Raw genomic sequence first — 140,829 nt, 5'->3', positions numbered from 1 at the left:
CTTGATAAGTTTACCTATTTTTTGGATGTAAAATATTTATCTGCTGGTGAAGTAGCACATACCTCAAACTTGTCCTACAGTAAAGTAATGAAGTAAATGAACTGAGCTATTTTTGACACACACACACACACACACACACACACACACACACACACACACACACACACACACACACACACACACACACACACACACACACACACACACACACACACACACACACACACACACACTCATCAGTGGCAGCTGTGCCACTAGTTCGGTACTGAACAGTTAGCTGGCTGTTTATCTGCTGGGGAGCATGTGCGGATGACGGAGTAATCGTGCAACACAAAGAGCCCAAAGAGTGCTCTGACATTTTGTAACAGGGTTACCATGGAGACCTGGCTCCTGCTGCACCCGGGAGGAGTGGGTGTGAGCAGGAAGAGAGTGTCCCGTTGGGTGGAGGGGGGCATGAGGGGATAGAGGGAGATGGAGGGGGGCGCACAATGAGCGGTGCTGTTTAAAAATTTGGGAAGGCGGACATGAACTGTAACACTTGGACGTGCAATGATGTGTGAGTGTAACCCAGGGCATGTGTGAACTGGTGGATTTGAAATTGCGTGTTTATGTTTGTGCGAGTATGTGTATGGCTGAGAAAATCAAGAGAGTGAGTTGGGAACTGAAGGGAAATGTAAAATACAGCTGTAACACTGACAGCAGGCTTGCTGACTCAAATACACCAGGGTGTAGTAGTGCAGCAATGGTAGCAGCGGAAGTGACCTCGAATCAGAGCATGTGTTTGTGCGTTTGTGTATTGCCGTCATACCTGGTCTTGTGCTGATGTGAAGCTGGGTCTGACCAGACTTTGAGCTAGTTTGAAACCGGTAGCGACAGCTGTCATTGCTGATGTACATACACTGAATCCACATCTCCCCTGCCAGACCTGGAAATGCCAAGAGAGAAAGCTGTGAGACATGTTAAAAACCCAGACTACAACCAAGATCCAAGACCCAAAGAGCCCCATTACTTCAGAGTAGCATTAAAAGAGAGCTGCATAATCATTATTCTTACATGTCCAAAAATAAAGGCTCAAATAATATGTTTAATGAGAAAGGCCGTCAAATCTTCAAAGTTATCACCCAGCTATACTGTTCCTCTCAGTTCTCTGGGCTCTTTTAGTCTCCTTTAGCTCATTACCTGCTCAGCACCAGCAGGCGGAAAGACAAAGTTTGTGACTACCTTGTCGACATAGCATAGGAGAGTGAATATCGGGTGTACACTCATCAGTTGGCCAGAGAGATGTGAGTCTAAATCAATCCTAATGTCTCTCTTCCTTATGGGATGAACACATGAGTTTACCATGTTTTCCACATGGGTCACACATTTACCACATGTTGCAACAACACAGGGGAAAACATTGGGAAGGTTTTCACATGGGAATCTACATTAGCTTCACACATTGCAACATCAAAATGTTTTAGAACCGGGTTTCCCATGGGTAGAATACATGTTGCACATGTGCACAATCACATGTGGTCATGCGGTTTGGGCTGTGTCTGCTGGATGTGTAAGCACACCACTGTTTGCCAACTTTTTCTGCTTAATAACTTCATACGTTAACGTTGCGTTTACAGCTTGTATCAATATGTATCAAAAGTGTATCAATAAATAAAGCTCTAAACCTCCGAGTCATATAGTAAATGAGAAGTAAAACAATTTTTTGATACAGGATCATGCTCAAATATAGTCAAAGCTTTAATGTGAAAAAACAAAAAACGTGTCATAGCTCTTATTTATAATCACTTCTCTCAGATAAGCGTAAAACTGAGCTCACAGCAAATTCTACTGGCGACACAAGCTGTACCTGATACATCATCCATGTAGCCGACCAACAGTGCACAGGTGTTGTTGCATTGTGCCGCTTCTTTTGGTGCGAGCCCGTGAGAAAGGTGGCAGTCCACACACTTCCTAAGAGAGAGAGAAAGAGAGAGACACACACACACACAAGATAAACTATAACAGGGTCAACTTCCAGTGTACAACTAGTTCTTCCATCATGCTTAGTGGTAGCAAACAGAAACTGACAAGTACCAGTATGATTGGCAGGTGCTTTGGCAAGCAGGACATCTTTCACAGAAGTCTCCAGAGTGTTGGGGGTCATCACACACACACTTGCCACACACACACCTGCCCCGCCCGCTGCAAAGCAAGCCATTTGGCGATCGACAGGTTGCTGTGGAGACGGGACAGCCACAGCTGTCCCCTGTCCATCCGTCCTCGCACACACACTCACCTGACACACACACACCTCGCCCTGAGAGAGACAGACAGACACAGGAATAAAAAGTGTTACAGAAAATAACCATGGACTGTTTATATTTTGGGTCAGAAGTGTTCATATTATAACTTTTGAATGTCTCAGTGAGCTAAATGTACATAATACTTAAAAAAAAAAAAAAAAAACAAAGTGTCCCACTTATTACCTCCACACAGCAGTCCACCTTTGTAAGGGCAGGCGAAGTCATCAATATGGCAGTATTTCCCGTATACTGTCCCGAGCCTGCTCTGCTCACACAGACACCTCCCGCACTCACACACTCCCCGGCCACTGCACTCCACATCAGACCCATCCGCTCTGCAATTCTTGTTTGGATCTGATATTGAATCCTTAATCAGTCCATAGCTTGGCCTCTGCTCCTGATTGGTGCCATCTTGGCTCCCTCTGCATGATGATTGATTGTCATCATGGCAGTGTGCTTTTGGTCCACAATTGCAGTGGCATTTAGAGTGGATCCTAACAACAGTGGACTCATTGTAACCCACAGGGCGGACCATCACTGTTATATCTTCATCTTTACCATCTTCAGGACAAGAGCGCTGGCCAACCGTGATATTGAAGTAGACCTGCATGGCCAAACAAAGAAGTTAATGAACAGCACTTGGATGCTTAAAGTTTTTTTTTTTTTTTTTAGCATTGCTAGTGGTGTAGCTCTATGAATGACAATGTCAGTCAGTCAGTCAGTGGGACCACCGTGGTTCCACTCAACAATTATTGGATGGATTGCCATCAAATTCTGTACATTAGTGGTCCTCAAACTTGGAATACAGCAGGTCAAATTTCTAACTTGTCCAATTAGCTGATGACCAAATACCCATTAACCTCCGCTATACTTTGTGTTTAGTGCAAATTAGTGAACGCTAGCAGGCTAAACTAAGGTCATAAACATTATAAATACTATATCTGCTAAACATCAGCATGTAAGCATTATCAGTGTGACCATTTTAGCATGCTAACATTGACTGATATTTAGGTCAAAGCACCGCTCTCTGTTTGTGAGGCTGTTTCTTCAGAAATCCTGTTCTTTCAAAGAAATGATGCATTGAGTACAAACTATTTTCCCCATGAAACTCCTGCTGTAAATATAAAAGTAAGGATTTTAAATGAGCCGCTCACGTTGACTTAATTTGAATATTTGACTTGTTGATGTAGCTGATGTGGAACATTGTGAATGCCAGAGCTTTGAATCTCCAGTCAAGAATTTCTCTTGATTTTTATCACTATTCTGGTAAGTGTCTGTACTTTCCATAGTTCACTTTAATCCACCCATGCATTAAAAGGCTGAGCTTCAACCTCTCTGTACAATGGAGTAATTATAGAGCAGCAATTTAGGATCCTGGCATTCGACAATGTTAAGAACCTCAAAAGGTTAAGGAGGAGATAAGTCTCAAAGGCCCTTAAGGGAGTGAACTGCAAGAACATTTCTAAAAGTATGAAACATTTTGCAATTAGTAGCAAAACAGGGTGTCTTTGGTTGTTAACGTTGAACATTTTTTTAACAGTAGCCTTTTGTATGATCATTACCACTGCAGCAGAAAAGCTCTTGTGCAGAGCCAAGAAGTATCGAGCAGAGCTCTCTGCAGTGTAAAGGCTATTTAAAGTTTTGTTTCTGGTGGATAATGGAAAAGGTATCAAGTAGTGCATGTCCAGGGACCTATTTCTAAATATAAATTTCCTATTTGGTTGTATAAATTCTCTCATACTAGGCAAGGTGGGGATTTTTGGAGGAGAAGGTCATGGTATCACATGGAAATGTTTTCCTGTTAAATACAGCCGGTAATCCGCTCAACTCAGATTATTTACCAAATCTCTTCTGTCACGTAAAGCTCTCGGAGGATTTGTGCATGACTGTGTTTGTACACGTCAAATTAAACCGATACACCAATAAATGTTATGTGACATCTCTGGGAGGTTAATTCCAAGATTTCTGTGTATAACATGAGTAACATTTAGTTACAATCTTGTACTATATTAATTATGCATGTGCTTTGATACTTTTATGTACTGAATGTGTGCTTTTGTGTCTTACTGTCTGGTCTGGCTTCACCCCGGAGCAGCTCTGGTCCTTAGCGGTGGATCCTTCCGGGCACAGGGGTGACACAGATATCCAGTACCTGCTGACTGCCTTGTCCTCCACAGACACTGACACCGCCACCTCTGACAACAACCTCTGGGCAGAGCGAGGGCGGCAAACAGATGAACAAGCAACACTGAGGTCAGTGTCTGGTGTTAAGAAATTTAGAATATTCTGCTCATTGTAAGGCAATCTAGGTTAACATTAAAGAGAGAGGGAAGAACTGTGAATATATACAATTTTAATGAACATAATCCGTGAGAGTAAAAAGGAATGAGACAAAAAAGGGGGGAAAAAAAGAGGCGGATCTGATTAATTAAAGCTGTCACATGTCGCCAGAAAGCCCTTATTGTCGTTCGCTCTTTCTTTCTGAGATACAGGGGGATTTATGGGAACAAGAAGGTGGGGCCAAAAATAGCATCTTTGTATTCATCCGTGATTAGGACACATGGTTTCCGCGGGGATCTGATAGCTATTATAATGCCAGCTTCTGTTTGGGCTACGATGCCTTGTGTGTGTGTGTGTGTGTGTGTGTGTGTGTGTGTGTGTGTGTGTGTGTGTGTGTGTGTGTGTGTGTGTGTGTGTGTGTGTGTGTGTGTGTGCCTACACGTATGCATGGCTGTGCAGCCAGATCTGTGGATTCGGCAGATTCTCAAGGCAAACAATGAAGCGCTGTGCCGGAGGCAAGATTATAGCCTAGACTGCTACCAACTGAACAAACCCCTAGTCTCTCCCTCCCACACGCACGCACACACACGCACGCACACGCGCGCGCACACACACACACACACACACACACACACACACACACACACACACACACACACACACACACACACACACACACACACACACACACACACACACACACACACACACACACACACACACACACACACACACACACACACACGCACACACACACACACACACACACACACACACATACGCGCACACACAAGCACACACATAGATACAAATTAGTCTTTACCCCTCCTTAACCTCCTGTTCTCATCTGTTTTTTATGTTTTAATAGGCCTTCAGCAACCACAAACATCCCCCATCATCTGTTTTCCCAACTTCAGAACTTTAAATTGCAGAAAATGTAAGTGGAGTTATAAGTGTCTTTGCAGTTTTTTGGTACTCTGCGTAATCAAACCTCTGGGATACATATCAGCTGTACACACTTTCAGAATAGGGTATCACTAAGTCCCAAGCCTTTTCTGCAAACAGGAATGTGCTGTTAGTCAGCCTGTATGAATAAACAAGTCAAAAAGAAAAAACTAATTCATGTTCACTCAGCAGATCAGCAGACTAATGCCTGAACACTTTTTAAATAAGAATGTGTGGCCTTATGAATCCAGCTCTTGCTGTGCTGCTGTACAATTGTTCTGTCTTTGACCAAAGAATGAATAAGATAGAGGGGACAGAAGAAACTTGAAAGAGGAAGTGTAAATCAGGGCTTTGTACCTTGTATGCATCCACCACCAGCTCTATAAGGTTCGGAGCCTGGAAGAGGCCTAACCTTCCCAGGTAGGATCCAGGTAGCAGGTGCACCAACTCCTTGAGAGGGAAAAGGAGATGGGAGTTGAAAAAGAAGTGATGCTTTAATAGTGAGTCCCCCTCAAATCTCCTGAAAAACTAAAAGATACAGATCAGCTCCGGAACAGCCTAGTGGTTCTAGTAGAGATCTACTGTTTTGTACTACTTGTCTTGTGGGAATGTGTTCGGTAGTTTAAACTATCGGTAGAAATGCATGTTTTCTCATTTACAAATGTGGGCATACAGTATGTTGTTAAGTGCTCATGTGCTGGACACATTACCTTATACCACAGGAACTGCTGCTTCTCCACAGCAAAGATGGAGTAGATGTGGTTTTCAAGCAGCTTATCAAACAACTGACCCAGACTGGGATGATCCTGAAAAGGAGACAACCAAAAGCATGACAGTATAAATTTGAACTGAAGTCAGATTCAAAATCTACACAACTCATTTCACTTGCAGCCCTGTAATAAATTATGCAGAATAATGTAAGATCATTTCAACTTTAGGATGCTTTGAATGCCTAGTTAAAAGGTTCGGCTCTTTTAAGTTTCCTCCCTCTCTCACCATCATGGTGCTCCCTGTGTAGACGTTGTTCTCCAGGTGACACAGCCCATCGTGTGGCACCACGATCCCCGCCAGCCGGCTGTCGAGGGCGAGGTGCGACGGCTGGTCGGTCATCAGGAGCAACAGGCGCTTTGCATCTGGCCGCCAGCCGATTGCTCTCTGAAAGAGATACAGAAAGAAATCAAGTTGTCATCTTATGTAGAGCCATACATTTGGAAGACTAATTTTTATCTTATTAAAACCAAACAGCACCACAGATTTATATCGAGTCTCTTTTTGGACGGGAGTTTTACAAATTCCCGCATTCTTCTTCCCTTAAATCACTAGTTATCGACATTGATATGCACTGATGTGGCAAAATGTGCATGCTACATATTAAGATTTACAACTGTGGTAAAAAAAAAAAAAGCATTGTCAAACATTTTACTCATCTGAACTACATTAGTTTCCATGATGATCAGGTCTTGCTGTAATGCCCAATTAAAGGAAAGTCAGCAGAAATTCTTCTACCCGCCAAAGAGTCTCCCTCTTCATGTCTGTGACTCATCATAGACAGTGTGAGAGAATCGGATTGTGTGTGCATGTGTGTGTATTTAAGGAATCGAAGTGAGGGTATAAGTAGGCCTGACATAATGGAGAGCCTATTTCTGGAGTCATGACCACTGCGGTGGTTCCATGTGAGCTGGTTACTCAAGGCCCCCCTGCAGGGTGTGACTCGCAGCCCTCCTGCTGCCATAGTATAAGCAACTGTGACTGTGTGTGTGTCTCACTGGTTAGTGGGATTCCCGTAGCTAGTCAGAGTGCCACTACTCTCAGAATTAATGCCTCTTTCACTATGATACAGACTCACCACCAAATTTGAAATGGAGAACGCCCCTTTGATTTATATGTGTATATATATATATATATATATAAAACTCCACACACGCTCACCTGGCAGACAGCAGCTTGGAGCATAGCATCTAGTCCTCCCTCAGGTGTGTCCATGTTACCGGAGATGCGCTGGCGTTTGATCACACGTGTGAACTCACTCGTATTCCCAGTCATACTGAGCACATGGTGGAAACCATGGGCTGGGCGACAGCGGATCTCATAATCACTGGTGAGAGACAAAAAAATAGAAAAAAATGATTTTAATTGCAACAGTCAGGAATGCAGAGCTGATTGTTGCTGTTTTTGTCTCTAAGCACAGATCATCACCACACCAATGTTTGCCCTCAACAACTGATGAGTCTCTCCCTGAGTCACACAAATCTGGGTGCAACTAATGAGAGCAGCTTGATTCAATATCTGTTTTAACAATAACTCATTTCATGACACCATGTTTCTTCTCTTATTAAAAGAAAAAAGTTAGCTGGGGAATAAAACTATAAAACTAACTTTGTAGGTGCTATAGTTCTGTCCTATTCAACATGTGAATATTTAAAAAATGAATGCCAGTTCTCCATGTGTGAATAATCCAGCCAACAAGTTCTGTCTCACCTGCAGGGGTTGTTGATCTTAGATGGATGGACATTGATGTAAGGGGAGACTGGTTTGTCAACAAATGAGCCAAAGCCCAGCCAAAGGTCTGAGGAGTAGTCCGTCATACGAAGGGACAGAGCTACACCCACCGTCTTCAGCTGGACCACAGACAGAGAACAGAGGCACGACCAGACAGGATGGGAATGACGAAGGAGGACAGGAGGATGCAGGAGCACAGGTAAGACAGAAAAGAGAAAATGGGACAAAATGAATTCGGCACAAAGAAGGAAATGAAAAACATATATTTATGTTACGGATTCTTCATTTAAATCACAGTTTTTTACAGTTTATCATTATTCAATTTAAAGTCACTTAACAATAGTAATGTATATTTGTATGTAGCTCCTGGTGAAAGTTTGTGTAAAACAGCTGTGGTGATTCAGAATTCTTAATACATGTTTATCTGAAGAAAAAGGAAAACAAGATGCATCAGCATTGCCTCACTGTGTGGTAGAGTGAAAGCTGAGCGTTTTAACACCTACATGATCAAGGTTTTCCTGCATAGAAGCCGACACATCCACCAGGTAGTACAGATCCACGGGATAACGCTCCAGCTGCTTCACAGCCACGATGAAATTGGCCTCTGAACCTGGAAGCACACCCCCCCCCCCCCCCCCCCCCCCCCCCCCCCCCCCCCCCCCCCCCCCCCCCCCCCCCCCCCCCCCCCCCCCCCCCCCCCGAACATATGAATTGAAAAGTTACCTTTAAATTTGACCTCAGCTTAAAGAAAGCTTGGTGTAAACAAGCAATCCAGTCGTATGATTGAAACATGCGCCAATCCAGAGGGGCCTGTCGGCTACCTGGTCTGAGGTTGATACTGATGTCTCCTGGGGACACTTGTGTACTGCTGATTGTGGCGTTGACCTCCACCTTGATCTCTGACTGCTCCATGTACTCCGCGCCACAGCCTCTCTTGCGCAGGTTCTCCGGCAGGTCGCAACGATGGCTCAGCCCCGCCCCATCCAGGAAGTCCTAGAGGTCAAACCAGGTCAAGAATCGAATTAGTGAGTTTGGAAATTTGCCTTTCTTTAAATGTATTTTATTTGCTACTTTACATTTTATAGTTACATAAGAAAGAAAAAAAGAAAAAAAAGCTTACAAATCAGTAAATTCCACTTAAGACGTCTTTTAAGACATCATAATCTCCCCTCACAATGGACATAAACAAGTTCGGTCAAGTTAACTTGTCCTGAGCACTGATACTGCCAGTATATGACCATCATGAATGTATAATCTCTTGAATTTGTTCTGTACGTTGGAATTCAAAGCTTTAATCTTTAATTTTCTATTATGATCACATCTTATAGAGCCAGTATAAAGCAGGGAAGAATATAAGATTCCAAGAAAAATGTCCTGTACACTTCTTGTAGTGTTTCCCACTATACCCATTCACAGACTCGAACACTTCGAGTACAAAGGGTATTTAATCTTTTACCCAAGGGTTTTGTGTCATAACCAACATGATGTTTAGTTAGAAACTCTCTGGTTCATTTCCCACCAGGAAACATGGCAAATTGAAACCAGTTTCATAATTACTCTCTTTGTTTTCATTTTTCATGTCTTACCTTTTATTGCGTTTGTATTGACTTGTGATGGAGTTGCACTGACATGAGAACTATGGCTGTTTTGTTCATTGAGACTAAAATTACTCATTAGTTTAATATATCGGAAAGAAGTGCCTGTTTGTTTTTACCCATCCTTGTATAGATCTTCTCTCCATGTATCTAAACACAGTGGAAAGGAAATTTGAATCAAAGTAAGAGTTTGAACAGTTATGGGCTTTTTCTTATTTATGAAATAGTTTGATCAACACTTTGTTCGGTTAATCTTGATATGCTGTAGCTAACTCTCTGCTGCCTGATCGCCAGCTGCTCCAACAACACAGTACAACAATGTCATGCTTTACGGCTTTGGAGTGGATTAGTGAACTTTGGTACTTTGATCTGAGAAACACACTTAGAAATATTAAACAGTGGCACTAGAAACATAAAACTAGACCGTTAAATGTGTGTATTTACACTGTTATTAAACTGTCATAGGCCTGATTTGTGCCATTCCATTTAAATTGAGACCAACATCATTCAGAGAGAGAATGAAATAGAGAAATGAAGTGGGATTACTGTTAAAACAGATAAACGACCAGAGAAAAGCAGCAAACAGTTAACATTAATATATGAAACTGTACCTGAATATGCAACTGTGACCTGAACCTGAAGCCTGACTGAATTCGGTTTATTTATGTTCGTCCCTTTATAGACCCTGTGGCTATAAATGAATATCCCAGAAAGTTTCAGACGGACTTCCTCGGGACTTTCCTTGCAGCATTTACCTCTTTAGTGAGCACTAAGTGTTAATGGCCATATGTGAACATGCATATTCACAAGTACTGTATGGGCTTGTCTTAAATAGCTCTGTGGGTTTCTTTGTGTGTGTGTGTGTGTGTGTGTGTGTGTGTGTGTGTGTGTGTGTGTGTGTGTGTGTGTGTGTGTGTGTGTGTGTGTGTGTGTGTGTGTGTGGGTGTGTGTGGGTGTGTAGGAGGTTAGGATGTGTTGTTTAAAGGTACTCACACACCAGTAAACAAGGCGCCTCTTGATGATGTCAGAGGGCTCACAGGTTGGGAAAGCACCTGAAAACACAGTCGTGTTGACAGACTGGTCTCGCCAGAGTAATTTGTGTGTGTGTGTGTGTGTGTGTTGTGACTGGTGTGGCACTGAGAGGCTTTACGGCTTCTGAGGACTGATTCGGGGTGGGCTCTTTATGAGACAGACTGACATGCAGACAGAAAAGACAGATGAAGACACACAAGGATGCAGGGATATGTGTGTGTGTGTGTGTGTGTGTGTGTGTGTGTGTGTGTGTGTGTGTGTGTGTGTGTGTGTGTGTGTGTGTGTGTGTGTGTGTGTGTTAAACTTAACACACTGATAGACAGTGTCTCTATCTCTGCTGTCCCATGAGAAAACGTGCATGGAAACGTTCACACACAGACTGACGCACTCACACAGGTCATGATGCAGGCCACTAAGCTCGAACATACACATTATATTCACATCTGTGGACAGCATCAAAGCTGTGGTGTGTGTCATCTGAGGAATGCTGCTGAATGTCTGCCACGTTCCCATTTTTTTTTTTGTCTGTCCCACAAAAACACACCAGTTTATACACATTCCCACCTCCTTGAAACACCAGGCGCATTTTGGTCCACGTCTGAGACAATCTGTACAAGAAGTGACGCTGGGCGACCGGCACTCACTGGGACCTGCAGAGAGAAAGACGGGGAACAAGGTATAGAGAAGAGAAGCGAAGACAAGAGAAGACAAGAATAGAAAAGAAAAGAAAAGAAAAGAAAAGAAAAGAAAAGAAAAGAAAAGAAAAGAGATTAGCATATGAAAGAATGTGTGTCAACACTCATTAGCCATGCAGCTGATCCCCCGTGGATATTTAGAGGTCTCATGCACAGTTTTGATGATCGAAGCACCACTTAGCATCCCATATAAGGCTATTCAGTAGGTATCATCCAGTGTGCTGGAGTGTGGGAACAGGTACTTGAGCTGCTGAAGTGGTGCAATGGGCCATTTCCCACACCCACACACTTATGCAAACATACAGAACATCTAATCATGAGTCAATCAATGAGTGCTGCATGTGAACATTTGTATTCATAAAATTATTTTCAAGTACGGCCTACATGTAGAGTGATAATTTTACAAAGTAACAAAAGGCACAAAATTGACATCAGGCTTCCTGTCGTGGGATTGATGATTCATTGGAGTGATTTATCTGCTGAAATCCCATTTTCCAGAGCCATCTCAGTGAGCTGTTAGGTTGGAATGTAGGGCAGAAAAAAGCTGCAGGTCTCTGCATCACGAACGACCCACTATCAAGTCACTCTGACCCAATTAGCACTGTGGCCTCTGGCAAACCTCTGGATAGGTACAATTAACTTCTAATTATAAATGATCAATACAGGCTGAAACAGGAGGCTGGTGTGGTACTGCAGTGGGTGCCTTGATTGTGAGTTTGGAGGCTTCCCTTCAGAGATGATTAGTTGTTATTACTTACCCTGCTGCGATATCTGTTACATGATCTAATTGACTGCTTTAGTCTCATGAAGAAATCTAACGGGGAGTGCCTTACATGAATCATTTTTCGACCTGCTGAGAACAGAGATAACGAGGGATGGGAGGTGATGTTGCGCAGTGATAGGTTGACAATGATACGAGATACGGGCTAATTACTGGGACTATACGATGTAATTGGCCCTAATGAGCCGCCACTCACCGGCACCGGAGGCTTCTGCGCAGACAGCGACCACCAAACAGCAGAGCAGAAGACACAGAGGGACGCTGCCGTGTGCGGGGAGCCAGGAAGTCATATTATCCTGTACACACCGGGTGGTTGACCGGGGCGAAGCGGCGAGGAGACTCAGGAGCAGCGCAATACAACTACTCGAGGTGATCCGAGGGTAACCGGGCACCGTGCGTTCGCCGCCACACGAACAATAGCCGGGAGTGCCGGACCGAGCCGCGGGACATCGTCGTTCACCCAATTTACCCTCTAATCCCGGAGAGGTATTCACATCCCCGGGTCAAATCAGCTTACAAGCGCGCTCCCCCGTGGACCACGGGAGGAGGTGAAGCAATCGGTAGAGTGCGGCTGCATGCGGCTCAAGTCCCTCCATCTATTTCCATCCAGCCGCAGGTGTGCGACGTGCCTCCGCGCACTTCCTCCTCGATGGACCCGGTCCCACAGCTAATGGGGAAGTCTCCTCCCGGGACGGACAGGGAGTTACACACGCAAACACAGAAGAAGCTACCAATCAGCGCTGCGTTGAGCCGGCGCGCACCAACATGCTGCTTGAACATCACACGCCAAATCCAGGAGAATGACCGCGTTTTAACCGCTGCACTGACTCAGGCAGGCGGTGCCATGGCAACGACGCCTTGTATCAGAGATTTAAAGAGGGAGGGAAGAGAGACAAATAAGGAGAGAGAGGAAGAGAGACATAAATTGCTTACTACGACGAGTTGCGGTGTGGTGCATTCCGCGGGAATTGAACACTGATGTTTATATTGCTCCTTGAGGGAGCCTTTTAGCCGCACTGAGGACTCCTGTGTGTGGGGACCTAAAGCGTGCGTGGATGGATGATGATGGGAGGAGGGGGTGGGGGGGGTGGGGGGGGGAGTAGGTGGGGGTCGGTAAAAACTAGGGCTCTTTGCAGTGGGGGCTCACAAGCCGGTGCTACAGGCGGAGGAGGGGGTCTGGGTCCATTGTGCACAGATTCCAATGACATGGAGTAACCTCGCCTCGCCGGCTGCTCGGCTGAGCAGGAGCCAAATACTTACTAAACAACTCAACAGTTTAAGCTGGAGGAAAACAGAGCCACGCAATGACAAAAGGAACAAAAGTCTACCATCTTTGGCATGGTCCTATGCTTGTCTCTGGCAGAGGTTTACCAGATAAATCAGACATGTTTTGCTTGGCACGGAGCCTGAACGGTGATTGTGAGTGTGCCAATAGTCAGAACCAGTGCTCAGCAGTAAGTTCACCCTTATCTACTCTGTTTGACCCCATCTGTCGCCCAGGAGCCTGGAGCCCAGCCAGCTATGGCTCTCCCCTCATTCATTCACATAATTTGTCAAAGGGAGAAATTTTGCAAGGGTGGGGACAGTGGGGGGGCAGTGCCAACAGCTCCCCATCATGCCCTTAGTCACTTTCAATTATGGTAATGACGCAAACACACACCACACTGTTTTTTTAAGTGTGTGAAACATCTCTGAAAACCAGATTCCAGAGAACCTCTTAAAACTGGCCAAGTTTGGGTGGCAGGGAGGGGTGGAGGTAGGGGAGGGGGGGTTGAGAGGGGAAATAAGTCTGTATTCTCCGCCGAGCAAACTTGATAATGGACTCTAGTGTAAACACTTCCTTAGCCCTGTCAATACTGGTCAACATCAGCATCTTAATGACAGCTGTCATCATTGTAAACCTGACACAAAACACTCCTCTGTATCATCCCTCCCCCACCTTTCCAACCTCCACACCCTCGCCGCCTCTCTCCTCTCTCTTTCCCCCCTGGTATGTTTGTGTTAGCAGTCGGCTGGGCTTTCCATCACGCTGGTCTGGTCTCATCACGCTGCAACCACACATGCAAACACGCGCACACGCACACACACACTCACACCATGCTTTCCGCTTTTGAACTACCACTCCCCCTCAAACACCTGCCCAACATTTATTTTCCAAGGCCCCATTCATTTCACTGATTTTCTCTCTGAAGTATCTCCAACTCTCCTTTCAGCTCTCATTCTTTTACTAAGTTGAAGTGAGGACAAAGTAGGGGTCAAAGGTGAGATGTGAACCAAATGCATGGGGATTCCCATGCACACAGATCTAAACCAACCACCACAAGTGCACAGAGGGACTCGTGACATTTGGTCACAGTTTTCTTTGTGTGTTTGAATGTCAGCATTTTTTTTTGATGATCTGTAGGTGGAGGCCTAGTATATGCACAGTTGTAAAATATTTGGCATACAGGAGTATACTTCGTCACACTTCAGTTATCACCACAGCAATCTGAATTCCCCTTCCATGCTATATGTCAAGATTTGCATTTGGTGATTTAAACTTTCACCTTCAAAATCCAAATAACATCACCTTCCTCCTGTTACTTTACTATTTAGCCTTGTTTATTTCCCCCCCTTATGTTAGTGAAGATGATGTTAAGCTCAAATTTCCCCTTTTATCTAAATAACACACTAGCTACATGATGAGGTATTACGATATAAACGTGGCTGCTGCCATCAAACCGTTAACCGCAGACAGGCGCACTTCACTTCAGTGACAACATGGAAGTCCAAAAATAGCACAGAGAAACCTTTTTGTTCCTCTTAAAACACGAGTATTAATATATTTCTAACAATGTAATGAAAGCATCCTCTGTGGAAATTCAACATAGAACTGAAATGTTTGAGGCGTAAGAGGTGCAGTCACATTGTCTGATCTGAGCACTCGTGCTTCTAATGGAACCACTTCAGTATTTCAAATGTCACAATGCGTACAAACCGTTTTGAGAACCAATTTTACTACATGAAACTACTGATCAGGCAATGGTTGTGTTTATTGAATCTTTCCAGTGGAGGTCTAATTTTTGTGTAGCTTTGAGATTAAAAGTGATTTGTTGAGTATTTTTTATATTTTGTAGGCCAAAAGGTCATTTTGATTGAGGAAAAAAGGCATGAATATAAATTATCTGTGATAGCCAAAGTTTTTTTTCAAATATCAAAAACAACAATGTTTTATTCCATCTGTCAGTTGTTACCAACTTCAGGGGTACATAACCACAAGTGCTGTATATGAGTTTTTAAGATGTAAATTTTTTTTTAAAAGGGTCCCGCAAATTGTTAGTTTTAAAAAACAGCAAAATAATTTCCTTAAATTCGTTGTCTTTTAACAAGAGTAAATCACACATTTAGAGATTTGTAATAAAAATGCACGGTACCTGTCCTGCAACAGTGTTGATTGGGCTAATTGTGTGTTCATATTTTTTTTTTTTTTTTTTTTAACAATAATGAAGATCTATGGTAGAGATCATTCCTGCCGACCGCAATAAGACTGTACAATAACTCACCTCTGGCAAAATCGATCACATAACAATAACACTGTTGACTGTGTTTCTTGATTGTTTGTATATAATATATATATGGATATATAGATATATACTGTACTGTATATACTGTACTGTATATACTGTGCATTTTATATTTTATATTTTTTACTGCTATTTTATTGCTTTTCTATTATTATCTTATTGCTTCTGTATGCTGCTGTAGCGAAAAAAAATTCCCCTCGGGGATTAATAAAGTAACTACCTAACCTAACCTAACCTAGACCTCCAGGCTGGGTGTTGTTTTCCCTCGCTAAAATCCAGAAAGGTTCTCAAATTCAGACGTCGATTTTATGTTTTATGCTAGGTGCAGAATTAACCAGTGATACCAACATTGTAGATTTTCTCTATTCAATATAAAGTGAAACGTGTCCCCCTTATTTAAAATACAGGTCATATGGTTGCAGGACAGATTTGTTTGTCTTTTGGGAAATAAGCATGCATCTGTTCATCGTGAATAATGTATTTGACCTTCAGCGCAGAGCGTTGAGTTGACAGAAAACATAAAAGATTGGAGCAATTGCTTAGCATGCAGTAAGATTTAGCTTCAGAAAGGAAATCTTAAAGACAAATGGATATGTTTTATAATTATATAAACACCAAAAGCATTTATTTAATACAATGTACATCCCTTAAATACAAGATTTATGTGCAAATATTTGTTTATCAATAAAATTTGACTGCTAAACAGTAATATTTTATCATTAATGATAATCCTTTTTGGTGCATCCTCTGGGTGAGTGTTTAATGTAAGATATGATGTATATCATATAATCTTAAATCAAAACCATTGCTATAATTGTCCAAAACATTTTTTTTTTATGCACAACAAAGAGCATTTGTTTGTTATGTGAGATGCAGTATGGGTGATGGAAGTACGGTGAATATTCCCAGTTTTACAACTTCCTTTTAATTTGTTTCTATAAATATCAAAACAACCTGACAGACATACGTTGATAAAATCATAATAGAAAAAAAAAATCCCCTTCCTTAAACCATGTTTGCGTGAGAGCTTTTTCAAACTGAGACCACAATACCCATAAACCTCATCACCACTCTGGAAAATTATCATCATTGACCCACTTCCTCTTCCATCTCTCACTTTCATTGGCTTCAGACAGGTCGGGGATGATGGTTTGAAATTAAGAGGAAACTTCAAGCTCTGCACTTGAAGAACATTATATATGGCAATACCACTTTAACATGCTTGAATTGAGATATATGTATACGTCAGAGGTAAGAAGAAACAGCAATTAAATATTTCCTTTGAGGTTTAGTGGTTGGAATGATAGCATGCACTTAGATTTCAGAAAACATCCGTTTTCTGCCTCCTGGATATAACCAAGGAAACCCCGTGGTTCTTCCGATGACAATGGTGACATTTATGTTGACCGTCGGTGGCCTTGTGGTCAAGTGTACACAAGCGCACGCACAGACGCATGGAGACACCTACGCTACACTTGACTGCCAGCGTGACATTCAGCACAAAACAGACCGCAGTGACCCGTTGTTTTTCTTTATTCCCAAAAAATCCAGTGTCCAAAAGTGATTACAACACTGCTTCTCCAGAATGACTAGATTCTTTTGTATCAGGATGCAGTGATTAACAAGAATCAGTGACCCTCAAAGCTGGTTTCCTGCGGTTTTAGTGCATAAATATTACCCACAAGTAGATCTGTTTTTGATGTACATTGTACAAACAGATTCATGGTCATGCTTAATCTACAAAATAATAGTTTGACAAAATAATATTTATTTAAGATCCTTTTACCAATTTTATCTGTTGCTTTGAACTGCATCTCATGGAGCACCGGATTGAGTTTGGTAAGATGCTATGGAGACTGTTAGTTGTTATCAGGTGGCTGAAGACTATGGTATGAGATTCCTGGGCTCTAAGATGATCTAATCAGAGCCTTCAAATTAAGAGGAGTCAGTTCCTTGTGATGAACCCTTTATTCTGCTTGTACACCTCATCAGCAAGAACTCTGGACAAAATGAATATGAAATAAATCATCTGTCTATGAACACCAGTCCTAAACTGGTCACAGGTTTGACTAGGAAAGGGTCAGACTAATCAATGAGTGGATACACTGATCACACAAATGTAGGTCTCATGATGACAACTGAGCAAACTGATGGAAACCACTGTTTGTTGGGAACTATCCTGCCTGGTGAATGTTTATATCCTTTAAACTCAGCATCTGCAGTTTGTAACTCAGGCTTTCTGTAAACATATTACTGTCTCCAAGCCCCAGAGACAACCTTGATGACATCACAGTTACATCATCATAAAATTGTTATGTACAAACATAACAAAACCATTCAGAGTTGACAACTACAAAAATATCTAATTGTCCTTTTAAACTCTGGTATTTTAAATTCCCCCCAGTGAATGAAAACCTGCTAGTTTTCATGGCACCACTCAGAAATACACACTCATCTGTCCTTGAAATATGAAAGTGAAACGAGACTGTTCGGAGAGTTTGGGTATCTATTCTCCCCATCATGCCCTGTCCCGCTCACTAGGGAGCCTTGGAGAGTCCCTGATTTTCTCACTCACATCCTGGGTGCCAGCTGTGCACAACTTTGTTACAGTAATTCTATGAAGGCCAACGGGGCTGCTCTCCGGCTCAGTGCCAGCCTCACCATGAAAAGAAGAGGGCGGGAGGGAGGAAGACACTGCTCTCAAGGACTTCCAACTATGTTCAGGGGAATAACACATTTTGGACTGCAGGGCTGCAGCAGGGAGGGGTAATAATGATATGCCATCCTGTGGTGGTTCAATTTGGAGGCCAGTCCACACATACACATCCAGACTCCCTCTTCCAAACCTCCACCCAGGTTATATTTCCCTGACACAACTGTGCGACTGTGATGTGAAGTGAACCAGCAGTCATGTGGAAATCAGATCTGATTTCCAGGTGATAGACCCACTGATTACATGCAACAAAGGTTCCTCTGCAGATGCCTAACATAGCCTCAATGTTGACACTGTGTCCTTTGTAACGGGCTGCGCTTACTGGAGGGACCATGATTGTGTAAACAAATGTAAAATACAAACAAATTCAGTTTAAATTCTCATGGATTACTTAAATCAATTAGTTCATTGGGCTTCCTTTAGCTGCCGTTTCTTTTATTGGCGATAATAAAAGGCGGGAAATCAGGTATGGAAGATTGTATAGTGCTGCCCAGGCTGCAGTGTAACCCACAAAAGAGATGAGACAATTGGAAGGGCAGTGACAGTAGAAGAGGACAGCGGGCGAACAATTAAATGGGCTCTGTAAAAGGCAGAGCTCTGAAAGCTGACAAAGGCTTAAAATTATCTATAACAAACTAATCATATCTGCTCATCATCCAGGAAGGTTTTTGTGGTTTCAAACGGTGTCACTGTAGGGAACGTCTACAGTAAAATCCATCAAACTATCATTAGTTCTCTGCTTCACTGACCTGCTCTTTTCCTCTTTCCTCCCCAGTAACTGATACTGGCTCAGTCACATGGTAGCTAGGAGAACCAAGGATAGTCGGCACTGTCAACAACAAACTGAGTATTATATGTTTGAAGCTTCATACAGTTTCGCATCTTTGTTGAGAAGCTGTTTAATAGTGATGCAGATTTCAAGTTCAAAAGCAGCCATTAACTGCCTAACTGGCCGATTAGGAAATGTCAGGTCAAATTGCACAGTTCACAGAGCAAGAATGCTTCAACACAACAGAAAAGCAGCCGCGGCCCCTCCACGTCTTTTTAATGTGTGCTGAGTGATTTACTTTGATTTAGTTAGATAGTGATCATGGTAGGCTTCTTTTAACTTAAACTCTGTCAGTCAAACTAAACTTATCCTCACACTATATGGAAAACAAAAATAGTTTAGTGTAATTAAAGTGAATCTCTTGAAATTCTTTTATATTGGAATATTTATGTGTTTACTAGTTTTATTGTGGTTGTCTGTAGCTCAAAAACGTTGAACATGAACATTGATTTACATCTTTTTAAAGGCCATGACTTACAAGGTTTAAACACCTGTAAACGATTCCATTATTCTTGGATGCTATCACAAAAGTACTAAAAGAAATAGGATGTTGCTACAGGCCTTTACACAGCTTTTAACTTTGCAACTAAGTCTGATTCATCAGAAACTTGTAGAGATGGACATATCAGGAATGTGGTGCTGCAAACAAACTGAACTGAGTGAAAAGAAATAAATCTTTTATCTTAGTTTTAACAGTGGAAAACAACACGTAGTTGACGCAGCATAAACATATTTATAGTAACAGTGTAAGTTGTTGCATTTTTATTTACATTACAGTGTGCATAAAACATACTTGTATTCAAACAGGCAGATCAGTGAGGTGGATCTGATGACAGAGCATATTGTGTATAATGGGAGTTCTGATAGTGGTGTAAATATGTTTGCTCTGCATCTACTATATACTATCCTCCAGTTGGCTGAGGCCTGAAACACTCATTCACTTTGAAACACCAGCAGCTCCAGGAAGCTATTACATCACTTATACAACTGTGTGTGGGTGTCCATTTATTTGTCCAAGTAGAGTTGATGGTGTGTGTGTGGGTGTGTCCGTGTCCCTCCGCCTCCCAATGCGTCATTCCCAAATATGTCATCCTACAACAGAAAGTTTATGCACTAACAGCAGAAGTGCAAATACTAGAGAAAGCTGAATCTGTTGTGAGAAAGGAAGGAAGAGAGGGAGGATTGTTTTATGATTCTCAAAACAAACTGTCAGTATCAATATGACACTCAGCCTTTGATGCTTTGCGGTAAACTAGAGGGAATTAGCGAATGTGTGTCTATTGACACAGTCCCCCTCTTTCCTCTTTCTCATTCAGAAACACACACACACACACACACACAGCTGTTGTATTGGACTTTGGACTGACATCCTTTGGGAAGGCAGGGAGTTTCCTTCCTGGGTGAACAAGTTCCTTTGTCATTCAGTGGGCTGCTCCTGTGGTCAGGACCCGGCCAGGAGTGAGGTGGAGAATGAAAACATCAAAGACAAACTTTTCACTCTCAGAGCAGACGCACACATCCACAACTTTGACCAAAGTCAGTCTCCCATAAATGTAATACCAGCTTTCCTTTTCTATTTACTTTACATAATGAGCCCCAAAAAAACTGAACTGAAAAAATGTTACACTATCAGCTGATGTAAAAAGTGTTGCAATGAATCAAACAATCACACAAAATAATTTGGAATTGCCCTGCAGTAACTTTGACAAACAATTAATCAGTTTACTTATTTATTGTAATGAGTTAAGACAACAAAATGCAACACTTTATCTGTTTCTTAAATGTGAGGATCTGCAAATGTTCTGTGTTTTATATAGCCTAACAGTAAACCGAACATACTTTGATGGGCATTAAAACTATTTTCATGCATTTCCATCCATCATCTATAGCCGCTTTATCCTGAACAGGGTCACGGTCAGCCCAGCTCACTTTGGGCGAAGGCAGGGTACACCCTGGATAGGTCGCCATGATAAGACCTTAATAATAGAACTAACATAATAAAACACTCAAGTAATTAAAAGGTGTAGTCATTAATTGAGATAAGTCAGCCTTCCACTTCATCCTAATCGCTGACTGACTTGAAGCTGCTGTTTATTTTTTAGTAAATATCCTTTTTTTGGACTGTCTTGGTGTGACAGCGCCCTCCAGTGGTGCCACCTTGTAAGCAAAAGTCATGACGAAGTGAAGGGTGGCTAGGGACAAAAATGTCCTGTGTCTCACATTTTGGTCTCTTTCCTGTGTTCTCTAAAGTTCCACGATAGTGACAGATGAAACGGTTTCAGAGGAAGGAGGTGGATGTGCATTGTTGATGAGACTATGATCAGTTTTTGTGATTTTACAGATACAGGTCAAAGGTCAGGGTGCAGGACTTAGAGGATGGTGTCTGTGGTCACTCACATGCTTGCACATTACACACTAGAGAGAGCATGTTTTAAGGTCTCAGGTGTCTGTAGTAGAGGTGAATCAGGTTGGCTTGCACTTTGCTTACTAAGTCATTCATCTGTCCGTCCATTAGAGGCCAAGAGGGATGTGGACAGCCGGGTTTTGAAGTGTACAACCTCCTTACAGAGGCTGGAGAGAGAGATCCAATTTCACTGTGACTGGAGGAAAAAAGAGGCCACTGACTCTGCACTGGGACTCTCAGCCACTCTTCAAACGTACTTGCATTTGTGCATCTTTGTGTTAATGCGTGTGTGTGTGTGTGTGTGTGTGTGTGTGTGTGTGTGTGTGTGTGTGTGTGTGTGTGTGTGTGTGTGTGTGTGTGTGTGTGTGTGTGTGTGTGTGTGTGTGTGTGTGTGTTTTGCAGTCCCTGCTGTGAAGTGTTTAATAGTTAATAAGAGCCTTGTTTACTTGGCTGGGCTGCTGCCCACACAGCAGATGCTGCTCAAATGCTGAAAGATACAACTTAGAAAATACAGGAAATAGATCCAGAACACAGTTTGTAAATCTTAACAGTGTCTGTGTTTAAGTGGAAAATATATATAATAGACACATATTATAGTTTTTTGTTTGCAGAAACCCAAAACAATTAGGTGACGCAGTATGTGTGTAGCTTCCATTGTGGTTTTAAATCTAAAATTTTTACTTAATTTCATTGATATACGAAAATGATCTTGAGATGATAAATCTTATTCAGGCATATTTTGAGTATAGGTAAGTTGATTCGGAGGAAAAACACAGCAAATCAAAAACTGTAATAAGTGCGTCTGATAAAAGCATAAAACTAAAACTAATGCAGACCCACTGCGGATGAGGTGAGAGGCATCGGCTTCATGTGATCCTGCCTGGTTGTTTGTGTACAGTATGTACTTTATAGTGATGGAAAATGGATGAATGGCTGCTAAAAATGTTATACAATCACCTTACTGACAGGTGAGTCAGGTCACATCAGGATAACGAATGGAAAGGAGCCAAATCAAACAAACAACAACAAAAAAACAGTTTGGGAAACAAAAGCACGGACAGACATCCAAAGAGACAGGCTGCATAATGTGCTGATGAACAAGAAGGTTATTGCTGTGGCTTCTTCTCATGACAATATCCATTTATGAGAAATGAGAGCAGATGTCATGTTTGTCTTTTGCAGAAATAATAACATTTATTGTTCATGTACTGATGTTTTTAAGTGGCCACCTTTCTTTGTTGACTTGTTGCATTTGCATATAGAGTAAACAAACAAAAAAGTTAATAGTGAACTGACAGCTGTTAGGTTAATGCTGCTGTTGATATTTCTCTCAGTGCAGCTGGACGAAGTGCAGTTGCATCATTAAGCTCCCCCTTTAACTTCTTAGCACACATTTGACTGCTGTAACAAGTATCTTTTCTCGCTGACTAATGTCATAATGACATAATGTGCTGTGCTAAACTAACCAGAAGTTGGTGGTAAATAATGTTTGACAAGGAATCAAATGACTGTATGTGTCATTTGTGAGCTTTAGCTTTAGCTTTTACACCGATTTGTTGCACCTTGGACAGCGCTCCAGTCCAAGTTTATATATTATGCTGAGCTAAGATGACTTTCTTTGCTGCAATGCACAGCTGATATGAGGCTAACTTTTGGAAATTCTGAACTCAGTTTCTGTTGCCTCGTTTTCTCCTGATGCTTCGGTGATTGACAGGAAACAAGAAGCGAATGTTCTTAAGTTCTGGTGAAAACAGAAAACCCATGTTTACCTTTGCTGTAAGAGTGAATGCGAGTGGCATTAAGAGGCTTTCACCCTCTCTTTCTTTAACCCAGGCTGTTTATTTGGGAGACTGGGAGTGAGGCCAGTGCCCATGTGTGCTGTGATTTGGCGTGGGTGTTGTTTTTCTCCTGAGTTCAAGGGCATTCCCCCACCAGTCTCCTGGCAATAACTACAGCCACATGCCCTGCAGTTAAAGGAAATGCACTTTTTCACGCTGCATGCCAGTCACTTAGAGCCAACACATACTCACACTTAATGTACACACAAACAAAATGAGAAAGTGCTTTGCTTGCATTATGATACAGGAAATTACTTCTCTACTTAATTTGTTTTGACAGATGAGACAGGTGATTAAAAGCCTGCATCACACTCAAGGTGGAGGAGCGAAACACTTTCAGTCACCACACACTCGCTAACAACCACACAGAAACGCTAATTACTCACAGAGGGTGGCGTGACCTTTTCATACAAGCAACTTGGTTAACCTTACTCACTGCTAAGTCATTAATTAAGTGAGACATCCTTGTGACCTTTGACCTTTCATGACCCACACCATCTCATTGCCTGAGTGTCCTGTCAGGAGCTGGTGGAGGGGGATGGCGGCTACAGCTTTCATTCAGAAGGTAAAGGAAGAGCCGGGTGGATATTTGAGCGCTTCGACTGTGTATAGATTTAAAGGAAGACATTCAAGTTGCAAGAGTCAGTAGAAAAGTTGAGAGAGAATTGATTTTAGAATTGGTTGTTTTCGTCAGAGCACACAGTAAAAATCTGTTGATTGATTGCATAATCTCTCTTCATCTCCTCCTCCTCTTCCTCCTCTTTTATCCCTCAGATCCTTTCTACTTCATTCCTCCGTTTCTTCGGTCATCCACCACAGTCTTTGCATTACTTCTTCCTTTTCCTCCTCTTCCTCCTTTTCCTGCCAGCTTGCTCCAAAAACATTGACACACACACACACACACACACACACACACACACACACACACACACACACACACACACACACACACACACACACACACACACACACACACACACACACACAAAGACACATCATCCTCTCAGATTCTGGTATCTTTCCTTAGTCATCAGTAGGAGGTGAAATAGGAACCTCTCGTGTCTTACTCTCAACCCTTGACACAGGAAGGAAAGTTTTTTGTTTTTTTTAAATATATGGAGATCCAGTTTGGCAGCAGTGTATTTGCAGTGTGTGTGTGTGTGTGTGTGTGTGTGTGTGTGTGTGTGTGTGTGTGTGTGTGTGTGTGTGTGTGTGTGTGTGTGTGTGTGTGTGTGTGTGTGTGTGTGTGTGTGTGAGTGAGTGAGTGGGTAGCAACATCTAGAGCTCAGGAATGCAATGACTAGCTCTTTATATGCCTCAAACCATTTGAGTTTTTGGAAAGACAGTCAAATAAAATTTTACATAGACTATCAGACTTCTTGGAAATATTTAGTAGATCCAGTGTGTGTGTGTCTGTGTTTATTTTAATTTATCATTAATCACTGCCATGGTGAATCTGTGAGCATTTGATACTTTTGAGTTAATGATGTGTGTGTAACACGCTTCTCTCACATGACTGACTGAAGGCCGACACTGCTGTCAATGCTGGATTTGTGTGTGTGTGTGTGTGTGTGTGTGTGTGTGTGTGTGTGTGTGTGTGTGTGTGTGTGTGTGCGTGCGTGCGTGCGTGCGTGCGTGCGTGCGTGCATCCATTTTTGTGCAGCATGGAGCGAAATGTTTGCAATATTTGCCTTAACAAATGATGTGGTTTGCTGTCTTTGCTGAATGCGTACTTGAGATTTGGCTGAAATCCTTGAAAAGTAAACCTCGGGGCTTCTTTATCAAGGCCAAGAAAGAACTTCTATGTTTTAACAAGCAAAGAGAGCAACTTCCTGAATTTACCCTAAAAACATTCCCGAACAAACCCCAACCTGTTAATAAATTTGCAGCACAAATGCAATGTCAGCTAAGGCAAGCCCTACTCAATTAGCTAATCTTATGGCCATGTCTTTTAACAAGTAGTTTATATAAAATTGGGTCAATGGGGGCCAGCCTAATCCGTTAGGGTTATCTGTAATTAAGAAATGAAGTAATTGATTTCTTTTGACTTTTGAAAATAACCTAAATTGACAGAAAATTAGATTTAACAATATAGCAGGACCCCCTTGGATTAAAAACTCTTCCTACCTGCCAGGTGTCTGACAGATCATTTCTCCAAACCCAGATGCCAAGCTGCTTTTTCTGTCCTGAACATGAGGAACACACAACACTATTATGCTGTGGCCGTACAATAAGGGACAATCAGGAAACATGGTGTCAAGGCAATTCAGTTATCCCTCACCTGTATCAGTGTATCTGACTACTGAAAACTTTAAGAGGCAATAATTCAGCAGAGTTGCTGTCTCGCCTGATGCTGTCACACCTCCACTGAAGCATCTGAGATACAATGACAATCTCCAAGTATCCTGTGGCATCTTTAATCTCCCTCACTTATCTCATCCCCCGGGAGCGATGACAGATTGATGTTTGCCCAGTGCTAGACTCATTACAGACCGACAGCCGTATATATCCTAATGACTCAGAGCCACATGAAAAGTGAATGGCACCACTGAGAAGCATATAATGGGCCTCTGGGGACACCGTAGTTCCAGGCACCTCCTGAAATCTCTTCTCTTTATCCACTTAGCTGGATATCAATTTATATATTTACACTCTGCTGCTGCTTTGGGCCATTGTAAAAGGCGAGTGTGAAAAAAAAAAAAATCATATTCTCTTAACCTTAATCAGTTTTGGTGCCTAAAACAAACCAAACTGTGAATGTTTCATATTTAACCCAAACCATGACCTTTTCCCTAAACGTAACCATGTGGTTTTGCTGACTAAACTAAAGGCACCTTATTTTTCACACCTTGGCAAGTCAAAATGTGACACTGCTACCATATCTTCTAGTGTACTGTTGGATGTATTACATGTTTTGGCATGATAGCTCTTTGGAAATTATATGATTTTAATGCCCAGATTTAACATCCTCATGTGGCTCAGTGACAGCAAAACAGAAATTTATATGCACCCTAAAAATACAGAGGCAATGTTAAAGGTCCAAATATAATACATCTATAAATGGAGGTCTTACTGAGATCAGGGGTGCAGGGCACACTTAAGGAAAGAAGTAATGAAGGAAAGGAAGGCTGCAGTCCTACCATGAAATACCACGAAAAATGATGCTGGTTCTGGTTAAAACAACAAAACGAGGCTAAGAGAGTGGGAATAGGATTTAAATAAGATATGTCTGTAGGCTTGAAAAGCAGAGAGAAAGAAATTCAGCGTGTCATCAAGTCTGCCATTGATCACAAGCTAATGTACAGTTCAATGGCAATGAGCCAAAAACAGCCTCTTATCCCAGACTAATACAAATCTGCCGGGCCAAGTCAACAGCAACTTTCTACTGAAGCTGCTGCTGTATGTCTTATGTAATCAAATTTTTTGAAAACATAATGGAAAGTCGACGCCACATCCAGAAGGGCTGCACTACTGCTCGTGCCACGAGAAACTGAAATCATTAATTAGACAACAATAAATTTGAGTTAGTACCTTTTTGAGAATTGAAACAGTGAGCCAAACAATCTCACCACAAGGTCCAAACATCAAATTGGCCTGTTTCTTTATTATAGATAAAGCACAGGTTACAGGTTCATGCAGTTTCACCGTGCAGTTCATCTTATATCTGCAGCAAATGAAACTTGTATTGCACTTGAACTCATGTTGAACCTGAACTTTCAGTGTAAACACACCCTTGAAACAGCAGAGCTTACTGTAACAGCTCAATGATTCTGTATCCTTCAGTAATTGCTCACTCTGTGCCCTGTTGATTGATCATTGATCAGGTAAAACCCTCTACATGCACACACACGCAGACAGCCCACATCACTCGATGTATGTTAATGGAGTTGTGCTAGCTCTACTGTCTCCTGCAGGCTCATTTCAAATACTTTGATTTTATTTAGGACAGACAGAAAGCTCTTTTCTTAGATTTTTGAATCTATAGCTTTTTGTTTTAGAAGGGGCTGGGAAAGGCATGTTGTCAGTAGGTAGCTTTCAAGATACTGTGTCTCCATGTTAAGATGTTTTGATTAATGTAAGTTTAACTTGCACAATTATTTATGTAACTAATCAGCTGGTTTCTTAGCAATTATTGTTGAAGGACACCTCATAGGAAAAGAAAAGGGAGGTAGTGGAAATATCTGACTACTGCCACATGCTGATGAAGATGAGGAACATTATGAAGGCCTTTATCCAAATGAAAAGCCTGCAGTTCTGCTGTGGTTCTGGCCTCTTGGTGTGTAGCTAGATTTCAAAGCGTGCTTTACCTTCGCCAACATCAACAGTATTGTTCTGACAGATGACAGATCCCTTGTGTGCAGGGTGATCAAAGCACTGGGAGGGGTTTTCTTTTCCATGGAGATATAGACTGCCATTTTTAAAGCATGCCACAGGGTCCTCATCCAGCTTTTCAGAAGTGGGTTCGTTCGATGTGGAATCCCCAACGGACACAGCAAAGAAACCAGGTTTTCATAACCTGTTCAGCTCGACACTGAACTATACAGTGGAGATGCTGACATCACTGTGAGGTGTGATTTGAGAACTGGATCCACAAGAGGGGATAGGACAAGAGGTCAAATGATTAGTTGATTTTAGTTAATCAGTGCTTTGCATAATAAAAATATCGGCCTGGGTGAAACAAAGAAATAGATCTTTTAAACAATACTTGAGAATAATGTCTATATCTCGCATGAGTTTTGAGGTGAATTGACTTTGATTTATATTTGTGTCACTCTTGAGATTTTTTTGTTTATTAAATTATACTGAAGTAACTTAATTTCCAAATGTGTTTATTTTGGTACTTTTGTAAACACTGATGTCACTGTGTTTCCTCTATAACTGTTGGGCACAAAAGACTGAAACATGAAGAGCAGCATACTTGTAGTCTAAGTTGTTTCTAGTTTATTGTGCTTGTTGGAGGAAAAGAGGTAGGGCGAATAAGATGTTGCAGTTCTACCAGTCTGGCAGGTAAAGGTTGTATGTAAGGTTGAAGACACAGTGATCTCATCATCCAAAACTGGGAATAAAAAGGATGAACAAGCATAGCTCTTAAAAGCTTTGTGTTCGGCGCTGACATTTGTTAAAGTAATTTTGATTTTTTTTTTTTTTCTGATTCTATATTCTATTTTCCTTTTCTTTTTTTTTTCTTTTTTTAAACATGTATCAATATAATTTTGTTTTACATTCCATCTAAATGCCAATTTATATCTTCTGTAAAGAGTCTTGTCATTAAGGTGCTGCTTGCCTTGTCTTTTCAGTTTCAAAGTCTGTGGGTTAGGTCCATTTAATATCAGAAACTGAATGAGCCTGAGGACTGAATGCCCATGACAGCTGTCCACAATAATCTGCCTATGGTGTTTGAATGTTTCCACAAGGGGGCGGAGGTTGAGACTAATGCCATGGCCACGTCCCTGGACTCTCTCTCTCTCTGTGTGTGTGTGTGTGTGTGTGTGTGTGTGTGTGTGTGTGTGTGTGTGTGTGTGTGTGTGTGTGTGTGTGTGTGTGTGTGTGTGTGTGTGTGTGTGTGTGTGTGTGTGTGTGTGTTTCCAGTGGCGCTTAAGTACCTTGGATAGCTCCATGCGCCACAGACGCACTTCTGCGAGCGGAGGAACTTCAGCTGAGCGCTCTCTATTTCCAATAATATCCACCCGCAGAGCCAGCCTTCTCACACCTCCAATTTCAACCTCTTCCGCAACTCTCCAGCTATCTATTCTACTTGGATTTACTTGCTCTGATAAACCCCTCTTTTCCCATCGGGTATGAAGCAGTAGAGCCGCGCCGCCCTCGGAACACCGAGAAGCGGACTCCTCTTTTGCCTTCATCCGCGTCCTGCCGCCTCCTCCTGCTGGAGCCGGAGAGATGCCCGGGGCAGGATGTGCTCCAGCCGCAAGATCCTGTGGAGCCTGCTCCTGCTGTCTGTGGTGGAGGTTGGCCTGGGTGTGGCGAGCATCGTCCTGGGAGCCGTGGGCATCAGCTGGGTCCGGGGCGAGCACAAGCCGCAGCAGGGCGACGCTTCACCGGTCTGGAGTGGACTCTGTGTACGTCCTGGACAATAATTGTCATTATACTTTTTCTGCTAGCACTAGATGATTAAGTATCTCCAGGGATGTGGAGGGAGCTTGAGACGCAGTTTAAACTCAGGGGAACTATCTGCCTTTTTAATGAACCCTTCTTTTGGTTTTGAGACACGTTCACAGTAGGTTGCATATTTCCAAGTATTCAAATTAAATAAGACAACATGAGTTGTTCTTATAGCGGGAAAAGAAAGATTAAATCTACTTTGAAATTAGGTTAATGGTTGTTTTCATTATGGCCATTGGCTGGAAGTCAGTAGCTTACATGAAGTTGTAATTGGCTACTACTCTGTGTTTACAGAGGATTTTATTTCAAAGATGTTTCCAAGAGTGTTAAAGTTTACATACTGTTATAATGAGGGCAACTGTAACTAAAAATACGATTTAACAAAACATTTGAAAACACTGTAAAATCAGGAAATAAATCTGTATTTTTCCTAAAAAGTTCATATTTCCTTCAAGTTTTTGCTTTTTAGCTTCATTCAAATGTTGGTTTGAGGAAGGTGTGTCACAGGGCTGATATCTATTCATTTAGTTTACTTTTTATCAGTAAAACTGGATGTTATTTGTCCACCTTTTTGTTTTCCACTGCTCCAGGCTGTGGAGAAGACCAAACACATCTTTATTTATGTTTGTTGTGGTCATGTTGAAAGCACTTCATGTGTGCACTTCAGACACACTGCCATTTGTCCTGCTGCACCAGAACTTAACTTTGGTTCCACCAATTCATGCTTGAATTGCTGCTCAGTGCTGCTCAGAAGGGTCAAAGCTTTTACACCCAATGATCCTCTGAGTCGTCTGCATATGTCTCCTGCGGTCACACTGCCGCTCTCAGCCTCATTGTCTTGATTTTACCGGGAAACGGTTAAAGGTGGGTTTCTGACATTTTAAGTATCCGTATACCTTGAGTCAGCTGCTTTATTGTGACTGCCGCTCCATTTATGGAAATTCTGTCTATTTTCTGTTGAGAATTACAGTAAATGCCTGGAGCTCAAACAAAGTTTGAAACATCTGAAAGACTGTGCCTGTGTCAGACAGGAAGAGGAAGAAAGTTATTAGTGACACCACAGTAAATAGGTTAAAAATCTGAGCATGAGTGCAGGTACCTTGTGAGTGCTTCCACTGTGCAGTGTTTGAAGTTGCTGCAAAGATATTACACAATATGACGTCCTTGTGTTGAAGCTCACAGCTGTTGAGCTCTGTTTGCTGAGTCAGTCACCCTTGTCTCATGATTACCTAAAGGTTTAGATCTGCTTTCATGGCCTGTGAGTTAATAAGACTGATTGACCACTGTCCTCACAGTAAATTGGATGTCCAATGTTTGAGGATGTAGATTTAGGGTCCTGCTTTAACAGGAGACTGATCATTGTATAATTTATGATATTTTTCTGTGACTTTAGTTCAAATTATGAAGGAGTTTCTTCACACATAAGATTACTTGAATAGTTAGTTTAATACTGTCTATTCCAAATCTGTTTCACTCCAAGTTTTTTTTCAACAAACAGCAAACTTGATCAGTGATGTTTCTAAAACAAGAGACATATTCTTTTGTTAAATCCATCCATTTCTGAACATCCTCAATGTTGAATTTAGCTGTCACAGATGTAAATTAAATAATAACTGTTTTTTGTAAATACTGAAAAATCCATTTAAACTTTTGTTTGTCTTACAATATTAATTGTAAACCAAATACAAGTAGCTTGATGAAGACTTGCTAAATTAACAAATTGATTGATTGATTGAACTGATGAAGACCATGGAATAATGCTAAAATCTCCAAAATAGAAGCAAAGAAGTGGACCTGTCTGGTGATTGGGTGTGCCCATATTTTCAATAAATGGCATTAAAACTATAACCGCTACAGTAGTGATACTGATTCTGATGTTGAAAATAAGGGGAAGCCAAACTCTCCCTTTACACACACACACACACACACACACACACACACACACACACACACACACACACACACACACACACACACACACACACACACACACACACACACACACACACACAATCACTATGCTTCCCACAACTTTCAGCAAAACAATGCTCGCTGAGCTGTCTCACTTGTAAGCTCATTCTGCCAGCACAATACACCACCATGCTGTTCCAGTGCAGCCTGAATTCCTGCCTACCAGGACAATATGGCTCTCTAGGAAGACACACTATTTTTAGAGGGAGAAAATTTGCACATGGATGACAGAGCATCAAGAACACATTCACATTTCCTGTCTTCAAGAGGGGGGGGGGGGGGGGGGGCGAAAAACATTTAAAATTTCAGATAGTTTCTGAACAGTAATTTTACTGATGGCAACTAACTAGAGCTTTTGAAGCTTGTAACCCTTTGTTGTTTTGTTCTTTTTCCAGTTTCTGGTCTGTGGGATGTGTGGAGTGCTGTGTGCTCGGAAGAGGACAGGCCTTATTGTAAGTACATATATACTGAATATTTCAGGGTCGGGTTGGTTATAAATTATAAACCCAGGAATTTCTTTTTCTGCTTTCTTATGTCCTTAAGGTTGTGGTGTATCAACAACACAAGCCTTTTCCAATGTATAAGCTGTCAAGTGATGTGACGCAGGGGAAGTCCAAGTGTTTTAAAGGAGTAGTTTGTCGAAAAAGCTAAGCTAACTTTTTTTCCCCGGGTTGGACTACAAGATTATATCCACTCAAGAGCAGTATCAGTCTTCACGTCTAACTGTGTTGTGTGCTGCAATTTTTGAATCCCTTTTAATTCATAGACTGTATTCATGATATCACTGTCTTCTACTACAGATTTCATGATGCCAAAGGTGACTGGAAACACATTTCAGTATAGATTCAGAGTCAAAAAAATTTGAATGACTGCCATTTGATGAGGAGCAAAAGAGCCTTTCAGAGATGCAGAAGATGAAACCCAATTTATTATCACATATACATGAACTGTAAAAGAGAGAGGATCAAAAAGTTCACAGAAAGCTACTGTTGCATGCAAAAATAAACGGACCAACGTGCTATGCACAGAGCAGAGGGAAGCTATAACCTTCATGAGTAAGTATTCCAAGTTACATCACTGGATCAACTTCAGCACCTGTTACACATGTTTTGTAACGATTGACACGAGCGCATCTGTGTTTTCAACATGGACATGAGCAGAGAGCGCACATAAGATTTTGTGTCAAACTCCTGTAATCCACAGCGAGGACTTTTAAAATGCTTGACAAAGCCTACCGCAATGAGTTGTTTTAGGTATTTTAAGTGACATTCGTGTTTCAAGAGGCGCAGAACATCACGGTTCTAAACCAGAAAAGTCACAGCAGGTCAGGAATGCAACCAGGTGGGTTTCTACATGCATGGTTTGTGCACTAGGAATTTGTTCCCCAGGGTCAGACTGTCAACACGAAGTTCAACTGTGATGTTCTGACGTGTTCAGTGCATAAGACCTCAACTCTGAAGGGATCACAAAACCAATGAGTTTCTCATCCGCAACAACACAATCATTGCTCCACACACTCCTTTCTCGCCTGCTTCTTTCTGTTCCCCACATACCAGTGGTCACAAAAACGTGTTTAACTCGTGCTGCCGGTGATCAAGCGACTTAAATTGGAGTACTTACTCACAAAAGTTGTAGCTTCCCCCTGCTCCGTGGATGTCATTGTGCTCCACTCCATTCACGTGCAAAAGGAGCAGTCTTGGAACTTTTTGATTGCCCCTTCATTCAATCTGAAGTATATTCTTATTATAAACATACACTCGCAAGTTTGAAAATATATGTGTCATGAATATTGACCATAAAAGTCTGCATAGTCTAACCCTGGAAGTTTGCTATTACTGTGAACACCCTAGTGTGTGTGTGTGTGTGTGTGTGTGTGTGTGTGTGTGTGTGTGTGTGTGTGTGTGTGTGTGTGTGTGTGTGTGTGTGTGTGTGTGTGTGTGTGTGTGTGTGTGTGTGTGTGTGTGTGTGTGTGTGTGTGTCTGTGTGTTGTCCTGCGAGCAGGTGCATACAGTGTGTTCTGAAAGAGACGTCTGAGGAAATCAGAGGAGACAAGCAGTCACCTCTCTTCTGTCTCGCTCTCTCTCTCGCTCTTTCTGTCTTTTTTACAGTCTCTCAGTGTCTCCAAGTCCTCGTGTTTCTCTCTGACTCTCTGTCTCCTGCAGGGACGGCACTAATGATGGATCAATGTCAGCACAATCTGCTGTAACAGAGACATCGCTCAACCTTTCCTTCCCTCTGTCTCACCCTATCTATTCCCAGCTTTCGTCTTTGTCTACATCTCTTTCTCCTCGTGCCTTTCCCTTCCCCATCACTCTAATCCATCGCCATTCAGTCTCATCATCCCGGTCATTCCGATGCTCTGACTCCATCCATCTTCCTCTCCTCATCTCCTTCCATCCCCCTCGCTCCCTGTCTGCCTGTGGGGTGATGATTGTATTAGGTTGGTTTGTCTCCGGACCCCTGCCAGCCGCTTTCCACACTTCACCGGGTAATGACTGAAATTGGAGATGCCCTTTTCCATGCGGTTAAAGGCACTAACGGCATCTGTACTGGGAGCAATGAAAGAGAACTCCAGACACAACACACACGCACACACATGCATCCATAATAAACTGGAAGTAGAATTGAATCAATTTGATTTTATTATTTTGATAGTAAAGTAATGGAACTTCAATCATTTCCCCATCAGATTCTGCTGAAACAGAAATTATCTCCTCAAACTGGGTTTGAGTTTTCCTGATGCTTATTACGATTGTAAGGACGGAATCCATCAAATGTGATTTATTTCATACTGAAAGGAAAACCTCACCTACTGTCTCCAACACAAATCAGACACACACATGCACAAATACCGCAAGTGACTGATGCAAGCATATTTACAAGCCGTGCAATATTTCTGGAAGAGACACTCTGCTTTGAGAGCAATCCAATTTTCTAATAGGAAATGAGATTTATTTTGACTGATACGCATTACTCATCACCACAGTCGTTGTCAAAATAGCAGAATGATTGGGATGGGAGCTCAGTAGTAGTTTGTTTATCTCCTATCTCATCACATTTTGTCAGTTTGTTTACAGTTTTGTTGATAGGACATCAATTCTGCCGTTGGCATTAACATAAACCCTTGTCTCTTTCTCTCTCTCCCTCTCTCTGTCGTTCAGATGATCCTGTTTTCAGCGTGCTGCATCTGTGGTCTGATTGGCGGGATCCTCAACTTCCAGTTTGTTCGGGCGCTGAACAAACGGCCGGACTCGATGCACTCAATCCACCTGGCTGCCATGACTGTGGCCTGTTTGGGTAAACAAAACAAAAAAAATGCAATGCAACACAACTGAAAATGTTAATGTCTGCTGCATGCATGTGTACACTATCATTATATACGAATGTTATTTAATGATTATGAATCACACTTGTCCACGCTCCGTCTCTACAACCTCCATTAATCCAGTCCCACTAATCTCTCTTCTTCTGCCTCCTCTTAAATTTGTGTCTCTTACCACTCCACTTCTTGTCTTGTGTTGACATGACTAACAGTAATGTCAGCCACTCTGTGAGGCTGTGCTTGGAGCTAAATGCTAACACCAGCATGCTAAAATATGCTAGCATGCTAATCAGGATACCATGGGGACAAGTACAGCTGAGGCTGATAGGAAAGTCATTTGTGTTTCAGGTATTTCATCAAAAGTGGTGACATCTTCTGACCTGATGATGTTGCAAAAATCAACTTTTTACCTCTCATCCTGCGGGGGTCACGAATGTCTGAACCAAATTTCTCTTCAATTGTTTCATTAATTGTTTTAGACTTTTCATCAAAAAATGACAAATATTCATCTCCTGATGGAGTGTCAGAAAAAGTCAGGAGATCATCAAAGTCGTTCATATCCATTCTCTGGTGTTTGTACAAACGTCTGCTGAAAACAGACGTTGAGATATTGTACTAGATTTGTGAAGACTTTGCCCTGCTTGAAAGAATTCTGCTGACTTTGATGATCCTCTTCGACTGTGGATTTTTGTTTTTGATTCAAAGCAATCCATCCAATGCTCGTTGTGGTATTTAAGTTTGGAGCAACAGACCAACAGGGCTACACAAGTGGAATAGAAAAGAATCCCTCTATTGTTTCTGTAGCATGGTTTCCCTCTTCCTGTCTTGTCCAGGGATCTCGTCCTGTACCTTGTCCACATGGCTCACCTGTCGCCTAGCCAGCTCTGAGCAGCAGAGGATGTTTCTAGAGAGGGAACACTCGCTGCACCATTCACACGAGATGACAGAGAAGGTAGGACATGGCAGCAGAAAAGAGCAAATTGATCAGCTTGTTGAGAACATGTCATTTAGCTTCAACAGGTGTAAGAAGTGCATATTAATACATGAAGTCTGTTTGTGTTTGTCCCTATCAGGAGGTCCTGGACAACTCCAGCAACGGCATTCCTCAGATCTCCTACAATGGACACACCACGGCATCACCTTGATGACATCATACCAGAGGCGACTTGCACACATTAAAACAGAGACAGTTACATAAACGCCTGCTGTCAGACAGTAGATACAGCTTCACATATCCTGCACCATTTGACTGGATCCAGGAGTTGAACTAGGTCTCTCGCCTTGGATTCAGAATCGATATGCAAACATGGGTCAAAAGAGCCTCTGTTCCTCTCAAACCAAAGTCAGGATGGTCAGCAGTTGTTTGGATGACAAATCAGGTGACAAACAGCTCCGTGACATCATGTGATCCTTAAACTAATGAGCAGGAGGGATAGATTTTATCCAATCGGATCCCTCAAAGTGATGGGCACAAACCCAGCATGCAGCTTGTTTTGAAGAGCGACTGCTTTTACAGCCTCCTTGTCTTTATTCTCTTTTTCTGTTTTGTTATTGGTTTATGGAATGCAGATATTGAGGTAGCTTTCAGTAAACTGTATGTATTGTCTGATAATGGAATGCTTTGACATGAAAATACTGTGATGCTCAATGTACTGTACTGTATATCAATGCTTGTATATCAGGTACCTATAAATCAAACATATTTTTATAATGCTTCTTATGAAGTGAATTCAATTGAAGTATGACTAATCTGAGGGATGGACCACTTGCATGGATTATTTCAGAAGAGTTGGAGTACTTTTGTTGAATACTTTTTTGTATTGATTAATATTTGAGAGATTAATTGATATAATCACGCTGAGTTTGGTGTCATGATCACAAAATATGCAGATTCGGCTTGTCACACAAGAGTGATGACTCACTTTAGTATTCAAATGTGTGTACAATATGCATCAGTGTGTGTGTGTGTGTGTGTGTGTGTGTGTGTGTGTGTGTGTGTGTGTGTGTGTGTGTGTGTGTGTGTGTGTGTGTGTGTGTGTGTGTGTGTGTGTGTGTGCGTGTGTGCGTGCGTGTGTGTGAGAGCGACTTACAAAAAGTAGCCAGGTTACAGCACTTCAGTCAATACATTAAATGTTTATTTTCCAGTCAATGGTTGTAGTTAATCTTCAAAACTTTAATGTCGTAATCACACAGAAACAACCTGCACACCACACTGTCAACATAATCAATGCTGAGCAGGATTTAGGAAGTCGCTGCATCCCCTGCGAGTAGGCAGTTTAACACAATGATGCTTTCGGCGCTGTTCAGGATTCCCACACTTGTCGTAAAGTCAAGTGATGAAGTAAATCTGTTTCATAGCTCCTCTCAAACCTGAAAGTATTGCTTCACAAAGCAGAAGGAAAAACAGCAATAAATAAAACAGTGTCATGGACACTCATGTGCACGCACGCACGCACGCACGCACACACACACACACACACACACACACACACACACACACACACACACACACACACACACACACACACACACACACACACACACACACACACACACACACACACACACAGCTGTGACCTCTAGTGAAGATATGCAATTGCTCAGACAACATCATGCTGCTCAATACATCATTATGGTGTTTGCCTATTCCAGAAGCATCTAACAGTGGTGTATGTGTGCTTTTGTGTGTGTGTGCATTTATGTGTGTGTTAACTGGGGCCCACAGCAGCAGAGGCAGAGCTCTTGCTGACTAAGAAACCACGTCACTATTTATCACTGTGACAACAAACAGGAGCGGGCCATGGCGCCCCACAGCACCAGATATGCAATTCCTGTGTGTGTGTGTGTGTGTGTGTGTGTGTGTGTGTGTGTGTGTGTGTGTGTGTGTGTGTGTGTGTGTGTGTGTGTGTGTGTGTGTGTGTGTGTGTGTGTGTGTGTGTGTGTGTGTGTGTGTGTGTGTGTAATAGAGAGAGGAATGCAGAATCATGTGACCTCCTGTGGTGCTGCTCTATCAGAAAACAGTAACATAAGATTTGTCTGTGCACGAGTCAGTGTATTTTTCTGTCCATGTGTCTGTGTGTGGCAGGACATTTGAGTGTGTGTGTGTGGGGTGTGTGTGTGCGCGCGCGTGTGTCTCTGTCAGTGTCAGCGTGCACTAGTTGCACTAATTGACACCGCAGGTCACCCTTATGATCTTAATGTGGCTCTGCAGGTAAAAACAGGATACAGAATCAATGAGCGTCTCTTATCAGATGAACAGCTTTACAGCAGCATCCTTGCAGGCCTGTCAATACACAACCTGAATTTGACATAACAAAGGGCAGATCGTTAAGAAAATATATAATTTTCACAAATTTTATTTATCACTTATGCAAAAGAATCCTAGTAACTGCTTGCAACAATAAAGGCATATGTTGTATCATTTGACACTCACGTCATTACAAAGTTGTTCAATTCTTATTTGGTAAAATGTTGTTCCAAGTGAAAAAGAACAGAGAATTGTCTTTGTCTGTGGCTAATTACTGTCTGAATTGCAGGCAGGGAATATGGAAGAGTTAACCTGAAGGGGGCCTGAGGCATGAATCTGCTGGACCCTGTAAACTCCCCTTCGCCATTATAGGTCCTCAACTGTGCAGAGACTATTAAACAACTATATAGTCTGAATTCATTAATGATTGTAAAAGTCTATAAATATTTTGGAAACACAATCTAAGATCCACAATTTTAATGATGCTTTCAAACTTATGTTCACATTATTTATGTTTCTAAAACAGTAAAACAAAAATATATTTTTGACAATTGTCTGTTTAGCACCATCTAAAATATCTGGTAAATAATATATATCACAATTTGGGGAAGTATTGAATCATTAACTTATATGTATATGCATATTTTGAATGTTTTCACTGAATGTGTCTCTTTTTCTTTGCTATTTAAAAAATAAAAAAAATAAACAATGCTGCCATTTCACCGCCTCACCAGCAGGGGGAAACGTAAATAAATGTGTTTCGTTTTGAACAGCTGTTCGACTTTCCTCAAAGCGGATATTACGCCTGGTTCGTCTTCCGGTCTCCCTAAACAGCATGGCGAACTTAGAGCACGCTGAAGACGACTCAAAACATGTGAAAATGTCAGGTCGGATACCCGCAACGTGCACTCCTGTCCAACCCGACGAAGTGTCTCCTGTACCGGACAAAGACGCGGGCGTCGTCTCGTGTGCGATTCCGTCGTTCGCCGCCGCCTCGGAGCTGCTGTCAGCGCCTTACTCGTGTCTGGTGATGAACACACACCGGAGACATATCGCCCTGCCGCCCGTGTATCTGAACAAAAGGAGGACGGGTTTACAGGAGGAGCTGGAAGCAGAACTGCTCAAGTTCTCCCAGAGGTAAGAACCAAACAAAACGCGGGACACCACGCGTCCTCCAAACGTCCAAACGTTTTCAGATGTCCCTGCTGTGCAGCTGCAGCCTGTCTGTTCTGTGTCCATGTGGTTCAGAAATTGCTCAGGTCTGTTCTATTAAAGTGGCATGACCTCAAGATGACAATGTTCAATTATATGTATACACTCACCACTACATTTGGGACACCCTGCTTGTACCGATGTGTCAAAAACTGATTTCCATCACGAGGAAGGAGCAGCAATCGCTTTTTGGCAACCAAAACTATCTTTTCACAGTTGTGTTGAACCTGTAAACGTAACTCAACTGGTACAAAACGACTGGTTGGTCTATAATATTTACTATATAACCTCCTATGTATGAAATCAAGTCATCCTCAGGCACTGGGGCGGCTGTGGCTCAGATGGTAGTGCAGGTTTCCCACTGATCAAAAAAGGGTTGGTAGTTTCAATCCCCCGGTTTGTCGTGTCCACATGAAGTTGTCCTTGATGTAATATACCATGAAAGAAATTCAAGAAATTATCGTCCATTATGAATCAGCTAATCGACTAATTGATGAGTCAATTATCTGTTTAAAGGTATCTTATTTTCTTTCCTTTTTTTTTTTCTTGTCACTTTCCTGCTGTAAAATGTCTAAAAGTGACCACGTAGATGTTATTTTGTTGAGTTGGATAATCCCAAATGGTTCCAACAATGTTTAAACCCTTAGAAATCCGTTGCTAACTGCGAAGCTAAAGATGGCTTGTCATGATCCTACTTTTCATGATTATATAACATCATCTTTTGTTATTGTTTTGTTTGAGAATCCCTTAGTGGCAGTAATGCAATTCTGTGTGTGCATTTAAGCACAAGATGACAACAGCAATAACAGATGTGTGATTTCAGTGATCTATGTTGGAGTTCATTTGTGGTCTCTTCAAAGGAGATGATGTGAAAACTGTCCGTGCACATTGTGATAATTAAGTTGGATGAAACCATTTTGCACCGAACTTCTTCAATTCATTGTATTTGTATCTCACAGTTTAAATGGAGTACCCTTAGCTTATGACAACATCAGGATAGTGGGCCAGCATGGAAACATTCACGACGACAGCGGCTACATCCACATGGACATACAAGCCAACTTCATCGTATTTCAGCCCAAAAAGGGACAGAAACTACTGGTGAGATTTACATTTATATTATTTATATCATCTAGAGCTGCTTATAATACTCACTCGGTGTGTTTCTGTGCGTTGAGGCAATACTCTGTTTGACAAAGATTTGTAACCTCAAAGTCAGAAATAAGTAGGTCTGGATAAAACTCATAGTACCTTTTGAAAAACGACCTACTTTTGACTGTATTTATTGATGTTGTATTCACGAGTTAATACAATATATTGACTCGTGAACATAGTAGTGACATTATATATATTATATTAACAGGTTTATATGGTACATTAGGAAAAATAATTAAACAATTTTCTCAGGAAAGCATCAGTATTTTAAGTGTTTTCCAAATAACTATTGTCCAAAAAAAAAAAAAAAAAAATACAATCCACAGAAATATAAACCAAACACAGAACAGTTCATTTATTTTCAAAGGGTAAGGTGAATAAATTGGGAGTAAGCCACGTGGGCTGCCTGGTGCACGGCTGTTTCAACGCCAGCATCCCGAAACCGAACCTGGTCACCGTGGAAACCTGGAGGGACGCAGGGCCGAGAATTGGAGCAGAGCTGGAGTTTGAGGTGACTGCCCTGGATGCTGACACTGCAGGCGTGCTGCTGATCAGAGGACGACTGGACAGGACCAGGCAAGTGCACAGTGGTGTTTCGAGGCAAAACTAATCTGGGTTTTCTGTATTTCATCACACTGAATAATAACCATCACGCAGCCTGTTTTAATCATTAGCGTGAAAATATTGATATTAAATTATTTTAAAGTAGCACGGGTCAATGAATCATGAAGACGTAATGTTTGACAGTTTTGCTCTTTGGGTTATTTGTGCAGTGAAAATGTCAGGAGTTACCATGAACTTGTTTCCATTTTTCAATTAAAATAACAGCCTACATGTGTAGTTAAACATGAAGATAAGATTTGTTGTACGATCAATATAAATGTTTGTTCGCCTGATATTTAGTTACTTCATTTAAAATGTTTTTTTTGTTGTATTATTATTATTCAACAAATAATGCTCAGTGGCAGCCTTGTAGCTGCTCCTGGTGGTTTTTCTTTGTTTGCTATGTGTAGTGGGATCACTTGTGGTTCTTTTCTTTGGTTGGCTTCATACACACATTCATGCACACATGTAGCCCATGTTATGAGGAAGGGTGTCTAGTTTTGAGAGAAAGGGAGACCAAAACAATTCAAATTGTGAATCATCCATTTGACTAAAAATATTTAGGTTGTATTTTTCAACAGCCCGAATTCAAAGCTTAAAAATCTAACTTCACATCAGGCCATTTTTTTGTTGTACAAAAAGATGGTATGTTGGGTTTTTTTTTTCAGTATGTTTTTACACCCTTGATTGATTATTGTGTTTTTGTCTTTGTGTCTCAGGGTGCAGGAGCTGCTGGCTATGGGTGAGAGCGCAGAGTTCAGTGTTCCTGCAGACCAACCAGAACCACAATACGCTGAGCCGACCACAGAACCCACCCAGGAGTCTCCTGATGACACCCCCAAGAAGAAAAAGAAGAAAGTCAAAGTCAAAGAGGAGGAGACAGAAGAAGACATATCAAGCAAACAGTGTCAGCATGACAGCAGTGCAACACTGCAACTGAACGGGACGACGGACGAGGCAAACGGCGGCGAAGCTGGTGAGAAAAAGAAGAAGAAAAAGAAAAAGGAAAAATGTCTGAAAGAAGAAGAGGAGCAGGTCGAGCTGTCTCGCATGGAAATCCATGGGAGCAACTCCAGTGGTTACCTGAGTGACAAGCCGAGCAACAAAAGGAAGCATGAAATTGGAGATGACATCACGTCATGTTTTAGTGAAGACACCGAACCTAGAAAATCCAAGAAGAAGAGGAAAGGTGACATTGAGCAGTTTGCTTAAAAACAGAATTAAAGTTCCTGTTTGGAAATATGGTGAATTGTGTAGAATAATTTGAGGCGATACTGACCGTGTTAATGGCAATGACGGGTCTGGAGGAAAATACTGATGTGCCTTAATGGTTGAACACAGTTTTCTTAAAAGCAAGATTTCTATTAAGCTCCTTTAAAATCATTTAAACAGAGGATCGGAGAGCAGGACCAAACCTGAGAGACCGTTCCTCAGTCGATCGCAGTTCCACTACATGGCCTGATGGTGGAGCAAAACTGCTTCGTCCATACACACCAGCACCCAAAAGTCCAGAGGTGAATTTAATTTTATATGTTTAACATGGCGAACAAAGTTTCTCACTCTGAGCATGAAAAATTGATGTCAAATAGTAGCTGTTCTTTTGTTGGAGGGACAAAGGCCAGATAACTGAGGCTGCTCAGGTCAAGACTCTTGTTCATGTGCCTCCATACAATTTGTGAACGCATTGCCTCGATTAAAACCGCAAGGGAAGGAGAACATGTTTTATTAATTAATTTATAATATTCTGTCACCAGCCTGGAAGTAGCAAACAGTGCGGTCATGAATTTATAACGGTGTTTCACTCGCTTCCTTTTGTCTTTAATGGAGTTGTCCACTTTGACCGAGAACCAAAAGAAATGAACAATAAAACATGTTTGATTTTTATCTCGCTTAGAGAGCTTTTTAATTTAGATAATGTTGTCACAACTTTTTATCCTCAATCATTTAAAATGACCGTGACAAGTTTGGAAATCTACAACACTGTTTTAATTGAGGAATATATACCCCTGTAATAATTATTAATACAAAGACTTGTTTTTTTTCATAGAAAATTCTCCCACCATAAGCTCTTTTGTGTGAGGTGGTGGGTGTCAAGTGATTAAGTGCAGAGAGACAGCCTAAAGATCTCTGTTTTCTTTCCCCCCACCTCTGCACACGCTCAGAAATCCCCCTGCCTTCCAGTGGGGAGTCTAATTAGCTGTTAGGTGCTAAGATGTTGGGGAGCTTATCAGAAGCTGCCTAAAGAGTAGAGATAAGCAGCTGCAATTAACTCTGCTCATCTTCATCTGTCACACCTCATCGTATTTTTCTGTCATCAACATGAGCTGACCTATCTGTCGATATATCTCTTTTTTTTCTTTTCTTTTCTTTTTTTGAATGCACAGATAGGATAACTTCAGAGAGCATTTTAATTACTGCTACCAAGTTAGTGCGAAAATGGAAACCAAAAATGTGAAAAAGAAAAAAAAGGTGCATTAACATTTGAATATACTTGCTGTTAGGTAGAACTGATTGTAACCATTCCAACCAGCGATGGCTGTTGATGGTACCACTTTCTAATAAGACCCCCTTAAAAAAGCTGAACATTTTAACTTTTATTGCCCTATTGATTGCTAATGAATCATCAGTTAAAGGACATTAATGAGAAAAACTTTGAATGGTTCGACCATTTAAACACTTACCACTAAGAAATATACGCTTCACCAGAAGAACATTAACTCCATTTAAAACTTTTTTTGATAATCAAGTGTTCTCGAAATCATTTATTCATCACAAATTGCTCCAGTGTTCCCAAAATGCTATGAATGACCTCAAATTGTGCAACAGTTCAACTGCCAAACTACACAAAACATTTATAATTTTCGAGACTTAGAAACAATCATCTGAAAGGTTTAAGTGATGCTTCACTGTAATTTGTCCTCCCTTGACCTCATTATGTGTTATCACCTTCATTTGCCTCGTTCCAACCCCACCTCTCTTTCACCTGTACCCCCTCCCTCCGTCGACATGTATTTATCTCGTCACTGCTCCTGTCACTCCCCTCTTCCCCTATCCTGCTTTCCCTCTCCGCCTTGGCCTCCTCCTCCTACTTGTCTCCCTGATTTATAGGAGGCGGTGTGCAGTTCACACACATTCCACTTCTGACACCACGCCGCCCCCCCACTCCCCTCGTGCAACTGGACTCGCATATCTATGCACGGGCGTTTATCTTCGTGATCCTCCGATGGCAAGAAGAAGGAGGGTCAGAGAGATGAGACAATAGGGGGAGTGTTGTTTTTGTTGAGCCTCTGTCTGCCTTGATAGGAGTAGTATCTGGTGTGTGTGCGCGTGTGCGTGTATAGGCTGGCTGTGGGTCTATCTCCGGTGTCAGAGTTTCCAGGCCCGGTGGCTCCTACATGAAAGGACCAGCTGAGTCTTTATGGAGAACAAACGGCGCCCTGACGCAATTCTCCAGGTTCAGGACACACGCACGCACACGCGCACACGCACACCCACACAAAACAACAACCCATGCTGGCTCTCTCTCTTTTTCACTCATGCAGACACACCACATCCCCAACCCACAATCCTCAAATCCCCATCTTCACGCACGCCTGTTGGCCAAGCCTAATTAGTTATGTGGTCGGCACTCTGCTCCATCCCAGAGCCCCAAATGGCAGCAGGTCATAAAACGTTAAGTGTTCCACCAGTCAGAGCCGTGCGACTGTGGCCATATATCCTCCCAACACGGGCTCAGGCAGGGCTGACTTGTATCAAAGCTCATCTCTCACAGGCCTACTGACATCCATGAAATCTCTTTATGGCATTTTCAAAGGCATTTCTGGGAGATTTTTGGCATTTCTGCTCTGCATCTCTGGGTTTTTTTTTATGCTCGCTCAGGTAGGCAAATAGCTTGTGCTCACTCCGAGTCAGATGGGATCAAGCATTAAAATCTTTCCCAAGGGTTCAGTGTCTGCACACAAACACAAGCGCACATGCACACACACTATTAACCCCAAAAGTAAACATTACATTCGGTTGGTGAGCAGCATTCCCATAGTTAGTTTGTTTCCCCGGCACCCGACACCCACAGTCCTGCCCTCAGTAACCCTGGCGACGACAGACGGGTGTTTCCTGTGACACCAATTTGCTCAAGGGAATTGTGTTTGGGTCTACATACACACATTCACATCCTTGTGTATGAGTGTCTTTACCTCATCAGTGAATGTATGAAAATCAGAAAAGTAATCATCACAAGGTTTGATTATCTGACCTCTTCCTCTACGTGTGTGTTTGTGCGTGTGTGTTGTGTGATGACATCCGGTTTTAAGTTGAAGCAAGAGGTCAACTTCTTTGGAAATCATTTGCTTTCTTAGTTAGAGAGCATACCAAAACCATTCTCATGTGTAGCAACATCAGCCAGCAGCCAATTATCGTAGCGTAGCATAAATAGTCGGACTGGATTTTTCCTAATGTTACAAAATCCTCCAACCAGCACCTTTTAAAGCTGAAGCTCATGGTGACAACAAGACTCTAGGAAGTTACTGCTCCCAGCCAAGAAACAGTCTAGCACATCACTCTTCCATGAAACACACAACTTGTTGATTTTACACTTCTCTGCTTGTATGGATTTGGACTTGTTTCCAGGCTTAATGCTAAACTAAACTAGCCCACTGCTGGCGGTACCTTCTTACAGTATGTAGTTCAGATATGAGACTGCTATTAATCCTCTTGTATACAATGTCTGAATATTCACTTGAATGGTATTTATTCGATTTCACCGTCACAATTCCAAAGATGTTTATCTTAAGTGTTCATTGCTCTCTGTCAGGCAGGTTTGCCAAAAAATCATCGGTTTGGCTTTACTCAGATTAAGGTTTCCAATGTTTTACCAAAAACAGACAAATTAAGTATCAACTGCAAATGAAATAAATGTAAACGGTTTTGACCCCAATACATGTACAACATTTTTTTTAAATAAATCTCAATACACAATAACAAAAATGAATAATAAAAAAAGAGGGACTTAACAAAGAGCCTTGAGGCATCCCATAAGTAAACATTATACAATTTCAATGACAATTATTTATATCTGAAGCTAATACTGTCTTTTCTACTGGTGTCTATTCTACCAGAAATGTGTAACTTGCACTGTTTGCCCATGTCTTTAGTTTAAAATTGTTCTTAGTACTATGACCTCTATAGTAGTAAATATTTTCTTCACTGATGCTTGAAAATGGGCACTAAAAACAAAATACATCTCTTAAACCACATTGCTCTATCATTTAAGAGTATTTCAACTTTTATCTTTTAATTCAAGTGTGGAATATTTTATTTTAGAATAAACCGTTTTTTTTTTTTATTTAGTACACCTAGTGTATACACTATATATTTACTGTGTACCTTTTACACACAGACACATCAGTATACATATGTTTATGTATATGTTTTTCTGATTAACATTTTAATGATTATATTATATAAATATTTACATCATATATACACAGGATATATTTTCACATTATGGAGCATTTATTGTGTGTTTTCTCATTTGCTTGGTTATATTTGTTACACTCACTTTGCACGCAATGTTTTTGGACCTTTCATGTTGCTTTAAATATTTTATTTTTTTTAGTATCTGCCCATTTGTGTGTGTCTGTGTGTGCCCTGGCCAGCCAGCCCAGTGAGATTAATAGGGCTCAGTATAATCAGGAGGTAATGGGAGGCTCATAGGCGTCTAGACAGTGTTCAGACCAAACTGTAACTCCTACACCCAAAGCAATGGGGGAATATGACAGGGAAAGGATAAAAGGTATAAATGAAGGGTAACTTGGTTTTAATCTTAGCTGTATGCAGATATTATGATAGTAACATAATCTGTGAAGATACAGCAAATATTGAAAGAATGAGGTCAAATAATATGAGCTACACATGAATGTAATAGTTTAGCCAAACACAATGATTTACTGTGGAACAACAAGCTAATGTAAAATGTTTTATTTTTAACCCACCCTATACCTTTTGCATATAAATCCAGAGAAAAGCAGAAAAGTGTAGAGGAGTTATGAAGGAAGCGGTAAGGAGGGGAGCCCACACAGCATATCATCAGACCTTCAGCCACAAACTCTCAAAACCACAGAAAAATAAATAAGCCAAGAGGGGGAAAAAAAACTTCTGGGTCTGGAAAAAGTGATCTCATGTTTAGTCATGTAACTTTACAGGACAATACCCAGGACACAACTAAATATTTTATTATCATATTTTTATGATGACCTTGTCAGACTGCAGGGCACAGCTCAGGGTACCTTTAGGCAAGGCAGAAAGAGAAAGGGAGAAATGAAAAGAAGTGAAACGTGGGTGGCCATACTGCCAATGATGTGCACATTAGAGCGGATTTCTGGAAAAGCACTGTTTAAATCATTGACACGTAGATGAAAGAAACTCCCCTGATCTGTGAACCATCTGCTCATTCTGGCAAGCACACTAATTTTAATTACGTAGTGCAACTTTAGCCAAAAATTATTAACATAAAAAGAAAGACGCAAAGATCCCTTAATTTTTTCTTTATGTATTTCTAAATTCATGTCGCTTTCACTGAAGGCAACACTGAGCGCTCCTGATAAATGTTCTTCTCTTCATATTCAAAATACAACACTAGTGAAGAGGCAGGTCAAAAAGAGGGTATAGCTTTCCCCTTTACATGAACCATAAACTTTATCTCTAGCTCCAAATGTTGCTTTACATGTTAAAGGCCATCAGCACCCCACGGTGTTGTTATTCAGATCCAAACTTTTACAAAAGTTTATGAAGTTTACAATGTGGCAGGCACCATAAAGTAACAGTAAGAGAGGGGAATTTGTTTCAGAGATTAAAAACTTTTGTTTTTAAGGCTTTTTGCATCAAAAAGTCTAATTTTGTAATGCCACTTCAGCATAAACAGTCTTTGAGTGGGATCATTTTCATCCACGCCTAAGGTTCCAAATCATTTAAAAAAAGAATGGAAGTGCTATACAGCAATTTTTATTGTCTAAATATACAACAGAATTCCAGAATTGTGTTCTGTCATATTTAAGCAATTACATGATACAAGAAAGAAAGAAATTGTATTTGTGTGAGAATTGTTGCCGTTTCTCTTTGGTGATGCCTATATTTCAGAATCAGGCTCAGATTTGCTGGCCAATTATGTTATTACATGTCATACATGTAGTGAAGACTTTTAGGAAATGTGTGTCCATGCTTGGCCAATGAAGTTGATTCTTACTGAAGAAAAAGCTTGACCTTTTGACCAACCAAAATCTTATCAGTCAATCTTTATGTCCAAGTAAATGTTTTTGCCAAATTTGAAGGAACTTCGTCAAGGCGTTCCCAAGATAGTGTTCATGAGAACAAGAGAGGCATGAGGTAACAGTAACCTTTGACCTTTAACTACTAAAATTCTTTTCATTTCAACCTTAAGTCCATGTAAACTTTTGTGCAAAATTTGAAGAAATTATTTTAAGGCGTTCCTTCGGTATTGCGTTCACCATAACAGGACAGATGTGAGGTCACAGTGGCCTTTGACCACCAAAATCCAATCATATCATTCTTTCGACCAAGTGAAAGTTTGTGCTTAAAATGAAAAGAAAAAAAAAAAGCCTCATTGTTGTTAAGATATCGCCTTCAAAAGAATGGGACAGATCTGAGTCAGTGTGAACCTGACCTTTGAACCCCAAAATCGAATCTGGTCATTTTTAGGACCAAGTGAATATTTGTGCAAATTTTCTCAAAAACTCTTGAGACATCACACTCACACGCCCGAGATGGCCTGTGAGTGTCCGTCCACCAGCCAGCTGTCGCTGACGCGAAGGCATAAAATGTCAAATCTTTGTAACACAATGATCAGACCTAATTTATATAAATAATCTCAGTGTAAAGACAATAAAACACTGATTTAACAGATTTTGATTTACACGCAAACAAACCCAAATAAGCTCGCATACAGTGACGTGAGGACGAACCTATTGGGCACAGTGCATGACACTCCTATCTTCATCGTCCTCATTAGCGGCATCAGTCTCCAAGACAACTCAGACATCTTAGCACACCCTGGAGTTGAGAATATGACTTAAAACAAATGAAACATGGCACCCTCAAAATACCCAGTAAAGAGTAGATGACCCTCTTTTAGAAAATAAACACAGACGTTACTCAGACTGAAAAGGGGGGCGGGGGTGAACCAAGGAAAGGTGCTGACATGGGTGAGAGTGGGTAGCGGAGCCATGTCGTGAGACTGAAAGTGAGGAGAAGAAGGGTTACTCAGAGAGGAGGAGCTGAAGGCATGCAGCGGTTTGGCGAATGGGAGGCGTAGGTTAGGAGGAAGAGGAGGAGGAATTGGGGAGTGGGGTTTAGAAGATATATGATGTGGTATTGGGGTTTGTCCAAGGCATGAGCCCTATCTTTCACATGGCCACCCAGCTGTGTAAACACCCCACAACTGGCTGGTGGCTAAAGAGTCCAGCCAATCAGAGGGCAAGATGTAGTAGAAGGTGGGACAAGTGAACCAATGAGTCAGCTTCAGGATGTGGAGGGAGGAAGAAGGGAAAAGGAGTGAGCTGGACAGTGACACAATGAAGGAGGCAGATAGGTCAGGAGTTAAACACATCTTCCTTACTCCCTCTGTTTCCCTTTGACTCCTCCCTCTCAAATTTTCAAATATAAATTTGCCTTATTGGCATGACTGTGGTTAAGTATGTTATTACAGAAATATGTTACTGGTTCACAATGTAAGTATAATTATTCTACCATGCATAAAAGGTCCATGTGGTCTGTATCTGTAATTAATAAAACAACATTAACTTTCCGTCTACTGGAAAAAAATCCAAGAACAACCTGTGTAGCTAAAATTTCCTAATTTGAGAAAAGAGAGAAAAAGTTGGAGAGAGAGCGATGGTGAGATACATGTACTATATGTACTTGTATGTTAAATACCTGTATAGAAAACAAGCAATAAAAACGAGGGAAATGTGGAGGGAAACGGTTCAGCTAAGGAAAACCTGAGGAGGAGACAGCATCAAGGGGAGAAAGAAAGAAACAGAACGAGAGAGAAGTGTCGAGTTTCAGATTTACAGTGGTAGTGGGCGAGATTTGGCCGTGCTCTTACAGCAACACTGAGGACAGAGCCAGAGGAGGAGTAGCAAGACAGATTTACATGGTGAGAACAGCTCTAGCTGCTCTGGAGCAGCACACATGGAGTTCTCTGGTGATTTCTATATTTAAAAACTAATAAATGACAGCTACTTCAGTGTAAAAATACTGTAACATATTAGAAATATGTGTTTTTTTTCTCAGACTCAATCATTTGACATTATTGAAAGTGTTACATTAAAAATGTTATAACTTTACCCGATATCATCACAATGCATAACCTTGTCACCCTGCTAGATATACCCAGGAAGTTATATAACCGCCCCCCCCCCCTTTTGGCCTGAAAAACTCTCTTTAACTTACAACTATTGTGCCAAGAATAGAGAGAATCACTGTAATGTTTAATAACCTCAACAAAATTAAAATGCCAAGGTAGTGGATGCAGTTGTGAAAATGAAAATCTATCCATCCATCTTTAATTGGGACGAATAATTTGATGAAACAGGTTAGTGCTGCGGTTAGCACTGTCGCCTCACAGCAGGAGGGTCCTGGGTTCGAATCATCTGGTTAGCTAGGGCTTCTCTGTGTGGACTTTGAATGTTCTTTATGGGTTTTCTCTGGGTTCTCTAACTTCCTCCCACAGTCCAAAGACATGCATTGTAGGTTAATTGATCATTCTAAATTTGCAGTGTGTGTGAATGTGAGTGGTTGCATGTCTTTCCATGTTGGCTCTTTGATGGACTGGCGACCTGTGCATCCCGCCCTCGCCCAAAGTCAGCTGTATGGAATTGGCTCCAGCCACGCCTGATACGAGTGGACAGGATAATACAGGTATACATAATGAACGGATTGATGGCCCTTTGGATTGTGTTTAAGTGCACCACATCAGATGTTCTGTGAGCCAGTGCCACCATCTTCACTGTGGTTTTCTCAGAAGTTCTCTTTTCCCAAACTACAAGAACCAAAGTGTGTTTTTTCCAGGCTTTGTACTCACATTTACCGTCGTACTAAGTGGTTTCTTTGGCCCAATATCCAGCTGGGAATCAGTGTGAAGATGCTCTTTCTGCTATGCTCTGTAACATAATGCAGAATATTTTATGGTGTTAGGCTGTCGATATTTTGAGCCAATCCACTGTAGGTTCACTCAAATTCTACAATGAAGCAAAATTTTCACAAAACTTCAAACCTCAAGACTTTTGAACCGGATTCGGTTTTACACGGAGTTTGTATCTGTCAAACCACCACTGTTTACTTCCATAAACATTTAGTCACACCACAAACTATCATTTATTTCACCAATTTAACCAATAATAACAGAGCAGAGCAGGAAATGGGCCATTATGAATGTCTGTGTGAAGGTCTGTCCTGACTCAGACTAAATTAGGATAAACCCCTGTATGTGTGTGCGTGCGTGCGCGCGTGCGCGCACCTCTTTTGGGGTTTTACTCTTTATTTAAGACCAATATTTACTAAGTAGCCCCAGGGTGAGATTACCTCATATTCTCCCGCCCAGCTGTGCTTTCTCAGCGTTTCCACGACAACCGGCGGAATGTCCCATCATGTTTATCTGCCTGCCAGGAAAACAGAGAGCGAGAGGATGAAGAAGCAGCAGAGGAAGATGGAGAAGATACACTAAGGTTGAAGTGAGTGTACAAGACAGACAGCCATACATTCAGGCACTTGTGTATTTGGAATAAGCACGCAGTGTTATATAAGACATTTCGAACAGCAAACGACAAGGCAATTTTCGTATATTGTTGATTTTGATCTTATGGAAGCCTGTTCATTCAACCAGGAGCACAATCAACAAGCAACTGGAAATGTATCCCTGTCACTATCCCTCTATCGTGGCTTGTTTTGATATGTCTAAACAGACATATTTCTTAAGTATTGTTACACTTGTAACAAATTAAAACAACACAATGGGCAGATCTGTGTTTTATGCTCTTGGTGGTTTAAAAAAAAAAAAAAAAAAAAAATTGTGGGTAAAAAGAAGTGAAATCTGCTGTTCAATGTGATGCTCATGTGCCCCCCACCCCTACACACACACACACACACACACACACACACACACACACACACACACACACACACACACACACACACACACACACACACACACACACACACATAACCCCAACTACTAGAAAAAAACATTTCAAAAAGGTTTGGACTCTAAAAGCCCTCCAAACACTATGAACTCCTCCCTGGACACAATGATCCATGAGCTTATACACAATTAGGCCATAATAAAATGTGATGAAAAGTCATTCTAACAACTACCGACTCAGCCAAATTTCCTCTACCCAAAATTACCTGTTACATGTGAAACTTGAACATGATGTGAAAACCACTTGCCAATTTTTTTTTAATTATAATGACCAGGAACTCCCTTCAGGATTAAAGCCTGCAGTTACACTGCTGGCTCTCTCAGCAGTCCCTGCACTGTGGACACTAGGCCTGCCATGGGAACGGACAGTTATTTGCTTTAATTTGCAACAGAAAAGCTTGTGGTGTGTAGTGACTGTTAGAGAATGTTCTATTTGGTCTTCTCCTGGCTGGTTTAAGTGATAAAAGTGTCATTATTTAGCCTGCGAAGCTGAGGGGAGAGTGCAAACAGGACTGTATGACCCTCTGTCAAGAGCCTCCGTTCTTCAGAAGCTCATTAAGGGTCTTCAGTTGGCCGAGCCCTCCAGCTTCCTCTCGGCCTTTTTAAGCCTCTCACAACCCACTCAACGGAGGAATACCAGCAGAAATTGACTCAATTTAGAGCTAGAGGGGACATGAGAGATGTCGCGCTGTGAGGCGATATAGGCGACTTATTAAAACGGCAGGAAAGACTCTTGGACTTGAGCCAAATAGGATCTCACCCTGTTGCGCACTGACCGGATTTGGAGAAGGCTTGATTCACTTGTTGGGATGCTTTACTGCTTTGGTCTCAGTGTCTTGTGAACAACTTTAGCCGGTCTGAAAGCTGTGATTGGACTCGGGTTTTGCGCTTGACTGGATACCAGACGTACAAAAGTGGCTTATTCTCTGTGAAGCTGCAGTTGGGGACTGAATATGGAGATGCAAGGCTGCTTAGTGAACTCCACGTTGATCAATTTTGTCAGTGACATGAACCTGATGGACTTTCCGCAAAAGTATCCTTTAGGACCAAAACAACAGGTGGATGACACTCCATCCAGTCCGAGCAACCAGCGGCGGCTAAACGACTCTCCCTGGAGCCGAGACGTGGAGGACGGCTTGCTCAGTGCGCAGCTCCGCTCCGAGCATCTGATAGGCTCGCCAAGGTTCTGCAGCCGCGGCAACCACAGTCATACCCAGTCCAAACGGAGGAGGATAATAACCGTGGTCCAGCGGCAGGCGGCCAATGTGCGGGAAAGAAAACGGATGTTTAGCCTGAATGAGGCTTTTGATGAACTGAGGAGAAAAGTGCCAACCTTCGCCTACGAGAAGAGACTGTCACGTATCGAGACGCTGCGCCTTGCCATGGTCTACATATCCTTCATGACGGACCTGCTGGAGAACACCTGAGACAGAATAGTTCAATATACATTTTATTCCATGAAGAATGACTGGCTCCGCCATTGATTTCAACAGAGACGTAGACATAAATGAAGAAACTGACTTTTATTATTTATAATCTTCATCCAAACGGTGAATCTCAAACAAAACAGAAAGCTTAAGAAATATTTGGTGCAAAGTCTAGCTAGAGATTATTTTTTTTGCAATGATTTAAAAACACATTTTTATTCAGAAACTTATATCAAGATATTATTATATTTATTTGACCTGGCACATACAAGCCAAGAGCCCCTCCTCCGTTTAATATTATGTGGCTTGTTTTTTTTTTTCTTAAGAATAAACTTACAGGCTGATGAATGTGTCCCTTTTCTCTGCAATTTAATGACAAAGAAAACAACATAAGCTTAAATTTTGACTAATCGAATTTATAGAATAACTAATTGAATGTCCAATTATGCACAGTTTACATATTTGAGGCATACATGCTTTTGTTTCGTAAAAAAAAAATGATACATGAAATACTATTCTGAAGGCATAGATGTTTGATTTTGTAGACTACGATAAGACCTTTATTAGAAAAAATACAACGAATGCTAAAAATTTAACGGAGGATGCGAGACTGAAGCTGTGTGGTTTTAAGCACCTTGGAGAGCTACGCCGCCGCTCGCCTCACCTGGCCTGCTGCACTGAACAGGTGTGCTGAAGGGCAGCTTCGGAAACAGAAAATGGGAGAAAATGAGAAGGGGTTATCGGCCCTTGAAGGCCTTATCCAACAAACGACGTTGAAATCGAGCAGATTTGAATCGCAAATCCAAAGATCGCTGCACGAAGCTGGAGGTTATCTTTGGCACTGAGGTGTAAAAAGATATAGAGCGAAGAGATAAACTGAGTGACAGACCCACCGACGCGCTCTTCTTGTCCCGGACTGAAGGATGAAAGACAGAGATAACCATTTAATGCGGGGAGATCCGAGACCTGAAAGGGGCTTGCGGCGATTTCTGTATCCTCCCTCATCAGAGGGGAGGCCTCTCGGTGGGTAATTCACACCACAGACCACCTCCAAAAGTCGCCAGATCCAGTTTCAGCTCCATGTAGAGATATTTCTGCTGGTTCGTGATATTGTGGGCCTAAAGAGCTGGGTGGCCATGCGTGCGTGTTTAAGCTCTGCGTGTGCGAGCTGCTCTTTCTCTCTCCTCAAGTCCATCTTCTTCACCTCCAGTATTTGCATTGCGTTCCAGGCGTACACCGCCTTCAGCGACCCCGCTGTGAGCACGGATCCGCCCTAAGAGCTCCCTGGGACGGACGATCTTTTAAACCTGAGCCGCGCTGCCGATATCCCTGCGGGAGTCAGACCCATTTAAGTGCATACCTCAATGCGGGGCCGCTGACGGCAAAAAATAAACACCTTGGTCTGCTTATACGAGCAGCGGCCTCCTGCTGCGACAACCTCCTGTGTTTCAGTAGGTCTGATGTTTTTCACCGTTACCACTGCTCCCCATCTCAGGCGTCTAAACCTGAACACGGAGACTTAAGGCCTAACCGGTTTGTGGAGGAACTTCTGTTGTTATGTTTGGGAAAGAAGAAAAGACAAGTGACATGTCTTTTTGACTATATGGTCGTATAATTTTTTTATTTTTTTTTTATAGACAGTGACTCAAACAGTGGGTCAGACTTTGGACCACAAAATACGAGTTTAGGAACCAAAACAAAACCAACGACAGTCCACTTTTTTATTCTAAAACAACATAATAACCGAGAACTACTGCAACAGCCTACATCACTTAACAATGTGAGCACACAAAAAAAAAGCCTGAACATGAAATGAGGCCTATTTTTTTTTTTTTTTTTAAGTAAGATGAACTCCATTTACTCTGTTTAATTTGTAATAAATCCAAAAGAAATAATAATTTAAAAAAAAACCTGTGCATTTGAGACAGAAATATATTGAGGTGGGGTGGCGAGACAGTTTTGTTTGCGCAAAGCTACCTAACCCCGCCTCTATTGGTTACATCCTTCCAATCTTGTGTAAAATTTTTTTTTTTAAAAAAGCCTCGATGTCTTAAACTCTATTCCTAATATTATAGCGAGAGCTCTCCTTCTCCTGCGGTATTATGTTACATCCCTCCTCACCCAATCACAGCTCTCCCCAAAATCCTCCTGCTCGTTCCCCTCTTATAAGAGCTCGGCTCGTCCCCGTCTGGCAGACACCTCTCACTCTCCGTGGCGCACGAGATTTACAGTAACAGCAGCCCCCGCCTGACTGCAGGCTGCACTCCTTGTTACCTGCCGCGTTTGTTGATGTTGTAACCACTTCAGTGGATTTGGGTCAGGGGTTATAACGGTCCTAAAGACCACAGAAAAGTTTCTAAAAAAAAAAGAAAAGAAAAAGAAGACGATGCGGGAAGACGACTCCTCCCCAATGGACAGCGCCGGCAATAGCGAGGAGGAGACCGACCGTCAGCTTCCGCGGAGAGGCGCGAGGAAGAGGCGGACAGCGCGGAGGAGCACGGACGAAGAAGAGGAGGGAGACCTGGAGAGTCCCAGCCCCGGGAAGAAGAAATGCAGAAAGAGCTGCGACGGAGGAGGCGGCAGCGCTGGGAGCGGCGGCAGTGAGGCCAGCAGCAGCCCCGCGCGCTCCTTCGATGACCTGCAGACACAGCGCGTGATGGCCAACATCCGCGAGCGGCAACGGACGCAGTCTCTGAACGAGGCGTTCACGTCGTTACGTAAGATCATTCCCACCCTCCCGTCGGACAAACTCAGCAAGATCCAGACGCTGAAGCTGGCGGCCCGGTACATCGACTTTCTGTGCCAAGTTCTACAGAGCGACGAGCTGGACGCGCGAGGAACCAGCTGCAGCTACGTGGCGCACGAGCGCCTGAGCTACGCGTTCTCGGTCTGGAGGATGGGGGGCGCGTGGTCCTTGTCTACTACGTCCCATTAGCAGGGCCAGGCCTGCTGTGGATCTGACAGCACGGTATGAGCTCCTTTCACTTTTCATCCTGCAGGGACATGAGGAGTGCCAAAAATGATCCCATGGGCACTTTGAGCACAGCCCCCAGATGAAATATCAAAGTAGTAGACTTAGAGGTAGAGTAGTGTAACTAATGTTTCAGTGGGTATTAGTCCTGTTTAATTTTGTCATGAAAGAGGTGTGTTGGTGCCCATAAACTCTTACATACATTATTTAACAGCAAAAAAATATCCATATAGAGTATGACATTTCTATGTCATGCAACAGGGGACTAGACAATGTATTTCCCCCCTGAAAACATAGCTTTATGTTTACATTGCCAACCTCACGTCACAACCAGGTGTCACGATTGCACATTTATCCTCCAACTGCATTAAGAAATAGTTGATTTAATTCTGTGTGCTGGATAAAAAAATGTTCTCAACCAAAATATTATTTCTTTTCACAGGTTACCCAGACTGAAGAACAAGTGGATCAGACAGACTGAAACAGGCGAAACACAGCTGAGGCCCAGGCTCAGCCGCTGTGCTTCAGGCCTCAGAGGAAAGCAGCCTTTTCATATTTCTCTTTGCATGGACTGTAATGTTTGCAAGGGAGCACTTAGGACAGACTGGACGGATATGAAGAAAGAAAGACCACTGCGACTATGAATGTTGTAAAAACAAAACAAGCTCTGATGCACTGCTTTGTTTTGAAAAACGAAAGAAAAATGACAATTCATCCTACATTCCCTGTGACAATGTTTCACAGAAAATGAAGTATTTTATATTTATTTTTCTACACAGGTTTGAAATTCCTTTCCCCCTCTCAAATAAAAGTTATTTATTTTTGGGATATCACAGAGTGCTGAATGAATTGAGAATCTGAGCATTTGGAGTTTTGTAAATATTTGGTAATGTCTTGAATAATAAAAAAAAAAAAATGAAGGTATCTTTCAATCCTTTTAATGGTCTGGATTTTCATTCAAGCTCGAGCAGGACTGGTCAAATGCATGACCATCAGCCATAGTTAGGAGGGTAGACATTGCTGCACAAGAGTTGTAATAAATACCTGAAATTTCTTGAAACAAACTCATTTTTCATGGTCTTAGTACTTTGGCCGTGTGCAGAGCGTTTATTTTCAGTGGTTGTTGGTGAATCCCCAGTTAACTGAACCACAGTGGAGGGGGCTAAAGAAAACATCTCATACCGGTGGCTTAGTCTGTAGTGATGTCTTGAGCTCAGGGATCTGGGAAACCCATAATTAGCTGGTGGTCTGTGAACAAGGTGAATCTCTGGGAGGCATGCATGATATTCCCAGATGTCCTCCGAGCCACAGATCAGCATGCCCGTCCCCTGCAGGTGCTACAGCAGCTATAACACAAGACTTTTGACAGATAAAAGGGGTGGATATGTGTGACAATGCAAACTGCATGGGCTGTGTAGTTACATACACCAGCTGTTCTGGTGAAAAAGAAGTGATTATAAACATTAAAAAAAAAACATGAATTATTAAAATTAGTCTTACAGAGTCTCACAGCAAAACATATGACGAAACAACCTGTCAGTTGACTGGTTTCACTCAATTAAATTTTCAAACAGCTGTTGCATAACAACACCGTTACTCTGGTGACCATTTTCTTACTGAATTTTCAAAATGTTTAAAAAAATAAAATTTTCATTGGATAGTTTTCTACACATTAACTGACCCATAATGAAGATGAATGATTTGGATTCTTTTTTTTGCTCAAACAATATGTGTGATATAAAATTGTGATGAAAAAAGAAGGATTTCTTAAATAAGGACATTAAACTTAATGTAGAAATCAATCTCAGTTAGAGGCCCAATGATCTCATAACAACCTGCAGAAAATAAATGCCCTATAGAATGTGTAAAAATGGAAAATATCAAAGAAATATCTGGGCTAACATATGTCCATAGATGTAAAACTAGATTATATTTGGAAAAAACAACTATATAATTGCCCTTACATGTCTGAAGCTTTATCTAATAAATACAAGAGTCCTGTATAAATGTTTCAAGGCTGCCACACATAATGTTGCAGTAGGATTAAGCAATAAGAAGAGTTCTACAGTTATATCAGTCTGAACAAGAAGAGAAATAAAGATACTGGGGTCAATACAGACTCACTTTAGGGAGCTCCACATCCCTCCATAGGGGTTGTTAAGGGATGATTGCGGGAGCATAACTGTGTTTTTGCATCACGGGTTGCGTGCGGAAGGTAAAGCCATCAGCTCTGACCTGAAGCCCTCGCCAGCCGCCAGGGGGAATCGATTCCCACCCTTAGATCACCGTGGCCGTGTTATCTTAAACTTGAGGCTGTTGCTCTGACATGAAGGAATGTCACCTCTGAGGCTTCAACACAACACACACACACACACACACACACACACACACACACACACACACACACACACACACACACACACACACACACACACACACACACACACACACACACACACACACAAACACATATAGGTTATGCACACACCGAGGGAGATTTCTCACGCCTACCAAACAGGGAAATACATTCCTCAGAGAGAGAGAGAGGGAAAAGATGGAGGGGGAAGAAGGCTCCTGCAACTCAGCTCCTGCCCCCTTTGATGTTCGAAAGTAATGGGATGACTGCTTGTTATCAGTGTGAAGGCATCTGCCTCTCAAGTTTTTAGTGTGCTATGATTTATAGACTCTTTGATGACTGACACACACGCTCTCCCCCACCCATTAATCACTATTTATATCTCCTTGTTTCAGTCCTTAAAATGATCTTAAAGCCAAATGTGCAGGCCTGTGTGTATATTAATAATGACAGCCAACAGCCAGCTATAAATCTCTCTAAACATGGATTTCTGACTGCTATACATACAAAACAAGCCCAGGTTGTAGTTTGTTTGAGGGTTTAAACACTCAAACAGAGCTCTACCTATATCTTTTGACTTCTTTCAGCATTGTGTCTCCCTCACTTCCATCTCTCTCTCTGAAGTTCCCCTATTACAGGGTAACAAGCCCTGGTTTACATTAACCCTCAACAACACAAAAAGACGAGGTGGGAGAGGAAGTCGGGCTGAGACAGACAGGGGGGAGAGAGAGACTTGATTTGCAAGTCTGGTTTCCATTAGAGCTAATTATCTGTGTTTCATCTCAACCTGAAGCAGTCATTGTGTGTGTTTGTAGGTGTATATGTATGTGTGTGCACTGGAGTCTCTTTTTAGTTGTGCTCTGCTGCCTTTGACTCATACAGCTGAAATCAAGATAATCATATCGGAGGACTTTTTCTGAAGTGAAACGCAATATCACTCAAACCTTTCTGTCTCTGTGTGGATTATGAGAATATGAGAATAAATTAGTGATCTGGCCCAAGTAGAGCACATGTATTAATTTGTTTTTGCTACATAGAGGCTATTGTGAGCATATTAAAATTCATTGCAGAGATTTTTTAATTTTTTTATTCTACTCCTTCCTTGAGTAGTTTTTGACCTTTTCTTTTATATTATCTATTTGAATATCAAATGTTTGAAATTCATTTTCCACAAATCTGTATGAGAAGGTGCTGTGGGGTTGAGAGTGGTGTGTTTCTGTCTGGAAACACAGAGTGCACACAGAAAACACACAGGAGTCTGAAAATCACTCACTTTCATCAATATATTGTGTATTTATTGTGAAAGAGGCGCACTTTTATTGCAGTCAAACTGTCTCTTCATGTGCCATTTTAAATCAATATTCCATCAATTTTTTTCACATGAAACTCAGGTTATTTGTCATAATGCTGTTGTATAATGTCTCTGGGGGGAGATTTCCAAAGTCTGAAAAATAAGCCCACTAATATCATGGGGGTTTTGGACTTGGGATCCATTTTATGTAAAAAACAAGAGGCGTGTGTGCTTGAAAGGAGCAGACATTTGGGAGGCAGGGTATTGAAAGGGAAAGATGCTACTCGGTTACATGATGGAAATTGGTGGATCCAACTCATACTAGGGATTAAAAGTCTGGATAACTTCATGTCTACGTCATTTTGGAGTAATAGAAACATCTGTCTGTTGTGAGCTCCACAGTTTTTTGGCATAAAGCGTTGTACTACTGTCATGTAGTAAATATTGGTAGGAATTAATGTTGTGAACCTTTTAGAATTGTTTTAATTCTCAATAGAGACAGGGTTACTGTTCCAACAACAATGAGCATTCACTCACGCATTCCCCGAGGTCGGTGCCAACTGCACCCACCAGTTTTGACCTGTGACCTCTCAAACTGACCCTGTCCCCAGAATGCAATGACCCCCAGCTGGACCACGAGCCACCACATTCACCTCCACAAAAATGTCCACTCAGTTCACTAATACTTGTCAGATGCATGGAGGAGAGCAGAGAGATTGTGTAGGATTATGGCAGAGTTAAAAAACTGAGCACACTGATAAAGCAGTGAGAAAACGAAGAGGAGGATTCAAGAAAGAAGGGGCAGAAAGAAGGGAACAAACTTATATGAATCCTCTCAGCTCTCTAGCCCACAGCTGTTTATCTTGCAGATCGAGTTAAACACAAGCCTCTTATAACTCTCCACATACCAGACAATATCACAGTGGCCCCGCTTTACAAATATAAACATGGGCGCTTTATCAAAGACCAGCACGGCTCATCCAAACACATAGGCTCTTTCTCCTAACTTAATTTACTGCACCCTATACAGAGTTCCTTTATTGGATTTAAACTTTCTGAATGTTTAATTCTGGCTAAAAATGGGAAACTTTTGGAGGTCTGTTGATTAAGGTTAAAGGGGTTTCGCCATGTTTACCTTATAAAATCACTGTGGCTTCTTATCACGCATAGATCTACGGACAATCAGTGTGGAAAAGCCCCGGGTCACGCACAACACGCTGTGTGTTATTTCCACAGAGAGAGGGCATTGTTTGACTCAACTTAGGTCCATTCACAATGATGGGAGAGTGGCTGTCAGTGGGGAAATGTATGTTTCCTTGTTGTGTTAATAGTAGAGAGCATTGTTTTGACTCCTCACATAGTAACTCAGATTTATCTGATACACACACAAACACACAAAAACACATGCAGTGTTGCATCATCATGGATTACATAAAGTTTTTGAGCTTTTCTCTGTTGAAAGCAATAAGCAGAGCACAGCCACAGTTTACTAGTGTTTTGGGGGCCCCTGTCATGAGTGAGTCCGCACACACACATACATAGAGGCAGAGTGAGGGATGGCTTGGCAGTAAGAGCGACTCCAGCCTTAGTGTTGGTCGAAGAGGAGCTGTGCTGGGAGAGAAATAGACATTAATATCTGTGGCCTTCCTTCTGGTTTCCACTGTGGGGTGGTCTCTGTTTCTTTCTCCACCCTCTTTATTTCTATCTCCTCCGTCACTCTCTTATTACTTTGAGGTGGTCTGTTTCTGTCTTTCCACCTCTTTCTTCCCCTCTCTTTCCCAGCCCAATCCCCGCTCCCCCTTCTCTTCCCTCCTCTTCATCATATTCTCTCCTTTTATCTATCATATAATCTGCCTCCTCGCTCTGTTTAATATTTTCCCTCTCATTTCCTCCTCCTTTTCAAAGTCCCTCCCTTTCTTCTCTTTTTGTTACCTCCACGCACAAATACAAAAACACTCATCATTGCCTCTCTATTTACTCAGTGTCACCTCACTACAAGTGTGTGTCCAACTCTCAAGAGTGTAAGTGTACTTTCAGAAAGGAAGAAAACCATACAGAGACAAAGAGAAAGATGCAGCGACTGTAAGAAAACAAAGTCTTGCTGATGCAGTGATTATCACTGGTCAGCATTTTTCTAGCCAATTGTGCTCTGAATCAGAGTGTGTGTGTTGTTTTCTTTCACTTTTCAAAATGTTTAATATTAGAACTTCATATTTACTTTTCTGACTGGTGTTTTTTTTGTCTGTGTGTCTCTTTCGTTTCTCTCTCTGAAGATGTTGGTTGTGTAATTTTATAAGCCGGGCGTTTGGTGTCATATGAACCATTTGCATGTTTTTTCTAGTCCTGTAAAACTGGCCTAAATGCCCCATAATTCTCTTCCCCACAGCTGCCTGGTAAAGGTTAGTGCCAACTTCCAAACTCTCTCATACACACACACACGTATGGCATACTAACAGGAAAAGTGTAAAATAACACCACCTCTTTAAAAAGAGAGGCAAAAGGTCTTGAGACCAAAAGTACATACAGTTAGTATAAGAAGGACATGTGTGTGTTTGTATGTCTGTATGTGTGTTTCCAGCAAACCTGTCCCAAGAAATGATGGCATATAAAGTAAGGCGCCAGGATTACAACAGGCCAACAGAGTGTGTGTGTGTGTGTGTGTGTGTGTGTGTGTGTGTGTGTGTGTGTGTGTGTGTGTGTGTGTGTGTGTGTGTGTGTGTGTGTGTGTGTGTGTGTGTGTGTGTGTGTGTGTGTGTGTGTGTGTGTGTGTGTGTGTGTGTGTGAGTGTGTGTGTGTGTTAGCACATGTGTGTGGGAGAGTTATAAATAGTTGAATCATCTGGAGTATATTAGAGGTACAGTGTTTAAGTGAACAGGTCCGCTACCTGCAGCCACAAAAACCTCAGAACCGATACTGCCAGGCCTCAAGCTGGACACACTCACAGACACACACATGGAGCAAAGAGAGAGAAAATACAGGAAAAATTCATCAATAGCGACTAAACTGAGCTAAAACAAAGGGCTGAACAAACAGCCAGGTTGCGCATCTGAGAGGAAGTGGGTTACACAATAACACAACTTGACCGAGGTAAATCTTGGCTCCTTGGCTTTAAGATAAACAGGGGTTATGAGGAACGGCACCACAGGGATATCTACTCAGCTATTAAAGGGTGGGCCTGATGTGAATTTAAAGGGAGGGAAAACATAATGTCTGAACAAGGTTCTTTAGCTTAGAACTGAACATACAACACTTCATGGGGCCACACATATAATCAGCACCTGCACGCGCTAACACACAAACCCACATCCTTTTCCACACATAAATATGTGTGTGAGGAGGCTTATATACTGATTTAATGCAACTTATATTGTCAAGAGACATTAAAGACCCAGTCATTGCTTTATTAATCTTTATTATTTAAATTATGCCTCATATGCATTTATATTTCGTTAAAGTCAAGTGTAGCTACTCAATACACCCATTTAGAAATCTCCAGAGCCAAAGGTTTTTTGATCTTTCACGAATTCCTGCTTTTAGTGCATATTCTTTCCAAGTTTTCCACAAATCTAAGGCCCCCAGAAATCAGAGGAGTCGGTGCAGGAAGTTGACCCTCCCCCCATAGCACATTTACACTCACACACACTGAAACTTGAGCCACAGGAAGTGGTCCTGCGCAGCATCATGTCATGGCATACAAATTATTCACAGTTTGAAAAATGCACTTTTTCTCGTCTACTATATTTTCCTCTACTCCCCCACTGCCCCCACTTGTCTTCTTTTCTCCATTTATTGTTTTCATTGCAGGTCCTCGAGAGAGACACAGTCAGGGAGACAAAAAGCTCTGCTACCTGCGTTATCTCAAAAGTGAGCCACATTCAGACCTAAAACGAGCTGCTGCTGTGGTTGTACAGGCCCCAAAATTCCGGGAAACATTCTCCTGTGGTGTTCCCTGAAGACTTGTGGTATTCCTGGCCATATCCCCACTACACTTTTGTGGAATTTCCTAAATGGATGTAGAGCAGGTTTATTTGAACTCTTTTGAACAGTGAAACATAGATCTACCTTATCTCTGTGTGGCTATTTTGTTTTACTGTACAAATCCAACTGTGAAAAGGTTGGAGGAGAGGGGATAAAGAACAATTTTGCGCTGGTGTTATGAGAATAGAATGAAAAAAACGATGAAAACACCCAGTTTAACACATGATGTGGGCGATTAACGCTGTAAAACATCTTGCTAGTGACCTCACCCCTTTTCTTAGAGCAAGCATGTCCAGTCAAAACAGGATTCTTCTATTTTTAAAATTGCTATTTGCTCTATGAATTAATAAAGTCAAAACAGGTCAGTCTTTACACACAAATTTTTTTTAATTGCTTTTAACTATAAAATAAAGTCAGACCTAACCGATGAAACTGAGGCTGGCAAGCTTTTTCTTTTTTCTTTCTTTTAAAAAAGTAATTCTCTTTAATTTCAACACTGCTACATTGGTTTTGAGGACTGTTTCTGTTGACTCAAGAAAAAAAAAGGGTGTAAGTGGCTCAGGTGGGGAAACAGGTATTCTATTAATCACGGTTGGTGGTTTAACTGCAGGCTCTTGCAGTTTACATGTAAAATATCTTTGCGAAACCCCTGAGATCCACACTGTTGTGCGAATGTGTGTATAAATGGGTAAATTAGATGCTTTGTAAAGTTCCACTGGGGCTGAAAAGTGCTAATTAATTATTGGTAACTTATTTTATGTTGCTTTGAAAACTATATGAGACTGCTGATTGACAGCAGAAGAAATGCTATTTAGCCTAATATAACCCAGGTTGGCCGTGGTATTTGCAATTGCAACTTTAGTTACTTCAGAGTTAAACTACTTTTTGGTAACCTGGTTACTTCCTTTTTGTTTTGTTTTTTGTTCTCTCACTTTTAGAATGCGGTTTGGTGAGTATGCAACATTATTGGTACTGCTGCGCAATACTGTGATGTAACTTTTGCGTCTGCCATCTGTGCTGAAGTCGCATGTGACTTGTATGAGGTTGCACAAAGCCAGAATGACTAAAGGTTATTCACTGAGCAGTATAACTTCCACAATGACAGTTAAATTTCCCCTCGGGGATTAATAAAGTATATACCTACCTACCTACCTACCTTAACTATCCAACTTATGATGTGCATGTGTGACATGCATGGCTAATATTGGACCGCAGGAAGGTGCACGTAGCACAAGAATGACAGAGTTGTTGTGCATCAGGAAGTGTCTACTCTCCTCATCCTGCCAAGACTGTGACTGTGTGGATTATTCAGAGGTCAGAGGGGAGAAGGTTGAGTTAAGGGAAGTTTGGAAGAGCAGTGACCAAGCACACTTTCCCCTCAGGCGTGTGGTCAAGGGACAATTGAGGGCATACACGCTCGCACACGCACTCACAATCTACCTCGTACACACATTCACATACCCACCATCTGATTCTGAAATAAACATCGTACCCCATAATACCCCTGGGCTAGTTGGCCCACTGGCCCACCCTGATGACCCTTGTTACTGTGGTGATTAAATATTGGAAGCCCTCATCTGCAAACATTTAGCCAGTGTCACCCCTAATCTGCCTTGTGTCACCCTGGCACCGCACACTACACAGGATTGCAACACATACAGCCATACAGCTGAGGATGTACACATTAGTGTCAACTTAGTAAAAGCTAAAATAATGACATACATCTTTCCCATGTCACCAAAGTCAGGTTCAAAACTTGTAACTCTGATCTATTTTTACAAGATAAGTAAGTCTCAAACATTAACCCTGGGTGGCTGTAAACATTTTATAGTTTCCCTCTAGACAGAAACAGTGGCTGAGGTCAGCATGATTTCACCGGATTACTCATACTCCACTTCTCCGCTGTCAATCTGTTTGTTCCAAGAAGATTTTTGCCAACATATGGCTACACACACAGTTTTTTTGTTATTGTTGGAAATGAGTATTTTGTCAAAACCATGCTGCAGGATTGAAGCAGTGTTTTTATGTCCTGCTTTTTTTTTTTTTTTTTTTTTTTAATTTAACCTCAGTTAACCCTCCTGTTGTCCTCAGGTCAAAATGACCCGCAGCTGTGTTCAACCAAGTTGTATTTTATTTCTATATTTTTATATTTTTTGGGATCATTGGTCATCATTCTTTAAAGAAACCCTCACAGCCTCCTTGTCACCAATGATCCCAAACAAATATGAAAATAAAATAGAACTTGGTTGAACACAGCTGTGGGTCATTTTGACCCAAGGACAACACAAGGGTTAAAGATTCTGCACTTTATGTTTTTCCCAAAAATGCAAGTCACTAGGCTGAAAGTATGAGGCTGTTTTCCTGTAGTTTAAAAGATGACATTTTGTAAATATTCGGTTTGCAGCCAGCAACAATGATATGGAGCTATATAATGCATTTCCTTAGTCATTAAATTACCATTGGCTGTCACATTCCACCTCCTGACCTCTGAACTATGACACACCGGTCCTCTTCCTCCAGAACAGACCATCATGAACGCCATGCCTCAGGTCACTTGTTGACTTACGAAAACGAAAAGCTACACAAAAACGTGTGTTTTACGTGGAAATAAGTCAAAGATTGCTTTAAATGACAAATAGATTTTGAGTTGCTGTTTGACTCACTTAGATATATGGTCATCCAACAAATGCACACAAGTAAATAATGTTTCTTTGCAGCAAAAACAAAACAAACGCCTTGAAAAGAGTGATATAATTTACCATGACAGCATTAAAATTGAGTACTTCCAGAAAACCACCTAATGCGCTGCTAGATCAGGTGGTCTGCACACAGCCTCTTTTGCCATGAGCTTTCTAGCAAGTAAGACAGAAAGAAGGAGCTTCAACCACAAGCCTTACTGTAGCTCATCTTAGAAACTGCAATAGCACTTGGAATAAGTTGATTAAAATGTATTAAATTCAGACAAGTTTTCAGGGCAGGAAAAACTATCATACATTTCTATTGAAACCTCTCAGACTCCAGAAGTGTCCGTCACTGCTGTCAGTCAGAATGATCATGGTGCAAACACTCATCGTTTGCCAAGATGTGGCTTAATACACAGATTCAAGTGCTTTGTCGAAGCATCTTGTTTACCTTTTTATTGGATATGTGAGTGATCTCTTCTTCAAATCCTCTCAATCTGCGTTTATCTGCAAGACATTTAGTATTACATTTTTACAGTAAGAAATAAAATATTATATTCTATAACAGCTTTTGAATTATTTAATTTTGTGGATCACTGGTCTGTTTTTTGCTCCTCTTTGAGAGGATTGTTGGCCGTTTGTGGAACTGACTGCCAAGTAGCTTACAACATGATTTATTTGAGAATTTCTTCTTCTTAAGACTCACAATCACATTAGTGATGACTTTAAGATGGCTTGACAGTGACCTCGTGTGGTGACATTACAACACTGCAGGTTAGGAACTGCAGCTGATGTCAGGGCAGTTTCTAAAAATCATCACAACAACACATTTTTTTTAGACCTTTTGAGAAGCAATTTAGAGGTTTGGAGCAATATCGTGACTAATGTAATTTCCTTTTTGTATTTGCCATTATTATTTCAAGAGCATTGCTCAATGCAAAACTCCCAAACAGGTTGATCAACAAGTCCCTATAATCTTATAGTTCCTGTATGAAGGAAATAGCTCACACTATATGCAGAAACACCAATGGGCTTGTCACATGTTTTGCTCCTAACAAGCTTGTAATTCATAAAGCGTAGGTATAAAGTCTACAGTTAGTTGCCTGTGTATTTCAGCATGTGTGTGACAGAGAGAGGGAGAAATAAGCTGACTGAGAGAGAGAAGAAGAAGAAAGGCAGAGGTTTTTGTTCCTTCTGTATATACTTGGGCATTAAAACAATGGCCAGCTTGGTGCTCCCCTGTCCTGGATGTGGAAGAGCCAGCAACTTTATTTTGCTTCATCTTTTCCAGCTGTGAGGTGCTCTGTTCATTTGAAGACAAATGTCATGACCTACAGATCTCTCTGGCAGCCAACAATCTTTGTCAGTCACTCTTGGATCCTTTGTCTCTGCCTTTTTGCCCCAGGTCCCCACTGCTCTCTCTTTGCAGGCATTGTAAAGTAAAGCTCAGGTTAAAGATGGTCCTACTGGAGCAATGAATTATGCATTATCACCAGGTAGCCACTGGTGAATCATGTGATCAGACTTTAAAAATAACATCTCTTTGATATTGTGCGACATTTTGGACAAATTTTTGTGTATTTAAATGTGCAATATAAATTAAATTGACTTGACTAAATATACTGTAGAAAGACATAAAATTTTGCATTTTTGTCAGTGTTTTTTTTTCTTTTTTTTTTTCTTTCTGTCCGATCAACATTATTTTAAATTGAGATTTAATGGTTACTGTAATTCCAGGTCAGAGTTGGAAAACACAACACATGGCTAAAATGTTGGGTGTAAATAATTTGATACAATAATATTGAACTTGGGTAAAGCTCAGAAGAGAAAGATGTGTCAGAATTTGGTGGACTGTTATTTTTATTTAGGTCAGTCAATCGTGATTATCACAGCATCCTGCGTCATCGCCGAGCAGCCAATCACATGTCGACGTACCAGAAAACGGGGCACCCAAGACGTAAACCTCGCAAACATGGCGACGCTCCGAGGAGAGTACAGAGGTTGGAAATACGACCGTTTTTAACCGAGAGTATCACCTCCTCTTCGCACGTTAAAATGCGGCGGGGTTAGCCAGAGCCGCCGCACGCACAGCCTTTTTTTTTTTTTTAGACGATGTTTGCAGAGGTAAGTCGGCGCCGGTGAAATAGACGCGCGCGTCGATCGCTGTAGTTTGTTTGCCGCTGGTGGACCTGGCTAAGTTAGCTCGAAGCGGCTAGCGCCTTTAGCGTCAAGCCCCGGGAAGGTAAACACGGGAGCCCGACGGGGAGAGGACGGCACGCAGCCGCGGTGTTTTTGAGAAAAGGGGGCTGTCAGCTATAAGTGGCGGTCAGCTCGGGGATTACGCCGTTAACGCCAAGTTAATACGCCGGGTTTAGGATGTCCGCGCTGTCAACACCGCGCTGGAATTAGCTCGACACAGGCAATGTCGGTAACATGCGTTTAGATTATGAGTGAGGTCCTTCAACAACGAGTTTCTGCAATACAACAAGCGCAGGTGAGCTGGGCGGTAGCTGCTGGGACGGATAGAGATCTTAAAAAGGCGAAAGGAAAGTGATTCGTTATCGACGGGACCGATTGCCGGCACCAGTTGTGGACCTCTTGCTTTGTCACCTGTCTCGGGTTCGTAATCTTACCGAGCGGTGACAGCTGACTGCAAATGACACAACTGTTGTGCCTTTTTCTCCTTCTATTACTTTTATTCCAGGAAAAGTCCGGGATATTTCTGTACGTTTTTTTTTGTTTGTTTGTTTGTTTGTTTTACGACGGAGAAGTTTCCAGTGACGTTCAGCTTTTGGACTGTCATTCAGAAAGGCAACGATTCTCTTGTCGGACACGAACAAAACACCTCATCACAGGCGGGTGTTGAATTATTGATAGGGAGCACATTGTTGGTCAGTAGTCGGAAGAGATTTTAGGTGGCGACTCAGGCTGACATGTAGTTAAGTTGTCACGTGATGCACGCCGGTTTCTTTCCTGACCTGACAAGACGAGAGTGGCCTGCTGTCTGCTGACAAGCAAACAGACCAGACTGAGCAGCAGGTATCACCTGTCCTGCGGTTTAAGTACAGGTCTAGGACGGTAATTAGGCCCGAGCTGCCACTGCACCACCTTCTGCATGTCTAACGGGCAGGTGCTGATCTGTGTCTAATGAATAGTCAAGTGTTCAACTTTAGTTTAGGAGCTCTTTGGACATGTTGCTCTTTGCTGTAGTCGGGGATGACTCTGGGTTTTACACTACCCTCTGACTGCTTCTCCTCTTGTTGTTTTCTTAGACTTTCACTAGCATTGCGTTTGCTTTCCGCTGTGATGTGTATTATTGTGTAATTTAATTTTCAATATTTCCTGTTGGCAAGCGTTATAAATTCACCTTTGTACGCTGAGCTAGGCCTGTTCAAACTGACTTCAAAGTGTGTGCTGGGTGAGTTGATCACAAGTGGACAGCTGTGAATGTCCACCAGACATATTGAGATCCGATCCGCTCAGACTACGTTCTGAGGTGGTGTAGACGCATTTGGCCACATTTGTTTTTTGTTAGCAGTGTGTACCTAAATATATCCTGGGCCACATTTAGGGACTGCCTACTCTACTGGAAATATGCAATAGAAAAAAAAAATGGGCTCTATGATTCTGTGGAGTGCACTTGAAATGTACAGAAAGTGGGAACGATTTACTTGCAAACTGAATTGGCAGCTATAAAGCAGTTGTTCGCTGAATAAAAAGACAGGCTGTCTACCTGATGCTTGTTTCATCAAAGCGCCCACCTAATTTGTAATTTGGGACACAGAACAGACCCACAACTCTGGAGGATCCCCCAGCCTCTGGTTCTAGTTCATTTATCTACTGCACCACAGAGCCAGACCCTCTCAAACCGCTGGAATAATGAAATAATCGGAGCTTGAAGCTACGTCATGGAGTCGAGCAGGGCAGGGTTGAGAATTTCAAGCTCTAATGTTCAGACGTTTATATTTCTCCACATAACTTTTGCTGTGATTCTCATCACAAAATGAAATGAGGCAAACAATTGGAGCCTGACACTCCAGATTCACTGAGTTCATTTTCCTCATCAGATTGTTTGTCTCTATCTGGCACGACCTGCATTTTCCGCCTACATACCATTATAACAACGTGAAACTTTCTACCCACCACAAACTATTTCTTCATTGCAATGGATCCGATCAGGGGCCTGAAGGCTTTAAGACAGATCTGCATGACCATAATAATAATGTTTTATTACACATTACTTTGTAAAAACCTGAATTAGAAATGATAGAAAAGAATTGGAGGTGGGATATGGGATCATATATTGTACTTCTTTAAGTCTTGGTTTAGAGTTGTGAGTGCTTTGTGTGTTTATCCACAGGCACACACAATTTTCTCACTGCTGTTCACCCCTGGCTAAACCTCATTAAGCTGTCTTAATCAAAGCACGGTAGACATTAAGGCCAGTATGCTGTCACATCAGGCACACCTCTCCTTCCCTCCTACACTCAGTAGAGGTTGTTGCCCTGCCAAACAAGCGAACAGCTCTCAAGAGTTAAGCCCTGTGCAGACCTGTGCTGTGTATCCAGATATATCCACAGGGAGTTTAGTTCATGCAGAGACAGAATGTAGTTTACACGTGGCATCTCGGTTCGACTTTTGACCACTTATGATTGAGTTTTGCATTAGTTTATGTCATTTGACTTGAAACTGCATCAGCTTTGCACAGGTTGGAGTTCAATTCCCATGAAGTGCGCCTTCTGCTTTGTTGTTTGCGCCAGTTCCAGGTCTAGTGTGGATACTGCTGGCCTAGTGATTCAAATTAGCTGGTTGAGATCTTGGGTGAATAACACAAATCCCCACCTATGCCCTCCTGGAGCAGCTTCTGACTAAAAGAAGATGAAAATAAGGAACTGGGGACTCTGGGGAAGAAAACATGGGTCTGACTTCACCCTCCCTACAGGAGATAAACTACAGCTCAAGGGAGGTGGCCATCACAAACTGGAAACAAAAAGTGGTACAAAAAAAATAAAACCTGGCCATGAAGCCAGTGCACCGCAGGCAGCTGGACTTTGTATCTGCAGCGCTGTTTCATGTGAGCTGTTAGTGATTTGACAGAGGAAGACTGACTACCCAGACATGTTGATGAAATTTCAGGCAAAACTCTTCATCAAAATGAGACATTTCTTTTGATGAAGTTGTTTTTGTGTGAATAAAAGTATTGGAAAAACCCAGTGGACCCAATGATCTTTTTAAGGAGCAGACTGACAAGACATCTACTGCTAAATTTACCAATGCTTCTGAAAGAGTGAAACTTTGAATAGTAATAGAAATTTATCCAATTTGATATAACTCACAGTTCCATTTCTCATTTATAACTAAACTACAATGAGAAATGTGTGTTGTCACTTCTGGAAATGAAGCATCAGTATTTCCTATACTGTTTTCATCCTTGAGATTTGGTCCTAAGGTTAATAGGGTAGCTCTTTGTATTATGGTGGTCCTGGCGGATTAGACCAGAATGAACGCTCACTCTCTCTTCCTCTCAGTCATTAACTGCGAGTCTCCCACAGGAAAGCTTTAATGGGCTAAGTTAACCTCTCGCCCAATGACCACGCTGATCAGGGTTGCAGCTAAGCGCTTGTGGACTTGCATTGATCACAAAAATAGAAATGTCCAGTCCATCAGCGTCGGTCTTCCCGCACATGTGTGTGTGCGTGTGCTTGCGCAGTATGTGTTGATTGGTTGTCAAATTGTACCAGGAAATCTGGGAAATAATAATAATCTTCAGGACACTGATAAGAGGCTGTGTGTGCATGTCTGAATGTGCCTGGAGCCAAGGACGTCCAACAATAGAACATTTCTTGAAAACCTTGCTTCTTTATGTCACAGTGCTTTTGAACATTTAGATCATGCACAGTTTAGGTTGTTCATTTTAAAGTTTAGATAAGAGAGAAACAACAGGGAGATGACAGTAGATCTAAATCTAAGACATGACTCAACCAGGATAAAAGATTAGATCTTAGATTTATCAGTGAAATCCAGTTCTCTTAAATATATTTGAAACAATGTGTAAAATTAAAATGAATAGTACACCATGTTGCCCAGCCTGCACTCCACCGATTAATACTTTACATTAAATGAAAGGTCTCACTTTAACATTCATCTTGCATGTGCAGACATCTTGTTCAGATACTAAGTGTTGTCACGGTTATGGTGTGTGTGTGTGTGTGTGTGTGTGTGTGTGTGTGTGTGTGTGTGTGTGTGTGTGTGTGTGTGTGTGTGTGTGTGTGTGTGTGTGTGTGTGTGTGTGTGTGTGTGTGTGTGTTCAGCGTGGGTTGCATAAGGAAACGCCTAGATGTTTGGATGTGTGCATCCCCGACGGGCCTGGGTGTTAAGCACTGGAACAGATGGTTCATGTTTTAAACCCTTTGTAAGCTGTAATGACTCAAGAGTGTCAGTTATCATCTCTCCTTCAGAAACAAGCCTCCACAGTCTCATCACCTCTTCACACAGCCATACTGATAGCCTCCATAGTCACTACTTCTCACTGGCACCATTGATGTCAGACCAGACGTACATTTCCCATTTGGTCTACATTCAAATACTTTCTCAGGGAATACCTGCATCTGGTATGATGGTTCCTGGATGTATTTCCTTTACATTTGAATCATACAGATGGAAAAGCAAAATAGTATACACTCTCTAAATGAGCTATTTTACCTGCTTTTACTGTGCCGCTGCTACTTTTTTATTTTTTTTTTTTTTTTTTTACTAAAGTGATTTGCCTTCTTTAGTTGAGTGTGGGACTATATTTAGAAATACACCTGGAGGAAAGACTGCTTGCAGTTTATTATGAATAGCACAGGGCTGGCCTATATGCACAGCCATGGGCTTGAAATAATTCAGTTTGTCACAATGATTTAGCCAAATGTGACCGGTATCTGTGTTACAGCCTGCTTAGTCTCGTTACCTTATCACCAAGGTCTATGTCGTTATTTAGCAACAATCAGTCAGTAATAGCTGCCTCAAGTTAATCAAGGCAATTACGAGACCTCATTATCTCAACGTTAGCTTGTGTGTGTGTGTGTATAATAGTCACATCTTTTCATATATCTTAGGCCTGGTCGTGATAATACATGTTTGTCAGCTGGCTTCTCTGCGATGGTGTGGGTGAAAGTTAAACAGTGTAGCTGTGTTACTGCAGGTCAAGGTGTTCACTGAGGTTTCTATCAAAGTTTTTTTTTTTTTTTTTTGTAAGTCTTGACAACATTGTGGTTGATAATGTCATAGTTACCTTGGAAGTGTCAAGAGTTTGTGGTAAGCTGTAAATGTCACTGAATAGCTTTCCTTTGTGTCTCTACCCTCCCAGATCAGCTTAACAATGGTCCTCCTCACTGCCCAGGCCTACTTCTCTTCCCAACCCTGCTGTCAGTGACTTTGTTCGAACCAGTTATGTCTTGAGAAAGAAGGGGTAGTCAAGCCAGTTTGGACACATTCTGCAACCCAGACACTAACATATGCTAAAGGCATTTAGTTACTGTCAGCTTTGTGTAATACACTGATGTCTTTTAACTTCATGTTTATAAGAATTCTGGCTTTCAAAAGGGGGGTAAGGGATTTAGAAAAACTTCGTTTGCACTGCTACATTTTTCATGGGAAACCAGATTTTGTGTACTGTAGTGTATCTGTTTAGCCGATTGTTAGAGGAAGGTGTGTTAATACCTCAGACGGGCAGAGCTGCAAAAGCATCACAGAACTATAAAAGAAAACATCAGCATTGCTTCCTTTTAAAACTGCATGCTCCTTATGTTTGTGCTGTCAGTTCAGATGTTTCAACAAAAAGAAAAACTGGAGCGTCTTACATAACTTAATATGATTAAAATACATCAAGCCTGGTTTAAAATATGGTGAAGTCTAGGGGAGAGAATTGATTCTTGACTAGTAACATGTTTTTTTTGTGTTTTTTTTTTTTTTTTTACAGTAATCAGGGTATTGCACTGCATGTGAACCTGCTTTAATACTTCCTGTTTAAGCCTGATTTCTCCCATAACCAGGTTTATAAAAGAAGTGACAGTCTGCTGTGCGTCATATATTCAAAGGCGTGCACAGATATTGTTCATTTCGGTTAGAGTAATGACCCACATGTTTAAAACCAGTTCTGCTGTCTCGTCTCGGCCTGTCTGACGGGTTGTGGCTTTACAATGAGTACGTAAAGCCAGGGTCAGGAGGTCATCACTGACGGCCATCAGCATCAGGTTTTTAATCTTCTCTGTAAGTTGTGACATTAACCTCAGCTGGTGTGGTGATGAGGGGTAATCACACGCTGTTCTGAGGTCTGAACCAGTGCCACTGAAGTCATTTTGTAATTGCTTTTATGAAACCTGATCCAACTAGGATCGTTGGTTAATTGTAAATCATAATGCTCTGCATACAGCACGAACCAGCACAAACAGCTGTGGCCAGTTTGAGTGGCGATATCCACCCTGACGGGGATGGTGAGGAAGCAAACCTAGCAAAACTTAACAACAGAAAGCAATGTTAAACTACAAGTGACAAAAATAACAAATGTATACTGTTGTATTTACCTTTTTGGACAGTATCAGATTAAGCTTTGCAGTATTTGTGTTACATTACGTTTTGAACTCTGTCTGCTTGGCATTCAGTATTAAATGGCCCAGTTTGGGAGTCTAAACTTCACCAGGACATCTTATTCATGAGGCATTCATGTGCTCCGCTCTGCCTCCAGACTGTCTTTGAATATTAAAACATTTATGTTGACCAAAAGCTGTCGTACTAAGTTTGGTGGAATGGAATTTCAATTTGTTATCAAGTAATTATAGTCACATTGATAATTGAATTACTATTGAAATCATATGAATAAATTTGTCATCGTTCACCGTTGCAGCCTCATGCAACATCAGTGGTCTTTTCTCTTAATTTCAGCAAAACAGGGCATTTATATATCAGTAGAGCCACAGGTTGTCTCTTTCACAAATTTATTTGAATCTGTCCATACGCCTTAATAGTAGTTTGATTACCATTGATACTCAATAGGCTGTCTGTGTGTGCTGCTCATAATATACTTGGCAAACTGGCTGGCCCAAATGTCCGAATGTGACACAATTGTTAGCTCGTCTTATGTGTGTCATCCGATTGGCTGTAGCCGACCCCAGCCGTGACAACAATGTCTCAGTGTCCTGAGGAAGCTCTGTCTGTCCCTATCTGGCTCCATCAGTGGAGCTGCTTATCTAAAGAACTCCAGTGTGAATGTAGGGCAGCCGAAGATCATCACTGCTGATCACCATGTCCATCACTGACTCTATCTGAGGGCGTTACAGTCAGGTGGTGCGACTCTTGAGTTTTTCACATTTCAGAATTTGTGTAAATAACTCCATTTTACACATTGACTCATGACAATGAGACAACTACATTCTGTAGTCCTTTGCTAAGGTGTGCATTGCCTTGTTTCATTAGCCCATTAGTGGCACCACTGATGGCAGACACGTCCTTCATGTAACAACATCCAACATACATCCTCAATGATTCCAGGCGTGGTTACATTTTCTGATTTCGTAACAGTGTCCATACCAGGAGTATGGGGCTGAACAAATAGAGACATGAGAGTACATTACGTGGAAAAAGTGGGACAGAGTTGTAAGCGAGGAACAAGAGCTCAGTTTCCTGCACTGACAATAACAGGAAATCCGATGTGACACAGGAATATGCACGTGCGCTATTCGTCTGATACTCCCTAACAATACAACACACCCCACTGTGTCTTCTTAAATAATCTCTTCCTGTGCCGACATCTCCTGTAAAATGTAGAACTGTGGGTTTTTTTTCTGCCCAGTGGATGACATCATACAACAGTGCAGCTGTTTAATTATCTGATTTTGTCTCTATCAGAGCACCAGTTAAAAAAGCAAAATTGTTTTATTTGTGGAATTTATGCAGGAACTGACAAAAGTTTAAAAGCCCACTCTGTGTTTTATCTTTATGAATGTACACATAAATTAAGATATAAAAAATATTATCTTTACACAAGTTGAAGTATAAGATGAAGTTCATGGAGTATTTAGCAGGTGTTTCTTCTTATGTGTGTTTCAGGCCAGTCTGTCCATCTGGGGATGGGGGGGTCTTGGAGTCGTGCTGTTCCTCGTCACCTTTGGACCCTTTGCCATATTCTACCTGGCCTTTTATATCTTCTGCTTCATTGGAGGGTGAGCAACAAGACCTCAAAACTACATTATCACGTCTTTACACAAGTAACCACAGCAGCCCGACTGATCGGTTTGTCATCGTTCTCGCAATCTCACTTCTGCTTTCCAGGGGCTTCGCCGTTACTTTGCTTTACGGAAAGATCAACTCAGAGAAACATCTGGAAAAGTGCGAACACTCTTACTTGCCACCCACACAAATTGGTATACTGAAGGTAAAGGTACACCCAAACACACACACACACACACACTTTCACCTCGCCTGCACAAACAAATTAATGAGATGTTAATTAAATTCTTTTGTTGATAAAGTTGGCCTGCCCGTCACCATGTGGATCATTACATTTTTCATTGTGTCCATTGCTCACATATCACTGCTCTCTGATCTCTCATTGTGATGAATGCTGCTTTGTCTCTCTCAGACATTGGATGAAATGAAGCTGGATTTGAAGCCCATAAAGATTGACAGGAGACTGACTGGCTCCAATTTCATTGATGAACCACTACAACAGGTGTGTATGTGCCGTGTGTTTGTCTTTCTTTGTGTTATGTCATGTGACTTCCTGTGCATTTGGCACCTGTGTTGAAGCTTCAGCAGCAACACTTGTGAAACCCTTACAGTCAAAATTAGAACGTGCAAAATTATCTTAAATTTATTGTATGAGATGCAACATGTGACCAATACTCTGTGAATTCTGATTTTTATAATTCCTTTATGAGAACGTTGCCCCTTACATGGTTATCACCACTCCACAAAAACATATTTGTATAGTTGCCAAATGGATCAATTATGAATAATGAATTACAAAAAACGGAATAACTGGTTAACTACTGAAAGTTTGAATTTATGATACACAAATGACTAATACAAATGTTATGAATTCAAAAGTAAGGTTTCAAATAATCATTTTTACTTTCTATTAATCTTTTCAATCATTTTCTCGATTAACGGAGACACCGTTTGGCCTTTTTTAAAATGTCAGTAAATGGTGGAAAATGTTCCTCAGCTATCAGGGGCATACTCTTTCATTGTTCATGAAAGGTACAGCTCAAATGTTAATGGGACAACAGATAAGGAGGATTATGACTGCTAACACTGCAGACATTGTGGACACTGCCTCTGTTGGGTCACTGTCTGACCCATCAGCTGGCCCAGGTCACCGACTTACTGGCCTCGAGCCAACACGAAGTATTCACTATCAGACTAAGCCTCTATGCCATGTGTTCTTTTGAGGATTGTTTCCTGCCTTTTGTGTGTCAAAAGATCAGTCTGGAGCAGTGTGTTTGGCATTTTTTTTTCAAACAAATAAAAATGTAATCAACCAAAAATACTGGAAGAAATGCAACCTATAACTCAATTAATGTATTAGCTTAATCAAATTATATTGTGTTATATAAAAATATGGTGCTGGTACACACTTACAGAGGCATTTCTTACTCTTCACTTCAAACAGAATGACTCACATCTGCTCCTGTAATTGTTGTATGTATTTTTTTAATTTATTTTTTATTTTTTCATTATTTTCTTATTTTTGACACGTATACAACCTCCACAAGAAGATTTTCTTTTCAAATGTATTTAGTTAACATCTGTATTAGTGCCACACTGACTTCCGCTGGAATAATTTATTTTATAATGTATAAATATGTTTTAAGAAATGATGTCTGGAAAATAAACCTTGTCTTGACTGAAAAGTGTCCTGACAGAAAGTGGAACTGAAACTTTCTGTGCCGTTACACTCAATGTAAAAGGAAAAGGCCGTTTTCTCTGCCTGGTGATTAACTCGGCTTAACACGTTTGTAAATAGCTCTTCTGAATGATGGGTAGATTGCCTGTCAGCATTGCAGATGGGAAACTTGAGCTTAGTGGCTTTTGTTTGGCAGTCACAGGTTTTCTTGACACGCTGTCCTATGGTTTCAAAAGAACGAGCTTTTAGCATGTCGTCTTCAGCAAAAGCAGCGTGGCCGGCGGAGTGAAGTGCAGACTCAGCAGTTAGTGATGGTCAGATGACACTCGCTGCTCTGCTGAGGTGTCTGTGTTCTCCCCTCCTCCCTGGAAATGCACACTTATCATGTCAGCATCATGTGAACGTGGAGATCTTGCACAGCTCTGGCACATTTTTTTTTCCTCTCATTTGCTCACATAAGTGCACTTTTGTTTTACAAATTGCTCCCTCTCTCTGCAGCTTATACAGACTTCATACTGACCGTTTTGCTGATTCAAGCGTTGCCTGGATTGAGTCATACCACTCAGCTACATATCTATTATATGGAACAGAGTACAGCTAAACGATTGATTCATCCCGCTTTACATGAACTTGCAACATCTGTTCTCCGAGTGTTTGTAGCAGAGCTGAACGATAAAGAGTTTTCATTTTCAGAAAGTTAATTAACTATTTCTCAGAGTCCAGCTTCCTGGGTTGTTTGCACTAAACGTCTTCTTCGTCTCTCCCTTTAGGTGATCCAGTTTGCTCTGAGAGACTACATCCAGTACTGGTACTACACTCTGAGCGAGGACGAGTCCTTCCTACTCGAGATCAGACAGACGCTGCAGAATGCCCTCGTCCAGTTCTCCACACGGTACCAGACACGCACACTCACACAGACGCTTCCTGTCTTCGTAAAGGAATGTTTTTAAGCCAATCGGACCAAATCTTAACCGTTTCTATTTGTGTTTGTGTGCCAAGGTCCAAAGAGGTGGACTGGCAGCCTTACTTCACTACTCGCCTGGTGGACGACTTTGCCACCCATTTACGTGTCTTCAGAAAAGCCCAGGATCGCCTCATCGACAGAGAGGACAAGCAAAGTACGCAAACATGTTCATACACACTATCTTTATCATTCAAAAATAGTTATTAGTATATTTGACGCGTCTCCAGAGTTGATTCAGCTTTTCTTTAACACTGATGATCCTGTGCTAAATCAAAGCTTGGTTAACTTCAGAAAAGTGATTGCAATTGCAGAAGTTTCTAACAATGTCAGGACGAGAAAATTGCCATTAACGTACAGATAATGAAGACTGATGTCTGAACAGGGGACATAACGGAAGAGCTGGTGGACTCATTCTTTGAGGCCGAGGTGGAGATGGAGAGGAAGATTTGTCGAGACGTTGTGTGCACCTCGCATAAAGATGAAGAAGGTAAACGCACATTTCGCACTGCCACGAGGATCCTTTCTCATTCGTGTGTTTCCCTTTGAGGACGCAACCGAAACATATGCTGTGTGTGTGTGTGTGTGTGTGTGTGTGTGTGTGTGTGTGTGTGTGTGTGTGTGTGTGTGTGTGTGTGTGTGTGTGTGTGTGTGTGTGTGTGTGTGTGTGTGTGTGTGTGTGTGCATGTGCGCGCGCGTTTGTGTGTCAGGTTTTCTTCGGGACTTGTGTGAGCTGCTTCTGTATCTGTTACTACCTCCTGGAGATTTCCACAACAAGAACATGAGATACTTCCTGAGGGTGAGTGCACAAATTAATTAGTTTGAGATGCAAATTGAAGGAGAAACAACGCGCATTATGTCATACAACCTGCGTTTGTTTATCTTGGTTGAAGCCACCAGCCAAATTGTGCCGGTTTGGCTGCCAGCCATAAGCCTGTTATTTTCAACAACATGCTCCTGAATAAGCAGCACTGCTGCACTGGCTGCGTGGTGGCATATTTGTAGTGTCACCTGGAAATGCACTGTGATGTTTAAAAAAAAAATTATATATATATATTTTTTAAGGAGGTGCTGGCGCGTGGTGTGTTGCTTCCTCTGATCAACCAGCTGAGCGACCCCGACTACATCAACCAATTTGTCATCTGGATGGTGAGTTAACATCCATCCAAACAAGCTCAAGTTCAATACAAGAGACATCCCCAAAACCAATTTAGGGTAGAAATGTAATTTAATATTGGTATGTTTGTTCCCATAATTATGTCTAGATTCGGGACTCAAGCTGCAACTACGAAGCCTTCATGAACATCCTGAAGTTAACAGATAAGCCTGCTGAGCTGGAGGCCGTTAAAGACAAGGTGCTGGAGGAGCTGCAGTATCTCCGCTCTCTGGACACCGCTGGAGATGGTGGGCGCTCACTTTTTTGTTTTCATTTACAGTGGGGCAAAAAAGTATTTAGTCAGCCACCAATTGTGCAAGTTCTCCCACTTAAAAAGATGAAAGACGCCTGTAATTTTCATCATAGGTACACTTCAACTGTGAGAGACAGAATGGGGGGAAAGAATCCAGGAAATCACATTGTAGGATTTTTAATGAATTAATTGGTAAATTCCTCGGTAAAATAAGTATTTGGTCACCTACAAACAAGCAAGATTTCTGGCTCTCACAGACCTGTAACTTCTTCTTTAAGAGGCTCCTCTGTCCTCCACTCGTTACCTGTATTAATGGCACCTGTTTGAACTTGTTATCAGTATAGAAGACACCTGTCCACAACCTCAAACAGTCACACTCCAAACTCCACTATGGCCAAGACCAAAGAGCTGTCAAAGGACACCAGAAACAAAATTGTAGACCTGCACCAGGTTGGGAAGACTGAATCTGCAATAGGTAAGCAGCTTGGTGTGAAGAAATCAACTGTGGGAGCAATTATTAGAAAATGGAAGACATACAAGACCACTGATAATCTCCCTCGATCTGGGGCTCCACGCAAGATCTCACCCCGTGGGGCCAAAATGAACACAAGAACGGTGAACAAAAATCCCAGAACCACACGGAGGGACCTGGTGAATGACCTGCAGAGAGCTGGGACCAAAGTAACAAAGGCTACCATCAGTAACACACTACGCCGCCAGGGACTCAAATCCTGCAGTGCCAGACGTGTCCCCCTGCTTAAGCCAGTACATGTCCAGGTCCGTCTGAAGTTTGCCAGAGAGCATTTGGATGATCCAGAAGAGGATTGGGAGAATGTCATATGGTCAGATGAAACCAAAATAGAACGTTTTGGTAAAAACTCAACTCGTCGTGTTTGGAGGAGAAAGAATGCCGAGTTGCATCCAAAGAACACCATACCTACTGTGAAGCATGAGGGTGGAAACATCATGCTTTGGGGCTGTTTTTCTGCAAGGTGACCAGGACGACTGATCCGTGTAAAGGAAAGAATGAATGGGGCCATGTATCGTGAGATTTTGAGTGAAAACCTGCTTCCGTCAGCAAGGGCATTGAAGATGAAACGTGGCTAGGTCTTTCAGCGTGACAATGATCCCAAACACACCGCCCGGGCAACGAAGGAGTGGCTTCGTAAGAAGCATTTCAAGGTCCTGGAGTGGCCTAGCCAGTCTCCAGATCTCAACCCCATAGAAAATCTGTGGAGGGTGTTGAAAGTCCGTGTTGCCCAGCGACAGCCCCAAAACATCACTGCTCTAGAGGAGATCTGCATGGAGGAATGGACCAAAATACCAGCAACAGTGTGTGAAAAGCTTGTGAAGACTTACAGAAAACGTTTGACCTCTGTCATTGCCAACAAAGGGTATATAACAAAGTATTGAGATTAACTTTTGTTATTGACCAAATACTTATTTTCCACCATAATTTGCAAATATATTCTTTAAAAATCAGACAATGTGATTTTCAGGAAAAAAAAATTTCTCATTTTGTCTCTCATAGTTTAGGTATACCTATGATGAAAATTACAGGCGTCTCTCATCTTTTTAAGTGGGAGAACTTGCACAATTGGTGGCTGACTAAATACTTTTTTGCCCCACTGTACATGCAGACACACTAATTTGTCATGTTTGTGCATCCATAAGTTTGAGCTAAATAAATTCGCTGCTCCCCTGCGTCTCTCTTTTAGACATCAATGTGATCAAGAACCAGATTAACAGTCTTCTGTTTGTGAAGAAAGTGTGTGAGACCAGGATCCAGAGGCTACACTCTGGCAAGGTGAGAAACTGCAACACGGCCTTACAGTACACCGCTTGTACTGGAGGATAACGTACGTAACTAGGATACATTTTGGTTGATAGTCAAACTTTGTCTGCACGCGTGTTGGTTGACTTCAGCAGTTATATTTTTTGTTTTGTGTATCAGACGTTACTTATCCTGTTCCTGTGTTATGTAGGAGGTCGATGCCTTGAAGCTGGCGGCCAACTTCGGCAAGCTGTGTGTTATCCCACTGGATCACATCCTCGTCCACAACATAGCCCTGCAGTTCTTTATGGGTAATTCTGAAAACACATCATCACGTACCACATGGATGACAAACGTCACCAACCAGAGGCCTTAATCCTGAACATTCCTGTTAATTATCCTTTTAATCCATAATTTAGTCCCTTTCTTTAGAATTTGTAACCCCAACCCTCTTGACACGTTCCTTCACAGTCCACACGACCTCATCAGAGATTTTAAAAAGTCACTCCGCTTTACAGATCAGATTACGATAGTGTGAGTGTGAGTGTGTGTAAACTAGGGGTCAAGTCAAGTTGCATCAGATCTGTTGTGAAAACAGTGTGTGTGTGTGTGTGTGTGTGTAAACAAGGAGTCAAGTCTAGTTGCATCAGATCTGTTGTGAAAACAGCCAACAGTCTAAACAGTACAACGGATTCCATAATGTTCAATTAACAATTACAAAAGATCTTTTTAATAAATAGAACTCGGACAAATTTTAAACAACTAAGTTTAAAAAGAGTGGAAGGGGCAGGGTCTCGGTATCATAAGAGTGAAACGGTAGATGGATCTTTAGTAACAAGATCACCAGAGACCACAGGCTGCCAAAATGACTTAAGTGCTACACTTTAAAGGCCCCGGTTCACTCACCGCATATCTATGTGTAACCAAAGTGCGACAGTAGACGAACAACATTTGGACCAAGTGCTGTTTGTCTGTTGATCCAGACTTCATGCAGGCAGCGGGGGCTCAGGCCGAGCTGTTCTTCTGGCTCACGGTGGAAGGATACAGGGTGACGGCGCAGCAGCAGCTGGAGGCCATGCAGGTCTGGCAGAAAGACGGCAAGAAGCAGCCCAGTGCCACCAAGGGGCTGCTGAAGGCCGCTGCTCTCGGTGTCTATGAACAATACCTCTCTGAAAAGGTAGGAGGGGCATCAACACGCCATGTATGCATCCACGTGTCAAAAAATATTTTTAAGCCGTAAATGAGATGAACTCAAAAGTAAAATGTTTTAACTCTCTATACTTTCTTGTCTTTAGTTACATCATAATTTATACACGGGTATATTTGATCGAAAGCGCCGCCTACTTTGGCCGGTGCAGTCTAGTGTTGCGAGACGTTACCTACCGACCTCTGTCTGCTCTGGCAGGCATCCCCCAGGGTGCAGGTGGACGAGGAATCGGTAACAAAACTGGGGGAGAATCTACAAAAAGACGACCCGACGCCAGACATATTTGATGAGATCCAGAGAAAGGTAGTCAGACTTTCATAGTCTCTGCATGAGGGACTTTTACGAACCAATACTTAGATAGTCTCTCTAAACACCTGTTTTACAATCAAAGGAGTTCCCAGGCTGTTCCTGTTTCACAAAAACATGTGTACCTCAGGAGTTTGATGCTGATCAAGCAATGTAGCTTGGAAGACTTCTTTACAACGCCTATTACTTTCTTGCGCTCTGTGCATGTTTCAGTGCTGCATCTTTTTGATCCACCCTCGTATACTCTTTATTTTCTTGGTTTTATTTGCCTCTTTTCTCGTTTTGCACCCGCTAACAAGTATTATTGCTCGTTCGTTGCCACAGGTGTATGACATGATGCTACGTGATGAGCGCTATTACCCGTCCTTCAAGCAGAGTCCTCTCTACGTCCGCATGCTAGCAGAGCTGGACATGTTGAAAGAGCCAAGCTACCGAGGGTCTGATGACGGTGACGGGGAATCCTTTAATGGCTCTCCCACAGGAAGCATAAACCTAGTTAGTCCTCTTCGCTTCACATCTGGAACTTTTTTAATGGTTTATCCTCCTGTTTTTTTTTAGTGTTTCTTTTAATGCCTTCTCTCCTGTGATTTCAGTCTTTGGACGACTTGTCCAACTCCTGCCACGATGAAACTATGCACTTGCATGCCTTCATCTCCGACACAGGTACACTTCCAAAGTCTTCAGGAAGCTAGGTTTTTCTGTGTGCCTTCTGCAAATTGCTGCAGAACTCATTTTCATAGTATAACCTTTTGATAAATGTCGGACCTGGATGAATGCTTATCAATAAGGGTTTATGGTCGATTCTGGCAACTTGTGTACTCATGTCTGGAAGCTTTTCTTTCGACTTGGTGTGGGATTTGGTTGTTGTTGCGCCTCATGTTGAATAGTGTGTGAATTGGTCCTGTTTATATCTGTATCTGTAACCCCTACTAGTCCCTCCCCGCATGGTTTTTCTTTCAACTTTTCACTTTTCAGCTCCATTCATCTGCATGTGTCTGCTGTGTCACTTCACTGTTCCTGTATTCTTTATTTCTTTCATTCCATCACCTTTACTGTTTTTCTGTTCTTCCCTTCCCCCCCCCCCTTTTATCTTTCCTGCCATTCTGTCACGCTTTCCTCCCTTTTTATCACATTTCCACACCCTTTGCTCTGTATTCTTTCTTTCGCTTGCTCTTCCACCCTGACACTTTGCCCCTGCAACACTTTTCTTTCTTTCCCCTCCATTCCTCGTCCATCAACCCATTCCCCGTCCTCCGTTCTCCTTTTGGATTTATTGCCGGGCGGGGTAGCTGATGCTTGTCTCCCCGGCTTCTGGGGTGCTGCAGGGGTTTGCAACGACCATGGTAAGACCTACGCGTTGTACGCCATCACTGTGTTCAGACGCAATCAAGATGGCAGTGAGGACTGCTGGAAGACGTACCGCCGCTACTCTGACTTCCATGACTTCCATATGAGGATCACTGAACAGGTGCGAGTTTAAGTAAAATAATCGAATTCAGAATAAACAAATCAAAAGTAGTGATTAAAGACGCCCTTTTTCCTCCTCTGAACGTTATTTGCGTTGTGTTTTAGTTTGAGAACCTGGCGTCGATCCTCAAGCTGCCAGGGAAGAAGACCTTCAACAACATGGACAGAGACTTCTTGGAGAAGAGAAAAAAAGACCTCAATGCTTACTTACAGGTAAAAGTTTTACGTGTTAGTTCGCAATTTTTTTTTTTTGCATCATTTTGTACAGGGTATATCAATAACTTTGTGCGCGTATGCGTGTTACAGTTGCTGCTGAACCCAGAGATGGTGAAGGCCTGCCCAACTCTGATCCCCTATGTCTATGACTTCCTCGAGAACAAGGCCTACAGCAAGGGCAAAGGAGAGTTTGCGCGGAAGGTCTCTACATATTTTTTTTTTTTTCAATCAAAGCACGAGTGCTTCAGTGTCATGTTGTAGTTTTTATTGTCAATTAATTGTAATAAATAATGTAAGGTGTAAAAAGGTTTTGGTATATTGGACAAATAAACACTGATAAATTCAGAGAACTTTCACTGGCTATATTGTGAAAACATGTCTAAGATTTTGTCTGGTTTTATAAAGGTCATTTTCTTTTTTTTGCTGTTGTTTTATCCCCCATCAGATAGACACATTTGTGAATCCTCTGCGAAGCTCCATGAGGAACGTGTCCAATGTAGTGAAAGCCCTGCCAGACAGTCTTGCTGAGGGCATGACCAAGGTCTCTGACAACATGGGCCGCATGTCAGAGAGACTGGGTCAGGACATCAAGCAGTCCATATTCAAGGTAGACCCGTCTAATATTAATACATGTCATGAATCACAAGTTTTGCCTGCCGTGCTGATGTGTCAGCTCAGCCAAGCTCTGACCATCCAGTGTCTTGCTTCTTTTTTTCCCCCCAGGTGCCTCCACTCCTCCCCAAATCTGAGATCGACCCAGAACACTGTCGAGTCTCTGCCCAGCTAGATGACAATGTGAGTCATTGGGCAGTTTCATTGATGGGTGTTGTATGTCTTTTATTACGCTTTCAGTGAGGTGGTGAATGTGTGTGTTGTGTGTCCAGGTGGACGACAATATCCCACTGCGGGTAATGCTGCTGCTGATGGACGAGGTGTTTGACCTCAAAGAGAAAAACCAGTGGCTGCGCAGGAACATTAAAAACTTGCTGCAGCAGCTCATCAGGGCCACATATGGAGACACGATCAACAGGTCAGAGGAACACGCAATCCTCAGAGAACACTGAAATGCAGTACACACAATCGGTACAGCATACCAGTTAGAAATGTATATCAACCAGTTAGAATTGACTTCTTGGGTTTACATGCCAACTGAAACATAATTTCTAATTTATAACGCAACCCATACCAGTTAAACAGTTTTGGCAGAACTTGTGGTGGTTTTAAGAAAAGTCTGTTTCAGGTAGGACTGAATTCATCTTTATGTCACAGGTGAATCATACAGGCCTTTAACTAAACTGATGCTGGGATCTCTAATCCTATTTCCTGCGTGTTAAACTGTCTTGGTGATGAAATAAGAAGAGTGTGTTTAGTAACATCTTATCTTTTGATCTTAGAGGCACAGTCTGCCTTTTTTTTTTTTTTTGCAGAACTACGAGTTCTAGCGTGAACAGCAAAACATGATAACGAATTAGCAGATCGCAGAATCTGGGCGCAAGCTTCAACTGAGCACATGTACGCAATCGCCCTTACAGCGTCAGAGTTTCTCCCAGAATTCTTCCACAAAACAAAGAGCGGGTGACGAGTCCACGTCAGAAAAAGGACAACCTGAATCCTCTTTCCTTTGTTTGTGCAGGAAAATCGTGGATCATGTGGACTACTTAACGTCACCGGAGCAGGTGGCAGACTACGTTAAGAAGTTCAGGTAACCCCGTCCCCTTTTGTTGCGACGGTTTCTGCTCCGTCCGGTGGCATCTTAAATAATCCTCAGTCCGTCCATCTCTGTGCAGGGACTCTTACTGGCCTAATGGTATTCTAGCTGAGACGCCGCCCCGTCGTGACAAGAGCATCCGCATGAGGACACGAATAGCTTCCAAGACCAGCCTGCTGGGCATCATGCCAGGTAAAAAAAAATGCACACTCCCACTATGGATAAATATAGTAGTGGCTACTATATTAGGGACAAACCTCATCTACGTTCTTCTCATCTAAAACTAAAACACACCGTTTCAATACACATCGGGTAAAGGGCTCTTCTAATTTGTCTGAAATGAGGAGAGAGAAACAGAAGTGAAGTCGGTTTTTGACGAGTGACGGCTTGATGTCAGCAGTCTGATGAGCTGCAGCGTCCAATCACCTAACGGAGCTCTAATAAAGGGGCGCGTCAGTCTTACGGTAGACATCTGCAAAGGGCTGGTCTCGTGTTATCTCGCTCACGGCTCCACCACGTAGCCTCTTCGATTCTGCGAAAAGTAAGGAGGGGTTTGTGGCATCCGTCGTGGAATGAGGACAGAGGGGGGGGGGGGGTAAAAAAGCCACTCGGGGGACGGCTCCAAATAGCCTCTGCCTGCCATTCGAGCAACTTCTCTCGTGAAATACAAAGTCAAGATTTATTTATTTTTTTGTGTTTTTTTGTTTTTTTTAGTCAATACGGTGTCATTCTGATCAGAGTCGGGGTGGTCCTTCTGAAAATAGTTCCATCATTAATTCGACGTTAGGCCTCAAAGTTAGGTATCTTTAGGGGTGTGCCTGGTCTCATTGACACGTATTGGGTGTAGTCAGTTTGCTGGTATAAGGTGGGCGGCTTTTGTGTCCTCGGGTTCCTCGGTCAGATCCCAAAAACCAAGACGATGATGTCCAAAAATGACAGACTGCAGTCTTCGAAACAGCATTTCACATTCCAATGGGTGACGCTACGCTGGGTTGCTGCTTGTATATACTCCATTAGAAAACTGACGTGTTACTTAAAGTTGGAATTTGAGCTGAATCTGAAGTTGAACGGTATTTTTCAGGTTTTATAAGAAAAAAAAAAAAGGAAAAAAAGATTAGCTTCCCCATCATCTTCTTTTCTGTTACCCAAGTACCAACAGTTCCATGCATCATCCCTGTCCGTATGCCTCATTGAAGGGGCAGTTTAATGGCCTAAGTGCCCCTCTGATGAGAACTCGAGATTAAGAAGAAAAAAAAAAAATGCACCCTCTAGGAAAAGCTTCTCTTTTATATGCCCACTGCTGATGCCTACACTGTATTTCTGTTCCCGCCTCAGACGAGCTGAAGCACATCATCGGCGCAGACACCACGAGAAAGGGCATACTCCGCGTCTTTGACATGTTTCAGTACCAGCCCATGAACCGGCGGCTGGTCTACGTTTTCCTGGAGGGCTTCTTGGAGACCATGTTCCCGCAGTACAAATTCCCCGAGCTCTTTGTCAAGCTACACTCCCGTTCGCCGCGCATCCACAGATACAGCCAGAAACTCAAATCCTCGTCCCTGAAGAGGTGACAGGAGAGGGCCGAGGCAACGGGACGCAGGCCGACTTCCGCACACAGAGACTTGAGAGCTGCGAGTGAGCGTGGGGGGCTTGACGTGAACGTTGAGGTATGCGTGTGACTTCTGCCCTTCCTCTTCCCTCACACACTTCTGCCGGAGAAAACACTCCAGTTATCCAAGCTGATAATTTTTCTGCTAAGAAAGAACTGAAAGTTGCACAACACACACTCTGTCCTACTCTAACTCTGTGATACTCACATGCGCAAATACAAATCCTATAATTTGCACCAAGGCTGAACATGGTCTTTTTTTTTTTTTTTTTATTAGTTCATATATTTCCCCCTCCCTTTTTGGACTTTTTAGTTTGTGTTTAGCGTTATCCTGGGCCAGCCAATGCTGCTTTCTTGTGGTCCAGAGAGCAGACCACGAGTACTGTATTGTTTTTAAACTGCAGGACTAGATAGCATAGACCCACACTTTGCCTTACCTCCCAGCTTCCGTCTTTTAGCCGGCACAGTCCGCCACCTCAGTGAACTGGCCGCACGGCTGCAATCAGACTTACCCGCAAGCTGTAGACATTTGAGCTGCAAAAACACTCGTTAACTCGCACATTTTTTTTTTCTCCTGTTGTCATAGCAACCAAAAATGTCAATAGCACTGGGTTTAAAAAAAAAAAAAAATTTAAAAAAAAAAAAGGCGCTGTTTTTAAAATGTGACTGAACAAATATGGGTCGAAAGAATGAGTTGAATTTTATTGTCAGCATTTTTTTTTTTTTTCCTTTCTTTCTTTTCAGCCTCGATGCTTTTCTTGAGGCAAGACTTTTTTTTTTTTTTTTTTTTTTTGTTGTTCTCGTCTCTCTGTCTCTAAAGTGTTACGGCATCAGCACCACCCTCGATCCACCGAGAACGGGCCATATCCCCTTTAACGCTACTGTCACGACCTTTGACGACCAAAGCTCATGCTGTTCATATGTGCGTGTGCGTGTGCGCGTGTGCTGATTTGACGTCGGGGATACTCTAAACATTACTGTGCTTCACATCGCCGATCACGTGAGGGGAAAGGATGCAGTGTTGCCCTTTTAATGACCCAAGAGGTGACACACTGAACTGTGTTATTGTGGGAGGAACACTATCGAATGTACTCTTTGGTCTGTCCTGTACTTGGCTTGTGTAGAAATCGTGCGTGCGCGTGTGTGTGTGTGTGCGTGCGCGTGTGTGTGTGTGTGTGTGCGCGTGTGTGCGTGCGTGTGCGTGCGCGTGTGTGCGTGCGTGCGTGTGTGTGTGTGTTTCACACGAAGTCAGAAACTGTGCCAGTGTGAGTTAGTGAACCAGCCTTAAATCTATATACAGTATATACTGACCAAGAGTTGCACGCTAGAGGTAGCTTTCTTCACATGACTGACCATTACAAGGAAATCAAAATAGAGATATGAAAATATATCCCTAATCACTTTTAATCTGAGAAAATGTCTTTAATTTGGTGCAATATTTTTTTGTTTCCTCCTAATGCATGTATACTGAAAATTGTAAACCATATTGTTTTAACAGCAGAAAGAAGTTTCCCCAGAAACGTCTTCTCACCCCCAACAACTAACTTAACATTCCGTTGTTGTAAAAGTTTATTTTACAGACTTGTTTTATAAGTCTTGAGTTTTCTTCTTCTTTTTTTTTTGGTGTGCAGGGGGGTATTTTCCACCTATCCCCTGCCCACTCCTGCAAAGAGTCTGTGACTTGGGTATTGATTCGACAGTGGAAAGGGGAGGGGGGGGGGATTTCTCTGTGTCACAGCCCAATGACTGGGCTGCAGCTAAGTTCAGAGGCGGCCTCGGACAACTGCTTCTTTTTAACCCATGAGTGGCGTTTTATGCGTTCAAAGCCCCGTCGTGTCTTTGTTATCATGAACGTACTGCTGGAAAGAAAACCCACCTCGCGTGCGTGCGCCCCCGACCCCTCAGTAGGTCCGACGGGTTCACAGAAGAGCCGTGTCCTGTGACCAATGGAAACACTGCTAATTAGCATTTACCGTAGCAACTGTGGGACTCCCGCTTCCGTTGGCTTCGTGTCACTGGATGGAACTCCCTCGTCTGCTGTGATTTGCTTGCACTGAGCAGCCCTGATGGACTCTGATTGGCTGAGTTGGAGGACATGGACTGGAGCCTCTCTTACTGGGAGGTGAATATTTTGTCCCCACGACAGAGGAGATGTCACCTTTAACTTTCTGCACACCTCTCTATACAGGAAGGCTTGTCTTTTTTTAACCCCAGTATATATGAATCTACAATATTGAAAATTGTGCATATCTGTGTACAGTATGTGTTAATAGTGTGCCTAAATGTACTGTCAACTCTATTTTCATATTTTTCTTTAACCTAAAAAAAAAAAAAATCAATCAGAATGTCATGATCATTTTACGCGACTGAAAATGACTTTAGGGTGTTTTTTTTGTTTGTTTTGTTTTTGTTTTTGTTTTTGCATCATGCTTCTCAAACTTTTCCTTGTGAGCAGTTGTGCTCAGATCAGTATAACACTAATAAAAGGTAACTCAGACTAACCGACTCGGTGTGTGTGCGCGGTGTCTTTAAGTGTGTTGCAGGTTACATGTTACAGGTGGTGCTGAAGTTTCTCTCCCGGCTTGAGGAACATCAGCCACATTTCCACATAATTGCCAAAACGGAGAACATATTTGTCCATATATGTTCGCAAAGGGCTTTTTGTTGTTACCTTCCACCGCAGGGACGTGGCTATTGATAAACTACCTGATAACACCGATGTACATTCATCATTAACATCTACTGTACCGATGTTTGTAGAAGTACTTAACGCATCTTGGGCTGGCTCTGTCGGGGAGCCGACACCCCAGCAAACAAGCCACGGCGGGCCCTTTGTGGGTTTAGTGTGGGCAGCCCAAAATTTGGGCCCTTTGCAGTTCAGCCCTCAAAGGACCCATAGACTTCTTCCCCCTTTGGGCCCCAGTGTGGATTACCTGTAGGCAAGCCCCCATTTGGGCTTTCCCAAACTATGGGGCCCTACTGGGCAGCCCCGCACAATGCCCACGCTTTAGGATTTGGTGTGGGCTCGCCCACGAGGGTCCCGTAGCTCGGGCCCACAATGTCGGCCCCGAGTGGGGTGCCCACAACACCATTTCACGTTCCGCGAGTATTGATTACTGAACTTTCTGTAAAATATATTATGGTGCCATACACCTCATGCAAATTTGACAACTGTTTTCAGCAGCTCATCCATTCATTGTCTCTTCTTCATTCACCTGCGGTCTGTTGGTGACATGAACACCCGCCCACTCAAAAGGATTCAAAGGACTCTCAAGCATTCAAATAGTCCAAAAAAAAAAAAAGTCTTCCTAAATCCTTTCCTAAGCTCTATTCCTTGACCTCAAAGGAAAACATCATGAGGTCAAGATCAGATGAAAATTCACAAGGGCTGCATTCAACTTCGTGCGGCACTTAAAGGTCCGTCCAGCTGTTTCTCAGCAGCAGCTTGTTCATAGAACTCCCGTGTCGAAAACCTGCAGCTGCTCTGTGGTTTGTATTTTAAGTGTACAAGTGTAAACCTCGCTATTTCAGACTGATGAGCTGACACTGTTTACTCACCCAAACATGTTGCTCTCTAAAATGTACAGACCCGACAGCGTTTTCCATCAGTGTTGGACACGACATTTGATCTAAGCATGTTTAATGGAAACAACCTCTGTTTACAGTTTTCTTGCTGGATGTAAAACTACAGTGTAAAACCTGAGCTACAGAAGGAGCAGACTAATAAATTAGGAGAGACACTTACAGGAGATGACTGCTCTGAAGGCCTTAGAATAAAAACGAACGTCGGTCATGCACGTCGGTGAAACTTAAAAACCCAATCAGGACAGAGTGTCGTCCGCGATGAGGTTCTGACCCCGGTGCAGCCGGGAAAGAGCAGCCGCGAGGTTTTGACGTCGTGTGGCATCGTGACGTTTTGCAGCGCCGGCTAAAGTTGGGACAAAATTTCTAACCATCACGCGATGTTGCAAGTCCAGCATGCGTCCAGTCGAACACACACAATATGGTCTGGTGTGTCCTCTGCTGAAGGAGATAAGAAAGGAAGCACCGAAGCGCCTTTCCTAAGCGTTTCAAGAACCGAAGACCCCTCAAACTGCCACTTATTTACTTCCGGGTTGCGTCCCCACATCACTTTGGAACCTTCCTAAGCAAAATGGACTATTCCGTAGTGTCCCTCTGCCAGCTCGTCCCCGGCGTTTTCCTCCTGGGAAAACTGGTAGAATCATCCCTCTGCTGTTGTTCCGGTCTTCCTCAAATTCTAAACAACTTGTGCAGTATTTACTATTAGTACCATATCAGTAGGCTACTGGGAAGAAAAAAAAAAAAAAATCACAACATAAGAAAATATTTTTAACAATTTAATTATAATGCAATCAAATCGAGAAATGTAGACATTAAAGTAGAAGAAAAGCACAGGTAAGTAACTGCTGTTTCACTAGTAGGGCTCCGATATTGTACGTTGGCTCCTTGTTCGGACTTGCTGGAGAACTTAAATTGAGCAGAGCCATCATTTGTGTCATCGGTTTCTGTGCTAAATCAAATCAAATCAAACTGCTGATTATAAAAAAAACGACCCGTTCCTGTATCTTTTGGCAAACCCTTACAGTTGCAGTTGAAATGAGCTACTGCGCATACTACATATATTTCAGCGATGACAAAGAGATCTTAAAAGAGCATTTTAGTCCCAACTATCAGACATGATTTCTCTCCATTGAAATGTAACCGGTCAGCAGCAGCAGCAGCAGCTTCTTCCAGGGCTGTTGTTCTGGTGAGCAGCGTCTTTGGCTCGATGTCACGTCAATAACAACATGTAGGCCACGTTTGAGCTGAGTGGCGTTTATTTTGTGCAGGGAGTCTTTTCTGAAGAGCCATCACGTCTTCCTCTGTGCCTTTCCTACCGGGTCGGTCATGACAACAACCCCCCATGCAGCCAAGCCTGGAAGATAAACCAAAAAAACAAAAAACAGATGAGTTTAAACATGAGTTTATAATAATAATAATAATAATAATAATAATGCAGAAAGTCTTAAGAATATGGTAGTATTTACAAGCAGCAAATGTAATCTGCGCCACTGTCCCCACGGAGGTAGGGCCGCCTCGTAGCATCCCTTTCCGGGCTGCATTGTACACGTAAGCTCCGGACAGGATCAGACCACCACCGGAGATCAGTCTGCAGCTCCAGCAGCTCTTAAACATCTGGCTGGACTTGGACATGAGGGCATCTTCTCCTTCTCCTCCTCCTCCTCCTCCTCCTCCTGTTGGTACCTCTGGGGCTGTTGACATTGCGCTGCTGCAGGCTGCCCTGTGTGTTAATGCTAATTCTCTCGGGTAAAAAACCGCGTAGAAATAGCAGACAAGCGGACAGACAGACGTGGAAAAACAATCCGCTTTAGTCCGCTCCTGGAACTCGTTTAAATAAGTTAACTACGTTAAACACGAAGCTGTATTCAAACAAGCCCGAGTCCGATCAGCCGCGAGGCAAGGTCGGACTTTCCAAAGTCCTTCCAGTTCACGTGCCTTTGTATTTCCTGTTCGGTATTTTCAAAATAAAAGTTTGTTTCGACGGCTTTTGAGAACATCTCTCGCGGTGTGGCAAGAGATGTTCTCAAAGCACAACATGGAGCCGCTGCACAAACTAGTCGTTGATTCACATTCGTACAGGAAAAAAGAAAAACTACACTACCTCGCAAGGGGAGCTTTTTCTGAACTTTTAACCGGAACACTGTGTGCTGAGTCTGCTGTGGCTCACGTGTGGACTTCTGACTCCTCAGGTGGAAAATGGTCTAACGAGTCTGGGTTAGCGTGCAGTATTATTATTATTATTATTATTATTATTATTTTTACCTCTCAGGGAAGAAACGATGTTTTTGCTCGTTGCCCTTTTTCTCGGTGTTTATTTAGCGTCGGCAGTAGGTCCAGTGAAGCCCGTTCGGGACTCGTCGTTCGTTGCGGCCGTGTACGAGCACAAAGTAATCCTGAACCCGGAGCCTCACGTCCCCCTGTCCCGCCGCGATGCTCTGCGACACATGCAGAAAAACCTGGACATCTACGAGGAGCAGGCCGCCCGGGCCGCCCGGGAGGTACGACGAGTTTTAAATGTGCATAATTTCAGTCACTAAAAACAGCGTTGCTGGTGTAGTGGTTCGTGCTGATGCCTTTCATTGAGAAGGTCATTGGTTTGATTTCCGCTGGACACATCCTTGCCAATTCAGAAAGAAGTCATGTTATAGAAAGTATAATTTCCCTTTTTTGGAAATTTTCTCTTGAAAATTTTGAAAGGGAAGATTTCCCTTTCTCGGAAATTTTGAAAGAGAAATTTGACCTTTTTTGGAAATTTTTAAACCAAATGTGAAATAAAAGTCATGTCGTCCGAAATATGAAAAAAAAGTCAAACTTTTCGATATTACCCAGATTCATAGTCGAGATTCTCCTGAACGGGAATCCAGTCAAAGTTTTTCGCCAGCTATTACAGATTATTTGTGATGAATATTTTAAATTAGGAAATTTCAATGTCAAAATGCGGAAAAAAAAAGTGAACTTTGCCTTCGATTTTCTTAGTAACTGTAAGGTATAAAGTCTTGATATAAAGTAGGGTCATAGTCAGGAGGGACTTTAACAGGAATCCACTCAATGTTTAACGCCACCTATTCAGGAATTTGTTTTATTCATGTTCAAATGACGGACAAAACAGTTTTTGACAATAAAAAAAATTAATTTGCCTTTAAATTCCTATCCACTATAGTATCTCGTCCAAAACATGGCAAAAAAGTCATACTATAGCATTTTGTCCAAAATAAGAACAAAAAAGTCACATTATAGCATGTCGTCCAAAAAGAAACCCCAAAGTATTTTTTGTCTATAGTATATAGTATATATTATATATATATATATATATATATATATATATATATAGTATAACCAGGGCGATGCGGCTAAGTTTGATGTTTCGCCGTGACACAGGAAGTTGATGTTTAAGGTCAAAGATGCTCCAAACCTCACGAAACTTTGCACATGCGTCAGGCAACAACTTTCATGACTTTTTGAAGATGTTAAAGCCGCCAAAAAAAAGGCAATTTCTTTTTAAAGAAGAACAAGGAACAAGATCGCTATTTATGTTTTTTTAACTGCAAGCGGGAATATGCGAACCCACGCGTGCTGCACGTCGAGGAGCCGGCGGCCCGGACCCGCTGGATCCCCCGACGCGCAGCGTGCGAAGGCCCGCATATCACCGCTTGCAGTTTTAATCCCTCTTTGTTTACACTTTACCGTCCTTTGACCCCCTTCAGCGCTGCTGCTATTGCCTCTTGACATAAACTGCAAATATTTAACTTGGGAGCTCGGGGTTATGACCACAAGCAGTTTCTGATTGATCAATATGAAGAAACAACACCGAATACTTTACTCTGTGCTGGTTCGGTGGTCATGAAGACAGACAGAGTGTTCCACAGCAAACGTAGCCGTTAGTGTTTTGTTTTCCCCTAAATTCCCCGATAAAGACAGGTTGTTTGTCAGGGTAGATGAATCAAGTCCTTTGCCCCGTCCCATCTCTCTCTGCCTTCACCTTCTCACACTCAGGGTGCTCAGATCCTGGTGTTTCCAGAGGACGGCCTTCAGGGTTTCAACTACACCCGGTCATCCATCTCTGGCTACCTGGAAACCATCCCCGACCCCCAGCGGGAGAGCTGGAACCCTTGCATGGAGCCGGGCCGAAACGGCAACACCGAGGTTCGTTTAAATCGGATGTTGGCGAACATGTTGGCATCCTGACATGGCAAACTTGCGTGTTGAGGACGTTTTTTTTTTTTTACCACGTAGACCCCAACAGGCTTGTACAGTGCTTTCACTCAAGTGTGTCTGAATGTCATTAACAACCGAGCGTGTTTTTTTTGTTTCATAGGTTCTCCAGCGATTAAGCTGCATGGCCCGTCGTTACAACCTCTACCTGGTGGCCAACATGGCAGACCTGCAACCCTGTCCCCTGAAGACCGACCCCTCCTCCTCCTGTCCCTCGGACGGACGCTGGCAGTTCAACACCAACGTGGTTTTCAGGTGCAGTTTAGAGCTTAAAAGAGAAATCCAGTATTTGCACAGGAAACACACAATACACTTCAGGTTTCTTCTTTCATGCAGTTCAGATGGGCTGCTGGTGGCTCGCTACCATAAACACAATCTCTACTTCGAGAAGGCCTTCGACAAACCTCCACAATCTGAAATCATAACATTTGAGACACCTTTTGCTGGGAGGTTTGGCCTCATCATCTGCTTTGACATCCTGTTCCACGATCCTACAGGAATCCTGTTGGAGAAGGTAGAAAAAAAAAAAAAAAGACACACATATCCACTCAATACGTTTTTTCAAATTCGCCGTGTTTGATTTTCATTGCCGTGGCCTCTTTTTTTTAAAAATTTTTTTGCATCTCTTTCAGGGTGTGCGTCAACTGATCTACCCCACAGCCTGGATGAACCAGCTCCCCCTGCTGGACACAATCCAGTTTCAGCGGGCGTTCAGTCTGGGTGCCAACGTCACCCTGCTGGCTGCCAACATTCGGAACGACCGACTCATCATGACGGGAAGCGGTATCCACAGCCCTTTTTCTGCCACCTACCACCATGCTTCGAAAGGGGACCCCGAGGAGGGCAGGCTGCTGGTGGCCAGGGTGCCGGTCTTAGACCCACGGTGGGCGGGACAGAGCGAAGACGCAGAAGAGGGGGGAGGTCAGAGCGAGCGCACATCATCAGTGCCTGCAGATTCTGGATACTGCCGCCGAGACAGCCGTGTTGATCGTCCCCCTGCGCCGTCAGTCCCTCCCTCCAACCCCGCCTTCACCTCATCCATGATGCATGACCCGTTTCGATTTGTCCTTTTAAAAGAGACCGAAGGTGAACTTAAAGTGTGCGATGGCACTTTCTGCTGTCACCTGCGGTACAGGCGGTTGCCACGCGGCAACACGAAGGAGCTCTACGCGCTGGGCGCGTTCGCAGGAACGCACACCGTCAACGGACGCTACGCCCTGCAGGTAGGAACGAGAAGAACTTCCAATGTTTTTCGCAGTTTTTACGACCACGACCCACGTGTTCACCGAGTCTCCGTTTGCAGGTGTGCGCGGTGGTCCGCTGCGCGGCGCTGGAATCCAGCTCCTGCGGACAGGAAGTGGAAGAAGCCGAGTCTAAAATGGACTTCCTGCTAAAGGGCACGTTTGAGACCAGATACGTGTACCCGTCAGTTTTGGCTAGCGGTCTGGTGCTGGAGCAGCCAGAGAGTGTGGCGACAGCTGCGGACGGCGGAGTGACCATGAAACACTCAAACGTGGCCGGCGGCCTGGTCACGGCCTGTCTGTACGGAAGGATGCACCACCTGGACAGTGAGTGACCCGCTGCTGGAGTCGATGTGCGGCGGGGAGAAATCGAAACAAGATGTTCCGGTCAAAACCAGTTCGGGCATTCAGCCGTCAAGACGTGAACGAATTGAAATAAATTAAAAACAAATATCTTTATTAATCTATGACTTCATCTTTACAAACATTGCACCAAGTAGCATTCATCCTCTGCCTGAAAGTTGCATAATCCTAAAAAAAAGGCAATATTTATTTAATAGTTTCTTTCTTTCTCCGTCTCCCACGCACACTCTCACCCTCACCCTCACACACACTCTCACACATTCACACGGTGTGAGCAACTCCCTCCCCCGTCCCCCGTCCCCCCCGTCCTCCCCGTCCCCCCCGTCTCTCGTACAGAACACGGACATTATGTAGTTACAGCGTTGCAATTTAACAATTTCTTGGGCCTCTCACTCAGGCTGTCACTCAACCGGCCCCTGAACCAGTCGTACAGCAAACGGGTCTCGCATCCACCCGCTGTCAGCATCAGCTGTCAAGGACTCAATCTCCACTTGGAATAAATACAAAAGGTCTCAATAATGACCTTCTCTCCCGGGAATCCTAACGTGCCTCCTAATCACCGACGCAGCGATGTCCTTGAGCTCGACAGTCATCGGTGTGTCTGCCGTGACGGCTCAGAGAAGAACTCCGGATAATAAAAAAAAAAAACTTTTTTAAAAAAAACCTCAAAACTACAGTAGGGATAACACATATTCAGCTGGTCCCATTAGATTGTCCCTCTGGTTTTGTCTTTTGACAATCGTGCCGTGAAAGCAAGTCCTCTGAGCTTTTCTTCAGTAGATGTTCTTCTAGTCAATTAGAGGGAAAAATTCTCTGAAAAGGCTTAAAACCACTCCACTTTAAAAAGGAAAAATAAAATATATATATATATATATCATAGTTTTAAGCTTAAAAAGACTGGCCATGATACTGACCATACAGTGATGCTGTCTGAAAAACAATATAGTGTGTACTCACCTTATTCTACATTTTCATACATGATTTTCTTCTGTATGCACCTTAAGGAAAAAAAAAAAAAAAAAGCATCTGGTTTAGGACAAGGATTATTTTTAGATTTGAAGAAGCTTACCTAAAAATAACCTGCTCTATTTTCTCCCTCTTTTAGTCTCTTGTCAGTGATCTATTAAGGCTCCTGAGTGGCTGGCTAGCTCTGCCAGTGTTGTGGGGCTCTGTCCAGTAGTCCTCAGTACGTCTCTGAATCGGAGTCATTCAGTTCATCGTCCGCAGAGACGGAGGACAGCGGGCGCTCCGGCCTGCAGTAGGAGGCGTGGTCGGGCCTCAGGGGAGGTGGGGCATCGAAGGCCACGCCTTTGGAGACGTGGTTGGAGGTCGGGTGGTGGTTGATGAATGTCTGAGTGAGAGCGAGCGCGGGCAGGGCTGCGATGGTGACCACGGGGGAGGCGGGCATCATCGAGTTGAGGATGAGCGCCAGGCAGTCGGCTACGTCACGGTTGGGAGCGCAGGCCAAAGCCGGAGTGTAACCTGGGAATAAAAAGAGAGAAGCAGACAAAAAAACAACACCGTTCACGTTTCACAGAGGAGCTACGACTGAACAGTGGCTGTGTGCTAAAGCAAGCGGGGTGAAAGCCGACCGTTCTCGTCCACGGCTAACACACTGGCTCCTTTCCCCAGCAGCTCCTGGACAACCACCGTCAATCCCTTCCTGGCCGCTACATGCAGGGGCCTGCGAGCACAAGGAGGTACAGAATTAAAGGGAGTCCAGTCCGAGTTTACAGCAGGTTACCCTGCTGAACAGCTGATTGTCTGCTCCTTGGGAATGCTACATACGTCTGCAGACCAGCATTGGTGCAGTTGATGAGGTTCCTGTCGCTGATTTTCTCCAGAATCAACAAGGCACTCGTCTCATGACCCTGACAGGAACGAAGTGACGGACAGGGCAAATGAAAACAAATAAAAATTGTACTCGTCACGCATAATATGAACGTAGAGTTGCTGCAATGAAACCCGGCGAGACTACGTTTCACCCGCCGATGGCTGTAACCTGACTGCACCACAAGCCTGTCACTCAAACAGACACGACCCCCCCCCCCCCCAAAAAAAAAAAAAAACAAACAAACAGCTGAGTGAAGCTTATTTTCGAATGAATTATAAGAAGGATTATTTTCAGATGCAAGGCCGGAAAACTAATAAGAAGCGACTTTAGCTAGCAAAAGCAAAGTAACTTGTGGAAAAATTGTATCGACATAGAATTGTATGTGACCAGTTGAATGGGAGTCTTTGGAGTCGGGGGCTTTTTGGAGCCGACCTCTAGCGACAAATTTGAAGTAATTCCCTCCAGGCCTTCCTCAAATATCGCGTTAACAAACATGGGTCAATGTGAGGTGACGACGACGACGTTGACCTCTGCCCACCAAAATCTTACCAGGTCGTCGTTGCTGCCAAGTAAGTGTTTTTGCCAAGTTTGAAGAAATTCCCTAGAGGCGTCATTGAGAAATCGCGTTCACAAGGACGGAAGCACAGACGACCCCCAAAAACATAATGCCTGCGGCTATGGCTATCTCCGGTGCAGAGACATAAAAAAGAAACAAATGTCCACTCTGACTTGTTCAAGTCCGTAATTTACACAGTAACCATAGTAACAGCTTTCTACGTAGGACAAATTCTCTCTTTTTTTTTTTTTTTTAAACATTTGGTGGAAATCCTTTGTTACATTTACAACTACGCAAGAAAGTCCCGACTGTGTGGGATAAGTAAACCTTTCCAACAGTCATTTCCTGTCTCTGAATGGTTGTTACCTTGCTGCAAGCCAGATGTAACGCCGTGTTCCTGTGCGTGTCCTGCAGTGTCAGGTCGGCTTTAGCACTGCTCACCAACACTTCTGTCACAAACGCGCAGAGATGATTGCATGTGAACGGTTTACAAAAAATCAAGGTGCCGACAGCTTATCGCGAAGTATACTGACCCACGGCATTGGTCTGTCCGTTTAGAGCTGCCATCATCAGCGGTGTCCTGCTCGTTTGTGTGTCCACAACATTTGCCTGAGCTCCGTGGCTCAGGAGAAGGGAAACGCACTCCACGTGGTCAGAAAAAGCTGCAGCGTGAAGGGGGGTCCTGCGTCGACACCGGCGTCAGCGTTAATGTGGGAACAAAGTCGGTGCCCGGACAACGCACAACGGAACATGGAGTGTGTTTACGTCTCTCACCTGCCCTTGGAGTCGGTGGTGTTGACGATATTTGCACCCAGAGCGTCAATTAACATCTCGGCTACTCCCTCGTTGTCGTTCATCCTGGAACCCACAACACGCCCCGTCACACATCCTTACACCGCATCCGGTACTCATAAAACAATTGGCGATACAGACGAACACTGTCTTACACGGCACAGTGCAGTGGGCTGAACGAGTTGCCTTTAATCTTCCTGAACGCCTCCTGATCTAACAACACCTCCACGCACGCATCGTATCCTGACGAAACAGAGGAAGGACAGAAACGGATGTGAAAACAACTTCGCCGTGGCTTCGTACAGAACAGAGAAGTTCTGTCTTACTGTGTCCCCGTACCGTTGTAGCAGGCCCAGTGCAGCGGTGTGTAGCCCTGGCTGTCAGTCAGGTGTGTGTGAGTGTGTGAGCTGCCGGTGCTCTGCAGCAGAGCACCCAGGACACCCACACGGCCGCAAGCAGACGCCAGGTGAAGAGGGGAGCGGCCCCGGATGTCCCTCACACACACACTGGCCCCCCGCTGGAGGAGGGCCTCCACACACTCCTCCTGGCCTGTCACAGCCTATGTGCCAATTAGGAAAAACATTAGAAATAGGCATAATGTCAAACAATCTGAACGTAAAAGCATATATTATAATGTATAAGAAATGAATTATTGTAGTTTAAGTTGTGGTGTGTGTGTGTGTGTGTGTGTGTGTGTGTGTGTGTGTGTGTGTGTGTGTGTGTGTGTGTGTGTGTGTGTGTGTGTGTGTGTGTGTGTGTTACTATCTCACCCCTCGGTGCAGCGCTGTCCTGCCCCACCGGTCCTGATTCTCCACACTGGCTCCTTGACTGAGCAGTGAGAACACACACTCCGTATGTCCACTCAGCACTGCCAGCATCAATGCAGTCCTGTACACAAAGTGGAAATATGGCAGAACGCAACGAGATTGTTGATTGAATGTAGTTTTCAGCTGAAAGCAATTAAAGTAACATCGTCAAACAAAACAGTAACACAATAAACTCACAGAAAAGCCTCCAGCTTAAGCCATTTTGTCTACGCACACACATACACACTCACTGTCCGTTGGTGTCTTGTGCGTCCACGTTAATGTGCTGGTCGTTGTTGCTCATGAGCAGGCGCAGGCACTCTGGGTGGCCATTCATAGCTACGGCAGACACACACACACACACACACACACACACATGCTGGTGCTTGATTTCTTTTTCGACAGCAACAGCAAGTTCAGGTGAAGGTGTTGTTGCATCCAAACAGATTTCCACGGTTAAAACTGCCTGTATGTGTACCTGCAGCGTGTATGGCTGTCTTTTTGTGTATGTAGTCACGGGTCATGGGTGAGGCGCCGTGGTGCAGCAGCAGGGAGACACACTCCTGATGACCCCTGGAGCTGGCCAGATTGAGGGGGGTCCGTCCCTCTGGGCTGCGAACGTCCACATCCAGCAGGGACGACAGGAGGACCTCTAACGCTCCACAGTGTCCGTGGTAAGCCTGCGCGGATGGAGGACACACTTGCTTGTTTAACGGGAATGTGCCGTCGAAGATGGCAGATCCAGTGAAATCCTGGGGTGTGGAAAGACATGCAGTCAAAAACAAGCACGCCGACGGATCCTGCAACTCACCGCCAGATGGAGTGGACTGATGGGGGCCTGGCTCTCCGAGTCGCTCAGGACGTCTGCTCCTGATGTCTCCATTAACTGAAACAGGAAGGTGGTTTTGCATGTTACTCATTTCAGATGCAGATCTGCGCACACGGAATTTATTGAAAAGACAATAAAAGGCGGCTGCATGGGAGATTGAGGGGGCATGGTGAAGGTGTGCGCCACAAGGAGATTAAATGTAAAAAGAAATCTCTTGCAAAATGCATTCAACATTTGCCTGAATATTGTTATCCAGTAAATAAAACGCAAGAGGTTTCCCGTTGGCTTCATCTGCCCAGCAGTTGATGGAGCCCCTACGCACACGACAGAGGGAGCTACTGAAAAACAATCAATGTAAGAGCTGGAGGTGCTACAGCGGCTGATTGAAATGTCTTTCTTACCACGTCAAGAGGTGTCTCACTCGCCATCTGAAAGAAACACATTACATGTTTATGTGATCATGACTACTCTGTAGGGCATGGACAACATTCGCACGATATTTTCACTCGGTGCAGCAGCTTTACACACTAGTTCCAGGCAGAGTGTGCGTCCAAAGGCCGAGGCGTAGTGCACCGCGCTGTAACCCTGTTTGTCTCGAACTCCTGGATCAGCATCGTTCCTCAACAGGTACTCAACACACCTGCCAGAGACGAGAGATTTATTTGTATTTGTATTTGTATTTTTTTTTTTCAAACAAAAGCCTTCCTCTGACGATACTTTGATATGCAATTATAAACTGTGTATTTGCCACACAGGAGAACTTACTTTCCATCAGTGTCAGCAGCAGCAGCGTAGTGCAAAGAGCTACAGCCTCTCTGGTCCAGCTCATTTACACTTGCCCCGGAGCCCACCAGGGCAAAAACACACTGGTAGTTACAGTTGGCCGATGCATAGTGAAGTGGAGCCCTGCGGGGAGGGGGGGGTGTTAGACGAACGAAATTGATGAGAACTTCATCGTCTACTCCGCAAACTGTGGTCCACAGTTAACCGCCGTCCGCAGCTCTTCTTTGATTTCTCTCTCGTAGCCATATTGGCACTACTGTTGTAACTTCTACGCCATACGCTTAGTTTGATTTTGACATTTTTTTTGCCGCGTTTAAGCAACTGAGAAGTAGGAAAGATCCAAGCTCAGAGTGGGAAAATACACCTGAATGGCTGTCGAACTGGGACGATATTCCTAATCTGATTAGGAAAGTCGGAGGTTTTTGAGCGCTCCGAGAAGTAGGTTTGAAGTCACTTGACACGGCAAGGAAGAGAAAGGAAGAGATACACTTGCTCAGCGCAAAAATAAACCCCTTCATGATGAATTTAGGTCATGCTAATTAGAGCAGAGTTTTGTGTCGTTAAACAATTCTTTGCAATTACTTTTCGTAAATTTGCCTTCCGCGTGTAGGTCGTTTTTGTGGGTCTCTATATTCGTGTCGACCTTCTGGCTCGCTACATACCGTTACTGTAACCGACAGAAATCATGCCAGTAGATAAGAAAGCCTTAACTTGCTGCTACATTGCTCAGTTAACTTTACTTTGTTACAACTGACATACTGACAAAAAAAAATTAAAAAATTGCACTATTGTTTAGTTAGTTTTAATTTAATTATTCTATTTTATTTTATTCTACTTTATTGTATATACTGTGCATTTTTATATTTAATATTTTTTACTGTGATTTTCCTGCTTTCCTGTATCTATAAATGCTGCTGTAACGAAAAGATTTCCCCTTGGGGATTAATAAAGAAAGTAACTACCTACCTACCTACCATACAAACTTTACAAGCTTTAGCTTACCTCCCAAAGTTGTCCTTCCTGTTAAAGTCTGCTCCGATGTTTAACAGCAGGTTCAGACACTCCAGGTTTCTGGTTGGAGAGACAACTTCATCAGTGACGATTGTCTTCACATGCTAATGAGCTGCATTATAATTAACCGCTAGGAAGATATATCAGTGCATTTCTGTCACTCATTAAACACGTTACACTCAAAGAAGTCATTTTAGATTCCACCCAAATACGTCCTAAAATATGAAAAGATGAAAAATGAATCAAATGCCATTAACTGAGGAATAAAGAAACCAGAGAAAGAAGAGCAGAAATAAAACAATAAAAAAAAGCAGAAAGAAAGAATAATCACCCTCCAGCTGCAGCAGCATGTAGACAGGTCCTTCCAAAGTCGTCAGGGGTGTCGATGACAAACCCTGCACAAATATGTAATCAGCATCAGTGTGGGTGTCAGCGAGGTGATTCCACTGGCGAGAATGGTGTCAGCATGAATGTACCTGAGGACAGCAGCTTCCTGCAGCAATCTGAGAAGCCGCTGAGAGCTGCCAGGTGTAGAGGGAACATCCCATGAATGCCTCTCCTGAAAACATGAAAGGCAAAGAAGACAAGTCAAGACAGGACAGGAGACGGGCGGTGTGGGAGAGTGGGAGCATTTTTGAAGACAGAAAGAAAGTGAGAAAGGTTTCAAGAAAGGTTTAACCTGAATTGAACTATCTCCGGTCATCAGACTGTCCCATTTTTATTTGTGCTGCTTATTACTAAAGCATAGATAATACAAAGTGGGAGGATAGACAGATGGTTAAATATCGGTTGTTACTGACTTGGCGGTGTTGGCTCCGTGTTTGATGAGTGCTGTGATGATGAGCTCATGACCATATCGGGCAGCAATGTGGAGGGCAGTGTTTCTGCTTTTGTCCTCACAATCAATCTCAGCTCCTACACACATAAATACGGGGTATTATATGTATGTTTCCTTGATTGAAACACTCAAAACAAATAATGCTACACCACATACAGTATACACGACATGTATGATCACTACCCTGCTATGCAAGCTCATTTGAATCCATGCATGAAACAGACAGCACACTGCAGGGGCTCTCACCATTTTGAATGAGGGCCTGTGAGCAGGAGAACCTTCCATGTGTAGCTGCCATGTGGAGGGGAGTCTTACCATCCTTACTCTGAACAGATGGATGGAGAGACAGGGGAGACAGGCAGAGAAGACAATTACAATGTTTAGTGCTGTGGTACAAGTAGAGGAACAATAAAGTACCCGTGTAGGTTGCTGTTAAACTGTGGGTCTTGTACTGTAGAGTTCAAACTTAGAATGAACAGAAGCTCTCTTAGACCTCCCTGTGGACCACACACACACCCACACAAATAATCCCTGAGCAGCTTGTTGCCTTAGGGAGTCAACCCTCCCCCTCCATCTTCCATATGGCTCTGCATCTTGAGGCTGTGGGGACCTAATATCAGTTTCCATCACTGCTTACCAAAGTGTTAACAACACTGTCCTTTCGGCTTTCTACTAGATACAGAGCAGGATGCACATTGGTAAGAGCTGGCATGTCATAATATGCTCTTTTGATAATATATACAGGCGACGTATAGCATTGTATATACACCCACTTCAGCTGTATCAATGTAAAGCAAATTCCATTCATCAGCTAATCTGTGGGTTTTAATGAAGCGCATCTGCATATAGACACACCTGCAAGTTGATGTGAGCTCCGTGGGCCAATAGGAGCTCCTGGCACAGCGCCCCCTGCCGTGAGGAGGAAGCAAAGTGGAGAGCAGAAAAACCCCTCTCGTTCACCTGAAGCAAGGTACCAAATAACACAATTATACACACACAGATTCCATGCTTCCACTATTAGGTTAAGAGTGACGCGCACACACCTGGTTGGCGTTGGCTCCTGCCTCGATGAGCTCACCCACCACCACATCCTGTCCATTGTAGCAGGCCAAATGGAGAGGTGTGTTTCCGTAAGTGTTCACCTCATTCACCTACGCGGAGAGGAACAATCTGGGTTTATGTATGGTTTTTGACTGAAAATAATGGACGTATACAGTTAAGAATTCAGCTCATGTGGATCACGACACATTAAAAGACATTTTAAGGACATTGCCATTGCATGCGTGTTTGTGTCTGCACGTGTACTGACGTGGACACCCAGGCTCAGCAGGTAGTGCACCGTGCTGCTCATGCCACTGGAGGCGGCTGCATGTAGCGGTGTGTAGGCCTTCTTGTCCTTACAGTCCACCTCAGCTCCACTGGCCACCAATAACTTCACTACCTCCAGGTGGCCTGAGACAGAGGGGTGAGAATGAGAGGAGCCATAGTCACTCGTCCAGTTTATTTAGATGACCGCGCAATAGCACAACATTACAAGAAGCTTACCCATGTAAGCTGCCCAGTGGATGGCTCTCCTGTCCTTCTTGTCAAATGCATTAATGTTGGCTCCTCTGGACAGCAGCAACTTCACCATCTGACACACACACAAGGTCAAATTAAATAGGTGTCTTGTTTTTTGTTTTTTTGCCTGTGCGCATATATAAAGGAAAGGGACCGACCTCTACGTGTCCACTAAAGGCAGCATGGTGCAGGGCAGTGCGTCCTGCCCGGTCAGAAACATTGACGTTGCTTAGTAGCGGGACCAAAGCCTCGGCACAGCGTACTGCCTTGTTGCTAGCTGCTACATGGAGCGGCGTCTGCCAGTTCTTGTCCCGAGCGTTTACATCTGCACTGTGCTTCAGCAACGCTGCCACCGCGTCCTGAATCGAGAGTGAACGTGGGTAAGACTGTGCACACAGACGGCCTATTTGTTAGGTGTTCAAACAAAGTTACATGCCAGCGTTTGCAAGTAGCTGTGAGGGCAATTTTAAAATTTCTTAGCTATTCTTAGGGGGCTTTCATGCCAAAAATAGCATTAAAGAAGGTGAAACAACACATAGGGGCTGTGTTAGCTTAGGCATGTTGCCCAGGACCAAGCAGAACAGGTGAAGGTTTATCAAACATCAACCATGGCACAGTGGTTTTATCCATTTGCCCCTTTAAGGCCAGATTGTACAAATGTGTCAAATTGATCATAACAGCAACACATTTCTCCAACTCTTGCCAGTAAAAAAATAGATAAACTATCTTCTATGTATGCTTTAAGTGCTATTATCATTGGGGAAAGTTCACGCAGAGAATTTGTATTGTCAAACAGGAGCTCGTCCATCGTCGGAAAATCTATAATAACCTGAATGGGAGACTCATCACATTTTATTCATTGTGACCAGGAGAACTGAGTCAGAGCTGCAGTGCAGTCACCAAAGTACACGTCAGCATGTGTGTTTGTGTAATGTGTTACCTCACTACAAGAGGCGACAGCTCGGTGAAGAGGAGTCAACCACTTGTTGTCTTTGGCATTAACTCGGGCTCCTCGAATGAGAAAAGGAGAGTGAGAGAGGAAGGAGAAGATGTCAAAGAAATGCCAACAAAGGCAACAGCAAAAGGCAGACATGGTGAAAAACACTTGGAAACACATAACAGAGCTGAAGGCAGACATTCAAAAGGTCTTTTCTTTTTTTTTACAGGACACGTGGGAAGGGGGTGAGCCAACAGTGCCAGGAAGCTATACAATTCCCATGGACCTCTTTGGCATGGCTTGGGGGTTAAAATAGCCCCGAAGCTGCACCTGTTGCTATCTCTTCACATTATTGAGAAACACTAAACACACACACACACACACACACACACACACACACACACACACACACACACACACACACACACACACACACACACACACACACACACACACACACACACACACACACACACACACGCGCGACCATTCCATTCCTCTAACGTTACGCCAGTGTTAGCCCCTCCTCCTGTCATGCTTAGCTCACTTCACCGAGAGCCAAGTCAGTGCCAGAGAGGATCCCTATCAGATGATTGATAAATCACAAGAAATGTCACAAGTCACCAAGTGACAGTTTCAGAGCAGCGAGCAGGGCCCGGAAACCACAGGGAGCAACGTGCGGATGAGAAACAGGCGGGCCCTTTGGAGAGTTCAGGAAAAGCACAGAGCTCGACGGAACAGGGACAAAGTAAAGTAGTCAGACACAAGCAAAGGACAACATGGCACTGAAGACATTCAATTTGGCATTAATGCCCAATTTTTTGATTTATCTTTTCTTTTTGAAAACAGGAAGCTAGTTATCCCGTTTACAATTTTGTTTCACCTTTTAAGAATTTTAGTGACACACCTTCACAATTTCCTGAAACAAAGAATCGAGTGGAAAAATGATCTTGCATTAAAAATAAACAAATGGATTTTTGACTTGTTTTAAGGAGGATTGTAAACGGCCGAGTTTCAGCTACATTGCAGTGCAAGTCAGAGGAACTAATACATAGAATTTAGGAGCGCTAATATGGACAGAGAGCTGAAACACGTGGTGAAATAAATGCATCCAGGAATGCTTGCTGACAGCCAGTTTGTAAGTAAGCTCTCAAATACAATTGATGCTGGTGGTTAGTTGGAAATGAAATCGAGCAGATGGCTAATCGGATTGATTGCAGCCAGCAGAGCAGGGCAGGGCTGTCGTGTTTACCTGAGAGGATGAGCAGTTCAATGATCTCAGCATCTCCCAGGTAGGCTGCAGCGTGCAGCGGGGTCCGCTTTTCATTGTCCTGTGAGGAGGTTACAAAACAAAAACACAGATTTAAGCATGGGCGTCGTTTCTCTCTTTCACCCAAACACGAAGACATAGGAACAAACATCAAGATCTGCAAGTGCATACATCACATGCCAAGACTAAATCCATAGACCTCACACTGCTGCAGACCACAGGAAACATGAGAATAGAGCCACGAGGAGAGAAAAGTCTATCATCTGTTCACTTTTATTCTTCACTTCACTCCATCACACCCTGCTGCTTCACCCCCGCTTCTCTCTTTCAGCACAGCAGAGAGCAATCAGCAAAGTGGGGCTATAAACAAATGTCACGTGACTGCAATAGGCCCGGGCCAGTGTTGCTGACTCCAGGGAGATTCAGTGTGATGACCCTAGCACTATAGACCCACAGAGACACAGAGGCACAGGAAGTAAAAACAAAGAATGGGCTGGGGCGGGGTGTAGACTGAGGAAATATATTTAGAAAGACGCAATGGGGGTAAAAACAGGAGAGAGCAGGAGAAAGTTATGTCCTTGTTCACGTGTCCTGCCTAGTTGACGGCAATATAAGAAGGGGACTGTAGGAAGATACCAGAAGGCGCACTCAGTCAGTCAATCGATCAGGAGGAACCCAGATCAATTGCAGCCTGCTGCTCTCCTTGCTGTTGTTTATATTGTGTGTGTGAGGTCACTGAGAAATGCACAGGGAGGCACTCAGAACAAAACAAAACCATCAAATACTCGATACCAGGAGGAAAATCAGGGGAATTCAGCTGATGTACAAGTGTGAAATCTTGTTACAGAGTGAAAGCCAGTCAACCTGAAGCAGAGAGTGTGACTCACCTGAATGTTGACGTCCTCTTTCTTGAATATGAGGGAACGAACTTCATCTGGGTCCACGTTGAAGATGGCCCTTAGAAGAGATGGCTTCAGAGACCAAAAAATAAAAAAATAAAAAGATGAGAAAATGCTGATGGACAGCACTCCATGTTCAATTTGCAAGGCAGTAATTTTCTCTGCTGACAACTGTGTTATCAGTGAGAGTTATGGGAGTTACAGATGGAGGAGTCTCACACACACAGTATAATCCTGGGCTGGGAGAGAGCCATAGGTCACAAATGGCTGTATATCACCTATTTGTTTATGAAAGGAGCAGCTGCAGGATGCAGCACATCAACATGTGCACGCATGCACACCTTACACAAATGCTTGAGTCGGTCTGTGAGTGGTTAAAGTTGCGCTCTCTTGCCACGTAGTGTGAGGACTTTTGATTTAAATGTGACCAACAATAAAAAAAAAAATTAAAAAAAAGGCCATCTGTAAAAAGAAAAGCATTTGGTCTCCTCCACAACATTAGGAAAATATAAACAAGGTATAAACCGTGTGAATGTTCTTGAGAAGAGATGACAAATGACACCAGATGGAGGACGCTCCAACTGAATGAAAAACAGTGTAGCTTTGCAGTCATGATGAACCTTCCAGGCGTATTAGTGGGGAACAACAGACCAGACCAGTGCATTCAAATTAAAGGTTAAAGTGAAGTCAAACTATTTTCAGCTCCCAATTCAACTCTGGATTCTTGGCTCAAAATACAGCACTCTTGACATGTTTTCACATTCATGGCGAACTTGTTGTCTTTGTGACTTGAATTTTGTCTTGGATAACAGACTGCTCCTCGAACACCGATGTTAAAATTCAAACTATAAGCAAATTCAGCTGCAAGAGAAATAAGTCTGGCCTGCGCTGAATACCGTTTGCTACATCATCTTAAAGAATACTAGTTCTGTCTTCATGTTAACATTTGGTTACACAGATATTCAGTATTACATTATATTGCTAGACAATAAACTGCCCTACCATGGCTTTAATTATGAGTCACTTTTCGTCTATAACGTTACAGCAACACAGATTTGACTATATATAATCACTGTACTCAAGCATTAGATAAATAATGCAAACGGTTTCCCTCTTTCAAAGTGTTGAATAAGCACTTAGTTTCAGAATTTAATCTGGAAAATAGAATTGATCTCAGAAAATTGAATTTGCTGCAACATTATCAAACATGCACTGACAAACTACACAAACATAAAAGCACTGACATTGCTGATTTTGGGTAGGTCGTAGGAATCTTCCAATTTCAAAGCCCTTCTGAATTATATTAAGTTACCATTCACTCTTTTGAAATCTATAAAGCATGTCAAGTCGTTTGAAGCACCATGTCCATCTCACTGCTAAGCATTTTTCCACATACAGGCCCTTTTCACCGGAGAGGCCTGCCAAGGTTAAGTTCAATTCAATTTACTGTATCCACTTAGTACTGTACGGGTAGTACTAAGGACTGTACAAGAACTATGATGTCAGTCTGCACCTTACTCTCAGCCTCTCTCATTTTTTTCCCCAACTAAAAATAAGTGGGTCTGTCTAGCATCTGTCTCGTGCCTATTACACTTGACAACCACTGAAACAATGTCAGAGATCAAAGGAGGAGGATGCAGAACCCGAGCGCAACCCCTGTCATCAGATCAGGCACATCTTCTCTGGCTGTCCCCTTCCTTTCCTCAAAAGAGCAGCTTTCATGAGATGAAAAGACTTATTAACATGTTCCAATGGTCGGCTTCTTCTGCATACATCCAACACTGGATACCACATAGACCGGGCTTTGCTGATAATCCATACAAACCACCAGTCCTCTCATATGGCAGGACTAGACTGGAGCTATATATAGTATTGGATAACGTGTTAGCAGCTCATTGTATTCCGCTACAATGAGACATGCAAGTATGTACTTGAGCACAGATTTGAACTTTAGGCCGGGTATGAGAAGTGCAGCGGTCTGTTTGAAATCCGAGTCATTGCTGTCATTTAAACATAAAACTGTAGATTAAAAACCTGAAACATGGCGAAACCCGCACGAGTCGAAGATTCAACAAACTCAAATTCGGTCCAGAAAGAACCGAGCAAGGAGGGCCCCATCTCACCTTGTCGTCCTGAGCGGCAGCCTTTCCAGAGGCATGATGGGATCTGCGGTCCGGGGATGATTTGGGCCGAGGAGGTGGGGATGAAGAGCAGGGCTCATCCTCCTCTACCTCCTCCAGCACCACGATACACACACGGCTGGCCCGCTCTGACCGCATCAGGAACAAACGCTCACACACGCCACGCAATCGCGCACCCCACTCTCTCGGTCACACTCATAAATACACCGTGTCCCTTCCCGCATATGTGCGCAGTCCAGGCGCACAAAGGTCAGCGATAAATCCCGTGAACATGGTGCTTTCCCGGCAAACCGAACGCTGCACGTCGTCACGTACAATCCAATGTGAAATCCAGCTTTGTCCTCTTATCTGTCAGTGTTGCTTTGCAGCGTGTCTCTTCTGCTCCTCTCTCTAACCCACACTCGCACTCGGTGGGAGCAGCGGCGGAGACGGCAGGGAATTCCTCTGCGTAATGGTGGCGGTAAGAGGCATGCGGCAGAATGAGCCCGGGCTGCCTAGCAGCACACAGGCAGCTTCATATCCTCGCTACTGTGCTGCAGCCAGGAACGCACGCACGCACGCACGCACGCACACACACACACACACACACACACACACATCTGATGCAAACACACACGAGCGCAGACCCTGTGATTAGCGCAGACGGGGGGGGGGGGGGGGCAGCACCCAGTGTATATGTGCGTCGCTCATTTCAGGCAGACTGCTGAAGCCAGCAGCTCTTTCAAAAGAGGAGACCAAGAGAGGGAGAGTAGGGGGAGGAGGGGGGAGAGAGAGAGAGAAAGAGAAAGAGAAAGAGCAAAAATGAAAGGAAAAGGGTGGGTTGAAACAGAGAGAGAGAATAATGGTAGGCAGGTACCAAAAGCATTACAGAATACAAAGAAACCTGAAGATGAATTGAGCAAAGAACAAAAAAAAACAAAAAAAAAAAGGGCAGAAAGGGTGCAAACTGGAAGGCAGGGGAAAGTTGACAGAGAAAGTCAAGAAATAGAAATAAAGATGAGCCGAAGCATAAAAGAAATGACATGGAAAAAGAAAGTTAGGGCCTGTTGTTGATGTGTAATTGTAATCGAGTCAACTTCCTGGACAGTGCTGATCCCCAAGACGCGCATGTTGACGGGTATGAGGGGTGCTGCCCAAGAGTAAGAAAGAGAGAATGATGGTGCAACGTTCTCCGTTCTTTTCTTTTTTCTTTTTTTTTAAACCCTGCTATCCTCAGCAACCAATGCCATGTTGTTTGCTGAGAGCTTTGACGCTGTCTGGATATCTGAATGTTTACAACTGTATCATATGATTGATCCGACGCCTGTTTTATGGATTTAGTGCTGATCCAACAAGGCTCCGATTATGTTTGTTATTGGACTTTGAGGCACTGAAGTGAAAGAAAAACTTAAAGCGCTTCTTATATTTTGTTAAATGGCCAAGCCTTAAGCTTTTAAAAAGCTGTAACCACAACATCACATGGTAAAACAAAACCATGCCTGCGATAATGTGGTGCTCTTTTTAGAATTAATTTCACTAAAGATTTAAGTGGCCTGCATGTTCATAAAGTTGGTGCTAAAACAGAAGAGGCCCCTTGTTGTAATTGTGAGAGAACAGAAGAAAATGGATCCCAGATTGGTGTGTGTGTGTGTGTGTGTGTGTGTGTGTGTGTGTGTGTGTGTGTGTGTGTGTGTGTGTGTGTGTGTGTGTGTGTGTGTGTGTGTGTGTGTGTGTGTGTGTGTGTGTGTGTGTGTGTGTGTGTGTGTGTGTGTGTGTGTGTGTGTGCGTGTGTAGATGTATGCGTGTTCCACTATCCTCTTTGGTGTATCGGTGGCATAGCTTCAAAAGTCCCCATCTCCTCATTATGGAACTGGAACAAACTGGCTTTGCCAAAGAATTTGAGGGTAGCTAACAAGACCAGTCTGTACGTGTGTGTGTGTGTGTGTGTGTGTGTGTGTGTGTGTGTGTGTGTGTGTGTGTGTGTGTGTGTGTGTGTGTGTGTGTGTGTGTGTGTGTGTGTGTGTGTGTGTGTGTGTGTGTGTGTGTGTGTGTGTGTGTCTCTCTCAGTCTCCTTCATATTCAACACAGATCCTAAAGAGAGCAATCTTGCCAAGCAACACAACCCCATTAACTCAGAGGGAAGGACGGTGCAAGGGAAGGCGAACGACAGAAAGAGATTCATTCGGATGGAGTCTTTCTGCGGGCCGAAATTTTGAGTCTGATGGACTTCCCGTAAAGAATCTTAATATGAAACACAGCCTGCAGTCTTTCTGTTGCCGCAATTGACGGTACAGATTTTTATCAAAGGCGCAGAAAAAGAAAGATATGAACAAACAACCGATGTTTTGTCTATCCCACTCGCTAGCGCTGGGGATGTTCTCAGCAATGCAGCCCAGAGATATTTACAAAAGAGATCTGTTGTAATATGCCAAACAAAAACAAAAACAAAAAAGAAGAAGTATTTTTGTAAACTGCTTGTGTCTTCGTGCGTTTAAACATATAATCAGCAGTGAACAGAAAAGCCAAGCAGAGAAAGCATAGACTAAAAGACATAGGGTATATAAGTGCCAACAACAAACAAGCAGAACAACGACAATCTTGACAACAAAAAAACTGAGAAAAAAAAAAAAAAAAAGTGTTGGGCTTGTGTCTCCATCAGGTAAGCAAAGCTAAAATGCCTGCTCCGTTAATACTGACCTGGGATACCAGGGCCCACATGCGGAAGGTGAACAACAACAACAGCAAGATGAAGTAGTCACAATATTATCATGAATACAATTTCATTCAACCCACTCGCTACTTCATGAGAGCCCTGACGGGACGGTGAGCATGTGCGAAGGGAAAGTGGACAGGCTCGCAATGACCTCTGCTCTCAGCCAGCAACGGGATGCAGTGTAATGTAATCCCAGTGAAGAAACACAAAGACCAGCGTGTGTGTGTGTGTGTGTGAGTGTGAGAGAGAGAGAGAGAGAGAGAGAGAGAGAGAGAGCGAGTGAGCGCGCGCGCGTGTGTGTGTGTGTGTGTGTTGGCACGCATAACTCACGCAGACAGCAGCAAATAAGATGCTGACAACTGGAGTCTTCAACGCTTTTATAGATCAAGGGAGTGTAATGTCTATTAAAAGCTTTTGCTACATGTATGGCATGTACACTCGGACCATCATGACCCGCTATACATTGCACGCTCCGACGTAATGCAAACTCACATTAAATTCATTTGAACTGATGTAAGTTTGTATAATTTGCTACTTTTAAGTTGTTTTACTTGATTATGAATTTTACTGCAAATGATGCATTCAGTGTAGCGTTGTCTGTTTATCTAGCTATTGTATGAAGTTTGTTGTTGCCTATATAGTTTACGTTTTAAAAACACATTTTGGGGATGCACGATGACCCAGTGTTGAGCTTGGCAGTGTGTATCGGAGTTGTTAGGATTTATGACATTTTCTCGTCCTTTTTTTTTGCCACTATTATCGTATAAGCCTAATCATATTTTAATACATGTACAACTTATGAAGAAGAAGAAGAAGAAGAAGAAAAGCGGTGCAACCAGATGACATCATTAATAGAGTGCCAGGTAAACTTCAAACGGTAGATAATGGCGTGGAAATTGTGATAGAAATGTGACGTTTCTGTTAGTTTCATCCAGCTGTTTTTATACAGATGAATGGGAACTGTTGCAACTATCGTGCAAAATGGTTTCAGTCAGTTCAATAATTGCGATAATTCAATAATTATGTAACAATTCTGACGCGGTTGTGTGGTGAGCCCGCACATCGACTCAACAGAATCAATGACTTGCTTAAACCCGTCAGTAAAAACAAAAGGAACCCTAAACCAGTCGGGCCGTAAATGAACCGTACACGTCACTTGTGCACAAACAAACGAGATGTTGCACGGAGCCGAGAGGATGTTTGGCTACTGGAGGTTCCCGGCATGTTGCTGATGCATTAAATCATAAGACACTTCCGAAAAGTCCCGGACAATTCTAAACATAGAAAACCTCTTTACCATCACCTTGCCAGGACACTCTGTTATGTTCCAAAGCAACAGGACGCCCTCTAGTGGACAAACAGAGGCCTTGGGAAGAAGTCTCCAGTTCAGCCCTCTCTCTCTCAGTGTGACTATTTTTGTCTCTTTGTCCATTTTATCCGTCAGCAAGCAGCACACAGAACAATGGAGAATGGAGAGGGGGGATCTAACCACACACTCTTCCGTTTGTTGCACGCCTGATGACTGTCCGGTTAGTCCAGGACAGGCCACATGGCGGCACAATCGCTTGACCCACTTTGATTCATTTCACATTTTCACTGACTCTTAGATCCATTTAAGCCAATTCTGAACCAACACATAACAGGATTTCTAAGCCCCATCTTCATTTCATCATTATCCCCACAATTTCCGATAAATCACGTATTCCGTGAAATGCAACAAACAATGCTAAACCGTCAAGTTTCCAGAAGCTGAAAGTAAAGCTGAGGCAGCTTTAAATTGCGAGTAGTGTCTGATTAACGGTGACAGCAGGACAATTTCCCCGAGTTCAAAAATATTAAAAGGAGAAGAGAATTTGTTTTTCTTCTGTTGATTCAAATGTTGGCTAACTGATTTTTTTTTTTTTTTTTTCCTAATTGCATCCAACCTGTCCGAGCACATCCGTACACAGACGTGAGTATTTTGTTCGTTTCCTTCAGAATGTCGTACAACATGCAAACACACGTCAATGGGACTGGCTGACTACATTTAATAGAGACGGACATACGGCGGAAAATAAGAAAAATAAAATAAAGAGATCCTATAAATAACAAAATAACTTCTGCGAGTAAAGCAACAGCAATGTAATCCAGGATTTACCAGTGGTGGAAAGTAATTCAGGGCATTTACTCAAGTACTGTGCTTTTTTAATTTTAAGGTACTTCTACTTTAGTTGCATATCTCCATTTGAGGCTAATTTATACTTCCACTCCACTAAATTCAAATAAATATATTGTACTTTCTACAACACGATATTAATCTGACAGCTTTACCTACTTTTAAAGTGAATGCATAATATAACAAGCTTTTAAAATACAACACACTAAAAGATAAGCCGGTGGTTTCCAACCTTTTTTTGGGGGGGGGCTTCTGATGTCTTACAAAAAGCAGTGCGTTAGTCAAGGTCACATTTTACATGTCTACGAGTTGTTAACAGCTCCGCCCAGTAGTCATTTTCCTCTAAACCTCGCATGTTTTCAAATGATCCAATATCTCACCAAATGCATCAAAGATCCTAAAAGTCCTAAAACTGACAAGTGTTTTTCTTCTTTCCTCGCCCAGTATTCGTCAGACGATTCCTCGGATCAAAGCGGCTCCACTTCCAGCAAAAACAACACGAACATGCTGCTTACACACTGATGCTGTATTAATAATCTAATGATGTCAGCCAGAGGGACCCAACCAGTACTTTTTTTTTTTTTTCTTTAATACTTTAACAACATTTTGCTGCTACTTCTTCTTAAGGATTTTTCTTGCAGGACTTATATAATGGAGCATTCTTACACCATCGCATTGTCACTCTTTTTTTTTTTTTTTTTTTACTGAAGTAAAAGGATCTGAATACTTCTTCCACCACCGAGTTCATCTCCCAATGAATGAGCCCACTGGGTCTCACTGCCCTCCAGGCAGTGGTGTTCACAACAGCTGATCTGAGCGTGTGGATAGTGTCTCATTCGTGAGCGCAGCTGTGGAGTTCAGAGCCAGCGCCACCACCTGCTACTTCAGTCCGACAGCCTTTCTCATCTCCAGCAACAGGTGACTGCCCCCCCTCCCCCCTTCCCTTGGAGAACATGTGCGGGAAGCCGAGACAGACAGCTGACAGAGCAAAGTCCACCGGCGGAAAAAAAAAAAAAAAAAAAACCTGCTTGAAGTCCGTTAAATTCGGGAAATATGCGGTCCGATTTATGATCGTATTTACTTAATGTGTAAGGTGTGTTACAGCTGTAATGAGCATTCATAAAAGGCAAGTTAGTCACCCCGGTAACCTCGGAGACATCCAGCTGTGCTCACCCGTCCATCACCGCCACGCGGAGCGACAGTCAAAAGCACCGAAGACCCACCGACGGCCGCGTTGCCGCTGATTTGACTTTTTAAGCCGTTTAAACTGAACTAAAAGTTGACGTTGAGGCAAACAGGTGACGTCACGCGGACGTGGACGTGACGTCACGTGACGTTCGCTTCCTACGCGACCTGCTTTTCTGTTTACTGTACTGGTAAACGCTAGCTTGGTTTAGCTAACGCGTCAGACGTTTAGTTGACTTAATGAAGAAGAACGACGCGACATTAGCTCGGCATTTATTTCCCCCATTTACCAGACTGGTTTAAGACATAAAGACGCGGTTTAACGCGAGTAAAGTTTGGCTATCCTAACTAACGTGACAACGCGTTGACTTTAAACTACATCCAGTGAAACGCCTTTCGGTCGGCTGACTAAACGTTAGTTAGATAGGTGACGTTACCTGCTCTTGTATCTTCAACACAGCCATGTTCCCCGGATAAAGCTGAAAGGAGGCAATAACTCGCCCGGGAGTTACTGTATGTTCACCGGGGGGGGTGAGGGGGGGTGGGGGTGGAGGAGGTGGTGGGGGTGGAGGTGGGGGGGACTGACAGAAACAGCCTCTCCGGAGCGGAGTGAAATCCTCTCCTCCTCCTCCTCCTCCTCCTGTCACCACATGATGGGACGCAATCAAAAATGACAAATCGGGAATAAAGTTGGGACTAAAAACGCACCACAAACACGACATTCAAAACAATTATGTTAAGTCCTCAAGTTTCCTGCATTTTCATTGATCATTAAAAAAAAAAAAAAATTTTTAAACTCTTCTCGTTGTGAACTTCATGTGTATTTACTGTAAACGCATTGTTATATTTCCCATAACACACAGCGCACACTGCGACGTCCTTGAAAACTAATTCTCTTTACACATTTCATATGTGCATTCGTGTTCTTCCACTTCCATTTCCAGGAAAATATTTATTATTTTACCGATATGGAAAGTCCAATCCAAAACATGTGCATTCCCGGTATGGCAGACGCGGCATAAAGTTTCTGTTTTTATTATATCAAAAATGATAAATGCTTGTCATTCAAGCCCAGGGACACATTTTAGTGCAGCAGTTTAGTTTATGAACTTTGGATACCTGAATTTGGTAACTGTGGAGGGTATGGGCTTTTAAAAGTGAATATTATGATCATTTGCTATAGTTTGGAAAAGACAAATCATTCCCTGACCTTGAATTTAAACAGATTTCATTAAATCTCCACATTGATGTTCACTGCACTGTCATTTACATCAGTTGAAAGCTAAATGTATTTGTTGTTGTGATTATGTCCGACTTACCGCCTCAACCTGAAAACCTGTCACTTCCAAAATGATGATATATGAAACAAATAGACACAAAGAAATAATACATGAAAGTTGTTTTTTTTTAAGTTTTTTTATTGGGCATTAAGTCTACAAATTTTTAAGGGTTTTTTACAAACAAACAAACAAAACAACAAACAGTATACAGTAAAGTACAATAAACCAAAAATGTCAATATACTGCCCAACACTGACTGCTAGTCATTTCTCTCATTAGTACAACACTGGTCATCTCCCATACGGAGAATGAAAACTGGCATAATCAAAAATAAATAAATGACTCAATCAATAAATATGCTATTAAATGTTGCCACCGATTTATTGATAAAATGTGACAAATTGATATTTTAATTTGCATCTGTATTTATTTACCTGTTTAAATTCCAGTTTTCCCATTTAATTTTCTACCATGAAAACATTCCTTTCTAATTTATGTATTTATTTCTGTATTACTTTCCCGTGGCATTTTCCCCCTATTTTTACATTTCTGTATGCATTTCTGATTCATAATGGGATAATTAATTAATGCCATCATTTTTTTTTTTTTTTTTTTTTTATGTTTTTGGTGCATTTAATAGTATATTTATTCATTGTATTTATGTATGCATGTATTTATTTTTATTTGGGCTTTTTCAGTCCTCTGTACTCACAAACAGTAGATTTTACTGTAATGGATCAGATTCCAGTGATCACAGCAGGTTTTTGTGTATTTACAGGCATCTCTAGAATTTCCCCGCAGTTGTGGTAAAAACTGCCTCCAATGAACATTTTTTTTTTTTTTTTTTTTAACTTGTTAACATGTCCATGTGGTGTTAGGTTATACGCTGGAAGACGTATCATGACTGTAAAAACAATGAACACCACGGCTGAGCATTTCTGTTTTGCAACTTAAAAAACAGATTCCGTCAGTCAGGTTTTTTTTTTTTTATATATCACATACCTAAGGAACCAATCCTGTCAACTTCCTGGAGGGGACCTTCCTCATCCTCGCTCCGCCAACTCGAGCTGCAGGCGATCGGTGGAGGGGTGGGAGGAGATCGACGCACGGCCTAGTTACTTACTCATAGATCTGCATGTATTGAGTGAAGGCAAAGGTGTAGTTACATCAAAGCCACTGTTTGGCATTCGGGGACTTTTTTCCACCCTAAAAAGAAAACTTCAAAATATGTCATTTTGATGAACAGAGATGAGTTTCATATGGGTTTAATCGACGCTAGGAGAGGGACTTTAAGCTGACGACAGGACATTTAAACCCTTTGGTCTATGAAATCTCATATGCCGTTTCAGACGGGAATTACTAGAAAATTGTTTGCCACATGTACCACACTTGTTCCTCTTGTTGTGGCTTTGTAGGTGTTGAACTAAGCTCTGTGTAGACTCTACATTTCTGCCACAAATTCCACAAATGTGGACTTTGTCCATTGTGTGTGCTTGCACATGTGTCCTCAGTGTGTACATGTAATGGAAAACCTTTCCACATGCCTTACACGAATGAGGACCTGTGAGGTTCTGACTGGCAGATAACTGTTTTGGTTTCTTTATATTTAAACTCACAGGAGGTGAAGATCTCTTCACACGCTTTCTCCTTTTTGAACCGAGTGCTTTTAAATTTGAACAAGGTGTTTTGGTCTTCCACTCCTCATTCTTGCTGCAGCTTCCATTCTCAGAAACAGCACTGTTTCCAGTGGTGTGCCGAGGTTCCCCGGCTGGCTTTATCCCTTCACTAACCCGACTACCAGGCCCAGGTTCCACAGCCTGAGATGAAGAATTAGAGAGAGGGTGTCCCTTGCTGCTTTGCACACTGCTGATTTCACCAATATCTTGGATAAAGCTATCCACACAGGCGATGTCACCTGGTTCAGAGTACTGTACCTCTGGATTGCTCCCTGAGGATAAAGGGGAAAAAAAACAAAAACATCACAAGCTTTAATACGTGTTCTACTTAACAGTTTGCTGTGAAAGTGACAATGCTCTTTTTTCCAGACCTTGGTCTGCTTCTTCTTTCACTTGAAGCACCAGTGTGGCATGTTGTATCTCCTGGTCCAGACTACCCAGCTCCTGCTGACACCAGTGTTCAGGACTCAGGAGCGCCTCTCCCTCAAAGGCAGCAACAGATGGCAGATTGGTCTCTGAAGGAAGAGCAGAGCAATGTATTATATACTGATAGACAACAAAATATGCATTTCTTATTGTTAATACTCCATCAAATTATTATTTATTTGCATCAGTCACTACAAATCTGAGGCCGTACCATCCCTGCTTAAATATACAGTATGACTGCTGTGACAGAAAGAGAAGAGAAAACATTTAGATGGTGACCAAATGTGTCGGAGTGACTCAAAATAATTGATAAACTGTAGCAACTGACCTGCAAATCGTGTTATCAGATTTTCAGACACTTGAAAATCCAATTTTTTAAATTTTCAAATGACAATTTTTTTAAAAATCTTTTTTTAATACGAATTCCAAAATAAAACACCTTATGTTAGAGTGTAAACCCTGAAGATCACGTTGTTCAGAGGGTTGCATTGTTCTGAAATTCAAATAACTCTAATGCACTGAATTTACTGGTGCTTACAGAGAAATCTTCAACTCATAAGAGATTTCTGCTACATTATTGTGCAGCTAATGAATGTTGTTGTAGGCAGGGTTTTCCCTGCTGTTATAACACTTATGCGCAGTGTCCATGTGTTTTTTTTTTTTTTTTTTTTACTTCGCCAAAGCCGAACATAAAGAAACTATGCTGAGTGTGTAGGTTGTGTGCTTAAGCGAGTGTGCGGTTGTGAAAAAGCGAGTTTGTGAGACGGTGAGGCTGGCAACCGGGCACTAGAGTGGAGTGTGGAGTTGGCAGTACAGCTGTGTGAACATAGTAGTGCAATGTGTGTACAGTTTAGGATGTGTGCAGTGAGTAAATACTACAACTCTTAAAGACCCACGCAAAGTGTCTTGCTGCCACCTACTGACAACAGTATAAGAGGTTAGTACTGAAGTTAGCTACAGTGCATCAGCCGAAACGGACCAGGGTCACTTAAATTGGACTGACCTTTAAGGTGGACCAGCTATTCTCATTTTAGTGACAATCTCCCCACATATTTGTCAACTAACCTGCATCTTGGTCTTTATAATGTATTGCATAACCTGTAAAGTAAGAAACACAATAGTCAATCATTTTTTTTTAAGAGAGCGAAATATTCCCGTATTAATAGAGGCGGCGCTGTAATTCAGCAGAACAGAAAACATCAACAATACAAAGGATTGATACGACATACCGTGTTGTTTAGACAGGTGGCCCTCAAAGTTACATTTCCGATAAATGATCTTTTTGCAGTATGGGCAGTGCCAGTGACTTCTGCCCTGGATCTTGTCTTTGCACATACACGGTATCACAAACTTTTCTGAAACCAGAAAAGAAAGCAGACGGATTGGCACCAAACCCCCCCAAAAATGAACACTTAAAAGGCTAGGTTGTTTTATCATGTTTTACAACTTTTTCATTCTTTGAAAAATAGCAAGGATACTTGAAAATTGCGCGACTAAGACACTTCTTTAAACTGAACATTTAGCTTCTTTTAATCTTATCAGAATCTGTGTTTTTTTTTTCTGGTGTCTGGGTTGGTGTGGCCTAAACATGGGATTTCAAAGGGAAGAGAACGAACTGCATTCGTGGCCTATTTTTTAAGAAGACAAAAATAAGAAGATGAACAATGTTTAAAAAGGCGAACACATCCAACCGAAAAACGTTGACTTTTGTGACACTTTCTAAAACCAGTCGCCCACAAAGAACATTGCCTCAATTAACCTAAAGCGCTTTGGTATGCTTTGGAAATATTCTAGAAGTGAAAAAGTTACTCTGCTGTAGGAAGCAAGTTAAGCTTTCAAGAGGACACAATAAAAGGTTGCCTTCATGTTCAAATATTGTTTCTAATGTCTCACAGTGACACTACACAAGCTATTCTGTGAAATATTTTATTCATGATCGTGTTCTTAAAGGAAAAGATCACGTTTTTATTTTTGATACAACATAAAACTTACCAGTGCCACCCTGAGTAAAATGAACGGCATAAAAGTAATGGCGTTTCATCAGATGTGTTTCAGTTGCGCCTGCTCTCTTGAGGCAGAAGGGACAGTTCCCCTCGCCTTTAAACTTTAGAAAGTCATCACGCGAAGTAAAGAGAGTCTGCAAGTCTGGAAAATAAACAAAGATCTAATTTCATGACTTGACATAAAGAGGATTACTGAAGTTAGAACAAACTGCAACAATGGCCCTGAAAACAATCAACCATTCGCGCTCCAGGGTGGAACTAATTAAAGGATAGTAAGAATAATGTAAGAGTAATAAAATTGGTGTTATAATATTACATCACACTGAAGTGACAGGTGTCCATGCAGCATACAACAAGTCCATAATCATGCCTGGCAAGACCTTCATTACTTTTCTTAAACTAGTTGTTAACATGAAGTTGAGCTTTACCAAGGAACTTGGTGAATTGTTTTCACTGAAGAAGACAATCTAACTATATGCAAGTCCTACCACTATCAGTCGGCAAGGGAGCATCTCTGGCCCTGCGTCTACATCTTGCGTCAAATGCATGTTGGCTAGCAGCAGCAGCTGCAGCAGCTGCTGCAGCAGCTGCGGGAGCAGGAGGAGCAGGAGGAGCAGAAGGAGCAGAAGGAGCAGAAGGAGAAGAAGGTCTTTTGTTGGCATGACTTTCTGCAAAGAAAAGAGCAGAACAAAACAAGCTGGAACTAAGGATTGGCACAATCATGCACGTGTGGAGAGAAATAGCAAAAAAGTTACACCATGAAAAGCCATTTTCTTGTACTTCTGGTATCAATCAAAAAATTACTGCAGAGAGCAGAGCAACGAGGGTGACTAGTAAACAGGGTGACCATGAATCGAAGACATGGGCTCAGCCCTGGCAGGTTAGCTCGGTGTCGCCCGTAGCCGCACACCTCTGTAACACGTTGTGGCATTTGGCAGCTGCCGGCATGAAATAGTGGCATGTCACCCAGAACCCAGATGTTTGCACACTCGGCACAGCGCAACTGTCCTTACTGACATGGAGAAAACATTCAAAACGTACAATTCAATGAGAGAGCGGTGTGACATATTTATCGCGACACATTAAACATGTCAACAAGCCTTCTTCACAGCAGGCATTCTGACTTATCATCCTCGGAAAACAACAGGTGCAAATGCCATGAACAGTGGCTCTGTTGTGAATGGGATTCGAGAATCATTAAGTCTGGAGTGTATCTGCACATTTAGAGTTTTACATGGCCCGGTTGGTGGCGGGCATCATATCAATCTTGAACGTTTTAAACCATTTCAGTGCACAGATTGAAAATCGCCATCACTTTTAGGGTTGTTTAAGAGGGCTGCAACTGTGTTGTGCTGGAAACTGACATAATTCGTTCAAATGCTATTGGCATTAGGCAACGTTAAAAATGACAACGATCTAACTGTCAGTACATGCACTGTCTGTAGCTTGGCCATCTAAAAATTGTACCCTTCTGTAGCTTTATTATAAAAAAAAAAAAAAAAAAAGGTAAGGAGCTCACTGTTCCTATTTGTAGTTAGTTATAATTTCCAACTTCATGTTGTAGTGCGGTAAAGCTATTGTCTGTGTTGTACGTTCATTTCATTTAATACCGTTAATGTAAAACTATAAATAGCAGTTGTTATTCAAGTGGTATGTTCGTGACTGTTCATACCAAGCGGCAACCCACTGTGACGTCACCCACTGGTTTGTGATCTGCCACTTTTGAACCCCTAAGATCTGCATTTCGGCCGTCGCCATCTTTTTTTGTTGTTGTTTTTTTTGGAGCCAGAAGTGAGCATACTTGGGACGAGCGTGGGATTGATCTTATTAAGAGCCCACCTGCGGCGGAAACCTGACTGTACCCCAGGCATGTCAATCAAACCAGACATAGCAGGACTGTACCGCTTTTTGGGTCCAAATATCTAATTAATTCTGGAATTATTTTCAGAAGGAGTGAAATAAGCTTATGACACCATAATGACTTCTGAAAAAAAAATAAAAAAATGATCGACTGTACTCCATAACAAAAAGTTTAGCAGGAGTCTATGGAGCCAACCACTACAGGCCCTTAGTGGTACTGCACTTTAAAACACTTTTGCCCTGTAAAACTTAGAAGCTACCTCCAATTTTAAACACCCGGCCATCCCATAAGCAGCTGTCAATGGTCCCATTTTTTGCTTATTATAATTTAGCTATTATAATAGGTAAACTGCCGGCTTAGCAGTTAGTCCTAAAGTTACGGATGTGCGATAACGGCATGTATGGTATTGGATATAATTTCATCATTTGATTCTTTCATTTCGTGATTATGGCAAAATTCCACTGTGCTGATTTGAACAATTCGTCCTACCACGACGCGACTCGCGTCCCATGCCTAACAATTTAGGTACAAAAGGGGGCGTGGCTTCAATATTGTGGGCGGGGTTTTCTTACAGTCTCGCTAATGTATCGGCTTATACTAATTATGTGAAGGCCCACTGTTACTGTTATGCCGACACGTGCAACTAAAACACTTTTTTTTTGTTGTTGTTGTTGTTGTTGTAATCGCACGTTCTTTGAAATTTATAACAGAATATTTTTGTCACGTTGTCAAGAATATCGCACAAATACCCAGAAATATCGCGATGGTGTTTTTTGGGGGAATATATTCTTACAGTATAATCTATTTCGTTCATGGACCCGAACCGTGCACCCAGGTGTGTTAAAACACTCGTCTTTAAAAAGCGACTGCGTGTCCTGTTTAGTGACTTAAGTGGGACAGGTATCAAGGTACGCGGCGTGCTCGGACGGACCAACCTTCTGCCTGCGTTAACTTTGAGGCTTTGAGGATGATGTCCAGCAGAGAGCGGTGGCGATCGTTTTCTTCCTTTAAACGGGACGCCTGCTCCTCGTAATCCGTTAATGTTTTTTCAATGGCCCCTAGTATTTCAGAAGTAGCAGCGTGGAGCCGCTCGGACACAAAAAGCTTCAGTTCTGCGATTTGACTCATCTTTCCGCCAGGGCAGGGTCTTCTTCGTCTTCGCCCCCTCTCCTCTTCTTCTGCTACTCCTTCTTTGGCGTTATTGGCGGATTTCAAACCTACTTTATAAATGCGTGCTGCCGCCTACTGTATCGGAGTGTGGAGACTCGTAAACGTTGAGTTCATCTGAATGCTAATTGGTTTAAAAAAAAAAAAAAAAAAATTTAAACATAATAATAATAATAATAATATTAAAAATAAATTACAACCGATTTCCTAATCCTGCCTTTTACTATAAAATCTACTAAATTTACCCTCAGAACCCTCTGTGTCCAAACTGATATCCCTTCTTGGTAATCGTCATATCATAGTCTCGACATTTCTGAAAAAAAAACCCAAGATAGAACAGGAATGGCTAGCTCTTACAATGACCAAGATACAAGTTTAAACAGTGAAGGTCGGGAAATTACCCTGAAAATAGCCTCAGGTTCTGTCGGTTAAATCTCTCCGATTTCCATATTCTTTAATGTCTCCCTGTCTAAATCACATTTTCAACAATTCATCATAACTTGTTCTATATTTTCCAGGGTGTTACACTACTGCCACAATCTTGATTGACTAGTCTCCATTGACTATAATGTGGAGTGCAAACACCTCTCTGAGATACCCTTCTGTAAACTGTTAAACATGAACTGACCTCTGTGTATTATAATAAATTCTTATTTATAGTCTGTATCCCTATATTCTTCTGCTAGGCATTAATTGAGGATTTTGCCATTACTGATATCATTAGGATTGTGATTATCATTATTATACTTATTATATCAACATCTAAATCTTTGAAATTAACATCAGCATGAGACAACACAATAGAAATAAAACAATTGACTCATTTTTTATATTTTAAAATGTCCATGTTTTTCCCTTTCAGTACAAAAGATCATGAAATGATTTGCAGTAGAGCATACATTTATCTATTATTTGTCTATTTCTTAAAGAAGAAAAAAAAGAGAAAAATGGAGCATTTTCAAAATACCACACAGCTGCAATGGTACTATTACAAACTGTAAGCATAAGTGCATTATTTTTTAGATGATCTGTGTTTTACTGATTCAATATGTAGCCAAGCGTGTCTGTTAATGTTCTTCAGTGAAGCAGTACTGCATTATTCGATTTCATCTGAACTATGGACCAAATTGATGACAAATCTGTCACAGTGTATTTGAGCAGCATGTCTTCACTCAGCCTGTTTTGGCGTATCCCTGTGGTCCCGAGGGGACCTGAGAGTACCCTCTTCTGCAGGTCGTGGAGGACGGGTCGCAGGTGTATCCATACTGACAGCAGTGCAGACCATCTGCACAACACTGGCCCTGAAATCAGTCCAAGTCTTGGTGTTAGAACAAAATATTGATCAATAAATTATTGCACTAAAGGGTGATAAGCACTTTCATTTCTAGGCTTATGATCAGAGCACACACCACCATGATCATTGATCATTCACTGTCCTTGTGATTTAAACCATCTCTATTGCATGATCATTCTTTAATATCTGACAACCTGTCTCACTGCACAATCCATACCAGCTGGTAGGGACAGCAGTTCAACCTGCCCGATGGTGATTTAAACCATCTCTATTGCATGTCTACCTGACATTGCTTCTTGACATCTTTAATATCTGACAACCTAATCTCACTCCAAACAACTGCACAATCCATACCAGCTGGTAGGGACAGCAGTTCAACCTGCCCGTTCGTCCCTTGCAGCAAGTACTTCCTTGAGGGCAGAAATGCTTGGCATCGCAGCGAATGACTCCTGCATCAGGGAAGCTGTTGCTGGCTTCTGTCAGAGCTGCCATGGGTGTCTGCAAAATGGGAAAGACATGCTAACAATCATTCTCTGGTTCTTACTTTACCTCTGTGCTTTTTCTCTCTTTTTTTTTTTTTTTTCCTGTTTTTCCAGGGTGGAAGGGTGTGGCCCGGGCCAAGAAAGTACCATTTAAATATTGCAAAAGATCTGAATCACAAGGCGGATTCACAAGTAATTTTTCCCTTTCACTAGCATTGTGAGATTTGGCCTACTTAATGCCGTACACCCCAAAATCCAGCAACTAAAAACCTGGTTTATGTCGCTACGCTACAAAATGTTAGTGAAAACCCAGGGATCAATCACAGTAAATCCAAAACATACTTTTTTTTTTGACCACATACCATCCACTTTTAAGTTCATATGACTAACTTGTTAGCAAACAGTTGCTTATTCAGACATTTGCATTCATGGTGTTCCTCACCCCACGATGAATGTACGTCAAATATTCATTCTCCTGCAGCAGGACATTTATGATGATTTAGCTTTATGTTTTTCAGTTAGTTGTTAACGTTGTCAAACCTTGACTGAAGCACAGAAATAATGAGTGAAATATTCCCACGACACACTTCACATACGAAGGTACGGTGCGGTATTTCCTACCTCCTCCACGTTGCTTTCGTCCTCTGACGGTGAAATGAACGAGGCAAGGACTGAAGACAGAGGTTGTTTGGGGCTGAATGGATACATCGGGCTTTTCCTCACACAGTGTGTGTACGTGAGATCGCAGTCGTAGCCCATTGGACAACAGTGGTAGCCATCTAAACAACACCGACCCTGTAAGACACACATTTAATGCATCAATCAATACAAAGTGACACAATGTTTTGGTAGCAGTTTAAAAACAAGTTGCAAGCTTTGAGTTGATGTCAGCAAAAGGAATTTCATTCGAATCATGTCTTATTGCGCAAGTGTATAAAGGTCAACTCACAGAAGAGTAGGGACAACAGAACCAGACACCTTTAGGGTGTCGGCAGCAAGTCGTGCCATCGGGACAGGTGTGGTAGTTGTCACAGTGGACAACTGAACTCTTTTTTTGCTCTGGGACAAGGTCATTTTGGGGCTCCTGGAGGTGAGTTACAGGAAGAACCAGGGCGCTTGGTTCCTCTGCAGCCTCCTTCTTCACCATGGGCATGCTCAGCCACGGCTCGTTGACTTTCTCGCACATGGAGGTGCCCAGGTTACAGTGAAATCCTGAGGGGCAGCAGTGGGCCTGATCGGAGCAGCACACAGCCTGAAGACACATAACACACGGAGACAACGAGTCAAGAAATATGAGGACCAGTTTTCCAGGAGCAAAACGTCATTTTTTGACAACTAACATTAAGACACTATGCTGGTGGCAGGTTACCTTATGTGTGAATATGTCTGACTTACCTTTGGATATGCACAGCAGCTATAGCCATCGGTAGTCTTGCAGCAGGTGGAGAAATCGGAGCAGACATTCCCATCAGGGCATGTGTTGGAGGAAGAAACAAAACCCCACACAAATCCTCCAACTAACAAGCACAGAGTGATCCTCAACATCTGGAGGAGAGAGAATCAACAGGGAGACGTTTCTGTTGTTACAATAAATGTGATTTTTATTCAAATTTACTTACAGCAAATGTGAAACTTTTACTCTTTTGTTTAGTTTTAGCCTTCTAAAAAGTTCCTGTTCACTTAAAATAACCTCACTAGGCAGTTTTGATAAATGTGAATTCTGTGTTTATTAAAGCATTACACTGGTGGCAGTTATGACAAAAAAGCAGAGTTCAAAGAGAGTTGTAGGTTCCTATCGCTTACCTTCAGTCAGAGCAGTGACTCAACAGCTTCCTGTCGAACGTCTCACACTTTCTCTGAACTGAAGAGCAAACATGTTGCTCTTTATAGAAGAGGTTAGACACTCCCCTTGAACGAAATCTGGAAGCTGAATTGTACATAACCCGCGACTGTCAGATTAGGCAAGGTGTGTCACTGCAACTACAGTTCACCACAACTGACCCCACTGGGGAATTGTAAAGGAGGGTTTGGTAATCATTGCGCAAAAGTAAAAACACATAAGCAACACACATTGAACTCACATTAACCTTTGATAACTTGCATTATTTCAATCACAAGACCTGCCTGTATGCGTCATTTGAAAACAATGACCTTTATTTTCAAAGAAAGTAGGCCAAATGTTTCTAAACTTTTAGTCTGATATGACCCATAACTCTATAGTGGATAACATCTTTAAAGAAATATTCTACTGATTTATGTAGCTTTATAAATGAAACGTACTGAATAATGTACTTTGGCCCAATTTTAAATTGTGCATATTTTCCCATCGTCTCCAACTCGCTATTGTGCTCCATTTCGGGAGAAAACACTTTTTAGTGCACTACATGTATCTGGCAGACTTGAGTGACTGTACTTACTTTCCACCACTCATAAATAGTCAACTTCCCAAATCTTTAAAAGTTTCATATAAAATGGGGTAAGTTTTGAAAGAACTGCAGCGAGTCACGGGAGCTGCACCATATATGAACGTGTAATTTGATTTTGATACACACACACACACACACCAAAAATAAGTACTTCTCAGCCTAAAGGTTGTAACTAAGTAACAGCAATAAAAGCTAAGACAATACTTTATTGATGAATTCCCATTATTCATACATTTACACTGCAGTGTAACAACTCGTCTAACAAAACAGTTATCCCTTGTGTGAGGTTGACTGGGTAGCTTTCTTATAACGGGTCCAACTTCAATATGAGGCTGGCGAGACATCAGGTCGTCAAGTCTACATGCATGACACAGGCACTAGCAGAACAGCCTCACGTAGCAATGGTCGATGTCGAGGTGAAGCAAAGGGAGTGACTCCTGCAAGGCCAGCATACTGGAGGTGGGTGTTGAGCGCGAGGAACACCGAAATCTCCAGAATAAAGAAGAAGAGTGGCCGGAGGGAGGCGGGGGGTAGTAGTGTGGAATTCACTTCAGTCCTGTCGATGGCTGTAACTTAAAGAACAACAATCTACAAAAAGCATAGTGATAATTTAAAAAAAAAAAAAAAAAAAAAAAAAAATTGATGAATGATATGTACCAGTCGTTGCCACTTAAGAGGGACGTGTGCCTCCCTTGTTTTCACTTCACGCACAGAACCCCAGCATTACAAGTCAGTAGGTCACCTCGTTCAGGCGAGGTGACCAAAGCTGGATGGGAGAAGTTTGTGGTTGTCGAAGGCAAAAAAAAAAAAAAAAAAATGACACTATAGTGAACTGTCGGGAGAACAAGAGAACCGTGGAGACACGGCTGTTAGTCGAGCTCCGAGTCTGACTGAGACGCTGCCTTCTTTTTCTTTTTCCTGCCGTGTTTCTTGTGCTTCTTTTTCCTCTTTTTCTTGGATTTATCCTGGAAACAGTAAACATTTTGCATTTAGGAAATGTCTTTTAAATAAAGCATTCACTTCATTTAAGCTACATCTGCAGCTATACAGACAAGAATAAGGTAATAGTTAACCCCCCTCTGCCCCCGAATAATCTTGTTCTTACTGTAATTTGAAAAAAGGAAATCAAGCAAATTGCTCACTGTGAATTTCTCCTTTTCCTCACTACTTCTCTTTTTCTTCTTGGGTTCTCTCTATTAGAGGGAAAAGTAGAAATGTGAACATGAAGAGGGAAGTTTTGAGATCCAGCTACTCCTAAAAAGACCATTTCTCATTTCACAATATGGGAGTTTTTAGAGGCAGCTGCAACAGCAGTTAAATGAACAAGTGAATTTTAGTCCAGATTTGTCAGGTATAATCTTCTTTATGAATCAAATCTCTGTCTTCTGTTACATATACTACATACAAAACAGGGCAACAAGACGCCGATGGTTTTGTCGTGTTTTGTTTAAACTATATTTTACATTTTGCTCATAAATTTGGCCACAAAAGTTAGTACAAAATCATCAGCAATGCATGTTTTTCCAGTGAAAATAAAACACTGAACTGACAACTGATTTGGAGCCATTTTAGTAAAAAAAAAAAAAAAACATGAAGAAAAGGGTTAAGAAACTGATTTGATGAATGCTGTGAAAGTTATATTAAACCGTTAAAGTGGGGCTGTTTTTTTTTTTTTTTTAGACGGCGGTGGTTAATCGCGGTCAAGATCTCCTTCCCGAGTGATACTTTGAGCACCTCTAAAGACACGAGTTAAACCTACAGTAACTGTCGACGGGTTGTACTGACAGCTTATAGTGAACACGAGTTTTATACAGAGAAAAAAACAAAACGTATTAAAATGATTTAAACATCATTTAACCGACTTCCTCTAAAGAGCAAAAGAAAGAAAACATGAACATCTGGCAGAGTGAACGTATAAGGGAAAATGAAAGCGAGACTTGATGTTTGGTAAACGTGTACTGTAAATGTGGTTTAGATACAGTGCTTGGAACTGGAACACAGAAAACCACACATTAACTTTCAACTGCAGTCAAATTAAACGGTTAAATGTGTTTTCTGAAAGGGCTTGAGAGTGGACGTTGCTCCTTATGTATTCTGTTCCTCATTGTTTTATTTCAGAAGAAGAGGCAGAGCACAGAAATAAAACATACCCACAAAGAAAATATTTATACACTGCTGGGAATCTGACTTAACATTGGCCAAAGGTCCAAAATGTACTGCAATATTCAAATTTAATTGATGAGTAAAATGGGGTTAACATATGAAGTGCTTTGTTGACTAAAACTAGACAATTAAATTTCTGTGGTTCAATTTGACCAAATGCTTAAATGATGAAGACGACTAAATCTGACCAAAGCTGCAAATCTGGTGCATTTTCATGTTAGCATGGAGCGTCACAGGAATAAATTCAGGTGTCACGAGTTCTCAAAAAGACTTCTAATTAAGAGGAACAAAGAACTAAAAGAGGAACAAGGAGGAGAGCCGGATGAATTAATTCAAGTCAGTTTGTGGAAGTAGGACTGCAAACCGGTTTGCCAGAAGAATAGTTGAAAAAGAAACACTGAATGGCATTCTCTACAGATTTCAGTGCTGTCAACAGCTCACTTCCCCTTCTATAATTATACAATAAAAACACTTAATACCTCTTCACCCTCTGAGTCAGCAGACGACTCTGAAGATGAGCCTTTATGAATTCTTTCTGCCTTCCTTTTTCTTCTGCGTCCCTTTTCATCCTGATGGACACAAGATTTACAGTAAAAAAACAAAAGAAAAAAAGATTTTAACAGGTGCATTGGACACCGAGCATCACAAATCTGTGGAACTGTACCCATGTCAATTTATTGCCACCAAAAAGACAGTTCAATGAGTCACTGAATTAGAGTAAACTACCTTGTCTTTGTCGCCTTCAACCTTGATTCTTTTTCTTTTCTTTTTGGGCAGAAAAACACACATTTTTACTACCAGAGTCTGTTTCTATGAAGATGTGATGAAACAAAAGAAGCCAGTTGTGCCACAATAAAAAAGATAAACCTTGCTTTCAGCATCTGATTCTTCGTCCGAGCTGTCCGACGCTTTCCTGGCTGACGACCTCTTTCTCTTCCGCTTCTTCTTCACGCTCTTCTTTTCGTCCTGTGAACACAAACGGAATTACAATCAAACGGTGTCGAGCGGCATAAAACAAAACTATTGAGCTTCCGTGTATTGTGAGGTTAAGTTGTGTTTTAATATTGGAGATAGAAATAGGCTCCCCGCAGCACGTCTATCCCTTTTTTTTTTAAATACAACAATTTAAGTACGACACAAATCTCTCCACAGATTATACAGCATACTTTAATGCAGGATACGTTTTCATAATGCCGAGCTATTCAGCTGTCAAACTGGCTTCATGTCGAATACAGATTTGCTTTTTGCCGCCAGGATTGGGGTCAAAAACTGTGATATGGACAGATCAATAACCACATTCTCATACATGCATCTCCGAGTGTTACATTGAGGTTAACAGTGCTCTTTTTTTTTTTAAATCACACTGTGAAGTCTGATGCGACCTACCTCATCTTCAGACTCTGCGGAGGAGCTGCTGGAGGAATCAGAACTCGATGAGGAGGAGGAAGATGAAGAATGCTTGACCAAAACACAGTAGAAGCAGGGTTCATTAGACTTGAGGTTATTCGCTTGTTTGAAATCAGAACATTAGATTCATAGGATTCAATAAAATAAGCAACACTGCGTGTTTTGTGTGGCCATCAGAATACTGGAGGCGTCTCCTCACCCTGTTAGATTTCTTCTTCTCTTTCTTCTTTTTCTGAAAACAAATGCCGACCAAAGAGAAGTCAACGTAAGTAAAGATGAGATTTAAAAAGGTGAAACTTCAAATTTCTAATATGGGATCGGTATCGTACCTCCTTCTTGTCTTTCTTCTCCTCTTTGTCTTTGTCCGCTGCTTTTTTATCTCGTTCTTTGTCCTTGTCACTTCCACCGAGCCGTTTTTCTCTGTTTTTTGCCAGCTCTTTTCTCCATCTCTGAAAACAATGGGAAATAACAACGTTATAGATGTAATAACTGATATTTATCTACTAACTTTTTCCCCAACATGCAGCAACTTCTAACCAAGTAAGAAGCGCAAGTGATTGTCTTGTAGAGCAGTTAAACACTGTGACCACATGTTATATTCTGGACGTGAGGGCTTGGTGTACATTTATCCAGATTTTTATTGGTTAAAATGATTCTCAATACACATGCAGAAAACACGTTTTATATTTATACATTTCTGATTTAGCACTGTACAACAGAAAGTTAACTGAAATATTGCATATTTCCAAACAACAGAAGTTAAATAGTTTTAGCGTATGAAGTACAACACCTGTGTCCTCAACTGCTGCGTCTAAGAAGCGCCCACGTGCGAATTGATTTTCGGCCGTTTTCTTTTTCTTAACATGCACACGGCAGATTCTGTGACATGGTTTGGTTTGTGTTGCCTCGTCACTAACTTTTGTCGTCCAGTATTTGCATTCAGCTTCTGCATCTGTTCTTTAATATATTGTGTTCACTGAAGCCTAAATGAACCCACACGACTGGCACACCCTCTTTTTTTTTTCACACTGTATGATTTCTTCCTCGTCTGCACCTGTGGCTGTTTCTGTGTCTCCAACATTGGGCTGTTCAGATCATTTATAACTGCTGGCTGGTAGCCCGGAGGAAACGTGCCTACAGTGGTGTGAAAAAGTGTTTGCCCCCTTCCTGATTTCCAATCTGTCGCACTTAAATGTTTCAGATCATCAAATAAATTTAAATATTAGTCAAAGATAACACAAGTAAACACAAAATGCAGTTTTTAAATGAAGGTTTTTATTATTAAGGGAGAAAAAAAAAATCCAAACCCACATGGCCCTGTGTGAAAAAGTGTTTGCCCCCTCCTGTTAAAACATAATTTAACTGTGGTTTATCACACCTGAGTTCAATTTCTCGAGCCACACCCAGGCCTGATTACTGTCACACCTGTTCTCAATCAAGAAATCACTGAAATAGGACCTGCCTGACAAAGTGAAGTCGACCAAAAGATCCTCAAAAGCTAGACGTCATGCCGAGATCCAAAGAAATTCAGGAACAAATGAGAAAGAAAGTAATTGAGATCTATCAGTCTGGAAAAGGTTATAAAGCCATTTCTAAAGCTTTGGGACTCCAGCGAACCACAGTGAGAGCCATTATCCATAAATGGAGAAAACATGGAACAGTGGTGAACCTTCCCAGGAGTGGAAGTGTGTGTCCCGTTACATCTGGCGTAAAAGTAACACCGTATTTCAGAAAAAGAACATCATACCAACAGTAAAATATGGTGGTGGTAGTGTGATGGTCTGGGGCTGTTTTGCTGCTTCAGGACCTGGAAGACTTGCTGTGATAAATGGAACCATGAATTCTTCTGTCTACCAAACAAATCCTGAAGGAGAATGTCCGGCCATCTGTTCGTGACCTCAAGCTGAAGCCAACTTGGGTTCTGCAGCAGGACAATGATCCAAAACACACCAGCAAGTCCACCTCTGAATGGCTGAAGAAAAACAAAATGAAGACTTTGGAGTGGCCTAGTCAAAGTCCTGACCTGAATCCTATTGAGATGCTGTGGCATGACCTTAAAAAGGCGGTTCGTGCTGGAAAACCCTCCAATGTGGCTGAATTACAACAACTGTGCAAAGATGAGTGGGCCAAAATTCCTCCACAGCTGTAAGACTCATTGCAAGTTATCGCAAACGCTTGATTGCAGTTGTTGCTGCTAAGGGTGGCCCAACCAGTTATTAGGTTTAGGGGGCAAACACTTTTTCACACAGGACCATGTGGGTTTGGATTTTTTTTCTCCCTTAATAACAAAAACCTTCATTTAAAAACTGCATTTTGTGTTTACTTGTGTTATCTTTGACTAATATTTAAATTTGTTTGATGATCTGAAACATTTAAGTGTGACAAACGTGCAAAAAAAAAAAAAAAAAAAGAAATCAGGAAGGGGGCAAACACTTTTTCACACCACTGTACATCTGCATCCATAAACAAAGACCATGAACACACACTAACTGACAGCGATTGGTTGTTTGTTAGTAAACTAAGCTGTGATTGGTTGTCAAATCATTAAGAATAGGTTGACTGGCTGAAATCATTTATCAACTTTACCAACATTAGGGGAAACTGGGTCACAGAGTTGGTAAATCCATATATTTGATTAACTGCCCAGCCCTAGTGCATACTTTGTTGCCTAGCTGAATCACTCTAGAGATCAGTACATCGGCATGTGATTCAAACCTCGTTCATTTTGTCCTCAAAGTCAGCCAGAGCTCGAGAGCCCTTTTTCTTCTTCTCCAGCTGCTCCTTTAGCTCCTCCCTGATAAACAGACAGTAAATAATTTGTAATACAGCTCATAATGTTACAATGTTACGTCTGTTAAATATTTCTCTTGTACAATATTTGAACAGTAAATTCTTGATAAAAATGTGGTGAACACTATAATTCATTAAAACCATCAAAAAGAAATATTGGAGAGCCAGAAAAAAGTACTTTATGCCCCTGTACTCTTTAATATTGCATTACAAATTCTTTGCATAAATGTAAATGCTCAAGTAAAAGCGATAGATAGCAAAACTGACAGTTTAATCTACATCATTTATAATCCATGTATTGTGGCGATGAGTAAACCAACCCTCAGTTCACACACAGCCATCAACTTCCAGAGGACCTCTATTTCTGATTTCAATTGTCTTTGGCAGCACTTTTTTTTTTTTTTTTTTACAAGAGCACCCTGGAATAATGCTGACATTGCAGCTATACAGACTCAAATCCACTGAAAATCAACTTCATTTAAATAGAGTGAAAAATGTCACTTCATTTTCCTGCTGTGACACTGAACTTTAACGAGCCGGGGTCACTCAAATTCTACGCGTGCGTAAAAATGTAACAAACCCTCACGTAACCTCAAAGTCTGTTTATGCTGTGGACTCAAAATGATATACCGTATCAAATTCAGATCAGAAGAGCGTCATGATTTCTGTCCATGGTGTGCAAACGTCTGGCGAATCGGAAGGACGAAAACCATTTTGTCTCTCTTGATAAACATTTTATGAAGTACAGACTACTTTACCCAACAAAGATATCTTTACAAAGGCTGCTTTACATCAGACAAAACTTCTTTATCTATTTGCGGGACTCAATGTTCCTCAGTGAGGGCCCATACCTAACACTTATTTAGCTGAATAAAACACACCCACAACATTGCAAAGCACAACCCTAAGCTTGAATGCACTTTCACAGCTTACTTGTTGATTTTTATCCCATTAGATGAGTTCTGGTTATCCGTGTCGAGAGAACCACTGACTTTGAAAGCCGCACAAAAATCCAAACCTGATGGCTAAATCGAACCGTGTTACTGAAAGACCCGGGAGGGATGCAAATATCAGGGGAAGGCGGGAGTGAGAACGGTACGCGTCTGATCTCACAGTGTCTGTCCTTTACTCACCATGTCGGCCGAGGTCTACTTAAATAATCCTGGATGGTCGGTCCAGAGTTCTGTACCGGGCCCCGGGCTCGGGCAGCAGCGATGGGGTTGATGTAAGCCTGAAACACCAGACAAAGGCACTTTATTTACACACGTCCGACGGCAGGTACTCAAATATACTCCCAAGATTAGGAAAATGAAAAGGAACTGAGATTAAATAATTCTGCAAACACCACATGCTAAAATCTCCACACACACACACACACACAAAAAAAACCCCATTAAATTCGAGTCAATAAAGCTCTAAAACAGTTTAAAAAAAAACTAAAACGTCTGAACAGTGAAACCTTTGAGGGTTAGATCACAGCAGGGCTGATGTATTATTCACAGATGTATTTGAATTCACTTCATACTGTGTAAAATGACGCCGACCAAACAGCACCACATCCACGTCTGTCAGCGAACAGTGTTACAAAACAAAACAAAAATAAAACCCTGCGCTTCATGTACTACGTGGAAGCTGAAACGCAAATCTTTTGACTGCTACTAGATCTTATGTCAGCGTGTTGAAGACGAGGTGAAGCTGCGAGACGCATCGAAAAACGCTGCGCAACATCAGCACGTCCAAAAAAAAAAAAAAAAAAAAAAAAAAAAAGACAGAAACTGATCCAAAAGGGACGGAGGCTAAAGTTAGCATGTGCTCTTTTAAGTCTTGGCCATTACACGCTGCAGTTAAGCAACTAAAAAACCCTGAACACGCAGAAATTCCACGCGTATTGTTGAGGAGGAATATTCAATATATATATATATATATATTTAGGGATATTAATACGCGGATCAGCTGAGCACAGTTAAGGCCTAGCATCACATACGTTAGCCAGCCATTGCTAAACGCTAACGCTGGGCTTGTTTTGTTTTTATCCGAGGTGGGGAGTCAAAATGTCACCGCGAATGAATACCTCCGTTTTATTTCAATTTATGTGACGCATCTCACCACGCGATTGTCCCTCTTGCCCATGTCGAGTTAGTCACGAGGAAACATGTCCAAGAGAAAGAACAACCATCACCGTTGCTAGCTTTTACCTAGCCACTTAAGACTGGGTTGACGGAAGCTTCTTCTTCGTCTTTCTTTTTTTTTTTTTTTTTTTTTTTTCCCCGAGGACTGACATTCCGACTGTCAGTTGCATACCGCCATCTACTGACCCGGAGCACGTACTACAACTCGGCTGTTTTAATATCACAAAAGTCTTTTGTAGTCTAGTAAATAATCTGGTGGGTTATATATTTTTTTAATTTATTTATTTATTTATTTTTTTCTGATAAAATCTATTACCCTCTCCGTGTTTCCCACACATTATCTCTATTTGTTCCTTGTACTTCTGTCTTCTCTCCCTCGGTTGCGGGCTCACCGTTTGTTCATTGTATTTGTTGCATTATTTTGTTTTCAACATTTTGTTGATGGAAGGTGGCAACCTGATAAGGTTAAGTGTGAAACAGACTGAAAACATTT

At 42.3% G+C, this 140,829-nt stretch overlaps 11 protein-coding genes across 15 annotated transcripts in view; 6 read left to right on the top strand and 5 right to left on the bottom strand.

Moving 5' to 3' along the window:
* Positions 1-12,995, bottom strand: part of itgb8 (integrin, beta 8) — a 17,323-nt gene extending 4,328 nt beyond the window's left edge. Inside the window, exons 1-14 of the mRNA XM_069694771.1 lie at positions 12,306-12,995; positions 11,198-11,283; positions 8,828-8,999; positions 8,510-8,616; positions 7,986-8,125; positions 7,437-7,602; positions 6,504-6,662; positions 6,218-6,313; positions 5,865-5,957; positions 4,350-4,490; positions 2,466-2,886; positions 2,074-2,296; positions 1,847-1,950; positions 809-925 (exon numbers count right to left, since the gene is read on the bottom strand). Coding sequence (XP_069550872.1) covers positions 809-925; positions 1,847-1,950; positions 2,074-2,296; positions 2,466-2,886; positions 4,350-4,490; positions 5,865-5,957; positions 6,218-6,313; positions 6,504-6,662; positions 7,437-7,602; positions 7,986-8,125; positions 8,510-8,616; positions 8,828-8,999; positions 11,198-11,283; positions 12,306-12,399 — 2,119 coding nt within the window. The 5' untranslated portion in view covers positions 12,400-12,995. The remainder of the gene's footprint in view (positions 1-808; positions 926-1,846; positions 1,951-2,073; positions 2,297-2,465; positions 2,887-4,349; positions 4,491-5,864; positions 5,958-6,217; positions 6,314-6,503; positions 6,663-7,436; positions 7,603-7,985; positions 8,126-8,509; positions 8,617-8,827; positions 9,000-11,197; positions 11,284-12,305) is intronic.
* On the top strand, positions 8,140-37,161 carry LOC138618804 (transmembrane protein 196). The gene is made up of 7 exons (XM_069694796.1): positions 8,140-8,205; positions 8,935-9,031; positions 29,261-29,533; positions 31,943-31,999; positions 34,709-34,844; positions 35,703-35,821; positions 35,943-37,161. Exons 3-7 carry the CDS (start codon positions 29,369-29,371, stop codon positions 36,012-36,014), a joined length of 549 nt encoding a protein of 182 aa, XP_069550897.1. The 5' UTR covers positions 8,140-8,205; positions 8,935-9,031; positions 29,261-29,368; the 3' UTR covers positions 36,015-37,161.
* A 1,774-nt stretch (positions 37,162-38,935) lies between these two features.
* On the top strand, positions 38,936-42,970 carry polr1f (RNA polymerase I subunit F). The gene is made up of 4 exons (XM_069694758.1): positions 38,936-39,253; positions 40,288-40,429; positions 40,851-41,059; positions 41,806-42,970. The coding sequence occupies exons 1-4, from the start codon at positions 38,952-38,954 to the stop codon at positions 42,296-42,298; spliced, it is 1,146 nt and encodes a 381-aa protein (XP_069550859.1). The 5' UTR covers positions 38,936-38,951; the 3' UTR covers positions 42,299-42,970.
* A 10,281-nt stretch (positions 42,971-53,251) lies between these two features.
* On the top strand, positions 53,252-53,725 carry LOC138621814 (fer3-like protein). The gene has a single exon (XM_069700146.1). The coding sequence runs from the start codon at positions 53,252-53,254 to the stop codon at positions 53,723-53,725; it is 474 nt and encodes a 157-aa protein (XP_069556247.1).
* A 2,202-nt stretch (positions 53,726-55,927) lies between these two features.
* Positions 55,928-57,595, top strand: twist1a (twist family bHLH transcription factor 1a). The gene is made up of 2 exons (XM_069700132.1): positions 55,928-56,693; positions 57,139-57,595. The coding sequence occupies exon 1, from the start codon at positions 56,112-56,114 to the stop codon at positions 56,658-56,660; it is 549 nt and encodes a 182-aa protein (XP_069556233.1). The 5' UTR covers positions 55,928-56,111; the 3' UTR covers positions 56,661-56,693; positions 57,139-57,595.
* Positions 57,596-68,954: 11,359 nt separating this feature from the next.
* Positions 68,955-92,051, top strand: snx13 (sorting nexin 13). 2 transcript variants are annotated; one of them, XM_069694738.1, is made up of 25 exons: positions 68,955-69,126; positions 77,092-77,204; positions 77,314-77,416; positions 77,624-77,713; positions 79,660-79,781; positions 79,889-80,007; positions 80,236-80,340; positions 80,561-80,649; positions 80,916-80,999; positions 81,116-81,254; positions 82,978-83,066; positions 83,245-83,344; positions 84,017-84,210; positions 84,439-84,543; positions 84,871-85,041; positions 85,140-85,209; positions 85,836-86,014; positions 86,119-86,226; positions 86,320-86,430; positions 86,675-86,836; positions 86,953-87,024; positions 87,114-87,259; positions 87,863-87,931; positions 88,017-88,129; positions 89,273-92,051. In XM_069694738.1, exons 1-25 carry the CDS (start codon positions 69,115-69,117, stop codon positions 89,506-89,508), a joined length of 2,901 nt encoding a protein of 966 aa, XP_069550839.1. In that variant the 5' UTR covers positions 68,955-69,114; the 3' UTR covers positions 89,509-92,051. The 2 variants fall into 2 exon arrangements, with proteins under 2 accessions (XP_069550839.1, XP_069550847.1); XM_069694746.1 differs by having other exon boundaries at positions 68,956-69,126; positions 85,872-86,014.
* A 3,027-nt stretch (positions 92,052-95,078) lies between these two features.
* On the top strand, positions 95,079-98,919 carry btd (biotinidase). Of its 2 annotated transcripts, XM_069694717.1 has the most exons (6): positions 95,079-95,626; positions 97,122-97,271; positions 97,444-97,595; positions 97,677-97,854; positions 97,973-98,563; positions 98,644-98,919. In XM_069694717.1, exons 1-6 carry the CDS (start codon positions 95,408-95,410, stop codon positions 98,914-98,916), a joined length of 1,563 nt encoding a protein of 520 aa, XP_069550818.1. In that variant the 5' UTR covers positions 95,079-95,407; the 3' UTR covers positions 98,917-98,919. The 2 variants fall into 2 exon arrangements, with proteins under 2 accessions (XP_069550818.1, XP_069550827.1); XM_069694726.1 differs by lacking the exon at positions 97,122-97,271.
* A 98-nt stretch (positions 98,920-99,017) lies between these two features.
* LOC138618754 (serine/threonine-protein phosphatase 6 regulatory ankyrin repeat subunit A) lies at positions 99,018-119,766 on the bottom strand. 2 transcript variants are annotated; one of them, XM_069694700.1, is made up of 29 exons: positions 119,670-119,766; positions 111,048-111,131; positions 110,143-110,221; positions 108,894-108,964; positions 108,112-108,312; positions 107,939-108,026; positions 107,703-107,845; positions 107,437-107,544; positions 107,249-107,353; positions 106,640-106,718; positions 106,356-106,470; positions 106,032-106,114; positions 105,887-105,950; positions 105,547-105,615; positions 104,527-104,667; positions 104,290-104,401; positions 104,163-104,189; positions 103,744-103,818; positions 103,411-103,612; positions 103,184-103,271; positions 102,897-103,014; positions 102,466-102,685; positions 102,282-102,369; positions 102,109-102,192; positions 101,868-102,016; positions 101,701-101,783; positions 100,733-100,815; positions 100,537-100,628; positions 99,018-100,426 (listed from the first exon to the last, which is right to left on the bottom strand). In XM_069694700.1, the coding sequence occupies exons 1-29, from the start codon at positions 119,694-119,696 to the stop codon at positions 100,128-100,130; spliced, it is 3,177 nt and encodes a 1,058-aa protein (XP_069550801.1). In that variant the 5' UTR covers positions 119,697-119,766; the 3' UTR covers positions 99,018-100,127. The 2 variants fall into 2 exon arrangements, with proteins under 2 accessions (XP_069550801.1, XP_069550790.1); XM_069694689.1 differs by lacking the exon at positions 119,670-119,766 and adding an exon at positions 113,183-113,753.
* Positions 119,767-120,638: 872 nt separating this feature from the next.
* On the bottom strand, positions 120,639-127,766 carry LOC138618747 (uncharacterized). The gene is made up of 7 exons (XM_069694675.1): positions 127,414-127,766; positions 125,106-125,285; positions 124,607-124,759; positions 123,844-123,969; positions 123,680-123,712; positions 122,560-122,703; positions 120,639-122,460 (listed from the first exon to the last, which is right to left on the bottom strand). The coding sequence occupies exons 1-7, from the start codon at positions 127,604-127,606 to the stop codon at positions 121,802-121,804; spliced, it is 1,488 nt and encodes a 495-aa protein (XP_069550776.1). The 5' UTR covers positions 127,607-127,766; the 3' UTR covers positions 120,639-121,801.
* Positions 127,767-128,749: 983 nt separating this feature from the next.
* Positions 128,750-131,938, bottom strand: LOC138618724 (progranulin-like). The gene is made up of 6 exons (XM_069694641.1): positions 131,225-131,938; positions 130,817-130,966; positions 130,371-130,673; positions 130,043-130,216; positions 129,294-129,437; positions 128,750-128,946 (listed from the first exon to the last, which is right to left on the bottom strand). The coding sequence occupies exons 2-6, from the start codon at positions 130,964-130,966 to the stop codon at positions 128,818-128,820; spliced, it is 900 nt and encodes a 299-aa protein (XP_069550742.1). The 5' UTR covers positions 131,225-131,938; the 3' UTR covers positions 128,750-128,817.
* Positions 131,939-132,033: 95 nt separating this feature from the next.
* Positions 132,034-140,433, bottom strand: fam133b (family with sequence similarity 133 member B). 2 transcript variants are annotated; one of them, XM_069694653.1, is made up of 11 exons: positions 140,314-140,433; positions 139,341-139,438; positions 138,133-138,211; positions 135,747-135,866; positions 135,617-135,649; positions 135,397-135,468; positions 134,878-134,976; positions 134,737-134,775; positions 134,490-134,579; positions 132,990-133,040; positions 132,034-132,812 (listed from the first exon to the last, which is right to left on the bottom strand). In XM_069694653.1, the coding sequence occupies exons 1-11, from the start codon at positions 140,335-140,337 to the stop codon at positions 132,717-132,719; spliced, it is 801 nt and encodes a 266-aa protein (XP_069550754.1). In that variant the 5' UTR covers positions 140,338-140,433; the 3' UTR covers positions 132,034-132,716. The 2 variants fall into 2 exon arrangements, with proteins under 2 accessions (XP_069550754.1, XP_069550763.1); XM_069694662.1 differs by lacking the exon at positions 132,990-133,040.
* Between the last annotated feature and the right edge of the window lie 396 nt (positions 140,434-140,829).

Source organism: Brachyistius frenatus, unplaced genomic scaffold (genome assembly GCF_029030835.1).
Source record: "Brachyistius frenatus isolate BFR_SWC_R1_liver_20210118 unplaced genomic scaffold, ASM2903083v1 Contig_2, whole genome shotgun sequence".
NCBI classification, from domain to species: Eukaryota; Metazoa; Chordata; class Actinopteri; family Embiotocidae; genus Brachyistius; species Brachyistius frenatus.
Note: the sequence above shows the minus strand (reverse complement) of the source record. Positions and strands in the feature narration are given on the sequence as shown.

What these genes read in the sequence shown, in the direction of transcription:
- fam133b (XM_069694653.1), bottom strand. Translation starts at nt 140,337, where the DNA reads ATGGGCAAGAGGGACAATCGCGTG. An exon ending in AATCAGATGCTGAAAGCAAG is followed by an intron (nt 134,776 to 134,877) that starts GTTTATCTTTTT and finishes CTGCCCAAAAAG; the next exon opens with AAAAGAAAAAGAATCAAGGT. An exon ending in AGGAAAAGGAGAAATTCACA is followed by an intron (nt 132,813 to 132,989) that starts GTGAGCAATTTG and finishes TACTGTTTCCAG; the next exon opens with GATAAATCCAAGAAAAAGAG.
- LOC138618754 (XM_069694689.1), bottom strand. Translation starts at nt 113,338, where the DNA reads ATGCGGTCAGAGCGGGCCAGCCGTGTGTGTATCGTGGTGCTGGAGGAG. An exon ending in TGAACTGCTCATCCTCTCAG is followed by an intron (nt 108,965 to 110,142) that starts GTAAACACGACA and finishes TTCTCATTCGAG; the next exon opens with GAGCCCGAGTTAATGCCAAA. An exon ending in AGGAAGGACAACTTTGGGAG is followed by an intron (nt 104,668 to 105,546) that starts GTAAGCTAAAGC and finishes CCCTCCCCGCAG; the next exon opens with GGCTCCACTTCACTATGCAT.
- polr1f (XM_069694758.1), top strand. Translation starts at nt 38,952, where the DNA reads ATGGCGAACTTAGAGCACGCTGAAGACGACTCAAAACATGTGAAAATG. An exon ending in CTGCTCAAGTTCTCCCAGAG is followed by an intron (nt 39,254 to 40,287) that starts GTAAGAACCAAA and finishes TGTATCTCACAG; the next exon opens with TTTAAATGGAGTACCCTTAG. An exon ending in GGACGACTGGACAGGACCAG is followed by an intron (nt 41,060 to 41,805) that starts GCAAGTGCACAG and finishes TTTGTGTCTCAG; the next exon opens with GGTGCAGGAGCTGCTGGCTA.
- btd (XM_069694717.1), top strand. Translation starts at nt 95,408, where the DNA reads ATGTTTTTGCTCGTTGCCCTTTTTCTCGGTGTTTATTTAGCGTCGGCA. An exon ending in AACACCAACGTGGTTTTCAG is followed by an intron (nt 97,596 to 97,676) that starts GTGCAGTTTAGA and finishes TCTTTCATGCAG; the next exon opens with TTCAGATGGGCTGCTGGTGG. An exon ending in CAGGAATCCTGTTGGAGAAG is followed by an intron (nt 97,855 to 97,972) that starts GTAGAAAAAAAA and finishes CATCTCTTTCAG; the next exon opens with GGTGTGCGTCAACTGATCTA.
- snx13 (XM_069694738.1), top strand. An exon ending in TTGATGAACCACTACAACAG is followed by an intron (nt 77,714 to 79,659) that starts GTGTGTATGTGC and finishes CTCTCCCTTTAG; the next exon opens with GTGATCCAGTTTGCTCTGAG. An exon ending in AGAGGCTACACTCTGGCAAG is followed by an intron (nt 83,067 to 83,244) that starts GTGAGAAACTGC and finishes TGTGTTATGTAG; the next exon opens with GAGGTCGATGCCTTGAAGCT.
- LOC138618724 (XM_069694641.1), bottom strand. Translation starts at nt 130,966, where the DNA reads ATGTTGAGGATCACTCTGTGCTTGTTAGTTGGAGGATTTGTGTGGGGT. An exon ending in ACGAAAGCAACGTGGAGGAG is followed by an intron (nt 129,438 to 130,042) that starts GTAGGAAATACC and finishes CCCATTTTGCAG; the next exon opens with ACACCCATGGCAGCTCTGAC. An exon ending in ACTGCTGTCCCTACCAGCTG is followed by an intron (nt 128,947 to 129,293) that starts GTATGGATTGTG and finishes GACTGATTTCAG; the next exon opens with GGCCAGTGTTGTGCAGATGG.
- LOC138618804 (XM_069694796.1), top strand. Translation starts at nt 29,369, where the DNA reads ATGTGCTCCAGCCGCAAGATCCTGTGGAGCCTGCTCCTGCTGTCTGTG. An exon ending in CGGTCTGGAGTGGACTCTGT is followed by an intron (nt 29,534 to 31,942) that starts GTACGTCCTGGA and finishes TTCTTTTTCCAG; the next exon opens with TTTCTGGTCTGTGGGATGTG. An exon ending in CACACGAGATGACAGAGAAG is followed by an intron (nt 35,822 to 35,942) that starts GTAGGACATGGC and finishes TGTCCCTATCAG; the next exon opens with GAGGTCCTGGACAACTCCAG.
- LOC138618747 (XM_069694675.1), bottom strand. Translation starts at nt 127,606, where the DNA reads ATGAGTCAAATCGCAGAACTGAAGCTTTTTGTGTCCGAGCGGCTCCAC. An exon ending in CCACCTGTCTAAACAACACG is followed by an intron (nt 123,713 to 123,843) that starts GTATGTCGTATC and finishes CTTACTTTACAG; the next exon opens with GTTATGCAATACATTATAAA. An exon ending in GAAAGAAGAAGCAGACCAAG is followed by an intron (nt 122,461 to 122,559) that starts GTCTGGAAAAAA and finishes CTTTATCCTCAG; the next exon opens with GGAGCAATCCAGAGGTACAG.
- LOC138621814 (XM_069700146.1), top strand. Translation starts at nt 53,252, where the DNA reads ATGGAGATGCAAGGCTGCTTAGTGAACTCCACGTTGATCAATTTTGTC.
- twist1a (XM_069700132.1), top strand. Translation starts at nt 56,112, where the DNA reads ATGCGGGAAGACGACTCCTCCCCAATGGACAGCGCCGGCAATAGCGAG.